We start from the raw sequence: 134,925 nt of genomic DNA, 5'->3' as shown, positions 1-134,925 counted from the left end.
CCTAAAGCATGGGGGAAAACTGCAGCAGGCAGTGCCACAGCTATCCATCCTGCCCTCCCTCTGTCCCTCCTGCCCTCCTTCTGTGGGGAAACCCCCCAGATCCCAAGGGCAAACAGCCAGGCCCTCTCAGGACACACTGGAGCCTTGCTCTCCCCCTCTGTCCTTTCCCCACCGTGGGCACCCCGTGCAGTCGCTGTCAGGTTTCAGGACATGTCTCCCATGGAGGGACCCCAGCAGGACTGCTCAGTGCCCTGAGCCTGCTCGGGATAATTCCCCTGGGCTGTGCTGCTCTAGTCCAGGCTGTGCCCGCACTGCCAAACAGCAGAGAGGGCAGCTCAAGCCTCAGCAGGGCTCAGGCCCAGAGGCACAGCAATTACCTCCTGTGCCTGTGCCTGGCATGGCCTCCCTTCCTGGAGCTGAGGCTGGCATGCAACCACTGCTTCCTCCGGGAAATGCTTCTTTCTCCGCAGGCTCTCCTTTCATTTCTGGAGAATGGAAAAGAGACAGCTGCATCAGATGAAAACATTCCTGACTGGGAATGGGGAAGGGGACAATTTCAGGAGGCATCACTTGTGAAAGGAATGCATAAGGATCAGAAAACACCCAGGATTTTGGGACAACCCAAGGCTGCTTCCTTCCCCAAACAGCCCCAACATCTGATCTGCCTGGACACCAGGAAATTGCAGGGCATCTGAGGGTGGGCATGGCCTGTGGTGCAATTGGGGCTGCCTGTCAGCTGATGCCAAATGCCTTCCTGCAGAGGCTGGGCAGAAGCTGCAGCCAGGCCAGGCTGGGAAACAGCCCTGCAGGGCGTGAAAGCAGCAGCGGGGCAGCGAGGCTGCCATGGATCCCTTCCTGCTGTGCCGGGCACGGCGTGTCCAGATGTGCAGCCAAAGCCCCCGGATGCTGAGTCCCAGGAGCAGCATGAGGGAAATGCACCCACCTTGTCTTCTCTGCAGACGTTCCTTCAGCATTTGCCACATGATTTCTAATGGGTCCTGGAATTTCCTGCCTGCCATGTCTTTGGTCTTTCCTGTCAGAGGACCTTAAGAGAAAGTAGTTCCATTTCCCAGCAATGGACCCCACAAAAGCAGGGCTCAGCCTGAGGGGTCAGCAGGGACACACTACTCACCCCTGCCATGGGAGCTGGCCTTTTGTGCAGCATCCAAGGTAGGAGTTGGTGAGGTCGTCCCTGCAGACACGCCTGTAACACAACAGCCACAGAAGCTTCTGTCACCTGCTTCTTACCAGTCAGTCAAACATTACGCCTTGGTGGGACAGTGAGAACATACCTGCAGAATGCTCAGAGTGCTTCACAACTTCAGAGCGCCAGGCTAATGGAGAATCCTTCCCAGCATCCCAGTCTGGAAGCAAGCCAAGATGAGAACTGTTTCCATTGTGTGCCAGGGCTGGCTCTGGCCCTGGCTGGCGGCAGGGCTCCCGCTCGGGGCTGCTCCTGTGCCTTGGGCCTCTGGGCACTCAGGGCCAGCTCCGCAGCAGCTGCAGCGCCAGGGACGTTGCTGCACCAGTCCCGTTTCCCCGGGGCTCTGAACCAGCTCCAGAGGCCTGGAAGCCGAGGTGCCTCCAGCTTTGGCTGCTGCCGGGCCGGGCAAGGGCAGGCCCTGGGGGAAGAGCTGCTGCCACACAGCCCCGGCCAGGCCTGAGCCCGGCACAGCAATTACCTGCTGTGCCTGTGCCCGTGTCTGCCATCGCCTTCCTTCCTGCAGCAGGGGCTGGCACCGAAGATGGAGTGCTTCCTTCAAGAAATGCCACCTTCCACTGAAGCACTATGTCCATCTCTTGACAAAGGAAGGGAGACAGCTGCATCAGATGGGGCTGTTTCCCACTTGGGTGGTGGCATCAGAGGTAATATTTGTGAAATTTATGGAGCAGGAAAATGGCCAGGTTACAGTGGCATGATGTGAGCACTTCCACCACCAAACAGCCACCCTTTTCCTAATCTGCAGGGCTGGATATAGTGGGGGATCTCAGGGTGTGTTACAGTTTGGGCATGGCCTGTCAGCTGATGCCCAATAACTTCCGGCAGAGGCTGGGCAGAAGCTGCAGCCAGGCCAGGCTGGCAAACAGCCCTGCAGGGCGTGAAAGCAGCAGTGGGGCAGCAAGGCTGCCATGGATCCCTTCCCACTGTGCCGGGCATGGCGTGTCCAGATGTGCAGCCAAAGCCCCCGGCTGCTGACTCCCAGGGGAAGCATGAGGGAAATGCACCCACCTTCTCTTGTCGGCAGGGGTTCCTTCAGCTCTTGCCTCATCTGTTTGGATGGTTCCAGGGATATCTTATCTGTTGTATCTTGGATTTTCCCTGTTGGAGTACCTTAGAGAAAAATATTTCCATTTCCCAGGAATGGATCCCAGAAAAGCAGGGTTCAGCCTGTGGGGTCAGCAGGGACACACTACTCACCCCTGAGATGGGTGCTGGGCTTGAGTGCAGCATCCAAGGTAGCAGCTGGAGAAGCTGGAGAAGTCTTCCCTGTAGACACGTCTGTAACACAACAGCCACAGAAGCTTCTGTCACCTGGTGCCTGCCCGCTTGTCTACAATTCTTCCTTGGTGGCACACTGAGAACATACCTGCAGGAGGCTCCAAGGGCTTCAAAACTTTATTCATCCAAGCTGATGGAGAAGCCTTCCCAGCACCCTCATCTACAATGCAGCACAGATGAGAACATTTTCCAGTGCGTGCTGGGATCTCTTTCTGCCACAGGGAACTGGGCACTGCCAGGGAGTCGGCTAAGGCCATGGGAGCCAGATGTGAATAGACATGGCCAAAGCTGCCCAGGGGCCTGGGGAGCTCTGGGCTGGCTCCTGGTCACTCTCCACACTCTTTCCCTGCCCTCAGCAACATCCCTGGGAGGGGTGGCTGCAGCAGTGCAGGGACCTGGGACTCTCCCCCTCACACACAGAAGAAATCCTCCCTAAAGCATGGGGGAAAACTGCAGCAGGCAGTGCCACAGCTATCCATCCTGCCCTCCCTCTGTCCCTCCTGCCCTCCTTCTGTGGGGAAACCCCCCAGATCCCAAGGGCAAACAGCCAGGCCCTCTCAGGACACACTGGAGCCTTGCTCTCCCCCTCTGTCCTTTCCCCACCGTGGGCACCCCGTGCAGTCGCTGTCAGGTTTCAGGACATGTCTCCCATGGAGGGACCCCAGCAGGACTGCTCAGGACCCGAGTACCCTGATCCTGCTCGGGATAATTCCCCTGGGCTGTGCCGCTCTAGTCCAGGCTGTGCCCGCACTGCCAAACAGCAGAGAGGGCAGCTCAAGCCTCAGCAGGGCTCAGGCCCAGAGGCACAGCAATTACCTCCTGTGCCTATGCCTGGCATGGCCTCCCTTCCTGGAGCTGAGGCTGGCATGCAACCACTGCTTCCTCCGGGAAATGCTTCTTTCTCCGCAGGCTCTCCTTTCATTTCTGGAGAATTGAAAAGAGACAGCTGGATCAGATGAAAACATTCCTGACTGGGAATGGGGAAGGGGACAATTTCAGGAGGCATCACTTGTGAAAGGAATGCATAAGGATCAGAAAACACCCAGGATTTTGGGACAACCCAAGGCTGCTTCCTTCCCCAAACAGCCTCAACATCTGATCTGCCTAGACACCAGGAAATTGCAGGGGATCTGAGGGTGGGCATGGCCTGTGGTGCAATTGGGGCTGTCTGCCAGCTGATGCCAAATGCCTTCCTGCAGAGGCTGGGCAGAAGCTGCAGCCAGGCCAGGCTGGGAAACAGCCCTGCAGGGCGTGAAAGCAGCAACGGGGCAGCGAGGAGTGGAGCTGTGGCCAGTCCATGGCTGTCCAAATATCTCTGCTGAGGGTTCTGCTGCTGCCCAGTGCTTCCATTGGCCTCTCAATTGCTGGGCCTTGTCCTGGGGGCCCGCTGGGGCTGCAGCCAGTGCTGGCTCCCACTGAGGCTGCCTGGCCAAGAGCAGCCCCAGGGGCACGGGGCAGAGGCAGAACAAGTTCTCCACAGTATTTGGGCAGCACAGCTCAGGACAGGACAGGACAGTGCTTATTTAGTACCTCATGTAAAGTTTTACAGTAAGAGTGTTGTTGCAGGTCAGGCAAATTTGCTCCAGATCACTGTGAAAACAAATCCAACATGATGAAGGTTTGGCTTTGGCCTTGAGACTTTGCTCTTTGTGTCAGCCCTGCTCTGGATTGATTCCCAGTCAGTCTTGGAGCTGGTTTTGGGCGAAGGCTCATCCCAGCCCTGAGCCTTGGTAGTTGTATGGCCTCAAAGGGACAGCTGAGGCTGCACTGCACATGACTGGGGTTCAGGGCTCCATTATCAAAGAGCTTTGAGATGTTTAAATTACTGTATTCTTACTACATGGTTTTCTTTATGAAATGCATTCATTAGTTTTTAAAACTTAGTTGTAAAAAAACTTCTTTTCCAGTGCTTTTTCCAGTGATTTGATATAGTGAGTGATGGCCTAATTATCCCATGGCTGAATTAGAAGACTGTAAGTATTATAAAATGAAATAATGTTGACACTCTTATGTCTTCCACAGACTCCTGAAACTTATGTTGATTTGATGTGACCAACAGAAGAGTTTGGCTCTACTTTTAATTGAAACAAGCAGAAGAGCTGGAACCTGTTGAAAAGAGTCTCTTCACAGAGAGAGAGCTCTTTTTTTCCAGCTCTGGGTAGGAAGATAAAAATCTCTCCGCAGTAAATCCTCCTGACCAGTAACTGATATAAACTAGGCATTTGGGCTGTTTGCTGCCTCACCCCTGAGTTCCTCAGAGCTGCAGCTCCCTGTTCTCTTGGCAGACAGGGGCTGGCTATGGATGACACTCACGTCTCTGGCCTGGTGCACACCAGGTCCACACATGAGCTGAGGGATCATCCTTGCACACCCCATCCTGGAAGAACCCAGGTCATTGATGAGTCTGACCCAGTTTGATGCATGGCAGCAAAAGAAGGCAAAATAAAGGCTAGAATTGGTACCATTCTGTAATATGTGATATAGGTAATTTGTGCTTATGTAGAATATGAGAGGCAGATATGTTATAATGTTTAAAAGAAATACACAAAAGCATTTTCAAATCCACATGGAATTGCTTCATGCTTAGAGACTGCTGCATGCCATTGCAAAACTGCAGACAGCAGTGAGGAGGGATCTAATTTGCAATTAAAAGAGCCTATCTGGGGAAGGAGATGGATCATTTCTCAAACAATCCAAACCTGGGTGGTCAACGCTCATCAAGCACTGAGATTGAGATAGCAGAAGTTATCAGGGAACTGGTATCCAAATACCAGGTACCCCCTACTGTCAGCATTCACAGCTTGCCAGGAACCACATTGTCCAGTGCAACTTGGAGAAAGAGGACATCATGAATGTGTTTGACCATGAAAAGAACAAGAGAGACGCTGCCTCGAGCAACAGAAAGGGTATAAAACCTGACTGTACCAGACTGCCTTAGTGAACAGAGCGGGTCTGATGCGATAGAGGTCGGATCAGTGTTCACCCAGTGTCCATCCAGGCTCAACACTGTCCCTTTGATTGTGGATCTCAAGCCTGTATATCAGTCACACAATAAATTATATACATATATTTATTATTATTAAATTGGCTTGATCAATTTCTATCTACAACAATTCCAACCACTTTACATTTTGCTGTGTGTAATGGAGACGGGAACTACAAGTTTCCTATTCATGCACAATTTGCTGTCTGAGAGCACTCAGTTCTCAAAGTCACAGGAGCTTGCAGGTCTGTGTCTGAGATGACTTTAAAAACAAAAACAACCTTTATGTGCTACACCTGTATATCAAAATTTCATAATAGAAATCACAAGCTGATTCTGCTGTTGAGTAGATTAATAAAACCACAAAAAACTAAAGCACAACCGGGACCTCTTGCTGGAGACAGAGAGTAGGGGTAGGGGGAAAAAGGAAGAGGGGCCTCCAGAGTCAAAGATCTAGTTCTCATAGAAGTATGATCAATGCTCCATTTACTGTTAGTTTCAGGGTACATTTATATGGTTCCAGGGTTAAAGCGACATGGGAAAGTATCTGATTGGTTAACAAAGCACTTATACCTAAAACAAAGACTATTTCTTAAACATATCTTGGTCATGTAGCTCAGCTTGTCAGCAATATCAGTAGAACATTTTCTCATCCTCTGCTAGAATCTTCAGACCATGTACTTTCACATCTTCTTCAGTTGGCAAACTTTCTCAGGCTGGCTGTCCAAGGGCAGCAAGCTTCTGCTATCAGGCACATACCCGAAGTGTTGGCAAGCATGCTTCTAAATCCACAGAATGTCCATTGGTTTTTATCTGCAGGGTTGTGCACATAGGCCACAGCATCTGCCCAAAAGGCTCTCTAACAGGGACCAAATAAAATAGGCAAACAAAACAACCACCAAGAAAAAAGCAAAACCAACAGAAAAATCCCCACAAATCCAGAAAAAGATAAAAAATAGGTGAAGGAGGCAGAGATCCAAGAGCAGCAAATGGGCAGAGCAACTACAGAAGTGCAGAAAGGAAAGATAATAAGAAAGGAGAGATAATAAGTGGCTACGACACCAAAGTAGCCAGGGGATCTGAGATACTGTTCTCACCCTTCTGGAAACATTTTGACACCAAATTGTCTGAAACTCAATGATGATGATTGTGATAATGGGAATCTCCATGTTTAGCTTTCATATATGCATTGTGTGTGAGTTCTGTTTCTCTTGTGAAGTCGCATCATCTGGCAAGGGGGCTTTTCCGTCCAAAGAAAAACACTGTAGTGGAAATGGAGGCCAGCTTGGAAAAGATTAAAAATAAGAGGCAAAAATAAAGTAATTTTTAAAAATATGTTGTTTGGTTGGTTTGCTGTTTGTTCATGGGTTTTTTATCTGTCTTAGAAAGCAGCCCCTCAGATGTCAATGCACACAACAAGTCCTTTGTAACAGGCTGTCTTTGCAAAAAATCTGCAAATTTTGTGATGCAAGGCAGAAACAGCTTCCCTTGGGCTACAGCTGGAAGGCTTAGAAATGTGTTCCAGAAACTCAGAATAGGACAGCGTCAGAGCAACACAATTTAATGTCATGGAGTGCAAGATGCAAGTTACCCAATGAAGTAATCAGAGTATTCAAATGCCAAGCAGCAGGAAAGGGCTGTGCATTGGAAAGATAGGAAGAAAACACAGAGGCAGGATGGACAAGTTTCCCAGCCAAACCAGACCAGAAGCACTGGGAGCACAAAGGGACACAGCCAGGAGGCCCAGCAGCTCCTTGCTGAGGACCTACTTCATGCAAGAGCTGGCACTCAGAATATTAAATGAATTAAAAATAAAAGGGTGGGGGGAGGCAGCAGTGAGGTGTCCTCAGAGGTTCAACTCTGCACTCTGCTTCTGTCACCAACATTATCCAAGTTCCTGTGCTTGTTTTCCTGGAGAACTTGCACTCAACAGAGCTTCAGTGCCTTTGATCAAATCAGTCTTAAGAGCAGCTTGGGGCTGGTCAGTCATTTAGATGTCAGCACTGACTGGGGGCCAGGCAACAAAGGAACATAAGCTGCAGGCTACCCATACAGCTTTTCATCTTAATGAGAACAAAGCCTTTATTTATGCAAACAGATGGATATTGGGTGGATTTTGTACCATCAGGCCAAGGCACAAGGCTCTGGATCTACACAGCACTTTGGTAAGGAGGGAAACACAGGTGGGGACAATCCAGACTGTTAGAAGTGCCCCCACCCCCTGATTAGGGACAGCACAATTGCTTTTAGAACTCCTTAACCAGCTGGTGAAAAACTGATCTTCTTTTCATGCCCCCTGCATACTGACAGGCAAGTTGAACAGAAAATCTCCTTCATTATCTCTGAGCACCAAAGCAAAGAACCAAGAAAAAAAAAAGCCAAAAATACCCCAACCAACTAAAATATAAATATTTTTTGCCTGGTCTGTTTTTTTTTAAGAGGTTTATAAGACTGACTAACCCAGTGCTGAATTAAGAGTGTCACATGTATGTGCCTTCCACAAAGTGTGGGACAGCTGTTGCCATGCAGTGGTGGGTGCAGGGTTAGACCCTTTACTTCAGACCCAGCCCTGCCTTCCTGAGGGACAGAAATTCATCTGTTAGAATCCCTTGGAGCTTCTGGAGCTGCTCTTGGCCCTCCTGTGGATAACTGTGCTGCTGTGGAGCACTGGAGAACTTTCAGCTTGGTACCCATGTATGGGGGCCTTCAGAATCGAAGCAGCATCTTCATGGGCCAACAACAGACTGGAAACGAAAAACCAGCATCAGAAACCTGTGAGATGGAAAACTTTGGGCAGTTTCAGATCAAAAATCTCGATGGCAAAGAAGAACTTTTTCACAAGGATTCCAGTAGAATAAATGACACAGGTGTTGGAGCAACAGCCAGTGCCCACAGCAATAACAACTCCTTGGAATAAAAGGCAGTGCCCACTGCAAAGACATTTCCCTGTCCTGTGGGCTCTATAACCCGCACACGAACATGGCACTTTTCCTGAGTGCTTCCCAAAGCTTCTCTGCGAGAAGCACTGGAGAAGTGCATGGGGCAAGAGTTCTGCAAGTGCCAGGCTCTTGTGCAGCAGAAAAGTCATAAAATATGAAAGATTCTAGCAACCCAAATAAATCCATCCTTTAAGGCTTGTAAATACTCTGATGAATCTCAGTTACTTCGGGACAAAAACAAACACAGTGAAAACTTTCCAAAAATATGGTTTGAAGACAACATTCCTGGTTGTCTGCTCCTGTTTGTGCAACAAGAGGTTACAAGCTGTCCAGCTGAAGAAGGAAAGGAGGATCTACACTTCCCTGTCATATTTTCCTACTGACAAAGGAATTAAGACCAAGAATTTGGGTAAATGGAGGGATAAGACTGGGGTATGGATGTGGTTTTACATCCTAAGATACTTAATTTGCTAAAATAGAAGCACTTTTGTTGTACATGGATCTCCTTGTTAACCTCTTTGTCTTCAAACTCCCTTCCTCCATGGCAGAACTGAACAAGCTCCATAAGTCAGAGCTTCAAGTGAAAAGCTCTGTGATGAGTTATTTTTAATGGATCCATTTCCAGTCCGTGGGGTTGCTGTCATGTGGAGCTCAGGTGGCTTTTGGTTGAGATCAAAATCAATGAGCCATTTGTCCCAGCTCCACCTCTCCTGAGGCAGCACTGGCTCCACTGTGCCATTTCTAAATGAAAATTGAATCTCCTAAAGAAGCCAAGCTAAAATCACGAGGGAGTAGTCACAAAAAATAATTTTGGCAGTTTGCTGGGTATTGATCAAACAGCTACCAGCATCCCAAAGTCCAGGCTCCACTAAACAAGGCTCTTTGCTCTGTAAGGAGCCTTTCAATTGGTAGTGTTTCATACCCATGCAGAAGAACAAAAAGCCACTTCCACTGTAGAAACATGAGCTGCAGCTATGCAGTGAGTCGTGTTCAGTAGCTGACCTGCTGCTTTAGTTTTGAGGCAGTTTTAGGCAGGAGATACTGCCATAAAATTTCACAAGAAAACTATCAAGTATCTAAAATAATGCAGTATTATGGTTATTTTCTACCTCCAGTATTGCCAGGACACAGCTTAAGAAAGAAAGGAATTTACCAGCCACCAGAAATGAAAAACATTAAAATGAAAAAAAGGGGCTTTTAAGGAAATCAGAGTGATGGCCACAAGTCATTTTCCAGCTTTGCAGGATTTCAGTTCAAAGTCAATCTAAACAAGCCAGCATATGTCTAGCAAGAAGGAAATCACAGTTCAGGTTTGCTCCTGCACTCAAGCTTTGCTATACCAAAGATATATTCTTTGTATTCTTTTCCAGCTCTCCAGAGAGGAGACTCCACACGGCTTCTGAGGGTGCTGATTAGATGAGGGTTTATTGGGGGTCCCAGCCCCGGATGTAACATGGTTTCAGAGGCAGAAGGGAGAAAGGGAAAGGGAGGGGGAGAGAGGACGAGCCTAGGGGAGAGATGGGCCATGAGAACATCTGGTCTTCCTCACACAGCTTAAGAGGGAAATTCAAAGTAGGTGCGAAATAAGATTTGGGCCAATGGGATTGCAGATCCATGAGACTTCAGGAGAGGAACACAGCTTGGAATAAACCATATATTTTTGAGGGGTACATTTTTGAGACAGAGCATACAATTTGAATAAAATGCAACACCACAATAGATTAGTATGATAGATGATAGATAGATAGATAGATAGATAGATAGATAGTAGATAGATAGATAGATAGATAGATAGATAGATAGATAGATAGACAAAGCAGATAGAGATATATAAATGCACTTGCCTGTATCACTTTACAAAGAAAGGGATGGGGAAGTGACAGGTTATTCTTTTCCACACATGGGAAACTATCTTTTTCCCAGAAAATTCAGCTTCCTTTTTCTGTGACCACCAGGGTATCTGAAGACCTCACCAAGAAGGCCCTGTGATGCCAATGGCCTGTGCATCCAGCAAGTCAAGAAAGTAAGGCCTGCCTCTTAATACTACAGTGGTGTTAAAGAGGTTTATTCTCAGTTTTTGGTGGCAAGAGGAAGGAACTGAAGCCAGTTACTGTAAAATGCCTGCACAAGCACCAGTGCAAATCACAGCCAAAGGAAGGATGAAGCCAGTCCCACAACCACAGCTCAAGCGGCCAGAGATCCTCCTTCAACCCTGGCTGCATTGAAGCCCCACTGACTGCCAAGAAGAAAAGCGCCCTACTGAGAGGAACCAAACTTAACCCTCTGCCAGGACACAAATTTAGAGGGAAAAAAATTTGAAATCCCTACATCACCAGCCACAGTTCCCAGTGAGAAGGGTTGGAACTCTCTGCCCCCCAGCACTTGCCCGGCAGGCAGGTTCACAAAGGTGCTGGGAGCTAAGCTGTGCCCTCCGAGGGAACAGAGCCAGCCTCCCTTCAGTGGGAGAAGGCACGGCCTCAGCTGTAGCCCCGGGTGCCTGCGGTGGCCCAGGGCACGGCCATAGCTGTCAATGTGTTGGGCTGCAGCACAGGGCAGGCCGGAGCTCAGCAGCCTCAGCAGAGCCCAGGGCCGCGGCCCTTCCCTGCCAGGGCCCGAGCCTGGCCCGGCCCGGCCTGGCCTGAGCAGCCCGGACTGGCCCAGGGGTGGGCTGCGCCCGCCCGCTGTGCCCACAGGCTGGGCCCAAGCCTTTGCAAGAGGCTTTCTCCCAGCTTGGCAAAACCTCGGCCAAGTGTCCCTGTGCTGTGCTGAGAAGAGTAAAAAACCCCCTCAAATTTAACCCTGCTGCCCAACGCATGAGGGATCCCTGCACACCTTAGGAGAGGCCATCCATACTCCTTTGTGCCTCATAAGGGATCCCTGCACCCCTCAGCAGGGACCCCAAAATATGCCTGTGAGCCCCTGCCTGGCTCCTGCCTGCCCACACCGTGGCCATCCATGGCTGCTCCTGGGCATGGAGCTCGGTCAGTGCTGGTGCCGGGTGGGCTTTGCTGCTGCTACCCACCCAGACGTAGCTGCAAAAACTCAATTTCTTTATTTGAACATAAAATATAGGCCAAGCGCTGCCCTGGCAGACAAGGGCTACCCACCTTCAGTCCTGGCCGGGGAACAGGACCAGGGGGCTCAGGGGGAGAGGATCTCGTTGAGGAGGGGTGGGTTTTGGGACGGCCTCATGGCGGGGATGCAGCCACGGCAGGGCAGATAGGGGCAGAAGTGGAGAGCTGGGATAAAGTTTCAGGTTCTCATTGCCTCTGTTTTTAGGTGCGTCTTCTGAACATGCACCGGAGTACCTGTGAAGAGAGGAGGTGGCTGAGGCCCCAGCTGCCAGTGGCACACAGGGACCCTCGTGCACAGCAGGGCCCAGAGCTGGCAAGGCTCCCCAGCACGGCTGGAGCTGCTGGCACAGCTGGGCCCAGCTGGACAGCTGCCCCTCAAGGCCCCGGCCAGGAGGGCACGGCTCTGGGCAGGGTCCCTGGCCAGGAGCGGGCCCCACAGCGCCTCTGACATTCAAGGGCAACTTCGGCCCTGCTCTTTCTCCTCCCCACCTCCCTCTGCCTCTGCCCTGTGCCCCTGGGGCTGCTCTTGGCCAGGAAGCCTCAGTGGGAGCCAGCTCTGGCTGCAGCCCCAGCGGGGCCCCCAGGACAAGGCCCAGCAATTGAGAGGCCAATGGAAGCACTGGGCAGCAGCAGAGTTCTTTGGACAATCATAGACTGGCCACAACTCCATTGCAGCCTCCCTGTGAATGTTTCCTGTCTGCATTAGATCTTCATAAGAAGCTGTTTCAGGAAAAGATGAAGAAAGCACTCACCATTTTCTCTTCCAGTAAAAATGAATTTGGACACAGCATAAGATGAAGATAAACTCCAAAAAAAGCAGGCCTGCCATTAACCCTGCCCAGCACCCTGCTTCCTTACAGAAGCCCCTTCCGAGGCCCTTCTGGGCATCGGGCAGTTGTGTTGTGGTGCCGGCTGCATCTGTGGGAGCAATGGGGAGCGTGAGCCCCTGCTGTGCTGCACTGCTGAGCTGGCAGCACGGTGGATACGGGCAGGACGTTCTCTGTTTCCCCCAGCGCTGGGGCCTGCAGGCACCTTGCCGGCCCTTGGCACAGGCTGTGCCAGCCAACAAAGCCCAGCAGGCCGGGAGGAGAGCCTGGGGGCAGCGCAGCTGCTTGGGCAGCGGCTGCTGCCAGGGACAAGGGCCAAAGCCATCCCTGAGCAGCCACTGCCACCCCTGGCCCTCCCTGCCCCGTCACAGCTCCCCCAGCCCCAGGGGACAGTCAGGCCCTCTCAGGAGACACTGGAGGCATCACCTGCTGTGCCAGTGCCTGGAACTGCCGGTTCTCCTGCAGAAGAGGCTGCCGCTGAGCCACTGCTTCCTCCTGGAACAGCCACCTTCTGTGCCAAGTTTTGGGTAATCGCTGGAGAAAGGAAAGGGACAGATGGATCAGATGGGACAGTTCCCCATTGGGGAGGTGTCATCTTCGGAAGCTAACACTGGTGAATGTCATGGACAAGGATGAGGAAATCAGATGAGCTTTTGGGATTGGACAGGCCCCTGCCTTCTCCAAAGCACCACCCCTCCTGATCTGCCTGGAGACTGGGAAATTGTAGAGGATCTCAGGGTGGGCATGGCCTATGGTGCAGTTTGGGCACCGTGTCAGCAGATGCCAAATGCCTTCCTGCAGAGGCTGGGCAGAAGCTGCAGCCAGGCCAGGCTGGGAAGCAGCCCTGCAGGGCGTGAAAGCAGCAGCGGGGCAGTGAGGCTGCCATGGATCCCTTCCCACTGTGCCGGGCACAGCGTGTCCAGATGTGCAGCCAAAGCCCCCATCTGCTGAGTCCCAGGGGAAGCATGAGGGAAATGCACCCACCACAGCATCTCTCCAGATCACTCAGCATCTGGCCCAGATGTTTTCCTGACTCCAGGAACTTACTGTCTCCTCTTTGGTAGTGCCTGTTGGAGGACCTTAAAAGTACTTCCAGTTCGTGTGGATGGATCCCACAAAAATAGGACTCAGCCTGCGGTGTCAGCAGGGACACACTACTCACCCCTGCCATGGGAGCTGGGATTGTGTGCAGCATCCAGCCCTGGGGCTTGAAAAGTCCTCCCTGCAGACACACCTGGAACTCAACAGCCAGAGAAGCTTCTGTCACCTTTTTCTTCCAGGATTACAATAATTATTCTCTGAGGGAAACTGGTGAACTAACCTGCAGAAATTCCCAAGGGCTCCAAATCATCTTCCATCCCCGCTCCTGGAGAAGCCATCCCAGCACCCTCACCTAGAAGGGAGCACAGATCAGAAGTGTTTCCATGGTGTACCGGAATTTCCTTCTGCCTTAGGGATCTGGGCACTGAAAGGGAGGGAAATGCACTGACCAAGGGAGGGAAATGCACTGACCATGGCGTCTCACCTGTGCACTCATCATCTGGTCCAGATGTTTGGCTGCCTCCAGGGATTTTTTGTCTTCTGTATCTTGGGTCTTGTCTCTTCAAGGACATTAGAGAAAGGTAGTTCCTCTTCATGAGGATGGGTCGGATAAGGCCATGGGAGCCAGATGTCAATGGCCATGACCAAAGCAGTACCAGGGGCTGGGGAGCTATGGCCTTGCCCCGGTCACTCTCCACACTATTTCCTAGCTCTGTGGAACATCCTTGGAGTGGAAACTGAGGAAGCCCCAGGCCCCTGGGGTCTCCCTCCCTCCCTCCCTCCCTCCCTCCCTCCCTCCCTCCCTCCCTCCCTCCCTCCCTCCCTCCCTCCCTCCCTCCCTCCCTCCCTCCCTCCCTCCCTCCCACAGAGGAACCCCTCCCCAAAGCCCTGGGCAAAACCATCCCCAGCGCTTCCCGGGGAGCAGGGAGCGCTGTCCCGGGAAAGGGCAGCCAGGCTGCCGGCTCACCTGCTCGCCGCGCTTGCAGCGGAGCAGCCTGGGCAGCCCTGGCAGGCAGGGCCACGGCCAGGAGCAGCAGGAGTAGGAGGCGCAGAGCAAGGGCCATGCTGCCTTGTCCTCTGCCAGTCCCGCAGCTCTTGCTGCCACCGCTGTCCCGACACCGCTGTCCCAATGTCAGCACCGCTGCTGCCACCGCCGCTGCTGCCGCAACAGTTGTGCTCAGGGACTGACTGCTGGCTCCTTGTGCTGCTGTGCAACCACGGGGCTCTGGGACCTCTGGGACCTCAGAGCCTGCTGTGAGCTCATGGCCAGGGTGCAGTTGTTTCGGGAGCTGGATCTGCCTTCTTCGGGAGTGAGCTCATCCTGCCCAGCTGCTCTGCCCAAGGGCTGTGACACAGTCCCAGCTCAGCTGATCTCACAGGCTGGGGCATGAAGGGATGGAGAGCAGCTCCACCAAGGACTTGGGGTTGCTGCTAGAAGAGAGGCTGGACATGAGGCAGCCATGTGCATCCAAGGGAGAGTGCCCAGCAGGTTGAAGGAGGTGATTCCACCTCTCTGCTCTGGTGAGACCCCACCTGGAGTACTGTGGAAGAGGTTTTACAGTGACCTCTGTGACCCATCGAGAAGTTTGATAAGAGGATCCATGCTAACCCCTGAAAGAATTTTCTACCAAGGTTGTTGACATAGAAACCAAGAAAGAAAGAAGGATAAATAAGAGAAACCTGCAACTCCCTATTTCAATGAGTATTGTGTTTGTATCTCGTGACCAATAAGTAAAGTATAAACTTAAGAGCTTTGTAAGAATGGAGAAAAAGCATGCAGGCTAGAATAAAAACAGGGTTTGAAGCCTTCTGGAAATGGACTGTGTTGCCTTGTAGTGTCTCGATCTCTCCCACGACAGAGTACTGCATCCTGCTCTGGGTCCCCAAGACAGGAAGGACATGGTCCCGTGAGATCTAGTCCAGAGGAGGGACAAAATTCTCTGAGGGCTGGAGCCCTTCTGCTTTGGAGACACAGGCTGGGAGAGCTGGCAGTGTTCAGCCTGGAAGAGAGAAGACTCCAGGGACACCTGATTGCTGCCTTTCAGTGTCTTCTGGGGGCTTGTAAAGAGACGGGACTGAATTTTTAGTAGAGCCTTTTGTGACCAGACAGAGAGGGAATGGTTTTAATCTAAAAGATGGTCAATTCAGACTAGATGAAACAAACACATTTTACACATTTGCTTTTGAAACCCTGGCACAGGTTGCCCAGAGAGGTGGACATCCATCCCTGCAGACATTCAAGCGCCTGCTCTGAGCAACCTGACCTACTTCAAGGTGTCCCCTGCTCATTGCAGGGCATTGGGACAAGATGGCCTTTAAATGTCCCTTCCAACCCAAGCCATTCTGTGCTCCTGTGCACCATCAAAGCAGTGCTGCATTAGTGCTGGGCTGATTGTGCTGGCACCTGTATTTTGGTACTTGTGCCATTTAGCAATTGGCCATGAGAGGATTGATGGGCTGGACAGTGAAGTCTGCAAATAACACTCAGTGTGCTCAAGGAGAAACAGGAGAGCAACACGGCTTCCAGTTCAGATAAATGCCAGCATTTTGCTGCCCATTCCTGGTTAGAGAAATAAAGGAATGTCCTGAAGATCCCTTCATGTGGGTGCATTATTGGCCATATCAGTACTTGTGTTCTGTAAAACAGGTAAGTTGTTACAGCTTCTTGCCCCATTTATCCCTGAATAAAACCCAAATACTGCATTGCTCCTTGTCTACTTTCTTCCAAGTCAGGGCAAATTTTGTTCATTACTGTGTGGGACATATTCATCTGTTCACAAGCAAATTCCTCTTGCCACTCTCACAATGGCAAGACTGCTTTGTTGATTTGCTCTAATCGGACTGTAATTAAGGCCTACCTCTCACTAGAATTAAAGCTGATGCATTGGGAGGCAAAGTGTTGAGTCATTTCTCCTGGAGTCTGACACTGTAGAGAGTTGTTCTGTAAGTAAATGCCATTTGAATACAGGTGTAGTCTACCATACTTCTGGCATACTAGAAGTGAGAAAAAACCCTTTGAATCAGGATTTTATCCTTTCTTCCTCCACCTCCTCCTCCCAGGAATTTTAATCTCTGAGGTCTAAGCTCTTCAGCTGCCTCACAAACATTCTTTTAATTCAGTCATCCATGCATTGAGCCACAAATCAGGACCGTGGTGTGAACCTTGAAGCAATGTAAGTTTATAGCACTGAAAATAATAATCCAATACCCAGGTTAAGCCAAGCCTATTGGTTATTTCCCAAATAACTCTGTCTATCCTCAGTGATGTTTCAAAAACGATCATTGTGAAAGCTAGGAGCGGGGAGAGAGAATGTTATCAAAATTAAAAATAGAGCTTTCTCAGATCTTCATATTACTATAAAAAGAGAGTCCAAACTATTCATCTATGGAACATTAAGTAAGAAGTGAACAAAAGACTGTCAAAATAATTGCTTGGGGAACAAAAAACCCATAAATAAAAACAAGCTTAAATGTAGATAATAAGTAAACCATCATGCAAAGAAAAAAAACAGACCTGCCAAAACTAAGACCAATAAGGCTGTTTCATCTGTCTCAACTAAAAAAAAAAAAAAAAAGAAAATAAAACCTGAAAATAATCAGAGATTCTCAAGGGCATTACTACACATAGAAACGTCCTACTATTGGGAAAAACATGAAGGAAAGTGTAGCATGCAATTCACAGATGTAACCTAGAATTTGTTAGGGAGGGCCAGGGCTGGCAGTGGCTGCTCAGGGATGGCTTTGGCCCGTGTCCCTGGCAGCAGCCACTGCCCAAGTAGCTGCGCTGCCCCCGGGCTCTCCTCCCGCCTGCTGGGCTTTGTTGGGTGGCACAGCCTGTGCCAAGGGCCGGCAAGGTGCCTGCAGGCCCCAGCTCTGGGGCAACAGAGAACGTCCTGCCCGTATCCACCGTGCTGCCAGCTCAGCAGTGCAGCACAGCAGGGGCTCACGCTCCCCATCGCTCCCACAGATGCGGCCGACCCCACAACACGTGTTTCCCATGCCCAGAAGAGCCTCAGAATGGGTTGCTGTTGGGGAACCCTCTGTTTGCATGTGATAAGGGCAAGTCTGGCTATCTGTTTCTGCCAGGAAATTATTTGGAAGTGCTCAACTGAACCTCAACTCAGAGTTTGGGCACTGCAGTTCATGTCTTTGATTGTAATTCGGTCCTAGCAGTCAGTTTTATACCCCTCCCCTTATTTTCTATTGTTATAGCATATTTTATTACCAAGGGCTTGCCCCTTTACCCCATGTGTTGGTTTTGCTCCACTTGTCCATTTCCCCAAAGACCTGCCCTTTTGTTCACTGTTCCTCCTCCCATTGCATGTCAGTCCCTCTCCAAGCTTGCCCCTTGCTCTAGAAATTTTCCTATCAATTTTGTATCCTTCGGAACCCCATTGGTTTGTTTAAGTTCTTCCCCTCCCCTGTAATCCCCAATTGGTTTAAACCTTGTATTCCCCGCCTGGTGTTCCACCCTCAGTTTCTCCCAATTGGCTAAAGATTGGATCCTCCCCTGGGACCCTGCGAAGTTTGGAAGTTGGTGTATGCCTTTAGTGCAGTGTTGGCCTGCCCCTGATGGTCTGTAGAATAATCACCTTCGGAAATCATAGAGCAGACCTCACCCTGTTCCTTGTCCCTACCCTCAGGGCAGTCCTACCCCCAAGGCAGTCCACCTGTGCTGTAGAGCAGCTGTGCCCTGCAGCCACAGCCCAGATTCGACAGTTTTCTGGGGGCGGCCCAGTGCCACTGTGGGTGTGGGCAGCTAGTGGGGCTGAAGACATGGGGCAGCAGAGCACTTCCCAAATCAGCTCTTCTGCTGCAATAAAGAGATGCAGTTGTCACGCGAGTGCCTGGGAGGTAGCACCAGCAAAGCCCACCTGGCAGCAGCACTGCCTGAGCTCCATGTCCAGGAGCAGCCGTGGAGGCCAGGACTGGGCCCAGCTGTGCAGGAGGGTCCCTGTGTGCCACTGGCAGCTGGGGCCTCAGACACCTCCTCTCTACACAGGTGCTCCTCTCCATCTCCAGAAGACCAGCCTAACAACGCAGGCAGCGAGAATTTGAGCCATGACCTCAGCTCTCCACTTCTGCCCCTATCTGCCCTGCCATGGCTGCAGCAGTGTCACGAGGCCATCCCAAAACCCACCGCTCCTCAACGAGAACCTCTGCCCCTGAGCCCCCTGGTCCTGTTCCCCGGCCAGGACTGAAGGTGGGCAGCCCTTGCCTGGCAGGGCAGGGCGTGGCCCACATTTTATATTCAAATAAAGAGTTGGAGTTTTCACAGTTATGTTCGTGTGGTAGCACCAGCAAAGCCCACCCGGCACCAGCAGTGGCTGAGCTCCGTGCCCAGGAGCAGCCGTGGATGGCCACGGTGTGGGCAGGCAGGAGCCAGGCAGGGGCTGCTGTGCCCAGCGGCGGGGCCCCGAGGGGATGGGGGAGCCCATGCTGAGCATCCCTGGGCTGAGGGCACATTTCCTTCTGTGGGATCATCTGGGCCTGGACCTGAAGAGGCACAAAGGGATATTTTGGGTTGCCTGATGAGGGTTCCAGGAGTCCCGCATGTTTTAAATGAATTAGCTTTTTTTGATTAATAAGGAGAATTTATTCCATAATTAAAATTCAGTCGTAGAAAATCTAGAAGCAAATATCAGATTGGCCCTGAAGCAGGCTAACAGCGTCAGGTGAGACAGGTGGGGCATTTCTCTCCCCTGTGCATCACGAAGGGACAGCTCTCTCAAAGTCTTTTTTGTCCATTTCCAAGCTCCAAGCGGTGTGGAGGGCAGGAGTTTTTCTGCTTTCTTATGGTTGTTTTTATCCTTTTTGCATATTCATGTATTTTTTCCTTTCTTGCTGCAGCTCTTGCTGAGAGTTTCCCCAAAACTGGTAAAAAATTCACTTTGTTAGAGGAAAATCTCCTGCAATATGCATTCTAGGAGGCACACATTTATCTTATAGATGATGCAAATCGAATGCACATTGCTGAGGTTTGGTCAGAGAAATAATCTTCTGGAATCAGCATTTCTGGGGACGAATATTCAGGCTAGGATTTTGGTGCATGTTGATTGCCCGGAACCCTCTTCTGGTATGCTAGGATTTTCATTAGGCGAGATTACTGTAGTCTCAGCATGAATTTGTGCATACAATCTATCAGAATCCCTCCCTTTCTCTATTAATCTATTAAATTTGTACTTTTAGGATACACTTTGACAAAGCTTACTTATTTTCTAATTTTATGTTTAGTATTTATAAAACTTGACAACTACACTTTTATACTACTAGTCAGGGTATAAAATTAACAGCTCTTCTCATAAGGTAGATTATTCTAAATCTTTAATTTCTTTTCTTTGGATTGTCAATTATATTTTTTTATATCAATGCATGTGCTTATTGTAATTTAGATATATTTTGACTCCATAGTCGTTTAAGGCTGGTAATATTTGTAAAATAAGTTTTTCATGTTTCCTTATGTTGCCTGCTAAAATGTGTCTTTATAACTGTCTCATGTTCTTGTTTTCTAATTCTTGAGCAATTTGCTTTATTCTACTCTCAGGATTTATTTCTTCTCTATCTCTTACAGAACAAAAAGTTTTAATATATTGCTTACAAATTTTGCCATTTTATTCTTTTTGCTCTATTTCACATTTTCTTTATTGCAGTGTCTTTTACTACTCATAGTGCACCTTCTGAATTTGTTAAAATTATAGCGTACTACACTAACTTGGGAGTGTGCATATGGCTCATTCTTTTTGGGCTTGGATGACTGATACAGTGACAATAATCCTCTGCAGTTTTAACACTCTAGCTCTCTCAAAGCCCCTTTGGGTTGCAGCCAAAGGGCCAAGATGTGTATCTTCTTGGTAGCAGAGCTTACACCTTGGGATCTAGTCACTGGTGTCCTTCGTCTCATTCTCAGTATTTACTTCATAAGATTTATAAGAGCCTTTTAAATTGTTTTTCAGGATTTAGGATAGCATCTGCTTATTTCTAATTGTTATAGTTTTATTTCTTTGACATTTTAGCTCTAAAGTTGTAATTAGTCTGTACACTTCTCTTTCTTTCAGCTATACTTGGCAGTTTTCCTTTACTTTAATTTGATCCTTATTAAATATCTAATGGCTTTTGTTATATCCTATCTGATTTAATGTTACTTTTAGTGTTTGTTGGAACTTAAATCCGGTTTGTATCTTATATACTTATTTTTTTTCCGATTTTTCACGAATCATATTATTGTTCTAATATATTCTTTACAGTGTTTCATTAGCTTTTACTTCTATTTCTTTTGTCTGTTATAACAAAAGCACTAAAATACTTTATTTTTTGAAATAAATTTGCATATCACACCTTAAATATTCAGTTCACTTAAAACAACCTCATCAATAATACAGTTTAAAATAAATTATTTTACTTCTCATAACAATGGGTTTTACAGCTTACAAGCTTAGGTATTAACATACATCAGTCTATTTTACTTCAAGGAGTAGTGGTGACTTTTTAGTGAGGTTTGGCTGGTGTTTCTGTTGGTGGATTTACAGGTCTTCTGTCCTGTCTTTCTTTGCAGCTGAACCTGCTGGTGAAGGTGGTGCAGCTTCCCAAGCCACGTCCAGGACTGAGGCTCTGGGAGATGGTGAGGGTGGGTCAAGGCCTTTCCCCTGGGAGAGCTGCCAGCTCAGAGCCCAAAGCTGGGCCAGGGGGGCATCGCTGCAGGTGCCAGCACAGAACCATGCACGTGTGTGCCCTCGCCCTGTGTGATTCCCTCACCCCTCCTGTGGCTCAGTGGTGCCCGTGCAGATCAGCAAAGATGGCAGAAGCTTCTGTGGCTGTTGTGTTACAGATGTGTCTACAGGGAGGACTTCTCCGGCTCCTTTGCTGATTCCTACACAGAAGCCTGGCAACCATCACAGGGGTGAGTAGTGTGTCCCTGCTGACCCCACAGGCTGAGCCCTGCTTTTGTAGGATCCACTGCTGGGAAATGGAACTACTTTCTCTTAAGGTCCTCCACCAGAAGAGATCAAAGACATGGCAGACAAGAAATTCCAGAATCCATTAGAAATTATGTGGCAAATGCTGAAGGAAGTGCTGCAGGGAGGACAAGGTGGGTGCATTTGCCTCATGCTTCCCCTGGGACTCAGCAGCCGGGGCCTTTGGCTGCACATCTGGACACGCCGTGCCCGGCACTTCGGGAAGGGATCCATGGCAGCCTCGCTGCCCTGCTACTGCTTCCACGCCCTGCAGGGCTGTTTCCCAGCCTGGCCTGGCTGCAGCTTCTGCCTAGCCTCTGCAGGAAGGCATTTGGCATCAGCTGACAGGCAGGCCTAATTGCACCACAGTCCATGCCCACCCTCAGATCCCCTGCAAATTCCTTCTGTCCAGGCAGATCAGATGTTGGGGCTGTTTGGGGAAGGAAGCAGCCTTGGGTTGTCCCAAAATCCTGGTTGTTTTCTGATCCTCATCCATTCCTTTCACAAGTGATGCCTCCTGAAATTGTCACCTTCCCCATTCCCAGTGAGGAATGTTTCCATCTGATCCAGCTGTCTCTTTTCCATTCTCCAGAAATGAAAGGAGAGCCTGTGGAGAAAGAAGCATTTCCCGGAGGAAGCAGTGGTTCCATGCCAGCCTCTGCTGCAGGAAGGGAGGCCATGCCAGGCACAGGCACAGGAGGTAATTGCTGTGCCTCTGGGCCTGAGCCCTGCTGAGGCTTGAGCTGCCCTCTCTGCTGCTTGGCAGTGCGGGCACAGCCTGGACTAGAGCAGCACAGCCCAGGGGAATTATCCCGAGCAGGCTCAGGCCACTCGGGTAACTGAGCAGTCCTGCTGGGATCCCTCTGTGGGAGACATGTCCTGAAACCTTGGAGTGACTCCACGGGGTGCCCACGGTGGGGAAAGGACAGAGGGGGAGAGCAAGGCTGCAGTGTGTCCTGAGAGGGCCTGGCTGTTTGCCCTTGGGATCTGGGGGGTGTCCCAGCAGAAGGAGAGCAGGAGGGACTATAGGAGGGAGGGATGGATAGCTGTGTCACTGCCTGCTGCAGTTTTCCCGAGGGCTTTAGGGAGGATTTTCTGTGAGTTTGAGGGAGAGAACCCCGGGGCCCTGGGCTACTCCAGCCACCCCTCCCAGGGATGTTGCTGAGGGCAGGGAAAGGGAGTGGAGAGTGATCAGGAGCCAGCCCAGAGCTCCCCAGGCCCCTGGGCAGCTTTGGCCATGTCCATTCCCATCTGGGTCCCATAGCCTTACCCGACCCCCTTGCAGTGCCCTTTTGCCTGTAGCATTAGGGGTTCCCAGCATGCCACAGATATGGTTCTGATCTCTGCTCCCTTTTAGACTGGAATCGTGACATGGGTTTTCAGGAAGTCCTGATGAAGGATGGTTTGAAGTTCCTGGAGGATGCTGGAGGCAAGTTTTCATTCTGCCTTTCCTGAGTGAATAATCAGGATCAATGCAACAAAAGCTCATTTATAAATCATTTCCCTTAACATTATGTAAGGGCTGAAGGATTCTGAGAATCTTTCCCTGCTCCCTTCTGCATCCCTGAGGGCTCCCACAGGATCGCTGTCAAGTGGGAGGAAGGAGCATTGATCTTTCAGTCCTCCTCCCGTGTGCTGTGCCAGTGTGTCCTTCCGTGTGCTCTGTGCAGTCAAAGAGAAGAGCAGAGAGGGAAGGGGCCGGGCCCAGGGCTGTGCCCCGGGGCTGAGCCTTGTAGGCAGCCTGAGGATCTCCTGCAGTGCCACAGCAGCTCTTCTGTCCTGCCTTTCTTTGCAGCTGAACCTGCCGGTGAAGGTCCCACATCCAGGACTGAGGCTCTGGGAGATGCTGAGGGTAGGTCAAGGCCTTTCCCCTGGGAGAGCTGCCAGCTCAGAGCCCAAAGCTGGCCCAGGGAGGCAGCGCTGGTCCTGTGGCTCAGTGGTGTCCGTGCAGATCAGCAGAGATGGCAGAAGCTTCTGTGGCTGTTGAGTTACAGGTGTGTCTGCAGGGAGGACTTCTCAAGCTCCAGGGCTGGATGCTTGGCCCCAACCCAGCTCCCATGGCAGGGGCGAGTAGTGTGTCCCTGCTGACCCCACAGGCTGAGCCCTGCTTTTGTGGGATCCATTCCTGGGAAATGGAACTACTTTCTCTTAAGGTCCTCCAAAAGTAAAGACCCAAGATACTGCAGCCAAAACGTCTCATGAGGCAGATGAATTCCTGAGACAAACACAGAAGGAAGCACCCCGAGGACAAGGTGAGTGCGTTTCCCTCATGCTCCCCCTGGGACTCAGCAGCCGGGGCCTTTGGCTGCACATCTGGAAACGCCGTGCCCGGCACAGCAGGAAGGGATCCATGGCAGCCTCGCTGCCCCGCTGCTGCTTTCACGCCCTGCAGGGCTGTTTCCCAGCCTGGCCTTGCTGCAATTCCTCCCCAGCCTCTGCAGGATGGAATTTGGCATTAGCTGATAGGGTGCCCCAGCTGTACCGTGGGCCTGAGTTCCCCTGCCATTTGCCAGTCTCTGAGAAGATCAGGAGGTGCAGCTGTTTGCATAAGGGAGTGCACTGGCCCAGCACCAATTACCTGGGCTTTTTCCTGATCTTTACCTGTGACTTAGACAAGCATTGCCTCATGAAGGTGCCACCTCCCCAGTGGGGAGTGTTTCCATTTGATCCAGTTGTCCCTTTTTCCCTTTTTCAAGTGATGGACCAAAAGGCTGTGCAGAAGGAGGAGCACCCAGGGAGAAGCAGTGGCTCATTGGCAGCCCCTGCTGCAGGAAGGAAGGCGATGCCAGACACGGGCACAGGCACAGCAGGTAATTGCTGTGCCGGGCTCAGCCCTGGCCGGGGCTGTGTAGCAGCAGCTCTTCCCCCAGGGCCTGCCCTTGCCCGGCCCGGCAGCAGCCAAAGCTGGAGGCGCCTCGGCTTCCAGGCCTCTGGAGCTGGTTCAGAGCCCCGGGGAAACGGGACTGGTGCAGCAACGTCCCTGGCGCTGCAGCTGCTGCGGAGCTGGCCCTGAGTGCCCAGAGGCCCAAGGCACAGGAGCAGCCCCGAGCGGGAGCCCTGCCGCCAGCCCAGGGCCAGAGCCAGCCCTGGCTCCCGACTGGGCAGGGGCTGCGCTGGGTCCTGACAGGGCCTGAGCCTGTCCCCTGGGGCTGGGGGAGCTGTCACGGGGCTGGGAGGGCCAGGGGTGGCAGTGGCTGCTCAGGGATGGCTTTGGCCCGTGTCCCTGGCAGCAGCCGCTGCCCAAGCAGCTGTGCTGCCCCCGGGCTCTCCTCCCAGCCTGCTGGGCTTTGTTGGCTGGCGCAGCCTGTGCCAAGGGCCGGCAAGGTGCCTGCAGGCCCCAGCTCTGGGGGAAACAGAGAACGTCCTGCCCGTATTCACCGAGCTGCCAGCTCAGCAGTGCAGCACAACACAGGCTCACGCTCCCCATTGCTCCCACAGATGCAGCCAGCACCACAAGACCTGTTCCCAATGCCCAGGATGGCCTCAGAAGGGGTTTCTGTCAGGGAACCGGCTGCTGGCTAGGGTGTGTGGCAGGCATGCTTTATTTGGAGCTTGTCTTCATGTTGTTCTGCATTGGAATCTGGTATTCCTGGAACAGAAAACAGTGAGTGTTTTATTGCCTGCCCCCTCCAACAGCTTCTTTTCAAAGTCCAGCGTGGACAGGGAACATTCCCATTGAGGCTGCAGTGGAGTTGTGGCCAGTCCATGATTGTCCAAATGACTCTGCTGAGGGTTCTGCTGCTGCCCAGTGCTTCCATTGGCCTCTCAATTGCTGGGCCTTGTCCTGGGGGCCCCGCTGGGGCTGCAGCCAGAGCTGGCTCCCACTGAGGCTGCCTGGCCAAGAGCAGCCCCAGGGGCACAGGGCAGAGGCAGAGGGAGGTGGGGAGGAGAAAGAGCAGGGCCGAGATTGCCCTTGAAAGGCAGAGGCGCTCTGGGGCCCGCTCCTGGCCAGGGACCCTGCCCAGAGCCGTGCCCTGCTGGCCGGGGCCTTGAGGGGCAGCTGTCCAGCTGAGCCCAGCTGTGCCAGCAGCTCCAGCCGTGCTGGGGAGCCTTGCCAGCTCTGGGCCCTGCTGTGCAGGAGGCTCCCTGTGTGCCACTGGCAGCTGGGGCCTCAGCCACCTCCTCTCTGCACAGGAGCACCTCGGGACAGGAGTTGGAAGACGGTGGCTGCACCTCACACCAGACAGCGTGAGCAGCTCCTCCAGCAGCAGGAACGGCCCGGACAGCCCTCTGAAGTGTTCTGTGAAGAGGACCCCAGAACAACCAACTACGAGGAAGCCTCTTGTTGCCCCGTAGATCCCACTGCCACCTGCTCTCCCCATGGGCCTCCCCAAGCTGCCTTCATCCCTTTTTTTATCTTTGTCTGTCCCATCCCAGCCAACTCGAGTACCTCTAGGGTCCCCAGGACCAGCCCAGCACCCTCCAGCCCTTCCTGAGACCAACACATCCCTTCCTCTGCCCCTGAGCCCCCTGGCCTTGCCCTCTAGGAATCACTGAAGGTGACACCACCCCCACCCCCCCCGCTTGCAGAGCAGGCAATGGCCTATTCTTCTGTTTAAATAAAGAGAAGGATCTTTGTTCTGGTTGGAAAGCAAAACCAGTGAGAGACTCCAAGTCAGAAATACAATTTATTAGAAAAAGGAAAAAAAATCAAAACACATACAATAATACAAAAGAAAAACCACTGACAGGCTCAGAATACAGCCTGCTGACACCCTGCTAGTTAGGGTGGTGGTAGCAGTCCAGATGAAATGGACTTGTAGAAGTGGTGATCCTGTAGAAACAATCTGGTAGCTCTCATCCTCTGGAAAAGCAGTGGGTAAGGGCCACGGTTCCTCTGGGAATCCAGTGGAAAGACTGCTTGTTGTGTCCCAAAACCCAGATTATATCCAGCTGGGGATGCTTAGCTCCTCCCCCATGGGCAGAGCATCTCACAGTGGGCTGATATCATTCTGCCTCATGCTGTGGGTCCTTGATTAGCCATTAAACAGAAATGGCTCTGGGAGGGAGTTATCTCTGAGTCATGTGGCAAGACATTGATGGGCCCATTAACAGGAGATAAGGAAGAAACAATGCCCCTCCTGGTTTCAGCAGCTCTTGAGGATGGCATTAGAATACATCTTTACACTGCAACCCAGGACAAGCGGTCACCCCAGTGTCCAGGTGGCAGCAGCAGCAAAGCCCACCCAGCACCAGCACTGACTGAGCTCCATGCCCAGGAGGAGCCGTGGATGCTCACGGTGTGGGCAGGCAGAAGCCAGGCCGGGGCTGCTGTTGAAATGGAGGTTTTGGGGGGTTCAATTAAGTTAGCAATATGGACTAAGCATTTATATTTTACATTGTAGAATTATGTGTTGAATTTTAACCTTTTACTTAAGAAACCTCTGCCAAGGTACAAAGGGCATAGGAAAATGCAAATTTCTGAAGCTTCTTGCTATGAAGGACAATACCAGTGTCATAAATAGGGCAGGAGATCTTTCTCCTTTTTAATGCCTTTATTAAAAAAATTCAGCTCAGGTTGTGGGAAACGACAGGTCGCCCGCACCCCCGCTGCTCCCAGGAGTGGCACGGAGGAGGAGGATGATGCAGCTGTGTCCGCTGGTATGCAGGCAGAGCTGGGGCTTCCGTCCTCGAGGGAGTAGTGGGAATTCCGCTTCTTTGGTCTAACATTCCAGGTCCTCTTCCTAGCTGACATCCTTTCAGGTTAGGGTGAGGAGTAAAAAGGATCTTAGCAGATACTAAGGATTAAGTTCCTCAACTTTAGACATTACTTAGGATTCATAAATCCATGTTGGCGTCTTGTTTTTAGGGGTTTTTTCCTGGAAAATTGCAAACTGTGGTGAAATGCATTCTCATCTGCATACTAGCTCTGATGTCACCTCCCCCTGCTACCTGCAGGCTCTGGGGAAGCAGCAGGGGGACAATTGCGCTTGATTTCTAACCACTGACAGGTAATTGAAGAAAAACTATTAACAAGAGGTGATTGCTACATGAAGCTATCAACAACAAATAGTCAACATTTCAACTCTCAGCAACTGGCCCAACCTGTTTAACTTTGCAGCCTTAAAAAAAATGGATAATTTGTTGGGGAGAACACCCCAGGTGTGGAGACACGAGGCTTGACTCCATTTCAGAAGGCTGATTTATTATATATTCTATTAAAATACTACGTTAAAACTATACTAAAAGAACAGAGAGGAAAAAATGACCAGAAGGCTACAAAGAAGAAGAATAGAATGGAATGCATAACAAAAATCTTGTGACTGCTCACAGGCTCAACACAGTTGGCTGTGATTGGTCATCAAGTGAAAACAATCCACATGGACCAATGGAAGATGCACCTGTTGCATTCCACAGCAGCAGATAGTTATTGTTTACATTTCTTTCCTGAGGCCCTCAGCTCCTCAGGAGGGGAAAAATCCTAGAAAAGGATTTTTAATAAAATATCATAGCTACAGATGAGTGTTTTACTCATAACACCAGGAGAAGACCAGGGAATGCAAGAAGCCTAGACTAAGGAGCTCCTCTGTCTCCAAGCTGATCCAAACCAACAGACCTACTCAGATAAGCACCAGGGGACCACAGTGCACGCACAAAGGAGAAAAGTTCAAAAGTTCAGTCATGAGCAAGACCACAGCCTTCGGCCTCAGAGACCACCAAAGACCCCAGTGTGACCACCACAGGAAACAACGCGTGCCCAGAAGGGCGTGGATCTAATCGCCATGTGAGGGGAGGACAGGCGGGGCCAGGGGTTGAATGTGCATGAAGAGATTGTGTAATGTATTGCATATGGAACATGTTTGTGAACAAAGATGTGGCTCGGACCAGGGCTCGGGGCACAAGTTTTCACAAGAGCCATCTGGCTTGTGCCAGGCCCTGACACGCATACCCACTTCACAACTACATCAGGTTGTGGAGTGCCGCTATAGGACATGAAATAAAACAACACAGACATGCATCTCTCCAAGGTAAAAAAGGGGGCAGTTGAATTTCTGACTCCAAAATTTACAGATTTCCAAAAGTGAGAGTGGATTGGAGGGTGAAAGTGCCACCTCTCCAATGACACTGGACAAAGCAACAGTCCATCAAATTTCTCCTCTTGCAGAAAAGAATGCATAACAATACGTTATTTGCATAAAGTGCGTGAGAAAGTTTGCTACAAGAATGTAAACATCAGAAGGCTTAGAAGAACTTGTCCTAGGGTGAGGTTATGATGCTTGCATCCCCAGTCGTGTGTTCTGTTAATGCTGGATATTACGTACTGTGCCTTCACGACTGGCCCTGAAGAGCAAGGTTTGTTTTGGTTTGTTATCAGCCTGCTCCCCCACGGCTGGCAGTTCAGACAGACGGCGCAGTTCATAGTGCAGCTTTTGCTTTTTGCTTTGCTTTCTGTTGCTTGCTTTGCTCTTGCTTCTGCTCTGCTCCCGCTTTGCTTTTGCTTTTTGGCTTCTGCTTGTTAGTTTAGCTAAGCAGTCCCAATTTTTCCCTGGACTGTTTTTCCTTTCCCTTTTTCGAACCACTCACACCTGCTCCGGACTGGGACCTGGGAAACACCGAGAGTTTGCATCCTGTGGCTGCAGCAGCTATCCCCAGCGCCGGAGGGAGCGACAGCAGAGCCACCACTGCCAGGAAAGACTTTCTGAATTTGTCATCCTTTTCAGATGGGTGAAAGCATTGTCATCTGGTATTGTTCATTTTGTGTGCTGGGGGTGTTTTGCCTGTCAAATAAACAGGTTCTTTCCACTTCTCTCCAAGGAATCCTTCCCGACCTGCTGGGGGGAAGGGGCCATGTGGGGTTGCTTTCTGGGGGGGCCCCTTTGGAGGTTTTCTCCCAGATTTACCCTAATCCAGGACAGAACATTAAAAACCAGGGCGACAGTGGAGTCTCTTTATTCTGCAGATCGCTTCACTGTGACCAGCGGTGGGGCCCCGAGGGGATGGGGCAGCCCATGCTGAGCGACCCTGGGCTGAGGGACATTTCCTTCCGTGGGATCATCTGGGCCCAGACCTCCTCCAGTGCCATGGCCAGGAAAAGAGGGAAGCCATCAAGAGCATCTCCAGGGACACAGCCTGACCGGCAATGTCAGCAGGCAAAACAAAGCTCCTCCCTAATTAACACACACTTGATAGGACCTAATTGATGGGCCATCACCAATGCAGGGTGCTGCACAGGGTCTGCTGCTCTCAGCCAGGGCCAGAAGGAAGGGAAGGGAAGGGAAGGGAAGGGAAGGGAAGGGAAGGGAAGGGAAGGGAAGGGAAGGGAAGGGAAGGGAAGGGAAGGGAAGGGAAGGGAAGGGAAGGGAAGGGAAGGGAAGGGAAGGGAAGGGAAGGGAAGGGAAGGGAAGGGAAGGGAAGGGAAGGGAAGGGAAGGGAAGGGAAGGGAAGGGAAGGGAAGGGAAGGGAAGGGAAGGGAAGGGAAGGGAAGGGAAGGGAAGGGAAGGGAAGGGAAGGGAAGGGAAGGGAAGGGAAGGGAAGGGAAGGGAAGGGAAGGGAAGGGAAGGGAAGGGAAGGGAAGGGAAGGGAAGGGAAGGGAAGGGAAGGGAAGGGAAGGGAAGGGAAGGGAAGGGAAGGGAAGGGAAGGGAAGGGCTGTGTGGCCTCAGGGTCCGACAGGGCTGGTGAGCAGCCCCAGAGACACAACAACCCAGCTGCAACCAGACTTTATTTCCAGGTCAAAACACTCGGCATAGCTGGCCTGGACTTCCCTGTAGGGCACGTGGGGGCTTTGGAGTCCCCCTAAGCTGCACGAGGGGGTGGGGTCCCTCGTGGCACACCTAGGGATATTTTAAGTTTCCTCTGAGGCATGGAGGCCACTGGGGTCCCCTTCAAGTCGTGCAAGGGATTTGGAATCCTGTGTGAGGCATGCAGAGGGTTTGGGATCTCTCCCAAGGTGTGCAGGGTGCTGGGATCTCTCCTGAGGCACATGTCACGGTTCTGGGGTCTCATTTCACATGTAGAAAGGGCTGTGGACTCTCGTAAGCGTGCAGGTGCTTTGTGTCCCTCCTGCTGCACGCAGTGGGGCTGGAGTGTCTGCTGAGGCACGCAGGGGACGGGGACCTCCAGCAGTCCCTCCCGGGCCCATGCGGCTCGGGGCTGCCGCGGCCCAGGGCCAGCTGCCGTGCCGGGATGGCAGTGGCGAGGCACCGAGGTGGAGCTGCCGGGCCGGGTCACGCTGCATCGGCACGGCACGGGCGGTGCTGAGCGCCGGGCAGGCGGCACCGCCAGCCCAGGGGCCACAGCCTTGGCCCTGCCTCTTTTGGGGCCGGGCACAGACAGCCCCGCGGGATGGGCACCGCTCAGCGCCCGAGGGGACGGAACAGATGCCAGAGGAGCCCCAGGAGCCCTGGACAGGGCCCTGGCGTTGCCCGCCCGGCTCCCCCGGGCCTGTGGCCATCCCGGGCAGCAGGGGCTCACTCTGGGCCGTGCTCTCTCCGGCCAGCGGGGCTCTGGGCCAGCACGCGGCTCCTGCCACTGCCCTGAGAATGCTGAGGGGCTTTCGGGGCAGAACTGAACTTGACAGGGACAGAATTCATAGGAGACTTGTTTTGGCCTTTTACAAGGTTAACTGAGAAACAACTTAAAATCCCCGGCTAAATCGTCTGCTTTAACGTGTGGGGATTCCTTCAAGACCCTTCCTAACTCCCGTGGTGCCGGGCCGGGCCGCGTCCCAGCGAGCACCAACACCCAGCAGCTCGATGGATGCAGCACGGCTGGCACCAGGGAAACGAGTCAGTATCCCTACAGCTGCCCGCTCTGCCTGCAGGGCTGTCACACAACAGCAATGTTCCAGAAGGAACAGGCATTTTTACATCCTCACGACCGTGTGATCTTTGGTCCTGGTGGTGGATCAGAGAGAAAAGCCAAATGTGACAGACTAAACTTGACTGTCGGAGAGGGATGCCTCAGCAGAGGGTCTGGGGACCTGTGGTGCCAGCCAGTGGCCTGGCACTCGGACACAGCAGGAAGACCCCAGACTATCACACTTCACCTGGGAAGGTAGAAAAGCTCAAGGGTTCTTTGTTCAAGGTCCCCCAGAGGCACCAGCTGAAGCTGCCACAGTTCCACCTTGATAAAATTGTTTAAAAAGATTCAGAGGTCTGACACTCTGCTGTGGAGGACATTCCACATGTTATATTTGCCAAATTTTCCAATCAAAAAAACCAAAAAAACAAACCCAAACAAAATTAAATAAAACAGCAATTTTAATTATGTAACTTAATATATATACAATTGAATAAACTCGAAACACTGACTATATAATTTGGTTTAAATTACGAATAATTTGGTCCTGATAATAGCGTATAAGCAAAACTAACCATGCGGGGTATGCATGGGGTACGGGTGCAGGGCTTTTGGACCCCTATCACCTCACGGACTAGCTTGTGAAGACAAAATTCCCCTTTTTATGCTGTATGTCATTACCATCTCCTCCCATTTTTGATTCGTCACACTTGTATCACCGCCCTCATCATCACCTTTACCACTCATGCTCCACACTTCTTTAAGTAAGTTGTACCACTCTTTGGGGATCTTCTTTGAGGAAGGCCTCTCCTCTTCCTCCATGTCCTGTAGTTCATCTTTTGAATTACACATGCACATCAAGCTGGTACTGTATAAACCAATATTGAGTTCTAACATTAAAGCAGTGAATCTCATATAATCAACATTTGCCTGGTGTCCAACCAAATTCTCCTCTCTTCCAACTAAATTCAGTCATTGTTATCTCTTGCTTCTTCCTGTTCTGAACAGCTGCAGGAGAACGGTGGGGAGAGGGATAACCCCTCCTCTCCCTTTCTTGCTTGGCATTACACCTTTAACTGTTTTATTATTTCCAAATATTAATTACTGTATCAGTATTGATTACTCTTTCAATTTTGTCAGCATGAATCATACCTATTTACCACACACAGTTCTCATCTTTTGGGCATTTAGGAGCTTTTCATTTTGCTTTGCACCCAAGAAAAATATACCCCCAAATGTGCACAAATAACTCCTTTAGCATGTCCTCCTTTTCAGCTGGCTTTTCCATTGTTCTCTGCTATCCTGTCCTCATCTTTCCACAATTCCTGTGTCTATTCAAGTCCAGCCTGGCACAGTGCACACATTTGCTTTAGTTCTGTAGTGATTTATGGCCAGCCATCCTGCCAACCACACCCATTTCAATGTTGCAACAACCTAACTCTGGGCTGCAGTATGTGAATCACACTCTGCTGTGTGAGATGGCAGAGCACCAGAGCAGGCACTGAAGAAGGGGCATTCGGTACATTAGTGAAGTGAGTGCTGGAACCTGGGCTAGCTCTTACAACTCCGGCACTACGGCAGGAGTCGGGAACTGCCTCGCTATGGGGATTTACCAGAGGCAGAGCCTTTAGTGCCACTTGCTCTCCAGTGCCAGACACAAGCCACGACAGGAACGAAGCACAGGAGAAAGGAGGAGGCTCCCTGTCTTCAGGTTCTGCAAGGAACACCTTAGTCCAGGTGAAGAGAACGGGATGAAAAGCCCCTAGCTGTACTGCCCAAGGGGTTTTGTACACATACAAGTCATGGGGTGGATGCAAACAATGAACCAATAGGGAATCCTCAGGAGAGGAGTGAGGGGATTACATCAAGTGTCTGGGGCCAGTTGGGGTAGGAGGGTGGAGAGGATGGGTCACAAGGGCCAGTGGGGCTCCCAGGAGTAGGGGAATGCCAAAGGGGAGTTGCAGTCAGGGATTGGCCCAAAGGTTGGGGAACCAAGGGGCTGGGTTGCCTTGAGAGGCAGGGAAAGAGCTGGAACAAGGGGTGGGGAAGGACACGAGGGACAGTTTGGAGGGAGGGTAAAACCCACAGGTAAACCAACTCAGGAAAAAAATGGGGGCACAACAGAGCCCTTAAACAACACTTAAAATGAAATCAATAAAATAAATTTGAACTGCAACAATCAAGAGCATCTTGAGGGACGCAGCCTGACCAGCAATGTCAGCAGGCAAAAGAAAGGTTTTGCTGAGCAATGGCCCTTTGATGAAGCAAAACATTTACAATCAGGGCAGTCCATTCATGCAGACGGGCACACACTCTGGGGGTACAGCTGAGGCCATGAGGTCACAGCAGGGCTCTGGGGTCACAGCAGGCTGAGCTCTCAGCAGGCCCTGAGGTCACAGAGGTGCCAGAGGTGCCAGAGCCCCGTGGTTGCACAGCAGCACAAGGACCCAGCAGTCAGTCCCTGAGCACAACTGTTGCGGCAGCAGCGGCGGTGGCAGCAGCGGTGCTGACGTTGGGACAGCGGTGTCGGGACAGCGGTGGCAGCAAGAGCTGCGGGACTGGCGGAGGACAAGGCACCATGGCCCTTGCTCTGCGCCTCCTACTCCTGCTGCTCCTGGCCGTGGCCCTGCCTGCCAGGGCTGCCCAGGCTGCTCCGCTGCAAGCGCGGCGAGCAGGTGAGCCGGCAGCCTGGCTGCCCTATCCCGGGACAGCGCTCCCTGCTCCCTGGGAAGCGCTGGGGATGGTTTTGCCCCGGGCTTTAGGGAGGGTTTCCTCTGTGGGAGGGAGAGAGACCCCACGGGCCCTGGGCTACTCCAGCTACCCCTCCAGAGATGTTGCAAAGGGCCTGCAAAGAGGTTGGAGAGTGACCAGGAGCCAGCCCAGAGCTCCCCAGGCCCCTGTGCAGCTTTGGCCATGTCCATTCACATCTGGCTCCCACAGCCTTACCCAACACCCCTGCATTGCCCAGTTCCCTGTGGCAGAAGGGGATCCTAGCACACCATGGAAATGGTTCTGATCTCTGCTCCCTTCTAGACTGGAATAGTGACATGGGTTTTCAGGAAGTCCTGATGAAGGATGGTTTGAAGTTCCTTGAGGATGCTGGAGGCAAGTTTTCACTCTGCCTTTCCTGAGTGAATAATCAGGATTAATGCAACAAAAGCTCACTTACAAACCATTTCCCTTAACATAATCTTAAGGTTGAAAGAATCTGGAAACCTTGCCCTGCTCCCTTCTGGAGCCCTGAGGGCTCCCACAGGATCACTGTCATTGGGAGGAAGGAGCATTTAGCTTTCAATCTTCCTCCCGTGTGCAATGCCAGGGGGTCCTTCTGTGTGCTCTGTGCAGCCACAGAGAAGAGCAGAGAGGGAAGGGGCCGGGCCGGGCCCAGGGCTGTGCCCCGGGGCTGAGCCTTGTGGGCAGCCTGAGGATCTCCTGCAGTGCCACAGGAGCTCTTCTGTCCTGCCTTTCTTTGCAGCTGAACCTGCCGGTGAAGGCCCCACATCCAGGACTGAGGCTCTGGGAGATGCTGAGGGTAGGTCAAGGCCTTTCCCCTGGGAGAGCTGCCAGCTCAGAGCCCAAAGCTGGGCCAGGGAGGCAGCGCTGCAGGTGCCAGCACAGAACCATGCACGTGTGTGCCCTCGCCCTGCACGATCCCCTCACCGCTGCTGCGGCTCAGTGGTGCCCGTGCAGATCAGCAGAGATGGCAGAAGCTTCTGTGGCTGTTGAGTTACAGGTGTGTCTACAGGGAGGAGATTCATACGTACATTGGTGGTTATTGCCAACAAGACCAGTTTGCATAGCAGGGGTGAGTAGTGTGTCCCTGCTGACCTCACAAGTTGAGCACTGGTTTTGTGAGATGCATTCCTGGGAAATGGAAATATTTTTCTCCAAGTTCCTCCGAAGAGGAAGATGCAAGACACAACAGAGAAGATATCCCTGGAACCATCCAAACAGATGAGGCAAGTGCTGAAGAAAATGCTGCAGGGAGGACAAGGTGGGTGCATTTGCCTCATGCTTCCCCTGGGACTCAGCAGCCGGGGGCTTTGGCTGCACATCTGAACGCATGGTTCCCGGCACAGCAGGATGGGATCCATGGCTCATTCCCAATGAGGAATGTTTCCATCTGATCCAGATGTCTCTTTTGCATTCTCCAGAAATCAAAGGAGAGCCTGCGGAGAAAGAAGCATTTCCTGGAGGAAGCAGTGGTTCCGTGCCAGCATCTGTTGAAGGAGGGGAGGCGATGCCAGGCACAGGCCCAGGAGGTAATTGCTGTGCCTCTGGGCCTGAGCCTTGCTGAGGCTTGAGCTGCCCTCTCTGCTGTTTGGCAGTGCGGGCACAGCCTGGACTAGAGCGGCACAGCCCAGGGGAATTATCCCGAGCAGGCTCAGGGCACTCGGGTACTGAGCAGTCCTGCTGGGGTCCCTCCATGGGAGACATGTCCTGAAACCTGGGAGTGACTGCACAGGGTGCACACGGTGGGGAAAGGACAGAGGGGGAGAGCAAGGCTCCAGTGTGTCCTGAGAGGGCCTGGCTGTTTGCCCTTGGGATCTGGGAGCTGTCCCAGCAGAAGGAGGACAGGAGGGACAGAGGGAGGGATGGATAACTGTGTCACTGCCTGCTGCAGTTTTCGCCAGGGTTTTAGAGAGGATTTCCTCTGTGTCTGAGGGAGAGAACCCCGGGACCCGGCGCTGCTCCCGCCACCCCTCCCAGGGATCTTGCTGAGGGCAGGGAAAGAGTGTGGAAAGTGACCAGGAGCCAGCCCAGAGCTCCCCAGGCCCCTGTGCACCTTTGGCCATGCCTATTCACATCTGGCTCCCACGGCCTTAGCCGACCCCCTGGCAGTGCACAGTTCCCTGTGGCAGAAGGGGATCCCAGCACACCCTGGAAAGTGTTCTCATCTGTGCTCCGTTCTAGATGAGGTTGCTGGGAAGGCTTCTCCATCAGCTTGGATGAAGAAAGTTTTGAAGCCCTTGGAGCCTCCTGCAGGTATGTTCTCAGTTTGCCACCAAGGAAGAATTGTAGACAAGCGGGCAGGAACCAGGTGACAGAAGCTGCTGTGGCTGTTGTGTTACAGATGTGTCTACAGGGAGGACTTCTCCAGCTTCTCCAGCTCCTACCTTGGATTTTGCACTCAAGCCCAGCTCCCATCACAGTGGTGAGTAGTGTGTCCCTGCTGAACCCACAGGCTGAGCCTTGCTTTTGTAGGATCCATTCCTGGGAAATGGAAATATTTTTCTCTAAGTTACTCCAACAGGGAAAGTCCAAGATACAACAGATAAGATGTCCCTGCAACCATCCAAACAGATGAGGCAAGAGCTGAAGGAACCCCTGCAGACAAGAGAAGGTGGGTGCATTTCCCTCATGCTTCCCCTGGGATTCAGCAGCCGGGGTCTTTGGCTGCACATCTGGACACGCCATGCCCGGCACAGCGGGAAGGGATCCATGGCAGCCTTGCTGCCCCGCTGCTGCTTTCACGCCCTGCAGGGCTGTTTCCCAGCCTGGCCTGGCTGCAGCTTCTGCCCAGCCTCTGCCGAAGGCATTTGGCATCAGCTGACAGTCAGCCCAAACTGTAACACACCCTGAGATCCCCCACTATATCCAGCCCTGCAGATTAGGAAGAGGGTGGCTGTTTGGAGGTGGAAGTGCTCACATCATGCCACTGGAATCTGGCCATTTTCCTGCTCCATAAATTTCACAAATATTACCTCTGATGCCACCGCCCAAGTGGGGAACAGCTCCATCTGATGCAGCTGTCTCCCTTCCTTTGTCAAGAGATGGACATAGAGCTTCAGTGGAAGGTGGCAATTCCTGAAGGAAGCACTCCATCTTCAATGCGAGCCCCTGCTGCAGGAAGGAAGGCGATGCCAGACACGGGCACAGGCACAGCAGGTAATTGCTGTGCCGGGCTCAGGCCTGGCCGGGGCTGTGTGGCAGCAGCTCTTCCCCCAGGGCCTGCCCTTGCCCGGCCCAGCAGCAGCCAAAGCTGGAGGCGCCTCAGCTTCCAGGCCTCTGGAGCTGGTTCAGAGCCCCGGGGAAACGGGACTGGTGCAGCAACGTCCCTGGCGCTGCAGCTGCTGCGGAGCTGGCCCTGAGTGCCCAGAGGCCCAAGGCACAGGATCAGCCCCGAGCAGGAGCCCTGCCTCCAGCCCAGGGCCAGAGCCAGCCCTGGCACACAATGGAAACAGTTCTCATCTTGGTTTGCTTCCAGACTGGGATGCTGGGACGGTTCCTCCATTAGCCTGGCGCTCTGAAGTTGTGAAGCCCTCTGGGCATTCTGCAGGTGTGTTCTCACTGTCCCACCAAGGTGTAATGTTTGACTGACTGGTAAGAACCAGGTGACAGAAGCTTCTGTGGCTGTTGTTTTACAGCCGTGTCTGCAGGGACAACTCCACCAACTCCTACCTTGGATGCTGCACATAAGCCCAGCTCCCATGGCAGGGGTGAGTAGTGTGTCCCTGCTGAACCCAAAGGCTGAGACCTGATTTTGTGGGATCCATTCCTGGGAAATGGAACTACTTTCTCTTAAGGTCCTCCACCAGAAGAGATCAAAGACATGGCAGAAAAGAAATTCCTGGACCCATTAGAAATCATGTGGCAAATGCTGAAGGAACGTCTGCAGAGAAGGCAAGGTGGGTGCATTTCCCTCATGCTTCCCCTGGGACTCAGCAGCCAGGGGCTTTGGCTGCACATCTGGACACGCCGTGCCCGGCACAGCAGGAAGGGATCCATGGCAGCCTCGATGCCCCGCTGCTGCTTTCACGCCCTGCAGGGCTGTTTCCCAGCCTGGCCTGGCTGCAGCTTCTGCCCAGCATCTGCAGGAAGGCATTTGGCATCAGCTGACTGGCAGCCCCAGTTGCACCACAGTCCATGCCCACCCTCAGATGCCCTGCAATTTCCTGGTGTCCAGGCAGATCAGATGTTGGGGCTGTTTGGGGAAGGAAGCAGCCTTGGGTTGTCCCAAAATCCTGGGTGTTTTCTGATCCTTATGCATTCCTTTCACAAGTGATGCCTCCTGAAATTGTCACCTTCCCCATTCCCAGTCAGGAATGTTTCCATCTGATCCATCTGTCTCTTTTGCATTCTCCAGAAATCAAAGGAGAGCCTGAGGAGAAAGAAGCATTTCCCGGAGGAAGCAGGGGCTCCATGCCAGCCTCTGCTACAGGAAGGGAGGCCATGCCAGGCACAGGCACAGGAGGTAATTGCTGTGCCTCTGGGCCTGAGCCCTGCTGAGGCTTGAGCTGCCCTCTCTGCTGCTTGGCAGTGCGGGCACAGCCTGGTCTAGAGCAGCACAGCCCAGGGGAATTATCCCGAGCAGGCTCAGGGCACTCGGGTACTGAGCAGTCCTGCTGGGGTCCCTCCATGGGAGACATGTCCTGAAACCTGGCAGCGACTGCACGGGGTGCCCACGGTGGGGAAAGGACAGAGGAGGAGAGGAAGGCTCCAGTGTGTCCTGAGAGGGCCTGGCTGATTGCCCTTGGGATCTGGGGGGTTTCCCCACAGAAGGAGGGCAGGAGGGACAGAAGGAGGTAGGGAGGCATAACTGTGGCACTGCCTGCTGCAGTTTGCCTCAGGGATTTAGGGAGGATTTCCTCTGTGTCTGAGGGAGAGAGCCCCAGGGCCTTGTGCTGCTCCAGCCACCCCTTCCTGGGATGTTGCTGAGGGCAGGGAAAGAGTGTGGAGAGTGACCAGGAGCCAGCCCAGATCTCCCCAGGCCCCTGTGCACCTTTGGCCATGTCTATTCACATCTGGCTCCCACGGCCTTAGCCGACCCCCTGGCAGTGCCCAGTTCCCTGTGGCAGAAGGGGATCCCAGCACACCCTGGAAAGTGTTCTCATCTGTGCTCCGTTCTAGATGAGGTTGCTGGGAAGGCTTCTCCATCAGCTTGGATGAATAAAGTTTTGAAGCCCTTGGAGCCTCCTGCAGGTATGTTCTCGGTGTGTCACCAAGGAAGAATTGTAGACAAGCGGGCAGGAAGCAGGTGACAGAAGCTTCTGTGGCTGTTGTGTTACAGATGTGTCTACAGGGAGGACTTCTCCAGCTTCTCCAGCTCCTACCTTGGATGCTATACGCAAGCCCAGCTCCCATCACAGTGGTGAGTAGTGTGTCCCTGCTGACCTCAAAGGCTGAGCCTTGCTTTTGTAGGATCCATTGCTGGGAAATGGAAATATTTTTCTCTAAGTTACTCCAACAGGGAAAGTCCAAGATACAACAGATAAGATGTCCCTGCAACCATCCAAAGAGATAAGGCTAGAGCTTAAGGAACCCCTGCAGACAAGAGAAGGTGGGTGCATTTGCCTCATGCTTCCCCTGGGACTCAGCAGCCGGGGGCTTTGGCTGCACATCTGGACACGCCGTGCCCGGCACAGCAGGAAGGGATCCATGGCAGCCTCGCTGCCCCGCTGCTGCTTTCACGCCCTGCAGGGCTGTTTCCCAGCCTGGCCTGGCTGCAGCTTCTGCCCAGCCTCTGCAGGAAGGCATTTGGCATCAGCTGACAGGCAGCCCAAACTGTAACACACCCTGAGATCCCCCACTATATCCAGTCCTGCAGATTAGGAAAAGGGTGGCTGTTTGGAGGTGGAAGTGCTCACATCATGCCACTGTAATCTGGCCATTTTCCTGCTCCATAAATTTCACAAATATTACCTCTGATGCCACCGCCCAAGTGGGGAACAGCTCCATCTGATGCAGCTGTCTCCCTTCCTTTGTCAAGAGATGGACATAGTGCTTCAGTGGAAGGTGGCATTTCTTGAAGGAAGCACTCCATCTTCGGTGCCAGCCCCTGCTGCCGGAAAGAAGGCAAAGCCAGACACGGGCACAGGCACAGCAGGTAATTGCTGTGCCGGGCTCAGCCCTGGCCGGGGCTGTGTGGCAGCAGCTCTTCCCCCAGGGCCTGCACTTGCCCGGCCCGGCAGCAGCCAAAGCTGGAGGCGCCTCGGCTTCCAGGCCTCTGGAGCTCGTCCAGAGCCCCGGGGAAACGGGACTGGTGCAGCAACGTCCCTGGCGCTGCAGCTGCTGCGGAGCTGGCCCTGAGTGCCCAGAGACCCAAGGCACAGGAGCAGCCCCGAGCGGGAGCCCTGCCGCCAGCCCAGGGCCAGAGCCAGCCCTAGCACACAATGGAAACAGTTCTCATCTTGGTTTGCTTCCAGACTGGGAGGCTGGGAAGGATTACCCATTAGCCTGGCGCTCTGAAGTTGTGAAGCCCTCTGGGCATTCTGCAGGTAGGTTCTCACTGTCCCACCAAGGCGTAATGTTTGACTGTCTGGTCAGGACCAGGTGACAGAAGCTTCTCTGGCTGTTGTGTTACAGGCGTGTCTGCAGGGACGACCTCACCAACTCCTACCTTGGATGCTGCACAAAAGCCCAGCTCCCATGGCAGGGGTGAGTAGTGTGTCCCTGCTGACCCCAAAGGCTGAGCCGTGCTTTTGGGAGATCCATTCCTGGGAAATGGAACTATTTTATCTTAAGGTCCTACGACAGGAGAGACCAAAGACATGGCAGGCAAGAAATTCCAGGACCCATTAGAAATCATGTGGCAAATGCTGAAGGAATGTCTGCAGAGAAGGCAAGGTGGGTGCATTTCCCTCATGCTTCCCCTGGGACTCAGCAGCCAGGAGCTTTGGCTGCACATCTGGACACGCCGTGCCCGGCACAGCGGGAAGGGATCCATGGCAGCCTCGCTGCCCCGCTGCTGCTTTCACGCCCTGCAGGGCTGTTTCCCAGCCTGGCCTGGCTGCAGCTTCTGCCCAGCCTCTGCAGGAAGGCATTTGGCATCAGCTGACAGACAGCCCCAGTTGCACCACATTCCATGCCCACCCTCAGATGCCCTGCAATTTCCTGGTGTCCAGGCAGATCAGATGTTGGGGCTGTTTGAGGAAGGAAGCAGCCTTAGGTTGTCCCAAACTCCTGGTTGTTTTCTGATCCTTATCCATTCCTTTCACAAGTGATGCCTCACCTTCCCCATTCCCAGTGAGGAATGTTTCCATCTGATCCAGCTGTCTCTTTTCCATTTTCCAGAAATGAAAGGAGAGCCTGTGCAGAAGGAAGCATTTCCCGGAGGAAGCAGTGGTTCCGTGCCAGCCTCGGCTGCAGGAAGGGAGGCCATGCCAGGCACAGGCCCAGGAGGTAATTGCTGTGCCTCTGGGCCTGAGCCCTGCTGAGGCTTGAGCTGCCCTCTCTGCTGCTTGGCAGTGCGGGCACAGCCTGGACTAGAGCGGCACAGCCCAGGGGAATTATCCCGAGCAGGCTCAGGGCACTCAGGTACTGAGCAGTCCTGCTGGGGTCCCTCCGTGGGAGACATGTCCTGAAACCTGGCAGTGACTGCACGGGGTGCCTACGGTGGGGAAAGGACAGAGGGGGAGAGCAAGGCTGCAGTGTGTCCTGAGAGGGCCTGGCTGTTTGCCCTTGGGATCTGGGGGGCTGTCCCAGCAGAAGGAGGGCAGGAGGGAGTGTAGCAGGGAGGCATAGCTGTGGCACTGCCTGCTGCAGTCTTCCCCAAGGATTTAGTGTGGATTTTCTGTGAGTTTGAGGGAGAGAGCCCCAGGGCCCTGGGCTACTCCAGCCACCCCTCCCAGGGATGTTGCTGAGGGCAGGGAAAGAGTGTGGAGAGTGATCAGGAGCCAGCTCAGAGCTCCCCAGGCCCCTGTGCACCTTTGGCCATGTCCATTCCCATCTGGGTCCCATAGCCTTACCCGACCCCCTTGCAGTGCCCTTTTCCCTGTAGCATTAGGGGATCCCAGCTTGCCACAGATATGGTTCTGATCTCTGCTCCCTTTTAGACTGGAGTTGTGACATGGGTTTTCAGAAAGTCCTGATGAAGGATGGTTTGAAGTTCCTGGAGGATGCTGGGGGCAAGTTTTCATTCGGCCTTTCCTTAGTGAATAATCAAGATCAATGCAACCAAAGCTCATTTATAAACCATTTCCCTTAACATTATGTAAGGGCTGAAGGATTCTGAGAATCTTTCCCTGCTCCCTTCTGGAGGCCTGAGGGCTCCCACAGGATCGCTGTCAGTGGGAGGAAGGAGCATTTAGCTTTCAGTCCTCCTCCCGTGTGCTGTGCCAGTGTGTCCTTCCGTGTGCTCTGTGCAGTCACAGAGAAGAGCAGAGAGGGAAGGGGCCGGGCCCAGGGCTGTGCCCCGGGGCTGAGCCTTGTGGGCAGCCTGAGGATCTCCTGCAGTGCCACAGGAGCTCTTCTGTCCTGCCTTTCCTTGCAGCTGAACCTGCCGGTGAAGGTCCCACATCCAGGACTGAGGCTCTGGGAGATGCTGAGGGTAGGTCAAGGCCTTTCCCCTGGGAGAGCTGCCAGCTCAGAGCCCAAAGCTGGCCCAGGGAGGCATCGCTGCAGGTGCCAGCACAGAACCATGCACGTGTGTGCCCTCGCCCTGCACGAACCCCTCACCGCTCCTGCGGCTCAGTGGTGCCCGTGCAGATCAGCAGAGATGACAGAAGCTTCTGTGGCTGTTGAGTTACAGGTGTGTCTGCGGGGAGGACTTCTCCAGCTCCAGGGCTGGATGCTTGGCCCCAACCCAGCTCCCGTGGCAGGGGTGAGTAGTGTGTCCCTGCTGACCCCACAGGCTGAGTCCCGCTTTTGTGGGATCCATTCCTGGGAAATGGAACTACTTTCTCTTAAGGTCCTCCAAAAGGAAAGACCCAAGGTTTTGCCGCCAAAAAGTCTCATGACTCAGATGAATTCCTGAGACAAACACAGAAGGAAGCACCCGGAGGACAAGGTGGGTGCGTTTCCCTCATGCTTCCCCTGGGACTCAGCAGCCGGTGCCTTTGGCTGTACATCTGGACACGCCGTGCCCGGCACAGCAGGAAGGGATCCATGGCAGCCTCGCTGCCCCGCTGCTGCTTTCACACCCTGCAGGGCTGTTTCCCAGCCTGGCCTGGCTGCAATTCCTCCCCAGCCTCTGCAGGATGGAATTTGGCATTAGCTGATAGGGTGCCCCAACTGTACCGTGGGCCTGAGATCCCCTGCCATCTCCCAGTCTCTGAGAATATCAGGAGGTGCAGCTGTTTGCACAAGGGAGTGCACTGGCCCAGCCCCAATTACCTGGGCTTTTTCCTGATCTTTACCTGTGACTTAGACAAGCATTGCCTCCTGAAGGTGCCACCTCCCCAGTGGGGAATATTTCCATTTGATCCAGTAGTCCCTTTTTTCCTTTTTCAAGTGATGGACCAAAAGGCTGTTCAGGAGGAGGAACACTCAGGGAGAAGCAGTGGCTCATTGGCAGCCCCTGCTGCAGGAAGGAAGGCGATGCCAGACATGGGCACAGGCACAGCAAGTAATTGCTGTGCCGGGCTCAGCCCTGGCTGGGGCTGTGTGGCAGCAGCTCTTCCCCCAGGGCCTGCCCTTGCCCAGCCCGGCAGCAGCCAAAGCTGGAGGCGCCTCGGCTTCCAGGCCTCTGGAGCTGGTTCACAGCCCCGGGGAAACGGGACTGGTGCAGCCACGTCCCTCCCGCTGCAGCTGCTGCGGAGCTGGCCCTGAGTGCCCAGAGGCCCAAGGCACAGGAGCAGCCCCGAGCGGGAGCCCTGCCGCCAGCCCAGGGCCAGAGCCAGCCCTGGCTCCCGACTGGGCAGGGGCTGCGCTGGGTCCTGACAGGGCCTGAGCCTGTCCCCTGGGGCTGGGGTTGCTGTCACGGGGCAGGGAGGGCCAGGGGTGGCAGTGGCTGCTCAGGGATGGCTTTGGCCCGTGTCCCTGGCAGCAGCCACTGCCCAAGCAGCTGCGCTGCCCCCGGGCTCTCCTCCCGGCCTGCTGGGCTTTGTTGGCTGGCACAGCCTGTGCCAAGGGCCGGCAAGGTGCCTGCAGGCCCCAGCTCTGGGGGAAACAGAGAACGTCCTGCCCGTATCCACCATGCTGCCAGCTCAGCAGTGCAGCACAGTATGGTCTCACGGTCCCCATTGCTCCCACAGATGCAGCTGGCACCACAAGACCTGTTCCCAATGCCCAGGATGGCCTCGGAAGGGGTTTCTGTCAGGGAACCGGCTGCTGGCTAGGGTTTCTGGCAGGCATGCTTTATTTGGAGCTTGTCTTCATGTTGTTCTGCATTGGAATCTGGTATTCCTGGAACAGAAAACAGTGAGTGTTTTATTGCCTGCCCCCTCCAACAGCTTCTCTTCAAAGTCCAGCGTGGACAGGGAACATTCCCATTGAGGCTGCAGTGGAGTTGTGGCCAGCCCGTGATTGTCCAAAGAACTCTGCTGAGGCTTCTGCTGCTGCCCAGTGCTTCCATTGGCCTCTCAATTGCTGGGCCTTGTCCTGGGGGCCCCGCTGGGGCTGCAGCCAGAGCTGGCTCCCACTGAGGCTGCCTGGCTAAGAGCAGCTCCAGGGGCACGGGGCAGAGGCAGAGGGAGGTGGGGAGGAGAAAGAGCAGGGCCGAGATTGCCCTTGAAAGGCAGAGGCGCTCTGGGGCCCGCTCCTGGCCAGGGACCCTGCCCAGAGCCGTGCCCTGCTGGCCGGGGCCTTGAGGGGCAGCTGTCCAGCTGGGCCCAGCTGTGCCAGCAGCTCCAGCCGTGCTGGGGAGCCTTGCCAGCTCTGGGCCCTGCTGTGCACGAGCGTCCCTGTGTGCCACTGCCAGCTGGGGCCTCGGCCACCTCCTGTCTGCACAGGAGCACCTCGGGACAGGAGTTGGAAGACGGTGGCTGCACCTCACACCCAGACAGCGTGGGCAGCTCCTCCAGCAGCAGGAACGGCCCGGACAGCCCTCTCAAGTGTTCTGTGAAAAGGACCCCAGAACAACCGTCGACAAGGAAGCCTCTTATTGCCCCGTAGATCCCACTGCCACCTGCTCTCCCCATGGGCCTTCCCAAGCTTCCTTTATTCCTTTTTTTCTCTCTGTCTGTCCCATCCCAGCCAACCCGAGTTCCGCTAGGGACCCCAGGACCAGCCCAGCACCTTCCAGCACCTCCTGAGACCAACACATCCCTCCCTCTGCCCCTGAGCCCCCTGGCCTTGCCCTCTAGGAATCACTGAAGGTGACACCCCACCCCACCCCACCCCACCCTCCCCGCCCCTCCAACTCCCGCTTGCACGGTAGGCAATGGCCCATTCCTGTGTTCAAATAAAGAGATGGATTTGTTTCCTAGTTTGAAAGCAAAACCAGTGTGAGGCTCTCTTGTTTAAACTGCGACCCTTTGGACGAGGACACGAGGCTTGACTCCATTTTCATCAGAAGGCTGATTTATTATGTTATATATTATACTAAAATACTACATTACAACTATACGAAAAGGACAGAGAGAAGAAGATCAGAAAGCTACCAAGACAAGAATAGAATAGGAATCAATAACAAAAACCTGTGACTGCTCACAGCCTTGGCACAGGTGGCTGTGATTGGTCACTGGTTGAAAACAATCTACACGAACTAATGGAAGATGCACCCATGGCATTCCACAGCAGCAGATAGCCATTGTTTACATTTCTTTCCTGAGGCTCTCAACTCCTCAGGACAGGAAAAGTCCTAGCAGAGGCTTTTTCCCTAAATTATCATGGCAACATCTCACCCTTTTAAATTATTAAATTAAATAGAAAAAGAAATGTTTGCAATTTCTTCTACTAGGGCTTTGTAGAAGAGAGAACAACACCTCTTGAGGTTCATCTGTTGCCAATCAAAATCTCAATCATTTGCTGATGTGGAATGGTCAGGGAAATTCTTCACCTGTAGAACATTCAGGGAAATTCTTCACTTATCAAACATCTAATTATATCATATCACTAAAACAATCTTAAAAAATAAGAAAATGCAAAAACTCATGCAAGGAAAGTTCATTGTTTCAAGTCCAAGCAGCTGAACTTCAGGACAGAGTCCATGGACTGAAGATGTTCTTTTTTGACATCTCTGGAAGTCCCCTTTGGTCCTGAAACAGGCTTGCAGAATTCTGAAACAAAGAACTGCTAAAGAAAACAAGAATTAGCAAATAATTCATTGACAGTCATGAAACAATTCAGAGAAAATTTCTGGAATGCCCTGGCCACAGCCCTTCATTGAACCACTTGGGCTGAGGCTAATTTTTGGCTTTTCAATGCTTTTGAGCTGCTAGCTCTTTCCACTTTTCTTTATTATTATTATTTTTTTTCATTAGAAGAAGAGTAGCAGCAGCAGAGTGTCTCTAGGACCCTTGGGTGGCTCTGGTCCTGGTGGGCGGACCAGAGAACTCAGACTTGGCTCACAGAATGGTGGCCTAGGTTCTTGTGGGGAAAGCAAAGCTTTTGAACTCAGCACTGGACGGGGCGATGGCCCCGGCCCAGGGAAATGAGTTAAACGGCTTAGAACTAGCTTGTGAGGCGGGCTCTGCACGCTCAGAACTTGGTAGGACTATGCTGCTAGTGTTTTGAGAGTAGAAATGACGAAATGTTTTTTTTTTTAGAAGCACTGGTGCACACTGGCAGCTGGAGAAGAGAAGTTTTCTCAGGAATTGTTATTTTAGATTTGAGGGTTTCTTGTCTCCAGAGCAAGCGAGCAGTGCTTGCTTTGCTCTGTGTCTCTTGTTTTTGTAAGGTAAATGTTATTTTTTCTGCTTTTTGCTTTTTGGCACTACTTTTATCTCTACTGGGTTGGGAACTAGAGGTAGATGTTACAGGAGCCAACTCCCCCACGCCGCTGGGGCGCTCGGGGGAAGGCAGGCACTTTAACTTCTAGGGAGAAGCTCTCGACTATACGCGAAGTGATTTAAAAACTATATTGATTTTGAACACAGCCAGCCGAACTGCTCCTGCAGTCAGCTGGAGGGTTATGCTTTTTTTACGGAAGGATAGGCTTTTCGCAGGGTTTGATGTGAATGATGGAGTTTCGGAAACCTGCGGGACAACTGGGGTGGGTGGTGCAGGCAGCACGGGCGCTGGTGTCGACTCTTGAGGCGATCTCGTGGGCTCAGCACTATTCTCAGCAAGCTCTTGCACTGCAATTGGATCGGCAGGGAGCGGCGGGACAGGCGGGGGCGGCGGGCTCGGAGCGGGGTCGGCCCGCGCAGGCGCCGCCTGCACCGTTGCGAATTCCGTTGCCGGCTGGGATGCAGAGAAAGAAGAAGACACGGAGGCAGCTCCTGCAGCTCCCGGGAACAGCAGCACAGCCGGGGAATCACTGTTGTTGATCGCGCTGCCTGGCAACACGGGCGGATCGGCGGGAGGCGGTTCCGGGTGCCGCGGCGCAGGCGCAGTCATCAGAGCCGGCGGAGCTGGCCCGGGCGGCTGCGGGGCCGCGGGCGGAGCCGGCTGAGGCGGAGCCGCGGGGTCCGGCGCCTCCCGCGGGGCTGGCTGAGGCGGAGCCGCGGGGTCCGGCGCCTCCCGCGGGGCTGGCTGAGGCGGAATCGGATCCGCCCCCTCCCGGGGTGGGGAAGGCGGAAAGATCCGCGGTGAAATGGGCGGGGCCGGCCCGGAAAGCGGCGGGCTCGGCTCCCCATCCCCCCCAAGAGAAGGAGAGGGGGGGGGAAGGCAGCTCTGTCTGCTCCGAAGGAACAGAGAAAAACTTTTGCTCAGCTGTGGGCAGTGCGGGGGGGCTGCAAACCCGCGGTTCGTCTTTTTGGAGAGGCTTCTCTCGTGCCGAACCTGGCGGGTACGGAGCGCGGCCGCGCCACCGAGCCATGACGTCCCCCCCAGCCTTTTTTACTGTCAAAACCCAGGATAAGATGTCTTGGGATATTGAATATATCAACGGGCGTTTAACACCCTGGTGCTCTGTCCACTCAACAGCAGCCTTCATGAACTCCCAAACATCTAAATCGAGGGAGTATATCACATTTGTAAAAAATCTATGAAATTTTGCCTATCTGAAAACGTCATAATAATCTTCCTTCCAAAAAATCAAATCGTGTCCCCATTTGCACCAGAGTTTAATAACTTTCTCCTCTGACGCAGTAAACGGAACCTGAGCTTCCGAAGGTGCATTTTCCCAACTTTCCTCCCACCTTTTGCGAATGGCAGGATCTTCAGGAAGGGAAAAAATAACAGTACCTTTAGACAGTGTCCTTGTGGATCCAGCTGTGCAGCTCTGCTGCTCTGCGGTCTCTGGACACAATCTCCAGGAAAGTCCAACAGGTTCTCCTGTTTGCCTTGGCTGTGAACTCTGCCCATCTTCAGGGTCTCGTTTCTTCAGCTCCAGGCTAGATTCCACGGTCACTCTTGGGGTGACCATCAGTTTCACATGTCCAGGGGTCACCAATTCTTGCTTTGACTGCAACCCCTGGTGCGAGGACACGAGGCTTGACTCCACTTTCATCAGAAGGCTGATTTATTATGATATATATTATACTAAAATGCTACATTACAACTATACTAAAAGAACAGAGAGAAAGATCAGAAGGCTACAAAGACAAGAATAGAACAGGAATCAATAACAAAAATCCTGTGACTGCTCACAGCCTTGGCACAGGTAGCTGTGATTGGTCACTGATTGAAAACAATCCACATGAACCAATGGAAGATTCACCTGTGGCACTCCACAGGAGCAGATAGTTATTGTTTACATTTCTTTCCTGAGGCCCTCAGCTCCTCAGGACAGGAAAAATCCTAGCAGAGGCTTTTTCACTAAAAATCCTGGCAACACCATATTTTGCCCATCTATGGTGATCCAGCAGAATGTCAAACCCAAGAGCAATGCCCCAAGAGCAGAGGTGGTGCTGGGGAAAGGGAGGCAGGGCTTCAAAGTGTCTCAGGATGGGTCCCCAGCTGGACTTGGCTGTTATTTCAGCCAGAGCTTGGCCAGTTCTGTGTGATTCCAGCAACTGAAAGCTTAAGGACAATGACTCATCTTTGGGATTATGTTTTGCAATTCCTCCTTCATCACAGGGACCATGCTTAGAAGGTTTGCCTGCTTGCATGGTACATCCATTCCCTCCCTTCTCTTTCTAGCTCCTCATATGTTCCTTTGTCCTCCATTTTCTCCAGGCCAAGACCCAGCACCAGAAGCCAAGAGAAGAGCCCGGAGTATGCAGGTAGGCACAGGGCTCCAGTGTACTTTTCACCTCACTCTTCGCATCTCCTGTGGTGATTTGGCACAGTCAGCTGTCCCACGTATTTAGGTGAACTTTTCTGTATTCCACATTTTGTCCAAAAGTGGCCTTTCTAGTCTTCACACTGAGTTGACATTTGGAAATCTTGGTTAACACCCATTCATTTAAAGGTATCTTTAAATGTATTTCAATTTCCTAATGGGCTCAGAGGACTCTCCCAGAGCCCAGTCCCTAGGAGTGTTCTCTGGTGGTGCAGTGAAAATTCCTCCAGTGTTAATTTTTGAGTGGAAGGAGCTGGAGGGATACCTTGGGGTCTTGGATAAGCTGGGCAGGAAACGGATACATTCCTCTCCATCCTGCACATCCCTTTTACCTCCTTGCAGCCTTTCTAGTGCCAAATGGGGAATGGAAAAATAAGCCAATTAGCATGAAATGAGAAATGTTTCCACTCCTTCCGACTGCCCTTGAAGGAGAAAACCATTCCTTGGGGTAGTTTCTGATCTGAATCCCTTGAGAGTTGAAGGAGATTCCTGTATATTGCCTGGTTTTGCACTGGGAGGAATAGGGAAACCTCCTATGATGGAAAGTCCTTTTGAATTTTCCAGTGAAGGAGAAGGAGACTTCCAAATGGCTGCAGCCTAGGCAGGGTGTGAGTTTGTCATCCTCTGACAGCACAAGCCCAAAGCCACCTGTGGCAGGTTCCCAATGACAAATCTCTTCCCCAGCTGTCTCTGCCTGTGTCAGTGCTGCAGGCTGAGGCTGGGGAGGAGATGCCTCCTGCCTTGTCCCTGTCCCTGCCTTGCCTGATCCCTGACAAGTGGAATTGTGCCAGGCAAAATGCAGTCTCTGGCACCTCTGGGTCATCCACTGCTTTCAAGCTGTAAGCTTCAATGACACTGTTGTAGTTCCTTTGACATCTCTGGTTGTGTAATGATAGGAGAGATGAGACTTGGAGAAGTAATTCTGCCGATGCAGAAAAAGGGATCAGATCCCCTGGTCCCTTTGCTCAGGGTTAGTTCTGCCAAATGCTGGGTATGGCACCTTTGGAATGACTCCTTCATTGCTGGAATGCATCTGCAATGCTGAATGCAGCAAGGGAGTAGTATCACTCATCAATGTCGTTGCCAATTTTGCTGTATGAATTCTGGACTAGGAATGAACCATCTCATTAATCCATCACTGTCTCTCTTTTGTTACTGACCGGGATGTTTTATAGCAGGAAACAAATCCAGTTTTAAGAGAGCGGTATTCCTCACTAATGGCCTGTATACCACATGGGTTTATTCTTGGTGAAACTATGTAAAAACTTAGTTCTCTTACTTCCAACAGTTCAGTTGGAGAATATATCAGAATGACCTGCCCTGTACTATTTCCACTGAGAAAAATTTGAATTGATAGTATTAGCCAAGATCAGAAATGTTTTGAGGCAGATCATGTTTATGTAGGTTTTGGGTTTTATGATGGTAGTTTGTTGACTGCATGAAAGAAATCAGGAAGAAAAACCCATGGAGCAATGAAGCACAGCAAAAGTGGCAATTTCCAATTGAATGGCCAGTTTATGCCCTGCAAATGCAGACTCCTTGAGTACTGGGGACATGTAACCTGGATTGCAAAGCTTCTTCCAACATGAGGTGCCATTGTTCATGTGCCAGCACTTCCTCTGTTGTGAAGAGAAAGAAAAGTAATGAAGCAATAAAACCCAACCTAGAACTGAGTGGGAGTTACTGAAACAAAGGCCATGAACACTAACTTGGAAAGCAATTACTTCTGAGTTGTAATTGTCAAATTCTGTTGACCACTGTGGGTTGCCCACAGTTTAGAAGGAAAGGGATTTCAAAGTAGTGGATGGGTAATGAACAACACATAAGCAAAGTTGTAGAAGCTTTCTCTCCTGGTTTGCCAGCTCCATACATTTCAAAGGAATTCTAGTGATGGTAGTTGCATGAAAAGAAAAAGCAGAGAGATCTTCTGAATAATGAAAACACCCCTTGCATGCCTCACCCATTAGATGGATTGATTGTAAAGGTGGGAATTCACCGAACTCACTTCTTCCCTTGTGAGCGTGGCTCAGCCTCACACAGAGGTGAGGTGGGAGCTGGGCCGCTCTCTGTTGGGAGGAAGGGTCTTGTGGCAGCCCAGAGAGGCTGTGCACATTGGCAGGGAACAGCTGTGCCCTGCATGTGCCCCTGCAATGAGCTGTGCTGCTGGCAGTGCCCCGTGGAACTGTAGGGCTGCTCAGCTGTGGGGCAGGGAGAGGAGCAGCAGGGTGCATGTGCAGCTGAGCCATGGCTGGAGAGCACAGGGCTCTGGGCTCCCTGCTGTCCCAGGGCAGCCCAGAGGCCAGGCTGTTCCTGTGGCAGCTCTGTGGAAGTGGGGCAGGGTTTTCCCCCTGGCCTGCTTCAAGCTGCTGGTGGCAGGAGCATGTTTCCCTGTGCAGCTATTTAGAAGCTTCCAAGGAATCTGTCCCATGAAATACGGAGCTTCAGATGATTTAGATTTACTTTGTGGACTCTCTTATATTTTATGTCTCCACTTTGCAGCTCTGACTGGCTATCCTCTTGCCAAGAGGTTTTCCCTGGCAAGTCCCTCGATGCTCCTTCCCTCCAAGCCGTTGCCTCCCATCCAGAGGAGCTCTCCTTCTGCCACGCCAAGCAAGATGTGCAGCGGAGAGCAGGAGACTGGGAATGCTGGCAACGGCTGGGATGAGGAGAGTAGAAAAAGCCAGGAGCTCAGAGCAGAGGGAAAAGGAAGAGAGGTAAGGAGACCAAGCTAAGTCCTTTGTGCTAAATTTTCATATCATGTGCTGTCAGCAGAGCTCTGAGACCTCTTCCCTGACAGGAACTGACCCTTTCACTGAATTTTGAACAGGTCCTGGCTTGGCTCTTTGGCTGGGCCAGAAATGATGGGATACTAAGCATGGGTGTGCATCTGCCCCTGCTGCCTCCACCCCCATTCCTGGCCATGGCATGGGGGCTCTGGAGCAAGTTGGGCAGGCAGAGACCTTGCAGAGAGCAGCAGGGCAGGGAGCTCTGCTGAACTCCCTAAATGGCAGTGAGGCTGAGATGATGGATGTGGGGGAGCTGGAGAGCAGCGAGCATCCCGAGAGCTCAGCAGCAGCATCTGGGCTCCAAGGCTGCTGGGGAAGTGTAGGAGGGAAGGGCAGCAGCAGAAGGAATGAGGGACTTGAGACAAGCAGGTTTGGACATGCTGCAGAATGGCTTTGTGGGGATTTGGCTGGAGATCAGCACTGGCTGTGAGACACGTTAGGGGCAGGGAGAGAACAGTGATCTAAACCCACTGCCATGGCATCCAAAAGGCCAGGGGAGGCAGTGGCACCCCAGAACACCTTGATGTCAAACATGTGGATGCCAGCTGGGAATGTAGTCACATTTCCAGGGAAGTGAGAAGGTGGGGAGAGCTCGGAAATGTGGGACATGGTCTCTCCCAGTTCCCTTTGCATTCCCAATCCACAGCCAAGCTGCTGCATCAGTTTGACTTTTCCTACCAGGTCCCAGTTAAGAGCATTGATAAAATTCTTGAGGCATCAAAGGGGGCAAGTGTGGATGATTGATCTGAGCACTGTGTTCTACTCTTTCCAGACCTCCTTGCTGTGCTCCACTGGCGGGGAAATGAAGAAGAGACAATTGGGAAAATCTTTAATCCCCCGTCTACGCAAGGCAGGAATTCCCCCTGTGGGCAGTGCTGCTGGGTCTGTGCACAGCTCTCCAAAGATGGAATTGCAGGAGTCCCAGGAGATGAGGTAAGCCAAGGTGTCTGCTGCTCCAGTGTGCTCTTCAACTCACTCTTCCCATCTCCTGTGGTGATTTGGCACAGTCTCCCATGTATTTAGGCAAACCTCTGAATATTCCGCATTTTGCCCATCCAATGTCAAACCCAAGAGCAACGCCCCAAGAGCAGAGGTGGTGCTGGGGAAGAGGAGGCAGGGCTTCAAAGTGTCTCAGGATGGGTCCCCAGCTGGACTTGGCTGTTATTTCAGCCAGAGCTTGCCCAGTTCTGTGTGATTCCAGCAACTGAAAGCTTAAGGACAATAAATCATCTTTGGGATTATGTTTTGCAATTCCTCCTTCATCACAGGGACCATGCTTAGAAGGTTTGCCTGCTTGCATGGTACATCCATTCCCTCCCTTCTCTTTCTAGCTCCTCATATGTTCCTTTGTCCTCCATTTTCTCCAGGCCAAGACCCAGCACCAGAAGCCAAGAGAAGAGCCCGGAGTATGCAGGTAGGCACAGGGCTCCAGTGTACTTTTCACCTCACTCTTCGCATCTCCTGTGGTGATTTGGCACAGTCAGCTGTCCCACGTATTTAGGTGAACTTTTCTGTATTCCACATTTTGTCCAAAAGTGGCCTTTCTAGTCTTCACACTGAGTTGACATTTGGAAATCTTGGTTAACACCCATTCATTTAAAGGTATCTTTAAATGTATTTCAATTTCCTAATGGGCTCAGAGGACTCTCCCAGAGCCCAGTCCCTAGGAGTGTTCTCTGGTGGTGCAGTGAAAATTCCTCCAGTGTTAATTTTTGAGTGGAAGGAGCTGGAGGGATACCTTGGGGTCTTGGATAAGCTGGGCAGGAAACGGATACATTCCTCTCCATCCTGCACATCCCTTTTACCTCCTTGCAGCCTTTCTAGTGCCAAATGGGGAATGGAAAAATAAGCCAATTAGCATGAAATGAGAAATGTTTCCACTCCTTCCGACTGCCCTTGAAGGAGAAAACCATTCCTTGGGGTAGTTTCTGATCTGAATCCCTTGAGAGTTGAAGGAGATTCCTGTATATTGCCTGGTTTTGCACTGGGAGGAATAGGGAAACCTCCTATGATGGAAAGTCCTTTTGAATTTTCCAGTGAAGGAGAAGGAGACTTCCAAATGGCTGCAGCCTAGGCAGGGTGTGAGTTTGTCATCCTCTGACAGCACAAGCCCAAAGCCACCTGTGGCAGGTTCCCAATGACAAATCTCTTCCCCAGCTGTCTCTGCCTGTGTCAGTGCTGCAGGCTGAGGCTGGGGAGGAGATGCCTCCTGCCTTGTCCCTGTCCCTGCCTTGCCTGATCCCTGACAAGTGGAATTGTGCCAGGCAAAATGCAGTCTCTGGCACCTCTGGGTCATCCACTGCTTTCAAGCTGTAAGCTTCAATGACACTGTTGTAGTTCCTTTGACATCTCTGGTTGTGTAATGATAGGAGAGATGAGACTTGGAGAAGTAATTCTGCCGATGCAGAAAAAGGGATCAGATCCCCTGGTCCCTTTGCTCAGGGTTAGTTCTGCCAAATGCTGGGTATGGCACCTTTGGAATGACTCCTTCATTGCTGGAATGCATCTGCAATGCTGAATGCAGCAAGGGAGTAGTATCACTCATCAATGTCGTTGCCAATTTTGCTGTATGAATTCTGGACTAGGAATGAACCATCTCATTAATCCATCACTGTCTCTCTTTTGTTACTGACCGGGATGTTTTATAGCAGGAAACAAATCCAGTTTTAAGAGAGCGGTATTCCTCACTAATGGCCTGTATACCACATGGGTTTATTCTTGGTGAAACTATGTAAAAACTTAGTTCTCTTACTTCCAACAGTTCAGTTGGAGAATATATCAGAATGACCTGCCCTGTACTATTTCCACTGAGAAAAATTTGAATTGATAGTATTAGCCAAGATCAGAAATGTTTTGAGGCAGATCATGTTTATGTAGGTTTTGGGTTTTATGATGGTAGTTTGTTGACTGCATGAAAGAAATCAGGAAGAAAAACCCATGGAGCAATGAAGCACAGCAAAAGTGGCAATTTCCAATTGAATGGCCAGTTTATGCCCTGCAAATGCAGACTCCTTGAGTACTGGGGACATGTAACCTGGATTGCAAAGCTTCTTCCAACATGAGGTGCCATTGTTCATGTGCCAGCACTTCCTCTGTTGTGAAGAGAAAGAAAAGTAATGAAGCAATAAAACCCAACCTAGAACTGAGTGGGAGTTACTGAAACAAAGGCCATGAACACTAACTTGGAAAGCAATTACTTCTGAGTTGTAATTGTCAAATTCTGTTGACCACTGTGGGTTGCCCACAGTTTAGAAGGAAAGGGATTTCAAAGTAGTGGATGGGTAATGAACAACACATAAGCAAAGTTGTAGAAGCTTTCTCTCCTGGTTTGCCAGCTCCATACATTTCAAAGGAATTCTAGTGATGGTAGTTGCATGAAAAGAAAAAGCAGAGAGATCTTCTGAATAATGAAAACACCCCTTGCATGCCTCACCCATTAGATGGATTGATTGTAAAGGTGGGAATTCACCGAACTCACTTCTTCCCTTGTGAGCGTGGCTCAGCCTCACACAGAGGTGAGGTGGGAGCTGGGCCGCTCTCTGTTGGGAGGAAGGGTCTTGTGGCAGCCCAGAGAGGCTGTGCACATTGGCAGGGAACAGCTGTGCCCTGCATGTGCCCCTGCAATGAGCTGTGCTGCTGGCAGTGCCCCGTGGAACTGTAGGGCTGCTCAGCTGTGGGGCAGGGAGAGGAGCAGCAGGGTGCATGTGCAGCTGAGCCATGGCTGGAGAGCACAGGGCTCTGGGCTCCCTGCTGTCCCAGGGCAGCCCAGAGGCCAGGCTGTTCCTGTGGCAGCTCTGTGGAAGTGGGGCAGGGTTTTCCCCCTGGCCTGCTTCAAGCTGCTGGTGGCAGGAGCATGTTTCCCTGTGCAGCTATTTAGAAGCTTCCAAGGAATCTGTCCCATGAAATACGGAGCTTCAGATGATTTAGATTTACTTTGTGGACTCTCTTATATTTTATGTCTCCACTTTGCAGCTCTGACTGGCTATCCTCTTGCCAAGAGGTTTTCCCTGGCAAGTCCCTCGATGCTCCTTCCCTCCAAGCCGTTGCCTCCCATCCAGAGGAGCTCTCCTTCTGCCACGCCAAGCAAGATGTGCAGCGGAGAGCAGGAGACTGGGAATGCTGGCAACGGCTGGGATGAGGAGAGTAGAAAAAGCCAGGAGCTCAGAGCAGAGGGAAAAGGAAGAGAGGTAAGGAGACCAAGCTAAGTCCTTTGTGCTAAATTTTCATATCATGTGCTGTCAGCAGAGCTCTGAGACCTCTTCCCTGACAGGAACTGACCCTTTCACTGAATTTTGAACAGGTCCTGGCTTGGCTCTTTGGCTGGGCCAGAAATGATGGGATACTAAGCATGGGTGTGCATCTGCCCCTGCTGCCTCCACCCCCATTCCTGGCCATGGCATGGGGGCTCTGGAGCAAGTTGGGCAGGCAGAGACCTTGCAGAGAGCAGCAGGGCAGGGAGCTCTGCTGAACTCCCTAAATGGCAGTGAGGCTGAGATGATGGATGTGGGGGAGCTGGAGAGCAGCGAGCATCCCGAGAGCTCAGCAGCAGCATCTGGGCTCCAAGGCTGCTGGGGAAGTGTAGGAGGGAAGGGCAGCAGCAGAAGGAATGAGGGACTTGAGACAAGCAGGTTTGGACATGCTGCAGAATGGCTTTGTGGGGATTTGGCTGGAGATCAGCACTGGCTGTGAGACACGTTAGGGGCAGGGAGAGAACAGTGATCTAAACCCACTGCCATGGCATCCAAAAGGCCAGGGGAGGCAGTGGCACCCCAGAACACCTTGATGTCAAACATGTGGATGCCAGCTGGGAATGTAGTCACATTTCCAGGGAAGTGAGAAGGTGGGGAGAGCTCGGAAATGTGGGACATGGTCTCTCCCAGTTCCCTTTGCATTCCCAATCCACAGCCAAGCTGCTGCATCAGTTTGACTTTTCCTACCAGGTCCCAGTTAAGAGCATTGATAAAATTCTTGAGGCATCAAAGGGGGCAAGTGTGGATGATTGATCTGAGCACTGTGTTCTACTCTTTCCAGACCTCCTTGCTGTGCTCCACTGGCGGGGAAATGAAGAAGAGACAATTGGGAAAATCTTTAATCCCCCGTCTACGCAAGGCAGGAATTCCCCCTGTGGGCAGTGCTGCTGGGTCTGTGCACAGCTCTCCAAAGATGGAATTGCAGGAGTCCCAGGAGATGAGGTAAGCCAAGGTGTCTGCTGCTCCAGTGTGCTCTTCAACTCACTCTTCCCATCTCCTGTGGTGATTTGGCACAGTCTCCCATGTATTTAGGCAAACCTCTGAATATTCCGCATTTTGCCCATCCAATGTCAAACCCAAGAGCAACGCCCCAAGAGCAGAGGTGGTGCTGGGGAAGAGGAGGCAGGGCTTCAAAGTGTCTCAGGATGGGTCCCCAGCTGGACTTGGCTGTTATTTCAGCCAGAGCTTGCCCAGTTCTGTGTGATTCCAGCAACTGAAAGCTTAAGGACAATAAATCATCTTTGGGATTATGTTTTGCAATTCCTCCTTCATCACAGGGACCATGCTTAGAAGGTTTGCCTGCTTGCATGGTACATCCATTCCCTCCCTTCTCTTTCTAGCTCCTCATATGTTCCTTTGTCCTCCATTTTCTCCAGGCCAAGACCCAGCACCAGAAGCCAAGAGAAGAGCCCGGAGTATGCAGGTAGGCACAGGGCTCCAGTGTACTTTTCACCTCACTCTTCGCATCTCCTGTGGTGATTTGGCACAGTCAGCTGTCCCACGTATTTAGGTGAACTTTTCTGTATTCCACATTTTGTCCAAAAGTGGCCTTTCTAGTCTTCACACTGAGTTGACATTTGGAAATCTTGGTTAACACCCATTCATTTAAAGGTATCTTTAAATGTATTTCAATTTCCTAATGGGCTCAGAGGACTCTCCCAGAGCCCAGTCCCTAGGAGTGTTCTCTGGTGGTGCAGTGAAAATTCCTCCAGTGTTAATTTTTGAGTGGAAGGAGCTGGAGGGATACCTTGGGGTCTTGGATAAGCTGGGCAGGAAACGGATACATTCCTCTCCATCCTGCACATCCCTTTTACCTCCTTGCAGCCTTTCTAGTGCCAAATGGGGAATGGAAAAATAAGCCAATTAGCATGAAATGAGAAATGTTTCCACTCCTTCCGACTGCCCTTGAAGGAGAAAACCATTCCTTGGGGTAGTTTCTGATCTGAATCCCTTGAGAGTTGAAGGAGATTCCTGTATATTGCCTGGTTTTGCACTGGGAGGAATAGGGAAACCTCCTATGATGGAAAGTCCTTTTGAATTTTCCAGTGAAGGAGAAGGAGACTTCCAAATGGCTGCAGCCTAGGCAGGGTGTGAGTTTGTCATCCTCTGACAGCACAAGCCCAAAGCCACCTGTGGCAGGTTCCCAATGACAAATCTCTTCCCCAGCTGTCTCTGCCTGTGTCAGTGCTGCAGGCTGAGGCTGGGGAGGAGATGCCTCCTGCCTTGTCCCTGTCCCTGCCTTGCCTGATCCCTGACAAGTGGAATTGTGCCAGGCAAAATGCAGTCTCTGGCACCTCTGGGTCATCCACTGCTTTCAAGCTGTAAGCTTCAATGACACTGTTGTAGTTCCTTTGACATCTCTGGTTGTGTAATGATAGGAGAGATGAGACTTGGAGAAGTAATTCTGCCGATGCAGAAAAAGGGATCAGATCCCCTGGTCCCTTTGCTCAGGGTTAGTTCTGCCAAATGCTGGGTATGGCACCTTTGGAATGACTCCTTCATTGCTGGAATGCATCTGCAATGCTGAATGCAGCAAGGGAGTAGTATCACTCATCAATGTCGTTGCCAATTTTGCTGTATGAATTCTGGACTAGGAATGAACCATCTCATTAATCCATCACTGTCTCTCTTTTGTTACTGACCGGGATGTTTTATAGCAGGAAACAAATCCAGTTTTAAGAGAGCGGTATTCCTCACTAATGGCCTGTATACCACATGGGTTTATTCTTGGTGAAACTATGTAAAAACTTAGTTCTCTTACTTCCAACAGTTCAGTTGGAGAATATATCAGAATGACCTGCCCTGTACTATTTCCACTGAGAAAAATTTGAATTGATAGTATTAGCCAAGATCAGAAATGTTTTGAGGCAGATCATGTTTATGTAGGTTTTGGGTTTTATGATGGTAGTTTGTTGACTGCATGAAAGAAATCAGGAAGAAAAACCCATGGAGCAATGAAGCACAGCAAAAGTGGCAATTTCCAATTGAATGGCCAGTTTATGCCCTGCAAATGCAGACTCCTTGAGTACTGGGGACATGTAACCTGGATTGCAAAGCTTCTTCCAACATGAGGTGCCATTGTTCATGTGCCAGCACTTCCTCTGTTGTGAAGAGAAAGAAAAGTAATGAAGCAATAAAACCCAACCTAGAACTGAGTGGGAGTTACTGAAACAAAGGCCATGAACACTAACTTGGAAAGCAATTACTTCTGAGTTGTAATTGTCAAATTCTGTTGACCACTGTGGGTTGCCCACAGTTTAGAAGGAAAGGGATTTCAAAGTAGTGGATGGGTAATGAACAACACATAAGCAAAGTTGTAGAAGCTTTCTCTCCTGGTTTGCCAGCTCCATACATTTCAAAGGAATTCTAGTGATGGTAGTTGCATGAAAAGAAAAAGCAGAGAGATCTTCTGAATAATGAAAACACCCCTTGCATGCCTCACCCATTAGATGGATTGATTGTAAAGGTGGGAATTCACCGAACTCACTTCTTCCCTTGTGAGCGTGGCTCAGCCTCACACAGAGGTGAGGTGGGAGCTGGGCCGCTCTCTGTTGGGAGGAAGGGTCTTGTGGCAGCCCAGAGAGGCTGTGCACATTGGCAGGGAACAGCTGTGCCCTGCATGTGCCCCTGCAATGAGCTGTGCTGCTGGCAGTGCCCCGTGGAACTGTAGGGCTGCTCAGCTGTGGGGCAGGGAGAGGAGCAGCAGGGTGCATGTGCAGCTGAGCCATGGCTGGAGAGCACAGGGCTCTGGGCTCCCTGCTGTCCCAGGGCAGCCCAGAGGCCAGGCTGTTCCTGTGGCAGCTCTGTGGAAGTGGGGCAGGGTTTTCCCCCTGGCCTGCTTCAAGCTGCTGGTGGCAGGAGCATGTTTCCCTGTGCAGCTATTTAGAAGCTTCCAAGGAATCTGTCCCATGAAATACGGAGCTTCAGATGATTTAGATTTACTTTGTGGACTCTCTTATATTTTATGTCTCCACTTTGCAGCTCTGACTGGCTATCCTCTTGCCAAGAGGTTTTCCCTGGCAAGTCCCTCGATGCTCCTTCCCTCCAAGCCGTTGCCTCCCATCCAGAGGAGCTCTCCTTCTGCCACACCAAGCAAGATGTGCAGCGGAGAGCAGGAGACTGGGAATGCTGGCAACGGCTGGGATGAGGAGAGTAGAAAAAGCCAGGAGCTCAGAGCAGAGGGAAAAGGAAGAGAGGTAAGGAGACCAAGCTAAGTCCTTTGTGCTAAATTTTCATATCATGTGCTGTCAGCAGAGCTCTGAGACCTCTTCCCTGACAGGAACTGACCCTTTCACTGAATTTTGAACAGGTCCTGGCTTGGCTCTTTGGCTGGGCCAGAAATGATGGGATACTAAGCATGGGTGTGCATCTGCCCCTGCTGCCTCCACCCCCATTCCTGGCCATGGCATGGGGGCTCTGGAGCAAGTTGGGCAGGCAGAGACCTTGCAGAGAGCAGCAGGGCAGGGAGCTCTGCTGAACTCCCTAAATGGCAGTGAGGCTGAGATGATGGATGTGGGGGAGCTGGAGAGCAGCGAGCATCCCGAGAGCTCAGCAGCAGCATCTGGGCTCCAAGGCTGCTGGGGAAGTGTAGGAGGGAAGGGCAGCAGCAGAAGGAATGAGGGACTTGAGACAAGCAGGTTTGGACATGCTGCAGAATGGCTTTGTGGGGATTTGGCTGGAGATCAGCACTGGCTGTGAGACACGTTAGGGGCAGGGAGAGAACAGTGATCTAAACCCACTGCCATGGCATCCAAAAGGCCAGGGGAGGCAGTGGCACCCCAGAACACCTTGATGTCAAACATGTGGATGCCAGCTGGGAATGTAGTCACATTTCCAGGGAAGTGAGAAGGTGGGGAGAGCTCGGAAATGTGGGACATGGTCTCTCCCAGTTCCCTTTGCATTCCCAATCCACAGCCAAGCTGCTGCATCAGTTTGACTTTTCCTACCAGGTCCCAGTTAAGAGCATTGATAAAATTCTTGAGGCATCAAAGGGGGCAAGTGTGGATGATTGATCTGAGCACTGTGTTCTACTCTTTCCAGACCTCCTTGCTGTGCTCCACTGGCGGGGAAATGAAGAAGAGACAATTGGGAAAATCTTTAATCCCCCGTCTACGCAAGGCAGGAATTCCCCCTGTGGGCAGTGCTGCTGGGTCTGTGCACAGCTCTCCAAAGATGGAATTGCAGGAGTCCCAGGAGATGAGGTAAGCCAAGGTGTCTGCTGCTCCAGTGTGCTCTTCAACTCACTCTTCCCATCTCCTGTGGTGATTTGGCACAGTCTCCCATGTATTTAGGCAAACCTCTGAATATTCCGCATTTTGCCCATCCAATGTCAAACCCAAGAGCAACGCCCCAAGAGCAGAGGTGGTGCTGGGGAAGAGGAGGCAGGGCTTCAAAGTGTCTCAGGATGGGTCCCCAGCTGGACTTGGCTGTTATTTCAGCCAGAGCTTGCCCAGTTCTGTGTGATTCCAGCAACTGAAAGCTTAAGGACAATAAATCATATTTGGGTTTATGTGTTACAATTCCTCCTTCATCACAGTGACCATGCTAAGAAGGTTTGCCTCCTTGCATGTGTCCTGGTTTAGGGCAAGTTTGGGAGATAACCCCCAAAGGGGCTTCTCTACAAAAGCAGATTCAATTGCCCCTCCCCCCTCCAACCGGTTCAGGAGAAAATATCTCCTTGGAGAAAAGTGGAAAGAAACCTGTTTATTAAACAATAGAAACCAAACAATATTAACAATAAAACTTCTCACTGCTCCAAAGAAAGCAAACTCAGAACAGTCCCCTCCCCAGGTTGCAGCTCGGCTCACTCAGTCTCTGATCAGTCTCTCTGGTGCTGGAAACGCCGTGGCCCAGGCCCGGCCAGGGGGGCGACAGGTGGAGCTGCCAGTGCTCTTCTGGGTGTTCAGTCCAGAGCAGGCTTGAACAGGTCCAAGAAAAAAGGAAAAAAATCACAATGCAGAGAACTTCTTTGCCTCAGCTAGCTGAAACTAACTAAAAGCAAGAAAAAGGGAAAAAAGGAGCTCTGTCCGGCTGTCTGTCCATCCGCAGACAACACAGTCCAGGAGCAGGAATGTGGAGGAGTGAGAGTAGTCTGAAAACAAACTGCGCGCTTCTTCCCTCCCCTCCTCACTGTCTGGAAGAGAGTCTTAAAGGTGTAAAAATTATTATTCAGTATAAACAGAACAAGACGATTGGGGATAAAAGCATCATATAGTCAACCCAGGACAGCATGGTACACCCATTCTCTCCCTTCTCCTTCTAGCTCCTCATATGTTCTTTTGTTCTCCATTTTCTCCAGCGCAAGACCCAGCAGCAGAAGCCAAGAGAAGACCCCAGAGTATGCAGGTATGTACAGGGATGTCTGTCCGAAAGTGGCCTTTCTAGTCTTGACACGGAAGTGACATTTGGAAAGCTTGGTTAAGCCCATTTATGTAAAGATATCTTTACATTTATTTCAATTTCCTAATGGGCTCAGAGGACTCTCCCAGAGCCCAGTCCCTGGGAGTGTTCTCTGGTGGTGCAGTGAAAACTCCTCCAGTGTTAATTGTTGATTGACAGGAGCTGAAAGGGTACCTTGGGCTCCTGGATGTGCTGTGCAGGAAGAGGAAACATTCCTCTCCTTCTTGGTCATGCCTTTTATCTCCCTGCAGCCTTTCTAGTTCCAAACTCAGAATGGAAAAACAAGCCAATTAGCATGAAATGAGAAATGTTTCCACTCCTTCCGACTGCCCTTGAAGGAGAAAATCATTCCTTGGGGTAATTTCTGATCTGAACCGTGTGAGATTTGCTGGAGATTCATGGATATTGCCTAATTTTGCACTGGGAGGAATAGGGAAACCTCCTATGATGGAAAGTCCTTTTGAATTTTCCAGTGAAGGAGAAGGAGACTTCCAAATGGCTGCAGCCTAGGCAGGGTGTGAGTTTGTCATCCTCTGATAGCACAAGCCCAAAGCCACCTGTGGCAGGTTCCCAATGACAAATCTCTTCCCCGGCTGTCTCTGCCTGTGTCAGTGCTGCAGGCTGAGGCTGGGGAGGAGGTGCCTCCTGCCTTGTCCCTGTCCCTGCCTTGCCTGATCCCTGACAAGTGGAATTGTGCCAGACAAAATGCAGTCTCTGGCACCTCTGGGTCATCCACTGCTTTCAAGCTGTAAGCTTCAATGACACTGTTGTAGTTCCTTTGACATCTCTGGTTGTGTAATGATAGGAGAGATGAGACTTGGAGAAGTAATTCTGCTGATGCAGAAAAAGGGATCAGATCCCCTGGTCCCTTTGCTCAGGGTTTGTTCTGCCACATCCTGAGTATGGCACCTTTGGAATAACTCCTTAATTGTGTATATGCAACTGCAATGCTTACTGCAGCTAGGCAGCGGTAGTCCTCAGTAAGTAAATGACATTTTTTCTGGATTAATTCTGGACTATAAATCACTTCTGTCATTCATCCTTTCCGGTCTTTCTTTTGTTACTGACCCAATCATTTAGCAGGGTGATAGAATCCAGTTTTAAGACAGGTATACCTCTCATAGTGCTTGACTGCTACATGATTTTATCCTCTGTGAAACCATGTGAAGAATTAGTTCTCCTAGTTCTACCAGCTCTGTTGGGAAGTGTTTCAGAATGACCGGCCATCAGCTATTTCTATTAAGGACATTTTGAATTGTCAATATCAGCCAAGATCAAAATTATTTTGAGATAGGTCATGTTTATTTGGGTTTGGATGTCTCTGCTGAAGAGAAAGCAGAGAAGAAACCCCTGGAACAAGGAAGGAGAGCAAAAGTGGAACTTTTGGATGAACACTTTGTTCCCTGCAAATACAGGATTGCAGAATGCTGGGCACATCTAATGAGGAAAGCAAAGCTTCTTTTGCTTCCAACACGTGGTGCCAGAGATTTACAGGAACCTTTGCTTCCATTCCCAGGCCTCTCACTGAGTCAGGCCAAGGAGACAGATCATCCCAGCAGTCCTGGTCTTAGGAGTGACAAGGAGCGGAGGGACATCTTTGGAAAGGTAAGGGATAAGAACAGGGATGAGCAGACTTCCTTTCCAGTGGCTGTTTAGTGCTTGGCCCAAAATGCCACTGAAAATCATAATCTTCCACTCCTTGGGGGATGGGGATTCTCTTGGGAATGTATTTGACAGCTACAGAGCAATTGCTTGGCTATTTCCAGTAGTGCCAAGGTGACTGGTTTGGAGATGGTGCTAAGGTCACGCCAGAAGCATTCTGTATGTGCAAAGGCTGGTTTAGAGAAGTTCTGAATGGCAGATCATGCTAGACATCAGTGAATGTGGGAGAAGTGCATCCTTGGATGCAGAGAAGCAAAGACTCTAATGTTGAGTGTAAGCAAGGCTGCAAACTAAAATGGGAGAGTTTGCTTTTTCCTGGTTACCTTTGTGGCTGTATCTCACAGCCCTCTCATTCTCAAGTTTTCTGCTCATTAACATCAGCATTTGTGCAACTTGTTTTCACAAGACTCCTCCTTTTGGTCTGCTGGCCTCAGAGACCAAGTCCTTCAGAGCTGAGTCCTTCAGAAGCCAGGAAGTGAGAAACAGCTGCAATTCCTGGCCATGAGTGTTAAGCAACAGTCATTCCCCCTCCTTGCTGGGTATTGCACATGGTTTTCGTTCTTCTGCCATGGCCTGTAGGAACTGCACTGCCTGCTCACTGTCATGTGAGCTCTTCATCTGTCTTGGAGCACTCCTATGACTTTCATGCTTCAAGCAGGGCTTCCTGACATAGGTTGCAGTTGCAGCAGTGTGAGGTTGTGGCAGTGAAGTGTTCCACCTCACTGTGTGTAATTGCCAAGGCGAGCATGGGAGACATTCCTCTGAAACTATTGGAATGGATATGGAGCTGCATGGAAGACTGTGGCACTCTGTGCACTCTGTGCTCCTGATGAGGTGTTGTGTCTGCTTGGTGTGTCTCTGCTTACAGTCTGTGATGTGTTTCCATTGCACCTAGACCCGCGCTGAATTGTGCAGGTTGGCTAAAGAGAACTTAGAGCAGAAGAAAATGGAGATTTTGATGGAAGAGATGAAGAGGAGACAAAATGAGAAATCATTGCAGCTTCCTCCAGAGACATTTGAGCCTGGAGATGCAGCTGAAGCAAGTAAGTGGTGGCAACACTTGTAGTGGTCCTTTTTGACCACTTGCTTGCCCTTTGCACAATGTTGCAATCAGACTGGGGGGGCTGTTCTGCTTGCATCTGAGTAAGAAGCTTGCATTAGGATTTAATTCTGTTTCCCAAAGAAAAATAGAGAGACATGAAGTGTCTTGCCCATGGCCTCATTGAGTCAGTAACAGAATATTAGCTTCCCACCTCCACTTGTAAAGTCTTTCAGAGTAGAAAATTCTGTCTTGCAAAGTACACTGGGGCTTCAGACTCTCTCCTGGAGAGCAGCCTCCAGGGAAGGTGAGGCCAAAAGGATGCTTTTCAACCAGGCTGCAACCTGGAAGGAACTAAATTCCATTCCTTCTGATGAAAACACCAGAGATCCTTCTCCTGCCGCTCCCTGCTGAGGAGCTGGCGCTGTAGAGCTGTGCTGAAGCCCCAGGCAGTGCTTGTGTTTTCGTCCCAGGAGCAAGCAGCGTTCCCAACTGAATCCTGGCTGAGGGGCTCAGCCTGCAGGGCTGTGAGTGCTGCCCGAGGGCGGCAGCGGGGCCCTCAGGGGCAGCACTCAGCCCGAGGGCATCACACCAGGCTATCTGCACTTTGGTAACTTCCCTGCCTGCCTCTGGAACAGAAGAACAAAAGCAAAGCAATACTCTGGGTTTTCTTTGTTTCTTAGGAGAAGCGTCACTGCAGTTTGCTTTTAAACTAGAAGAGGGAAGATTTACATTAGATATTAAGGAGATTTTTTTTTTTTAAATGAAGGGGATGAAAAGCTGGCAGGATTTGCCAAGGGAAGCTGTTGTTGGTCTATCCTTGAAGGTGTTCAAGGCCAGTTTACGTAGGGCTCTGAGAAACCTGATCTAGACAACGTCCCTGCTCACAGGGGTTGGACTAGATGGTGGTTAAAGGTGCCTTCCAGCCCAAACTCCTCTGGGATTCTGTGATCACTGTCCCATGTTAGTGTGCCATTGTTATACTTGTAGTTCTTTGGGACAACAAAGAATGTTACCCAGCTCTAGCAACTTCTCTGGCCTTTTCCATCGTCACCCCGTCCAGCACTCTCCACTTACAGGCTCCTCTTTGGTGCCTGCAGGCTTCAGCCTACCACCTATCAATGGCACAGCTCCCAGTGTACAGAGAAAAGACCCTGGTAGCGCCATGAAGAAAACGGTCGTGAGAAAGCAGGACACGGTGCCCTTACAGCCCAGTACGCCCACCCTCCATGGAGATGGCAGCTTCCCACGCAGCTCCTCGGGTAAGCCTGCTCCATGGCAGCATTTTCCTGCAGGGGTTTGTCCTTGCAAAAGGAGCACAAACTGCCTCCTGCCTCAGCCAGCACAGCCGGGATCTTGGGTTCATAGTGTGTCCTGAGAATGAACAGCAAATCTACTTTGGAGTTACTCCAGCTTGGTAGTCTAGAATATTTGCAGTCAATGGAAACAGAGGCACTGTCAGGTGTGAAGGGTCAGGTGTGGCTGTTCCCTGGTTGTTGCTCCCTGGGGATTGAGCTGGGCCCAGCAGGGCTGGGTTCTTCAGGCTTGGCTTGGTGCTGTCACGAGGCAGCTGCAGGTCTCTCCTCAGGGACTTGCCGAGAGCCCCTGTCCTCAGGGCTGTGGGAAATCAGGGTGCTGAGACAAGAGGGGCACCTGAGGGGTTCCCTCCTGGGCTGGCCAGTCCTGCTGTTGGCACTGCCTGGCAGGGAGTGGGAGCTCTGCGGCCTCAGGAACCTGCCGCTGGCTGTGGCACCTGTGGCACTTGGAGCTGGGGCTGTGGGGCAATTGTCAGGTTTAGCCTGGAGCTGTGCTCAGCTGGGGAGGCTGAGAGAAAGCAGGGAGCCCCAGGATCCAGAGAGCAGGGAAGTCCTTGCAGTGACCTCGCAGACAGCCACTGGTGCCCTGCGCCGAGAGGAGCCGCTCCGTGGGCTCAGGCAGAAGGACAGAGCCTTTTTGGACCCACAGCAGGCCTTGCAGGAGGCACTGTCCTTGCTGGGCAGTGATGACTGGTAAGAAAGGCCCCATCACTCTGTGTCCCTCTTGGTGTTAAGGTCGGTCAGAAGCGAGTCTTGCTGGTGCCTCTGAGCCCCGAGAGCCCAGAGGGCCAAAGGGCACTGCTGAAACCACTGTGGAGCTGTGAGAGGATAAAGAGTGGAGAGCAGCCTTTTCTTGGCCTTGCTCTGCAGCACTGCTCCAACTGCAGCAGGTCCATGCTGTTTCCTGGCTTTGGCTGCTGCTCCATGGAGCTGCAAAGGAAATGCTGAGGGAAGAGAGAAAGCTGTGGGACGAGATGCTTTGCTGGCTGAAGGCAGAAGCAGGATGGCAGCAGTTTTGAGTGTAGAGATTTGGGTGCCTTGGGCCACTGGCCCAGTGGGACTGAGTAAGATTCCTCTCTGCTCCCACTGCTGACAGCAATGGCAGGGACTCCTGCATGTGAGTCCCAGAAGCTGCTCCAGGCAGCTCCTCTTTTTGAGAAATGGACTGAGTTGTGCCTTCAAGTCCTTCTGCCTACCATTACTCCTGAAGGGCTCATGGCAGAAGAGAAGGAAAGAGAAATAAAATCCTCTGGGAATCTTGCACTTTTGCAATTCAACTTTTCCTTCTCAAGGAATCATACGGGCTTGAGATGTTTTGTCAATACTCACAATGTGTCCCAAAACTCTACACAGACAGAAGGAGGCCCAGAGGTGATACCCTTCCAAATGTTAGGTGATATTGGTTGTCTTTTTGATGTCTGGGTTAGCATCCACTCACTGGTGGATGCTTCATTCTCACAGGGAATGAAAAATTTCACAGCATGAAAAATTAGCCACGTTGCATCTCCTTGTGCAGTCTTCTTTGCTTTGCCCTTTCTCTTCTGCTTTCTCTTCCCCATTTCTCTTTGATGCCCTGGGAGGTGCAGAGAGCTTCTGCAGGTGTGGGGGTCCTGATGACACTCAGGGGTGCCCATGGGATCAGTTGCCAGCCCTGGCTGCAGCCCTGATGCCTCACACACCTTCCTGTAGCTGAGGGCCTGCACAAAGCAAGTGCTGAGAGATGGAGTTGTTTGCACCTTTTCAATAACACTTTGCTGTTGTGGGCATTGTTTTAGGTCGGAGTGTTCTGGGAAAAGCCAGAGTTTTAACAGTTCTTGCCCAGCGGTGGAATCTTAATCTTCTGGGACATCCTGCTGTTTTTTGGGGAACGTGTGAGGTGGAGTGGGTGACACACAGTCCTCGATTGTAGAGTGGAAACTCAGCTCCAGAGTGCCAGTGCAGACTCTCAGTGCTGAACTGCCTGCTGGGGCTGCCAAAGAAGGAAAATGTCCCAGTAACAACCCAATGGGACTGTGTCTCAGGGACAGGTACAGGGAGGTGACAAGAACCAGCAGCATGGCCTGGCCTCACAGCTTCTAGGAAGCAGTGATGACAGAGGGACTTAATAGCAGAGATTTTCAGAAAGGTCACAAATGAAGACTCTGAAAGCCCTCTCTTTGCCTCTTGGATTTGTGTATGCTTTTGACAGCCACAGCATCCTGTGGCAATGTGTTCCATGATTTCATTAAGTACTCCTTGAAAAGCACCTGCCATGCTTTGACTGAGCTGCCAGCCTGGTGATTTGAAAGGGTGCTGCCAAGTGCTTGGGTAGAGAGAAAAATCAATCTTTTTTGTACTTGCCTTTCAGGGAACGGAAGAAGAAGGGACTCTTGAACATCACACTGCTGGCTGAGTCCCATTCAGAAGTCCTGCTCTGTCGGCTTTGTGAGATTTGCTTGGCAGTTACCAGAGAGGTGAGAACATTGCTCTGAATTGTCCCCCATACTCGATACACGGCTTGTAGAGTAGAATATGTGCTTGTTCATCTCCATGTGTGCTCAGGGACTGCCTTCATTCTGGTTTTAGACCTTCTATTTCTAGTGTCTGTCAGCTATCTGTAGGATCTGTGTGTACATGTAGCTGTATTTACTGGCAGGTCGGGTATCTGACACTTGTCTGCGAGTGAGGTACCATTATAATGCAAGGCAGAAAAGAGACACTAATAACATGATATGCCAGATTCCCAATCTCTGCCCAAGCTGTAATTGAACACTGCAAATGAGTCTGTAGACCTGAGCCTGTGTTTTCTGTTTTCTGCCTGGGTGCTTCAACTACAGGTGTTGCTTTTTTGAACAGGAGCATCTGACTGTTTTATCTTTATGCCTTGTGCCTTTATGGTTTGAAAGCAGCCCTTTCTTTATTTTGCTTCTATGTTTTTCAAATAAAAGGGCCTAAAATCAAAGCAGTAGACATTATAGAAGGTTTAAGTGGAACACTTTAGTGAAGCCTATTTTTCATGCCTGCAGTAAGAAGGTGTGTGGGCAGAAACTGGTGCCAGAGTAAGTGTCTTTCATGCTTGGGCTCTTCTGCTCCTACTGTGCTTTTATACACAGTGGGACGTGTTGTGATTTCCTGGGAGTCTTGTCTAAGGAAACTGGTTTTCTTTGCAAGGTGATGCTTATGTTTCCCCTCATGACTTCCCCAGGTGACCAACCTCCGGTCCAACGTGTCCTGCTCTGCAGTTGTCACTCTGGGAGAGCTCTTTGCGATCTTGGGGAAGGACATGGACTCCGAGGTGGATCAGATTGCTACAGTCCTTCTCCACATGTTGCGGAACTCCCCAGAGTTTATTCAGAAGGCAGCCTGTCAGAGCCTGGGCATGATGGTAGAGAACGTGATTCCTACACGAGCAATGACTGCTCTCATGGACAATGGAGTCAAGTAGGTTCTTCTTCTTTCTGTGATATTCTTGACCTTCTAGTGTGTGGGTGAGGGAAGGGATGACAGAGAGAACAGGAATGGTGGAAGGGAAGGGCCCTGTATCCTGCATCTCCTGTGGACTCAGTGACTTGATTCTCTGATCAACCTCATTTCTCCTTTCTGAGAAATAAGGAGGGTACTTGCTGGGGCATGGAGCACATCAGGGAGAATGTGCTGGGTGTGGCACAGCCTGCACAGCAGATGCAGCTCCTGCCAAAAGGAGTCTTGTGTGACTGTCCTGGCCTTAGAGCTGTGTTTTCTATTCAAACTGATGTTTCATGTTAGCCCTGAGATGATGAAGCACTTTCCAGGCACCCTCACTGGCTGAGTGCCATGTGACAGCTGAAGCAAATGCTGCCTGAAGTGTTGGTGCTGGGCCTGATAGTTCCCAAGAGACAGTCTCTAGAATAGGACAAGCTGTCTGAACTGACTGCCACCCTTTCCTCAGCTTTGGAATATGGTAAAGCACTCAGACGTATCCCTTGCCAAGCTTTACAAAAGAAACAGGCTGCATTGCTGGGTGTTCCTCAACTTCACGGCCCACGGCGTGTTTTCTCTGCATTTGTGTTTTCCCAGGGGTCTGCAGATTTGGGGATGAATGGGTGGAAAGAGCCTCATCCTGCTGCAGCTCTGGGTAGTGGGTGCCCTCTGATGGGTCAGCACGAATTGTCCTTAATTTCTAAATAATTCATATGTAACCTATTACTTTAATCTTTCTCCGAGTAAACTTTGGGAAAGAAATTGAGCATCCAATAGTGCAGGGAGACTGAATGCTTCCCTTTTCCATGCAGACAGCCCATCTGTACAATGCTAACTTTGTGTTTATCTGAGGACAGAACCTTCTACATGTGTCTGCAGCTGCAGGGAGAAGCCAGGCTCCTTCCCCCAGCAAGGACAGGGAGCAGGCTGTGGCCAAGGCCTGTGCTGCTGCTGCTCCTTCTCCCTGTGTCCCAGGGTTTGCTCTCTCCTTCCCAGGAGCTGCTACGTCCCGGCACGGAAGTGTACGGCCGAACTCCTCCTGTCCTTGATGGAGAAAATGGGAGTCACGAAGCTGGCAGGCACACCCAGGGCTGAGAGGCTGGCACAGGTGGCAGGGACACTCGCTCAGGACAGTCACAAGGACACGAGGTAATGATCTTCTTTCACCTCCTAAAACAGGAAAACCGTTTTGTGTTTGGCTTTAAGCTAAAACCAGAAAGAGTGGAAACTCAAGGCAATAATAAGTGACCTCACAGTGTGGCTAAGGGGCATAGAATCATGAAATATGCAGAGTTGGAGGGGAGCCATGTAGATCATCCAGTCCAGCTCCCGGCCATGTGCAGGACAGCCCAAGAGTCACTCCACGTGCCTGAGAGCATTGTCCAAACGCTTCTTGAGCTCTGTCAGGCTTGGTGCTGTGACCACTGCTCTGGGTTGTCTGGGGAAATGACTGTACTGGGTAACCTGAGGTTGGCAGCAAGGAGCATTGCCAGCTCCCTGTGACTTGCGAGATTCTTTACTGAGATTACAAGAGCTCTGATTAGCCAGTCCAACAGTTTTGTTTAGCCTTAGGCGCACAAGAGAAAGCCAAGTGTAGGCTAATGTTCATCACTGAAGGATCCCAAACATCTGTTTCTCATTAACTTAAGACTTCCCTAGAAATATTTTAGAGGTCTTTAGCCAATGTATTCAGTCTTTCTAAACCTCTTCTGCAGATTTCTAGAGTGCTATTATCTGTGGCTCAGTGACCTCCAAATTTCTTCTTGAAGACAATTGTGGTTTCCTAGTGGCAAAATCACCCCAAGCCACCAAAATCCCCTTCCTTTGATGGTGAAATTCCCATTAATAGCTGCCAAGAACACCAGAGCAACTGGCTGCCCATGTGTATACAGATAGTATAGAATAGTCAAAAGCAAGGATGAGGTGTTTTGTCCTGGCTTCCCTGCCAGTTAAAGGAAGGAAAATGTATGTGCAAGGGCAGCAGAACACTGCTAATAGGCTCTGACAACAAAGCAGATGTGTTTCCCTTGTTGCCTGGGATCCTTTGATCCCACAGAAGCACACCCTCAGTTTCAGAGAGAAATGGTATTTTTCTGTTGGCCCACATTCTCCTCTTGCCTCTTGTGTTCAGCTGACAGCACTGTGCAGTGTCAAGTGAGGTAAATCCCCCTCTTTGCTGAGTCTAGGTAACGCCTTCTCATGCAAACATTGCACCCGATGAGTTTAAGGCATCAGCCTCTTCTGTTAACACTTTTCCTTTGTTCACTTTTCTTTTGTTTCCTTCCTTCCTTCCTTAGGCATTATGGACAGGAGATGGTGAAGATGTTGCTTAGTAATCAAAAATTTAAAAAGCTTTTGGAACAATCTCTTTCCACGCATGACCTGGAAGATATCCTGAAGAGAATTAAGAAGAAAGTAAGTGCTTGGCAGGACAAATGTCTCCTTTGTGCAAGTATTGCCACTGCTAATAGGAGATCAAATATACCCAATGTGTCTGTATCTCATTCCTCTTTTGCTGAATCATTTTATTCCTGAAAATGAGCTGTTAATCCTCAGCCTGTTCTTCTGCAGACCACACAGGAACTGTATTCTTAGGGGAAAAGTAGGGTTTTGAATACTTTGAATATGGGTCACAAAGAGGAAAGGGAGAGAGGAGAAAATGGGTTTACATTCATGTTTAAGCCCCCACAGCACTCTCCCTACCCTGCCCTCAGTAAAGCAATTAAGTGACAATAGTGCTTCTGAACATAACAGAGTCTTTGCAAAAGAGACTCTAAGTCTCTTAGTACTACCAAGAAAATTTCCAAATATACAAAAGATGTCCAAGTCAATCCTAAATACTACAATTATTTTAGGACTACTGCCCTGCTGTCAAGCCCTGTGGAGCTGGAAGAAGCTTGGTAAATTCAGCAGCATCCAGTGGAAAATCATTTTTTTGATTGGGAGGGATTTTATTCTTTTTATCTACATTACAGAAGGGAGTTTTTCTTTGTGCAGGGGCAGGGAGAGTAAGTGTTGAACCAAATCAACTTCCAACACAATGGGCCAACCCCCAAAGAGTCCAATTTTTTCTGCTGCTTCCTTTAAGACCACTCATTGCCTACCAGTTTGCATAATTCCCATTTATGGTCAAAACTCATAAATTTGGGATTTTAGACAGCAGCTCAGTCTGGTAGCACCCATAACCTGCCTTGGGCTACCAAAAACAAAGAGCTGGCATCACTGAATCTCTGGTCTGTTTATTTCTGTAAGTTAGGAAATGTTTCCCTAGGCCTTGGTAGCAGTGATCCTGGTTCTAACTGGTGTTTTAAAGAGGGAATTTCCTAGTTCTATTCTAAAGATTGATGGGGTTTCTCTGTGTCTCTGTAGGGGATGGAAAACCAGAAGGCTGAACACCCACCTGTGCAGGAGCCGGTGAAGAAGAGGAATGAAGGCTCCAAGGAGCCCCAGGCCACATCACCTCCTAGCAAACGGTACTGAGCACTTTTGCCAGATGTGACAAAGCCCATGACATGCTTCACATGCCTCTTCCTCAGGCACATCTTTCTGATGGAGATGACCAGTGTCAAAGATTGTTTCCTTTCCCTACAAATGCTCTAGGATAAAAAATATCTATTTCTGCATTGTGTTGAACACAGCTTCTCTGGAGGGCTTTCCACAAATACTGGGCGACAAAAAGTCACCCATTGCTTGCAGTTCAGATGATCCAGTGCAGTGGCAAGGGCAGGGCTGTGGAGGCTAGGAGAGGGCCAAGTCTCTGCTGCCTGACTTGAGACAAGTAAATTCAACCAGGGTTTTTTTCATCCAAGTGGAGTCCTTTTTAGATGGGTGTTTTAATGAGAAGTCCCAGTGTAGAGGCAGGATGCCATTCCTCAAACAAGCAGTTCCCTTCCATGAGGTTTGGTCTAGCTGATTGTTGGTTTTCTTACCCTCAAACAGCAGTACCAAGTTTGAGTAGTAAGGAGCAAGACAATTCCTAAGCCATTTTGGTCAACAGGTATCTCAAGGTGGACTTTTTGTCTTGTGATTCCTGCCCTTCCTACAGTTTGCTTGATGGACAGCGTGTTTGGTTTATTTCCCCCTGTGCTGCAATCAGCATTTAAGACAGGAATTTGGTCCTTGCTGTCTCGTCATGCCAGTGGCAGAGCTACTTGTACTGTTTTCCTCTGACAACAGAGGGGGATTTATTTAGCTCTGTCATGCTCAGCAGTGGCAAGAAAGTGACCACATGCCTCAGTAGCATAGCTAGCATCTTCCCATTCTCATGGAAGAGGCAGGTTGATCCAAGAGGATTATTCCCAGTGGGTTTGTTACGCTGTGCATCTAGTTTCTAGGGAAGCAAATGAAATGTGAGCGTAGTTCTGGGATGTCTGATTTCTGTTTTTCTCTCTGTTACTGATTTTCTGGATCATTTAGCTATGCCCCTGTTCATCTGTTCAGATGCATCTGAGCTACTTTTGCAGATTGTCATGCCTGGTTGTAGAGACACTTCTCCAGAGTGATGAGTTTCCTTATTGTAAGACACACACATCCCGTATGAGGAGGCATTTAAACTTGGAAGCAGTGTCTCTCTTTCCCCACAAAGTAACGTGGCCTGTGTGTCTTAGAAGCCATCTGAAGATAGAGCAGATGCATCTCATCCTTGGTTTTGCTGCGTGAGCACTAGAAGAATGTGACTTGCAGATTGTTTCCCATAATGATTGTCATGAGGTCCACGTTGTTCTTCACTTCAGAGCCTCATGATTTTCTAGCTTGAAATCACATCATTAGGAAAGCTCCCCAAGATGTTTGGCTCACAATTAACTGAAGGGATTATCAGAAACAGATCCTAATTTGACTTTGTTTTCCAGGGCAAAGTCTGCCACTGGTGGACACCGCCTACACCGTGCAAGAGCCCAGGTCACATTACCTGCATCTGTGGAAGAAAGGGAGCTGCTCCAGAAGCTTTACCATCTCCTGGAAGCCAAGGCGTTCCAGACACGGATGGAAGGAGTGGCACTCCTCCTAGACCTGTCTAAAACCAGACCCCAGCTGATCTCCACTAACATTGTCCAAGTATGTAGGATATCTTCATTGCTCCTTTCATTTAGCTCCTTTCCCAAGCCTGCGGAAGTAAAGTTAATTCAGTGTGTCTTGGCACTATATCCTGGCTGTTTGGGACAGACTGGCCCTTCTTATCCAGACAAATTAATTGAGCTCCAGGCTTCAGGACAAGTTATTTCAGTCCAGCTGTATTTTTCTGGCAGGTGCCTATTGCTGCTGTTCATCAGATGATGGCAGAATTTTCTGCTGGTGTAACCTCTGCTGTCTCCTACTCCCAGTTGGGTTAAGTGGAGGGAATTGAGCCATTGAAGACATGGCAATTATTTTCTAGAGAAAAAATGGGTTTGCATGGGGAAGAGAAGTATCAGGCTGGGTTGGTTTAAACAAAATGTTTTTAAAATGATACTTCTGTGAACTCCATCTTGTCTTGCACAGGTAAAACTCATTTCCATCCTCGTCCCTATTCCTCTTGGTAAAGATGGTGCTCACCCTTCTTGGGGGGCCTTTTTTTTCTCTTTGGAAAGGAAGAAAACAAATAAGGACAGATCCATCCCTTCTCCTCCCTGTAGCTGCTTTTCCCCTTTTTCCAGAAAAGTGTGCCTGATAATGTGGCTGTCAAGGGACTGAACCTGCTGGAATGAGAGCTGTACAGCACATTATATTTCACAAGTCCACCTGTTAGTCAGAGCAATGGTCTGGATCCTGGAAGAGTTGATCTGAGCCCTGCCCTTCTCCAGACACAGGTTCTGAGACAGAGAAAATAAAACTTAGATCTCCTCCAGCCATAGTTTAGGCAAAATCATAGCTGCCCTCAATACTTGAGGCAACTGTATAAAAAACTGGGCATTGTAAACATCTGCTTCCATACTTGTAAAGCAAAGGTAGTCTTTTGAATTAATAAATGGAATTGATTCAATGATTTATAGGATGAGAGAAACACCATAGGAATTTTTCTGTCCCCACCCAAACCTCTTAAAAACAGATGAAAATCTTTCAAGCAGCATGAGGTTGTGCAACCATTCCAGTGAGTGGCCCACAGGAAAACAGTGAAAATGTGCAAGCAAGGGCTGACCTGAGAGAAAGGATCACTTTCATCTTTTAGATTCCTGAGTGCTCATTTCTACATCGCTTCTTCAAAAAAGGTCATTTTAATCAAGCTTTCATGTTGTTTGTTCTCTTCACAGATTTTTGATTATTTTGGCCTGAGAATCTGTGACACACATAAGAAAGTGAAGCAGAAGGCGCTGGAGGCGCTGGCAGAAATCATAGGACTCCTGCAGGATGCCATGAACCCATTGATGATCCGTTTGGTTGAAGGCATAACAAAGAACCTAAACTCAAAGGATCCTGGGGTTCATGCTGCAGCTATGACGGCTCTGGACCAATCTGTTGTGCATTTAGGTAAGGCTGAGCCCTGGCATGGACTCTCCTCACCTGTGTCTCTGTCTCTCCGACACAAGAGAACGCTGAGTGCCTTGGTAGCTGTTGCTGTCTGTGGAATGCTCCAGCTGACACCCACCAGAAGCTGTGCAGGTGCAGTCCTTATGCACCATCCCCAACTGGCTGGAATGTGCAGCAGCATTTCCCAACAGTCCCAGGAGCCCTTGGCTCTGTGCTGCTGGTCTGAAGAGCAAGTCCTGGACTAGAGCTTTGCTGCAATTCAGAGGCAAAGGGGTTTTGGAGTTTGCTTGGGCCCCGTCTGACTTGCCAAATGAACAGCTTTGCTGTAGGCATGAAGGGACACCGGCCCATCAGAGCTTCTGCACAGCAGCCACCTGGAAGGCTCTACATTATAGGCAGTAGCTGCCTGTTTTCCACCTTTCTTCTTTGTCTTCTTTTTTCAAAGGGGACCATAGGATTCATCAAGTTCATTTCTTTATAACACATGGGTCAAAATCCATCTGTCAATGATGCCTTGTTCCACACGTTGTTTTGCATGGGAGAAGAAGGAAATGGCAAATACCTACAGAGGCAAGGGCAGCTGTAAATTTTTCTGCCACACAGATTGATGTCAGGTCTGAAAATGCCACACTGGGGGAATATGGCTGAACAATGGAGTGTTGAAGAGGCAGGTCTTCAAGGGGAGTTTCCACTTTCTCCACCTCAGCTGCTCTGTGAAGTCAGGGATTACCTGACTCAGTGCCTCTCTGTGTCCCAAGTATGGGCTTCTTCCTTTTGGCTCTGCGATGCAGAACCTTTTCACTGCTTCCATGTGACTGAACTCTTGAGGACCCTGATGTGAAATATTTTAACATAGCTCCTGGTGGAGCAGACAACTTTGGATTTACAAATGTGAAAGGAGAGCTTTTCTTTTGGCGTTTTAAACACCAACAAGTAGGCTGGAAGGAAAGAAGAAAAGGATTAAAAAATCAGCAGAAATGGACTTTATTGTATAAAATGGGGTTGCCCCTGCTTTTTCCCTTGCCACTGTCCTCTCTCCTATGCCCTCAGAAGAGTGAACAGAAACGTGTGTTTCACTTGTAGATGAAGTATCACTGATGAAAGAGCTCTGCCACCAATGGAGACAACTGAGAGGCCAAGCTCTGCTGGATGTCACGGAACGTATCACAGGTACGGCCTCCCCTTCTAAGCCAAGAGGTCTCCGAGGGAGTATTTACAGGGAATGCCAGTGAACAGACAGTAGAGTAGTTCCTCCACATCAGGAGGTGCTGAGCTCTCACTGGGGCCCTTCTCAAGTCCCATAGTGGCCAGTGTCTTTAATTGCATTTAAACTCAAATGAAGTCCAGTTTTTGAATGGGTACCATAACCCTTTTCCTGCTTAGCCAAATTGGTTTTGGGTACTTTCAGGAGCTCTTTCAATGTTGATGACTGCTGGTGGATTAACAGCATAGAGGAAATGAAGTTTCTTCCACCACAGAATAGTAAATGGCTACTACATAACAGTTTGCCTGATCAGGAAACAAGACTGGTCTCCTGAGCATTTCAGGTTTTGATCTTTCAGCCAAATCTGCCATGCAAGGAGTCTGTTGGTAGTCACTTTTTGTCTGTGTTTGATATAGTTCAGTTCAGAAAATAAGCAGAGAGCAGATTCCAGAGGCAATCTGAGAAAACCCTTGTGTTTTGGCTAAATTTCAGTCCCCTATGTAGCCTTTTTCTCTCTCTATGCCCCTATTTCAGTGCACATTTTAAGAAGAAATGCTATTAACATTGGGAGGGGAAATGTCATTAAAATGTGGAGATGCTCAAGTGACAGGGCAAATGCCAGGGCAATGGGTCTGGGTAATTCTCCAAGACACCCTGAGGTTTGAAACAGCTCTTTGTTGGAAGCCACAAAAGCATTCTGCCAAAGACACCAGCTAGTCTCTGGTGGTTCTCATCCAGCTGTCAAGTAGCAGCCATCTCTGGTGGGCTGGAGTTTTGGAGTGTGTTCTAATACTGCCCTTTGCTGTGGGCCATGGAGCAAAGGGGAGAGCCAGATTAGACTTTTGGCCCTTGACATCAAAGTTACAAAAATGGAATAATTGCTTTTATTAGGAATCTCTCAATTGTCTCTCTAGGGTGCATTTCCAAATCTTCTACGTGGGTTTAGACAACTTGTAAATGGAAATAGTAGGCAATTTGACGTTTCATTCATTGTTCATGCAGAAAGAAATTGTGCAATAATTGAGTAAAGGTACAAAGTCTGCCACAGGTACAAGGCTCTGGTTGGAGATATTAGTCCCGAGGGGTTGGTGGTTGTGTTTCAAGGATGATCAGCGGCTTTGCCCATTTCTGGGTTGTGGGGCTGTGTGTGCTGTTTCACTGATCTTGGCCCGAGAGGCTTCCAAGAGGCAAGAGCAGAGGTAGATCCCTGTTTGCATGGAGGCTGGTGGGTAAGCAGCTGTGTCTCTCTCCCGGCAGTGCTTGTGGAATGGGCTCATGCCAGGAGCCCTGAAGCGGTCGAGCGCTACGCCCTGCCCGTGCTCTGGTCCTGCCTGGAGAACAAGGCGCTGCCTGTGCGAAGCGCCAACGTCTGCGCTGTGGTCACCAAGCTGGCCTGTGCCCTCTGCGAGGCACTGGGCAGCCAGATCATTAAGTTTGCTGACAGCACACCTCCACACGTGCAGGAAAACCTCAACAGCCTTCTGGGCTGGTGAAGGTTTGATGTTCTCCAGAAAGCGGACAAATTTCTGAGCTGGACACCACCGGACGTGACTTTTCAGCTGTGCCAGAAATGACAAAATACTAAGGAAGGGTGTGCATCTGCCCCCGCTCTGTTATCAGCATTGCCCTTCCTAGTCATGACATGGGGGGCCTGAAGCAACAGCAGACTGATGACGAGGTAAAGATGAAGTATGGATCAGCCTCAAGTGAATCCAGACAGAGGAAAAGGTGAAGACTAAGCATGGATCAGCCTGAAGCAACTGCAGACTGAGGACAAGGTGAAGACCAAGCATGGATCAGTCTCACACAGAGGTGTGGTGGGAGCTGGGCCGCTCTCTGTTGGGAGGAAGGGTCTTGTGGCAGCCCAGAGAGGCTGTGCACATTGGCAGGGAACATTGGCTTGAATTACACAATGGCTGTACACATTGTGCCCTGCATGTGCCCTGCAATGAGCTGTGCTGCTGGCAGTGCCCCGTGGAGCTGTAGGGCTGCTCAGCTGTGGGGCAGGGAGAGCAGCAGCAGGGTGCATGTGCAGCTGAGCCATGGCTGGAGAGCACAGGGCTCTGGGCTCCCTGCTGTCCCAGGGCAGCCCAGAGGCCAGGCTGTTCCTGTGGCAGCTCTGTGGAAGTGGGGCAGGGTTTTCCTCTGGTCTGCTTCAAGTTGCAGCCAGCAGGAGCATGTTTCCCTGTGCAGCTCTTTAGAAATTTCCAAGGAATCTGTCCCATTAAATACGGAGCTTCAGATGCTTTAGGTTTGCATTCCAGGCTCTGTTAAACTTTGTGTCTCCACAGATACGACTGGCTACAGTCTTTCCAAGAAGTTTTCTGTGGACATTTCTGATACTCCCTTACCAAGAAAGTCCTTGCCTCCAGTCCAGAAATGCTCTTTCCTCCAAGATCAGGAAGAAGCTGCCAACTGTCCAAAGAATGTTTCAAGAATAGGATTTAGGCTTTAGGATTATCAAGAATAGGATTCATTAAGAATAGGATTCATCAAGAAAAGTATTCATCAACAATAGGATTCATCAAGAATAGGATTCATCAACTATAGGATTCATCAACAATAGGATTTAGGATTTTGGAATAGGTTTAAGCTTCATAGTTGCAGATGTATCTATGTTCTGATAGTTTTGAATAAATGTGTTTGATTGTATATTTAAATTTTGATGACATATTTTAATTGTATATATTTTATTTTGATGATTTAAAAAAACTTTAATGAATCAATTAAATTTAAATAAACCAAAAGAAGAATGTGACACCAGGATCTCCTGGAGATTATGGGAGTGCAGTGTCTCACCACATCCTTTCTTCACGGGGCCTCTCTTCTTCCTCTTTTGCCATGTTTTCTTTGTGTCACTTGTGCTGCTGTTTTCAACTTGTCATGACAACAGGGCCACACATTGACATGTTTGGGGGACAATGGATCCAAAAGATCCTGTATGGTCAAAAGTTTTCTACCTAGATGAGTTCTGTGCTCACCAAAGGCCTGAGCAAAGAAACAAAGAGAAGTGTGCCCAAATGCCAAAGCTTTGCTCCTTTGCCATCTCGCACAGAGCTGGCTCACAGGTGTCTTCAATCACAATTTCATAGGTAAGAAGAGGTCGTGTATTTCACTGGGAAACGATGCACTGCTTTGGAAAAGTCATCTGTATATAGATTTACCCAGGCCAGCAGTCCAACTTCGTTGTTTGCAACTTGTTTGCAGAAGGATGAGTGGACTGGGAGGCCAATAACGGGTGACAAGGTTTCCTCAAACCTAAAGTGCAGCCTGTGTGCCATTCAGCCCAGAGCTGAGGGATCATTTGTTCCCATGGACCACTGCCTGCCAGGGTAATGAATTCCTGCATAGCTGGAACAAGCAATTCAGGATTCTGCTCCAGAATTGCTTGGTGGGCTGCGTAATCATTGACAATACTCCCTATCCAGAAATTCTTTTGCAGTTTCCTTTCATAGTCTTTTGAAGCTTTTAAAGTTCACATTTCAATTTGCTTTGCCTTAAGGGAAAACACTTCCTGGGCCCAATGCATACTGCAAGCTCTTGACAGCAAAGTCCTCATGGTTGCCAGCTTGTGATGTTACAGAAGAAACTGCGTGTGAATGCGTTAATTAGGTTTTCTGATGGAAAAACTCTATGTCACGTGGCTGCCTGTGTTTGCTTAGCTATGAGTCTAGTCCTGGCCTAGTAAAGCCCAGGCAGGGTGGCATGTTGCAGGGAAAACAAGTCCGTGTGCTTATGGGGTTGCCATCAGCAGCAGAGTGAACGTGTGCTTTGGGGCTTTCTCTGGAGACACAATTAGGGACCTGCTCCATGCCACAATATTCTCTTAGATCTTTCTAAAATATTCTAAAAAGGGCAGTGAAACTTCACATCTCCTTGCAAAGCCACTGTTTGAATAGGGGCATTCTTGTCCCTCCTCAAAGCCATTGCTGTTGCAGACCAGAAACATGAACATCCACAAACAGGAACAATGCGAGGACCTCCAGCTGCTGCTTCAGAGCACTGGGAATGCAGACCTGGGTATTACTAATGTGAACACTTAATTAGCATTTCATTCTCCTTCACAATATCCAGATCTCTGGGTTTTTAGTTTCAGCAGCTGCTGGACTGGCTCTAGGGAAGAACAGTAAATGGGAAACAGCGACTGCCAGCCTTGCAGGGGTGGGGGAAAACCTGGAGTGTCTGCGTCAAAAGATGAATGGGAAGAGTGTAAATGCCAAAGCCAAAGCTTTGTTAGGATAGCAGGATCAGTTCTTTACTGCATGCTTGCATGAAGGTCATGTGGGACCTCCTTTTTGTATCTCATGTAAAAAAGGAGGTCTTAATAATACCATGCTACTTAAACCCACATTGTGATGTAGCTCTGTAGTGGTTCACAATGAAGCAGATTGCATGCTTTGTCACTGCCAGCCCTGGTGACCCTGTGAGGGACTGTAGTGTATGCCATGCCTGTTTTACATCCAAGCAAAGCTTGATTTTGCTTATTAGTATAGAATAAATACAAGAATAGTAAAATGGACAACTAAACTGGCCACTTTGGAGGATATGCTCATGGTTTCACACATCACTCCTATACCGCATGCTCTCAAGGCTTGCACTCATCATGAAATATTTTAATAGAAAAACTCAGATCCCCTCTTACATCTGAATAAAATTGCATCAGATCATCAAGAATTCTGCAGGCAGGAACAAGACAAAAGCCTTCTGACTCTCGCTTTAAGCTGTCCTGGATTTCTGCAGCTCTTTCTGAAAGCTGCTATAGGCAGAGTGTTTGTAGTTGTTTTTATGGGCTTTATGAAAGATATGTGGAACAGTCTGCAGGGCTCTCTGAGCAGAAAACTGCTTGTCCAAGCCCAGGGACATCGTGCTGGCAGAAGTGGAACGGCCCCGCTCCCAGCCCAAGAGTGTGAGCTGTGCCACGCTGGGCAGAAAAGACACGAGGGTCTCCAGCCCAGCTGATTCCCCTGCCGTGACCACTCCACAGAGCTCTGCCATTGGGAGAAAGTCCCAGATGCCAGACGAGCCACCGAACTTTCATCTCCTGCTGGAATTGCTCCGTGACAGCTCCTGTTCTTCCTGAGGGAGAACCCGGAGCCATCTTGTGACGCGTGTCCTGGGGGGATTGTCCTCCGGCATTTTGGGCCTTTGTTCCAGAGGGGGGACAGTGAGGTCTGACAGTTTGATATCTAGAAGTCACTGGCCTTTTTTCTTTAGTTTTCATTTCCTGTTGCTGGAAGGGGATTGTTGGAACAGTTTAGAGGACACAACTTATTGTTTTAAGTTGTCTCAAACTGCATGGGATAGATGGCTTCACACAGGAACATCCGCAATGCTGCTGAGGGGAAGGCACAGAGGGAGACAAACCCAGTATTTCTGAGGGAAATTCCTTGGCACCAAACCAACCTGAGTCATCAAACAGTGCACCTGATGTTTCGAGACATGGGCCAAAGGGGAACCCTTGCAGTGTGTTTGGTCCAGGCCGGGCTATGCTCAAGGCAAAGGTGTGTCAGTGCACTTGGCTCCTCGTCTCCTCCTTGTGTCCAGCACAAACAGGAGCCCAGAGCTCCTGCAGAAACCATCACACCAGCCAGTGGGAGCAAACTTTTGTCCAGTGCTCACACAGAGCTGTGGGGTCCAGCACCGCACCTCACTGGGATGAGGAACTGTTCCAGCCCTCTTGGGAGGAGCTAAAAGGGGGTTTGGCTTTCAGATCAGCTCCTTCCCTGCTCTGGATTTGCTGCCCTGGTTGAGCTGCTGCTTGTGGCAACACTTGTTTCCCAGCTGCCAGCCCTGCTCTGCTGGCCAGCAGCCATTGCAGGAGCTTGTGCTAGTGACACTGAACCTTTCTGATCTTCCTCAGGAAAGCTCAGGGCAGAACTGGTCAAAAGAGCATTGCCTGGGTGATGCCTTTGACATTAAATCTTTCTTCTGTTCTCTGTGCCACAGACAGTAATGATTTGAGGAAGCAAGTTTGCTGCTCCAGAAATTCCTTAAATCAGTCAGTTAAACGGTAAGAGAACACGATTTGGGATGTGTAATCTCACTTTAATTCATTGTGCAGAAAGCTACAGTGATCTGTGTGTCTAACCTAAATGACCTTGCCACCAAGAACTTAGAAAAGTGGGAGAGATGGAATCAGGTGCACAGGATCTGCATTGTGATTCTCCCACAGGCCTGAGGACACAGCCCACTTCCACTGGGCCATGGCTTTTTATCCTACATCAAAACTTTGTGCTTCAGGTTGTGGTGGTGAATGCCTCCGGCCTTGTCCAGCCACACGGTGGCCTGAGAAAGGCTTGTGAGGCCTGGGCCTTGCTGAACAGCCCCTGGGCCCAGCTCCTCCTGAGCTTGTCAGAGACACTGAGCACTCCCAGGAGCTTGTGCTGTCTGACGAGCTCCTGGGGTGTCCTGTGAACAGCCTTGGAAACCACTTTTCTTGCCTCAGTGGCACAACATCCTTCTTCTCCCCCTTTCAAAGACAGGCTGCTGACCCACAGTGTGGCCATGATGAAGCATTAACAAAACACCCAATATATAGAGACCTATCTTGCAAAGTTGCCTTAGCCAAGGTGCAAAGCTCCATTCTTGGAACAGATCATCCAACCAGAATTCACCATCCTCTTTAATTTGGGCTGTCAAATCTTTCAGTTTTTGTACGCTTTTGTGAATGGATTCTGAATGATCAGACAGGTTCATACAACACAGTCCTTCAAATTCCTCACAACCATGTCCATGTGCCAGTAAAAGAAAGTCAATTGCTGCTCTCTTTGGAAGCGTAGCATGTCCAACACTATCAACATCGGTCAACATATCACTAATGGCAGAGGATGTGGCATTAGTTTGCTTGCTCAGCCAACACCCAACTCGATCTAATTGTTTCAAAGCCACTGCTGAAGTCAATTGGGGTAAAAATATACTTGCTGAAACCCTTCTTGCAGCTTTCCAAGGCATGAAATCACTCTGACAGTTCTCATCGTAATGATGAGCAGATCTTGTTTTCCTTTGTTTCCTTTTCATGACCGCTTTAGCTGAGGGTGCGATTACAGTGAGCATCCCAATGCCACAAGGGTCACCTTCAAGGTGTGCTGGAATGCCTTGCCAAGCCCTGTCTCCACAAATGAACCAATATCCCTTAGGCAATTGCCGGGGATGTAGGTCAGCCTCAGGAAGCACATCCCAACTGAAGAATTACACCAAAACCTCAAATTTCTATATGCAAAGTAATGGGGAGTAACATTGAAATTTGGAGGATCACCTTTTCGCCAAGCACTAGCTATGAAGGTAAAGCAAAAATCTATTGTTAAAGAACCAAGGATTTCCAATTCTTGGGGTTTAGAAGCTGACCTCGGAAGTTTTTTGGCCCAAAGGTTCCAATTCAGTGTGGGATTGTTTCCATTGTCAATTTCACCTGGCTTACCATTGGATTGTTTTTTGACTAAAGGCAACTCTTTTACTGGCACACCAACCAGACAGGTTGAGAAAGGTTTTTCTGGTTCCGAATTAGACAACCATATGGTATCTGAGCCGGCTGCCTTGGCTAAGGTCACCCAAACATTTGGTTTTGGTTGTTCCACAGGCAATTATGCACGACAAAAAAGAATTAAAACCCACCAATACCAACATACAACTTGCATTTGCTTCATCTTATCCATGAGCTAAATTTTGGCAGAATCCTTACATATATATCCATTTCTAAAATTTTGCTTTCAACAAAAACAAAAACCCAAACTTTTGCCAAAAGTCAGCTCTACAAAACAAACATTTGACATACAATTGACACACTTATAAATAACATTAACACAAAGCCAGAATTTGCAGGTTCCACCGATGAACAAGGAACGTCAGGCGTGACCAGGGATCTCTGTGCTCGGCTCACATCTGCGTACTTGCTTCCTCGGTTCTGGACTTGTCAACACATTCTGGGGTGTGATATGGTTTGACATTTTTGGCTGGGACCCACCTAATTCCAGCACCTGTAGAGACAGAAGCATACCCTTTGCCCCAGGTTATTAATTGGAAAAGACCTTCAATTTGTCCAGATTCAGGGTTTCTAATTAAAACAGGGGGATTTTCTTTCAATTTCACCTGAGTGTTATTTGAAAAATGCCTAAAAATTGATGGATCAGGTTCTGCAAAACGAACTGTTTAGGAAATTAAAAACATACAAAGCTTTGTTCAGTGTCATCTGCGGTGTGACCTCTGCTCCCCCTCTCTGTTGATCTAAAATGCGTTTTAATGTTTGATGTACTCTTTCAATAATTGCTTGGATTGTGGGAGAGTGAGGAATACCACAAACGTTGATGTGATCTTTTGCTTGAGCGAGTGTGGCAGATGCAGGCTCATTTATTCCTGTTTTTGGACTTGACTTAACTTTTAGTTCAGGGAGATTAAGACTCAGGCAATATAGATGGGGGTATTTCCTGCTGGATTTCTCAAGTGATGGAATGTAGGAAGGCCTTCCAGGTGGAAAGAAGTGACGGAGTGCCTGTCTCAGATGAAGAAAGCGAGGCACTGCAAGAAACCAGCATGCCAGGGAACTGCTGTCCTGGGCTCACGAGTCCGACTGACGGTGGTCCTGCAGGCCTTTGCCCATGCCTGCTCCAGCTGGGCCATCTGCAGCCAAAGCTGGAGGTGTGAGTGCAGCAAAGCTGCTGTCCAAGGAACGCAGCACAGCTGCTGTTGAGGCTGACTGTTGCCTGCAGTGTGTGGGGAGGATATTGCCGGCAGCAATTGCCAGAGAGATGCTTGAAGGCATCTCTGGACAGTGGGCTTTTGGGGGGGTCCTTCTACTTCTTGCTCGGGCGGTAAAGACTGTCCCAAGACAATGCTCTTCCCTTTGAAGTGATGAAGAGGAACCACTGAGCTCCTCACCCTTGTTCTTCTCCTCTGCTCTCCACAGCAGCTCCAGCTGCGCCTCTGCGCTGTCTCTCATGGGCCTCTCTGAGATAGCAGCAGCTCTGAGATAGCCACCTCCTGAGAGGGCAGCCCAAGGCTCTGTTCAGAAGAGAGCTGTGCCTCAAGCCTTGAAGCAAGCCTCACAAACTCTTCTCATATAGACACCCACACTTGCAGCCTTCCAGATGCACAACTGAGAGCTGTGGGACATATGCACGCTCATGCCCTGCAGTGCCCTTTCTGAAATGCCTCGGCTGCTTCTGAGGGAGCTGACATGCCACTGCAGCAGCAAAAGAGCTCTGGATTCAATGGGGTCCGGCAAAAAGCGTGCCTGGCATTTGCCTTGTGTGTTGCTCTGTCCAGTGGCCAGTGCCTTGGTTTGCCACCTCATCCCTGCTCTCTGCCACTGGGGCCGGGAGGGGCGGGCCCGGGGCTGTGGGGCTGTGCCGGCCCCGCTTCCCGGGCCGCAGCTCCAGCTGCCGCCGCTGCCTCGGAGCGGCCCCGCTCCGGCGCGAGGGCCGAGGCGCCGGTGCCGGGCCCCATTGGCCGCTGTCGTGCCGCCGCAGGAGAGCTCCCCGCCGTGTCCCGGCTGCAGAGAGCGGCTGCCGGGCCGGTTCGCCTGGGAGTCTGAAGCGAGCATGGCCCAGGGAGCGGAGCCGAGAAATAGAGACCGAAGAGAAAGGGGCAGGAAGCAGAACGGAGAGACAAGGGGAGCAAAAGAGGGCCAGGGAACGGGGCCGGAGCTGCGGGAAGGGGCAGCAGGGACAGAGGAAGAGACGCAGAATGAGCAGGAGGGAGCAGGAGAGAGCGAACGCTGGGCTGGGGCGGGATGGAGACTGTTGAAGAAGCTTTGCGGGGACAACAAAATAGAGAGCGAGTGGCAAAGAACAGGGCTATAGCGGGCAAGCAAGGGACTGGCAAGTGGCTAGAGCAACACACAAGGAGAAGCCCAGGGGCAGTTTTTGTATGCACTCCAGTAAACCCCGAGGTGTTTTCCTGCTGCAGTGGTCGCTGCCAGCCAGCGGCAGCAGCTGGGGCTGAGGCCCGGCAAGCGGGGCTGGCACAGCCCCGCAGCCCCGTGCCTGCCCCTCAGGGCCCCGTGCGCAATGGCGGCAGCAGGGGACGAGGAGGCCGCGGGCTGCGGGCAGCGCTGCCGCCCCGCCGGGCCACACGCCGCGGGCGGCTTCAGCAGCAGCACAGGAGCTCTGGGGACACTGGTGCCGCAGCTGGTGACGGGCCGCCGAGCAGCACAGTGGCGCGGAGCGCGGTAAGGGAGAGCCTGGGCGTGTGGCCCCTTAAGGAAAAAAGGAGGGCCGTGTTCATCGGTGCCTCCCCTGAGGCAGGAATGGAGGGCCCGAGATGGCGCTCAGAGCCAAGGCCGAGGCAGCTGGGCAGCCTGCCTGGGTCCTACGTAGGAAGGAGATGTCACCAAGACACCCTCCAGCCTGCTCCGGCCCTCTGCTCATTATGGGCTGAGGCCTTCACGGTGGGCAGTGATGTGTGCTTGATTCCAGAGGATGCCATGGGCCGAGTTTCTGCAGCTTGTCAGCTGCATAGGACTCTTACGAGCCTTGGAGAGAGACCCGAGGGGTGGAAATCTGTCAGTGCCTCTTTGCTTGCAGCTGGAAACACCTGGGGCTTAAGTGGTGCTTCAGGGACAACCGTACCAAAGGTGCTCTAGAAGGCTGTCCAAGAGCTTCTGAGCGTAGGTTGCCTGGCACACATAAGTCATGCATATTTATTTGCCAGAAGAGGTGCTCGGCTAAAAGGCCAGCAGTGTTACCTGATATCTGCAGCAACCAAGACATTTGTGTGTGTCCCGTGGCGGTGCCTGATGGTGTCCGAGGACAAGGCAGAGGGAGCTCAGGGGCTCTGGATGACTGCTTGAGGGATCTGGGGCACATGTGGTATTTACTTCCGCCACGTGCAGTGAGCCAGACCCAGGAAGGCTCTAGAGGTGAATAGGCGGCAGCCCGGTGTTCCCAGCAACAGTGTGGGAGTTTGACCGTGGGTTACTCTACAGGACAGCAGGCCTGATGGTGGCACATGGGCTACATCTGCCTGAAAGGGAAAAAGGCTCTTGGCTCCAGAGTTAGCAGGGCTCCTTGAGAGAGCTTTAAGTAGCATTGGAAGTGGAAAAGGGAGTAAACCAGGCTGACGGGGGAGATGCGTCAGCACTGCACAGCCATGTTTGGGTGACAGTGGAGGATGGAAGCAGTGCTGCCATCAAAGGTCATGAAAGTGTAGCAGAAGTCATGGGAAAAGCAGGTTTTTGCCACAATTCTTTCAGACAAAAATACTACCAAAGAAACACTCTTGAATTTGGGCTTTTTACAGCAGCCTTCATCCAGGTCTTCTTCTAGGGAATTTCTGAGGAATAAGACATGAGTGCCTCTGCATTCCCATGCACAATGCTGCCTCCAAAATACTCCAGCCCTTCTCCATTTGGCTCCTTCCATTCCTGTGCAGAAGAAGGAAATTCAGTAGAGGGGAGGTGCAGGAATTCACAGGCAACGTGGGCGTACATTGGGGCCTTCACAGCCATCACTTTGTTCTGAGGTCACAGAGCTCTGTTTGATGTCAGGTTCCAGAGCCCCACTGTGCTCTTCAGTGCTCGCTCTGGGCAACACTGCAGCAGCAGCAGCAGCAGCAGCAGCAGCAGCAGCAGCAGCAGCAGCAGCAGAGTGTTGCTAGCAGGGGGGATCATGGTCCTGAGCCGCTACCTCCTGCTGCTCTTTCTCGTGGCCCTGCCAGCCCAGAATGCCCAGAGTGCTCCAGCAGCTGGGCAGGGAGCAGGTAGGCAGGCAGGGGCCAGCACACAGCCCTGGCTGGCAGCAGCGGGGCCGGGAGCAGGGATGGCTGAGCCAGGAAGGCAGCACGGGGCAGGCAGAGGGGCAGAGGCTCCAGGGGAGGTGTGAGGGGCTGCAGCTGCTTTAGGGTGCAGCATGGAGAGAGCTTCCTAAGGAGCAAGGATGTGGGGAGGGTCGGGCCAGGCCCGGAAGCTCAGCACCAGTTCTCCATCACTCAGCAGTGGCTGTCCGTCCCTCCGCTCTGGGTGTCCAGCCTTCTGGCCCGGCTCCAGGGCTGACCCGCACACAGATCGTGTGGGCACGCCACGGCTTTTCCCTTCATGTGGGAGCTGCCAGCTCAGTGTCCCAAGGGCAGCCAGACCCCCCTGCAGCTGTGAGGATGCAGACCTGCTTGAGCGTGCCCTAGCAGTGCCTTCCACATCCAGGCCTTGAGGTGTGCCCATGAGGGCAGTGCACGTGATGGTAACTTCTTGTGGGTGTTTGCTTGTAGTTGTGGACACAGAGAGTGCTCTTTCAGCCCCTGAGCGAGGGGCAGATACCGTGCTGACTCCGAGCTGGTACCTCAAGCGTGAGTAGTCAGTCTGTCCTGCCTTCACAAAAAGGAGCGCTCCTTTTCCCTGTTTTATTCACGAGAAAAAATAGGTTAACGTGCTTTTGTAAATCTAACAATAGGGATGAAGGATGACAAGGTTCCTGAAGAGTTCCCTGAAGGATTGCCGGATGTTCCAGAGGAGCTCCTGGCAGCCTTGCATGAAGCCCCATCTGGTTAGTATATCCCACTCTGTTAACCCTGGCAGCCGGGAAGCTGAGCTTTTGCTTCCTGTAGGCATGTGCTGTATCCTGGACAGGCAGAAGCACTCAGTCAGAGTCCTGCTGCAGGCCCACTCCATTTCACAGCTCCTGCAGGGAGCCCTAGAGATGGTCCAGCACAGCCTCCGCTCGCAGCTGTTCTTCCAGATGACTGCCAGGGGCTTCTCCAGCTGCTGCTGCAGTTGCAGCATTCCTGGCCAGGGCTGCTCTGTGCAGACATTGGCATCCAGATGTTGGGCAAAGGCCAGTGCTGAATTTGGGTTCGCCACACGCTCAGCACAGCATGGAGGCAGCAATGACATCAGAGCAAGCCTTGGCTGCCCCTTGCAAAGCTCAGGCTCAGGGACGGGTTGAAGCTGGAGTCCAAGGGTGAGGGGGAACCTGAAGGTACTCCTTCTGTGGGTCATTTGGTTAAGTCTTGGCTGGTTTGGGTCTGCACTTCTTGTTGCACTGCAGAAAATCCAGCTGTCGATTCCTCCTGTCTTGGGGGGGACAGCGGCCTCGTCAGCGCCGCTTGCCGGAATGCCCAGGCCATGGTACCGTGCTTGTGCTGAGGGGCAGTGGCTTCTGGTTAATGTGTGCAATGTTTTGTTTTTCTGAAGAGACAGATTCTGAGACTGTGCCGGAGACCTTAGCTGTGGAAGAAAGTGACAGTGTGCCAGGCTCACATGAAAAAAGAGAACCAATAGAGGACACCAGGACACTTGCTGAGCCTGAGGAATATTCAGGTGAGTGCTTGCTAGATGCTGTCTTGGGCAAAGAGCAGCATTTCTGCTGTATCCCTGCAGTGCTCTCCATGGGTGAATTGCAGGTGCCCAGCACGCAGCCCGGGCCTGCAGCCCGGAGGAGTAGATGGGGCAGTGCTGCTCCCTGGCACACACTGGGCTCTTGTGCATGAGAGCTTGATGGGATCCCTCTTGGTCCCTGATGCTAAGACACCAGAGCCAGAGGAAGCCATCTCTGAAGACAACATCAGATGTCAGTTCTGATCCACTAGCAGTGCCAGTCCTTGGGCAGCTGAAGCACACTGTGGGGTTATGCCTAGTGCAGAGCACAAACGCTGACTCTTGCATTGTCTCTTCTCCTGCCAGGGTCATCCGGTGGGCAAAAAGCCCAGACTGCTGGACACTGTGACCCGAGCAAGTACTACATCCTAGTAGGGACAGTAGCAGCCTCAGCTTTGCTTCTGCTTGGGGCAGTGTCTGGCTATCTAGTCATGCATCAGCTGCTGAAGAGAGACAGGTGAGTTATTAATTGCTGCCATTGGCAAGGAAGTCTTTGCAGCATGCAGGAGCGCCCAGGCGGCTCCTAGCAGGGCTCTGAGGAAACTGTGCTCCAAATTCCTATCTGTGAGGAGTCTTCTTGGAAATCTGTTTTTACAGGAGGAGCCAGGAGGACAAAGAGGCAACAGGACAGGACTGGGACTCTTCCTGGGAAAGCTGTGGTCAGCCTAGAGGTGAAGCAGAGTCAGGAGAAGGAGCGGGAAGCAGCGAGAGAGCCCAAGGCAACGGGTTCAGGGACAGCTGCCGCCTGTTTCCTGAGCTCTTTGCAGCAGAGCTCGCCCAGCTGCACAAGAACATGAGCGCAGACCCGTCACCTCTGCCCACCTGCTCCTTCTGTGCTCTGGCTGACAACACCTCTTCACGGGACCACTGGATTTCCCTGGAGTCACCTCAGCCCACAGCATCCTCTTGGCCCTCCTACCAATACCTGCAGGACTACTATCTGTTAGAGGATGAAGATTAGTGATAGTGATAGATGGTTAGTGATAGTGATAGCCATAAATAGTGATAGTGGTAGTGATTCTTTTAGTGATAGTGATAGGGACACTTGATATTAGAGGGTGGTGGTTGTTTTAATGATAGTGATAGTTAATATTAGAGGATAGTGATGGTTTTAATGATAGCGTTAGTTAATATTAGGGGATAGTGATTGTTTCAATGATAGTGTTACTTGATATTAGAGGAGGGTGATTGTATTAGTGATAGTGATAGTCATAAATAGTGATAGTGGTAGTGATTCTTTTAGTGATAGTGATAGGGATACTTGATATTAGAGGGTGGTGGTTGTTTTAATGATAGTGATAGTTAATATTAGAGGATAGTGATGGTTTTAATGATAGTGTTAGTTAATATTAGGGGATAGTGATTGTTTCAATGATAGCGTTACTTGATATTAGAGGAGGGTGATTGTATTAGTGATAGTGATAGTCATAAATAGTGATAGTGGTAGTGATTCTTTTAGTGATAGTGATAGGGATACTTGATATTAGAGGGTGGTGGTTGTTTTAATGACAGTGATAGTTAATATTAGAGGATAGTGATTGTTTTAATGATAGCGTTATTTGATATTAGAGGACAATGATTGTATTAGCGATAGTGATAGTTAATATTGGAGGATGGTGATTGTTTTTGTGATAGTGGTACATTTAGTGATAGTGATACTTGGTATTAGCAGACAATTATTGTTTTCTTGATCTTGATAAATAAATATTTTTCCAAAAGCAGTAAGTTCTTGCCTGGTGTGGCTGTTTCTGTTGGGGTAGAATGCACAGAGCTGGGAGCAGGGCTGGGGCTGTGACAGGAGCTCTGAGAAACTTGCACTGCAGTGCAGGAGCTGCTTGTGCCACCTCAGCCTGCTTTCCCAGCAGTGGCCGTTCACAAAGCTTTCCTGCACCAGCACGGGGACACGCTGGCTAGCAGTGACATGCAGAAACTTCTCTGGGAGCTCATTTGGGATGCTGCCCTGAATCAGGAAGGTCTGGGCAGAGAGGGAAAGATGTTCTGCGAGGGATGGCTGTCCAGCAGTGAGCACATCAAGAGACCCGAGGTGGTGACTTAGGTCGTGGCAGTCCCTCCCCGAAGAGCTTCAAGAGAGGAGCATCAAGGAGCAGAAAGCTGGAGCCGGGCTGTGTGAGAGGGGAAGGAATGTCCTATCAATCACAGGAGCCTTCTTAAAAATTAGATGGATAACAGCGACTATAATTATAATAAAAATTACAGTCTTGTCGCACGCAGTATGGGAAAAAAGCCCAGAGCTGGGATAGAACAGAGAACTTTTGTGGAGGATTTTGTGAACAGCTAGCTAGTTGACAAAGGTCACACTGATATAATACCGTTAGTTAAGCAAGAAGGAGATGAGGATAGGAGTCAGCGGACAGTGTCCAAACCTGGCAAGGGCACTGAGCCCTTGGTGCAACATCAGGATGGGGGAGAGGATGGTTAGTTAGAAATATGAAGAAAAGATGTGGACAGCTGCAACATAGTAGCCACAAGAATGCTAAGGTAGGTGTAGTTAGCTGATAAGTAACTAACCAATAATGAGCTCACCTTTTGCAATATGTATTGGCCTCATTAACACCAATATAAATGTATGTGCCTACCAATAAAGTTTTGAGATTTGCTGATCACTCATATTGAGTGCCGCATTTCTTCCGCCGATTACCACAAACGTTGATGTGATCTTTTGCTTGAGCGAGTGTGGCAGATGCAGGCTCATTTATTCCTGTTTTTGGACTTGACTTAACTTTTAGTTCAGGGAGATTAAGACTCAGGCAATATAGATGGGGGTATTTCCTGCTGGATTTCTCAAGTGATGGAATGTAGGAAGGCCTTCCAGGTGGAAAGAAGTGACGGAGTGCCTGTCTCAGATGAAGAAAGCGAGGCACTGCAAGAAACCAGCATGCCAGGGAACTGCTGTCCTGGGCTCACGAGTCCGACTGACGGTGGTCCTGCAGGCCTTTGCCCGTGCCTGCTCCAGCTGGGCCATCTGCAGCCAAAGCTGGAGGTGTGAGTGCAGCAAAGCTGCTGTCCAAGGAACGCAGCACAGCTGCTGTTGAGGCTGACTGTTGCCTGCAGTGTGTGGGGAGGATATTGCCGGCAGCAATTGCCAGAGAGATGCTTGAAGGCATCTCTGGACAGTGGGCTTTTGGGGGGGTCCTTCTACTTCTTGCTCGGGCGGTAAAGACTGTCCCAAGACAATGCTCTTCCCTTTGAAGTGATGAAGAGGAACCACTGAGCTCCTCACCCTTGTTCCTCTCCTCTGCTCTCCACAGCAGCTCCAGCTGCGCCTCTGCGCTGTCTCTCATGGGCCTCTCTGAGATAGCAGCAGCTCTGAGATAGCCACCTCCTGAGAGGGCAGCCCAAGGCTCTGTTCAGAAGAGAGCTGTGCCTCAAGCCTTGAAGCAAGCCTCACAAACTCTTCTCATATAGACACCCACACTTGCAGCCTTCCAGATGCACAACTGAGAGCTGTGGGACATATGCACGCTCATGCCCTGCAGTGCCCTTTCTGAAATGCCTCGGCTGCTTCTGAGGGAGCTGACATGCCACTGCAGCAGCAAAAGAGCTCTGGATTCAATGGGGTCCGGCAAAAAGCGTGCCTGGCATTTGCCTTGTGTGTTGCTCTGTCCAGTGGCCAGTGCCTTGGTTTGCCACCTCATCCCTGCTCTCTGCCACTGGGGCCGGGAGGGGCGGGCCCGGGGCTGTGGGGCTGTGCCGGCCCCGCTTCCCGGGCCGCAGCTCCAGCTGCCGCCGCTGCCTCGGAGCGGCCCCGCTCCGGCGCGAGGGCCGAGGCGCCGGTGTCGGGCCCCATTGGCCGCTGTCGTGCCGCCGCAGGAGAGCTCCCCGCCGTGTCCCGGCTGCAGAGAGCAGCTGCCGGGGCAGTTCGCCTGGGAGTCTGAAGCGAGCATGGCCCAGGGAGCGGAGCCAAGAAAGGGGCAGGAAGCAGAACGGAGAGACAAGGGGAGGAAAAGAGGGCCAGGGAACGGGGCTGGAGCTGCGGGAAGGGGCAGCAGGGACAGAGGAAGAGACGCAGAATGAGCAGGAGGGAGCAGGAGAGAGCGAACGCTGGGCTGGGGCGGGATGGAGACTGTTGAAGAAGCTTTGCAGGGACAACAAAATAGAGAGCGAGTGGCAAAGAACAGGGCTATAGCGGGCAAGCAAGGGACTGGCAATTGGCTAGAGCAACACACAAGGAGAAGCCCAGGGGCAGTTTTTGTATGCACTCCAGTAAACCCCGAGGTGTTTTCCTGCTGCAGTGGTCGCTGCCAGCCAGCGGCAGCAGCTGGGGCTGAGGCCCGGCAAGCGGGGCCGGCACAGCCCCGCAGCCCCGTGCCCGCCCCTCAGGGCCCCGTGCGCAATGGCGGCAGCAGGGGACGAGGAGGCCGCGGGCTGCGGGCAGCGCTGCCGCCCCGCCGGGCCACACGCCGCGGGCGGCTTCAGCAGCAGCACAGGAGCTCTGGGGACACTGGTGCCGCAGCTGGTGACGGGCCGCCGAGCAGCACAGTGGCGCGGAGCGCGGTAAGGGAGAGCCTGGGCGTGTGGCCCCTTAAGGAAAAAAGGAGGGCCGTGTTCATCGGTGCCTCCCCTGGGGCAGGAATGGAGGGCCCGAGATGGCGCTCAGAGCCAAGGCCGAGGCAGCTGGGCAGCCTGCCTGGGTCCTACGTAGGAAGGAGATGTCACCAAGACACCCTCCAGCCTGCTCTGGCCCTCTGCTCATTATGGGCTGCGGCCTTCACGGTGGGCAGTGATGTGTGCTTGATTCCAGAGGATGCCATGGGCCGAGTTTCTGCAGCTTGTCAGCTGCATAGGACTCTTACGAGCCTTGGAGAGAGACCCGAGGGGTGGAAATCTGTCAGTGCCTCTTTGCTTGCAGCTGGAAACACCTGGGGCTTAAGTGGTGCTTCAGGGACAACCGTACCAAAGGTGCTCTAGAAGGCTGTCCAAGAGCTTCTGAGCGTAGGTTGCCTGGCACACATAAGTCATGCATATTTATTTGCCAGAAGAGCTGCTCGGCTAAAAGGCCAGCAGTGTTACCTGATATCTGCAGCAACCAAGACATTTGTGTGTGTCCCATGGCGGTGCCTGATGGTGTCCGAGGACAAGGCAGAGGGAGCTCAGGGGCTCTGGATGACTGCTTGAGGGATCTGGGGCGCATGTGGTATTTTCTTCCCCCACGTGCAGTGAGCCAGACCCAGGAAGGCTCTAGAGGTGAATAGGCGGCAGCCCGGTGTTCCCAGCAACAGTGTGGGAGTTTGACCGTGGGTTACTCTACAGGACAGCAGGCCTGATGGTGGCACATGGGCTACATCTGCCTGAAAGGGAAAAAGGCTCTTGGCTCCAGAGTTAGCAGGGCTCCTTGAGAGAGCTTTAAGTAGCATTGGAAGTGGAAAAGGGAGTAAACCAGGCTGACGGGGGAGATGCGTCAGCACTGCACAGCCATGTTTGGGTGACAGTGGAGGATGGAAGCAGTGCTGCCATCAAAGGTCATGATTGTGTAGCAGAAGTCATGGGAAAAGCAGGTTTTTGCCACAATTCTTTCAGACAAAAATACTACCAAAGAAACACTCTTGAATTTGGGCTTTTTACAGCAGCCTTCATCCAGGTCTTCTTCTAGGGAATTTCTGAGGAATAAGACATGAGTGCCTCTGCATTCCCATGCACAATGCTGCCTCCAAAATACTCCAGCCCTTCTCCATTTGGCTCCTTCCATTCCTGTGCAGAAGAAGGAAATTCAGTAGAGGGGAGGTGCAGGAATTCACAGGCAACGTGGGCGTACATTGGGGCCTTCACAGCCATCACTTTGTTCTGAGGTCACAGAGCTCTGTTTGATGTCAGGTTCCAGAGCCCCACTGTGCTCTTCAGTGCTCGCTCTGGGCAACACTGCAGCAGCAGCAGCAGCAGCAGCAGCAGCAGCAGCAGCAGCAGCAGCAGCAGAGTGTTGCTAGCAGGGGGGATCATGGTCCTGAGCCGCTACCTCCTGCTGCTCTTTCTCGTGGCCCTGCCAGCCCAGAATGCCCAGAGTGCTCCAGCAGCTGGGCAGGGAGCAGGTAGGCAGGCAGGGGCCAGCACACAGCCCTGGCTGGCAGCAGCGGGGCCGGGAGCAGGGATGGCTGAGCCAGGAAGGCAGCACGGGGCAGGCAGAGGGGCAGAGGCTCCAGGGGAGGTGTGAGGGGCTGCAGCTGCTTTAGGGTGCAGCATGGAGAGAGCTTCCTAAGGAGCAAGGATGTGGGGAGGGTCGGGCCAGGCCCGGAAGCTCAGCACCAGTTCTCCATCACTCAGCAGTGGCTGTCCGTCCCTCCGCTCTGGGTGTCCAGCCTTCTGGCCCGGCTCCAGGGCTGACCCGCACACAGATCGTGTGGGCACGCCACGGCTTTTCCCTTCATGTGGGAGCTGCCAGCTCAGTGTCCCAAGGGCAGCCAGACCCCCCTGCAGCTGTGAGGATGCAGACCTGCTTGAGCGTGCCCTAGCAGTGCCTTCCACATCCAGGCCTTGAGGTGTGCCCATGAGGGCAGTGCACGTGATGGTAACTTCTTGTGGGTGTTTGCTTGTAGTTGTGGACACAGAGAGTGCTCTTTCAGCCCCTGAGCGAGGGGCAGATACCGTGCTGACTCCGAGCTGGTACCTCAAGCGTGAGTAGTCAGTCTGTCCTGCCTTCACAAAAAGGAGCGCTCCTTTTCCCTGTTTTATTCACGAGAAAAAATAGGTTAACGTGCTTTTGTAAATCTAACAATAGGGATGAAGGATGACAAGGTTCCTGAAGAGTTCCCTGAAGGATTGCCGGATGTTCCAGAGGAGCTCCTGGCAGCCTTGCATGAAGCCCCATCTGGTTAGTATATCCCACTCTGTTAACCCTGGCAGCCGGGAAGCTGAGCTTTTGCTTCCTGTAGGCATGTGCTGTATCCTGGACAGGCAGAAGCACTCAGTCAGAGTCCTGCTGCAGGCCCACTCCATTTCACAGCTCCTGCAGGGAGCCCTAGAGATGGTCCAGCACAGCCTCCGCTCGCAGCTGTTCTTCCAGATGACTGCCAGGGGCTTCTCCAGCTGCTGCTGCAGTTGCAGCATTCCTGGCCAGGGCTGCTCTGTGCAGACATTGGCATCCAGATGTTGGGCAAAGGCCAGTGCTGAATTTGGGTTCGCCACACGCTCAGCACAGCATGGAGGCAGCAATGACATCAGAGCAAGCCTTGGCTGCCCCTTGCAAAGCTCAGGCTCAGGGACGGGTTGAAGCTGGAGTCCAAGGGTGAGGGGGAACCTGAAGGTACTCCTTCTGTGGGTCATTTGGTTAAGTCTTGGCTGGTTTGGGTCTGCACTTCTTGTTGCACTGCAGAAAATCCAGCTGTTGATTCCTTCTGTCTTGGGGGGGACAGCGGCCTCGTCAGCGCCGCTTGCCGGAATGCCCAGGCCATGGTACCGTGCTTGTGCTGAGGGGCAGTGGCTTCTGGTTAATGTGTGCAATGTTTTGTTTTTCTGAAGAGACAGATTCTGAGACTGTGCTGGAGACCTTAGCTGTGGAAGAAAGTGACAGTGTGCCAGGCTCACATGAAAAAAGAGAACCAATAGAGGACACCAGGACACTTGCTGAGCCTGAGGAATATTCAGGTGAGTGCTTGCTAGATGCTGTCTTGGGCAAAGAGCAGCATTTCTGCTGTATCCCTGCAGTGCTCTCCATGGGTGAATTGCAGGTGCCCAGCACGCAGCCCGGGCCTGCAGCCCGGAGGAGTAGATGGGGCAGTGCTGCTCCCTGGCACACACTGGGCTCTTGTGCATGAGAGCTTGATGGGATCCCTCTTGGTCCCTGATGCTAAGACACCAGAGCCAGAGGAAGCCATCTCTGAAGACAACATCAGATGTCAGTTCTGATCCACTAGCAGTGCCAGTCCTTGGGCAGCTGAAGCACACTGTGGGGTTATGCCTAGTGCAGAGCACAAACGCTGACTCTTGCATTGTCTCTTCTCCTGCCAGGGTCATCCGGTGGGCAAAAAGCCCAGACTGCTGGACACTGTGACCCGAGCAAGTACTACATCCTAGTAGGGACAGTAGCAGCCTCAGCTTTGCTTCTGCTTGGGGCAGTGTCTGGCTATCTAGTCATGCATCAGCTGCTGAAGAGAGACAGGTGAGTTATTAATTGCTGCCATTGGCAAGGAAGTCTTTGCAGCATGCAGGAGCGCCCAGGCGGCTCCTAGCAGGGCTCTGAGGAAACTGTGCTCCAAATTCCTATCTGTGAGGAGTCTTCTTGGAAATCTGTTTCTACAGGAGGAGCCAGGAGGACAAAGAGGCAACAGGACAGGACTGGGACTCTTCCTGGGAAAGCTGTGGTCAGCCTAGAGGTGAAGCAGAGTCAGGAGAAGGAGCGGGAAGCAGCGAGAGAGCCCAAGGCAACGGGTTCAGGGACAGCTGCCGCCTGTTTCCTGAGCTCTTTGCAGCAGAGCTCGCCCAGCTGTACAAGAACATGAGCGCAGACCCGTCACCTCTGCCCACCTGCTCCTTCTGTGCTCTGGCTGACAACACCTCTTCACGGGACCACTGGATTTCCCTGGAGTCACCTCAGCCCACAGCATCCTCTTGGCCCTCCTACCAATACCTGCAGGACTACTATCTGTTAGAGGATGAAGATTAGTGATAGTGATAGATGGTTAGTGATAGTGATAGCCATAAATAGTGATAGTGGTAGTGATTCTTTTAGTGATAGTGATAGGGACACTTGATATTAGAGGGTGGTGGTTGTTTTAATGATAGTGATAGTTAATATTAGAGGATAGTGATGGTTTTAATGATAGCGTTAGTTAATATTAGGGGATAGTGATTGTTTCAATGATAGCGTTACTTGATATTAGAGGAGGGTGATTGTATTAGTGATAGTGATAGTCATAAATAGTGATAGTGGTAGTGATTCTTTTAGTGATAGTGATAGGGATACTTGATATTAGAGGGTGGTGGTTGTTTTAATGACAGTGATAGTTAATATTAGAGGATAGTGATTGTTTTAATGATAGCGTTATTTGATATTAGAGGACAATGATTGTATTAGCGATAGTGATAGTTAATATTGGAGGATGGTGATTGTTTTTGTGATAGTGGTACATTTAGTGATAGTGATACTTGGTATTAGCAGACAATTATTGTTTTCTTGATCTTGATAAATAAATATTTTTCCAAAAGCAGTAAGTTCTTGCCTGGTGTGGCTGTTTCTGTTGGGGTAGAATGCACAGAGCTGGGAGCAGGGCTGGGGCTGTGACAGGAGCTCTGAGAAACTTGCACTGCAGTGCAGGAGCTGCTTGTGCCACCTCAGCCTGCTTTCCCAGCAGTGGCCGTTCACAAAGCTTTCCTGCACCAGCACGGGGACACGCTGGCTAGCAGTGACATGCAGAAACTTCTCTGGGAGCTCATTTGGGATGCTGCCCTGAATCAGGAAGGTCTGGGCAGAGAGGGAAAGATGTTCTGCGAGGGATGGCTGTCCAGCAGTGAGCACATCAAGAGACCCGAGGTGGTGACTTAGGTCGTGGCAGTCCCTCCCCGAAGAGCTTCAAGAGAGGAGCATCAAGGAGCAGAAAGCTGGAGCCGGGCTGTGTGAGAGGGGAAGGAATGTCCTATCAATCACAGGAGCCTTCTTAAAAATTAGATGGATAACAGCGACTATAATTATAATAAAAATTACAGTCTTGTCGCACGCAGTATGGGAAAAAAGCCCAGAGCTGGGATAGAACAGAGAACTTTTGTGGAGGATTTTGTGAACAGCTAGCTAGTTGACAAAGGTCACACTGATATAATACCGTTAGTTAAGCAAGAAGGAGATGAGGATAGGAGTCAGCGGACAGTGTCCAAACCTGGCAAGGGCACTGAGCCCTTGGTGCAACATCAGGATGGGGGAGAGGATGGTTAGTTAGAAATATGAAGAAAAGATGTGGACAGCTGCAACATAGTAGCCACAAGAATGCTAAGGTAGGTGTAGTTAGCTGATAAGTAACTAACCAATAATGAGCTCACCTTTTGCAATATGTATTGGCCTCATTAACACCAATATAAATGTATGTGCCTACCAATAAAGTTTTGAGATTTGCTGATCACTCATATTGAGTGCCGCATTTCTTCCGCCGATTACCACAAACGTTGATGTGATCTTTTGCTTGAGCGAGTGTGGCAGATGCAGGCTCATTTATTCCTGTTTTTGGACTTGACTTAACTTTTAGTTCAGGGAGATTAAGACTCAGGCAATATAGATGGGGGTATTTCCTGCTGGATTTCTCAAGTGATGGAATGTAGGAAGGCCTTCCAGGTGGAAAGAAGTGACGGAGTGCCTGTCTCAGATGAAGAAAGCGAGGCACTGCAAGAAACCAGCATGCCAGGGAACTGCTGTCCTGGGCTCACGAGTCCGACTGACGGTGGTCCTGCAGGCCTTTGCCCGTGCCTGCTCCAGCTGGGCCATCTGCAGCCAAAGCTGGAGGTGTGAGTGCAGCAAAGCTGCTGTCCAAGGAACGCAGCACAGCTGCTGTTGAGGCTGACTGTTGCCTGCAGTGTGTGGGGAGGATATTGCCGGCAGCAATTGCCAGAGAGATGCTTGAAGGCATCTCTGGACAGTGGGCTTTTGGGGGGGTCCTTCTACTTCTTGCTCGGGCGGTAAAGACTGTCCCAAGACAATGCTCTTCCCTTTGAAGTGATGAAGAGGAACCACTGAGCTCCTCACCCTTGTTCCTCTCCTCTGCTCTCCACAGCAGCTCCAGCTGCGCCTCTGCGCTGTCTCTCATGGGCCTCTCTGAGATAGCAGCAGCTCTGAGATAGCCACCTCCTGAGAGGGCAGCCCAAGGCTCTGTTCAGAAGAGAGCTGTGCCTCAAGCCTTGAAGCAAGCCTCACAAACTCTTCTCATATAGACACCCACACTTGCAGCCTTCCAGATGCACAACTGAGAGCTGTGGGACATATGCACGCTCATGCCCTGCAGTGCCCTTTCTGAAATGCCTCGGCTGCTTCTGAGGGAGCTGACATGCCACTGCAGCAGCAAAAGAGCTCTGGATTCAATGGGGTCCGGCAAAAAGCGTGCCTGGCATTTGCCTTGTGTGTTGCTCTGTCCAGTGGCCAGTGCCTTGGTTTGCCACCTCATCCCTGCTCTCTGCCACTGGGGCCGGGAGGGGCGGGCCCGGGGCTGTGGGGCTGTGCCGGCCCCGCTTCCCGGGCCGCAGCTCCAGCTGCCGCCGCTGCCTCGGAGCGGCCCCGCTCCGGCGCGAGGGCCGAGGCGCCGGTGTCGGGCCCCATTGGCCGCTGTCGTGCCGCCGCAGGAGAGCTCCCCGCCGTGTCCCGGCTGCAGAGAGCAGCTGCCGGGGCAGTTCGCCTGGGAGTCTGAAGCGAGCATGGCCCAGGGAGCGGAGCCAAGAAAGGGGCAGGAAGCAGAACGGAGAGACAAGGGGAGGAAAAGAGGGCCAGGGAACGGGGCTGGAGCTGCGGGAAGGGGCAGCAGGGACAGAGGAAGAGACGCAGAATGAGCAGGAGGGAGCAGGAGAGAGCGAACGCTGGGCTGGGGCGGGATGGAGACTGTTGAAGAAGCTTTGCAGGGACAACAAAATAGAGAGCGAGTGGCAAAGAACAGGGCTATAGCGGGCAAGCAAGGGACTGGCAATTGGCTAGAGCAACACACAAGGAGAAGCCCAGGGGCAGTTTTTGTATGCACTCCAGTAAACCCCGAGGTGTTTTCCTGCTGCAGTGGTCGCTGCCAGCCAGCGGCAGCAGCTGGGGCTGAGGCCCGGCAAGCGGGGCCGGCACAGCCCCGCAGCCCCGTGCCCGCCCCTCAGGGCCCCGTGCGCAATGGCGGCAGCAGGGGACGAGGAGGCCGCGGGCTGCGGGCAGCGCTGCCGCCCCGCCGGGCCACACGCCGCGGGCGGCTTCAGCAGCAGCACAGGAGCTCTGGGGACACTGGTGCCGCAGCTGGTGACGGGCCGCCGAGCAGCACAGTGGCGCGGAGCGCGGTAAGGGAGAGCCTGGGCGTGTGGCCCCTTAAGGAAAAAAGGAGGGCCGTGTTCATCGGTGCCTCCCCTGGGGCAGGAATGGAGGGCCCGAGATGGCGCTCAGAGCCAAGGCCGAGGCAGCTGGGCAGCCTGCCTGGGTCCTACGTAGGAAGGAGATGTCACCAAGACACCCTCCAGCCTGCTCTGGCCCTCTGCTCATTATGGGCTGCGGCCTTCACGGTGGGCAGTGATGTGTGCTTGATTCCAGAGGATGCCATGGGCCGAGTTTCTGCAGCTTGTCAGCTGCATAGGACTCTTACGAGCCTTGGAGAGAGACCCGAGGGGTGGAAATCTGTCAGTGCCTCTTTGCTTGCAGCTGGAAACACCTGGGGCTTAAGTGGTGCTTCAGGGACAACCGTACCAAAGGTGCTCTAGAAGGCTGTCCAAGAGCTTCTGAGCGTAGGTTGCCTGGCACACATAAGTCATGCATATTTATTTGCCAGAAGAGCTGCTCGGCTAAAAGGCCAGCAGTGTTACCTGATATCTGCAGCAACCAAGACATTTGTGTGTGTCCCATGGCGGTGCCTGATGGTGTCCGAGGACAAGGCAGAGGGAGCTCAGGGGCTCTGGATGACTGCTTGAGGGATCTGGGGCGCATGTGGTATTTTCTTCCCCCACGTGCAGTGAGCCAGACCCAGGAAGGCTCTAGAGGTGAATAGGCGGCAGCCCGGTGTTCCCAGCAACAGTGTGGGAGTTTGACCGTGGGTTACTCTACAGGACAGCAGGCCTGATGGTGGCACATGGGCTACATCTGCCTGAAAGGGAAAAAGGCTCTTGGCTCCAGAGTTAGCAGGGCTCCTTGAGAGAGCTTTAAGTAGCATTGGAAGTGGAAAAGGGAGTAAACCAGGCTGACGGGGGAGATGCGTCAGCACTGCACAGCCATGTTTGGGTGACAGTGGAGGATGGAAGCAGTGCTGCCATCAAAGGTCATGAAAGTGTAGCAGAAGTCATGGGAAAAGCAGGTTTTTGCCACAATTCTTTCAGACAAAAATACTACCAAAGAAACACTCTTGAATTTGGGCTTTTTACAGCAGCCTTCATCCAGGTCTTCTTCTAGGGAATTTCTGAGGAATAAGACATGAGTGCCTCTGCATTCCCATGCACAATGCTGCCTCCAAAATACTCCAGCCCTTCTCCATTTGGCTCCTTCCATTCCTGTGCAGAAGAAGGAAATTCAGTAGAGGGGAGGTGCAGGAATTCACAGGCAACGTGGGCGTACATTGGGGCCTTCACAGCCATCACTTTGTTCTGAGGTCACAGAGCTCTGTTTGATGTCAGGTTCCAGAGCCCCACTGTGCTCTTCAGTGCTCGCTCTGGGCAACACTGCAGCAGCAGCAGCAGCAGCAGCAGCAGCAGCAGCAGCAGCAGCAGCAGCAGAGTGTTGCTAGCAGGGGGGATCATGGTCCTGAGCCGCTACCTCCTGCTGCTCTTTCTCGTGGCCCTGCCAGCCCAGAATGCCCAGAGTGCTCCAGCAGCTGGGCAGGGAGCAGGTAGGCAGGCAGGGGCCAGCACACAGCCCTGGCTGGCAGCAGCGGGGCCGGGAGCAGGGATGGCTGAGCCAGGAAGGCAGCACGGGGCAGGCAGAGGGGCAGAGGCTCCAGGGGAGGTGTGAGGGGCTGCAGCTGCTTTAGGGTGCAGCATGGAGAGAGCTTCCTAAGGAGCAAGGATGTGGGGAGGGTCGGGCCAGGCCCGGAAGCTCAGCACCAGTTCTCCATCACTCAGCAGTGGCTGTCCGTCCCTCCGCTCTGGGTGTCCAGCCTTCTGGCCCGGCTCCAGGGCTGACCCGCACACAGATCGTGTGGGCACGCCACGGCTTTTCCCTTCATGTGGGAGCTGCCAGCTCAGTGTCCCAAGGGCAGCCAGACCCCCCTGCAGCTGTGAGGATGCAGACCTGCTTGAGCGTGCCCTAGCAGTGCCTTCCACATCCAGGCCTTGAGGTGTGCCCATGAGGGCAGTGCACGTGATGGTAACTTCTTGTGGGTGTTTGCTTGTAGTTGTGGACACAGAGAGTGCTCTTTCAGCCCCTGAGCGAGGGGCAGATACCGTGCTGACTCCGAGCTGGTACCTCAAGCGTGAGTAGTCAGTCTGTCCTGCCTTCACAAAAAGGAGCGCTCCTTTTCCCTGTTTTATTCACGAGAAAAATACCGTCATAGGTTAACGTGCTTTTGTAAATCTAACAATAGGGATGAAGGATGACAAGGTTCCTGAAGAGTTCCCAGAAGGATTGCCGGATGTTCCAGAGGAGCTCCTGGCAGCCTTGCATGAAGCCCCATCTAGTTAGTATATCCCACTCTGTTAACCCTGGCAGCCGGGAAGCTGAGCTTTTGCTTCCTGTAGGCATGTGCTGTATCCTGGACAGGCAGAAGCACTCAGTCAGAGTCCTGCTGCAGGCCCACTCCATTTCACAGCTCCTGCAGGGAGCCCTAGAGATGGTCCAGCACAGCCTCCGCTCGCAGCTGTTCTTCCAGATGACTGCCAGGGGCTTCTCCAGCTGCTGCTGCAGTTGCAGCATTCCTGGCCAGGGCTGCTCTGTGCAGACATTGGCATCCAGATGTTGGGCAAAGGCCAGTGCTGAATTTGGGTTCGCCACACGCTCAGCACAGCATGGAGGCAGCAATGACATCAGAGCAAGCCTTGGCTGCCCCTTGCAAAGCTCAGGCTCAGGGACGGGTTGAAGCTGGAGTCCAAGGGTGAGGGGGAACCTGAAGGTACTCCTTCTGTGGGTCATTTGGTTAAGTCTTGGCTGGTTTGGGTCTGCACTTCTTGTTGCACTGCAGAAAATCCAGCTGTCGATTCCTCCTGTCTTGGGGGGGACAGCGGCCTCGTCAGCGCCGCTTGCCGGAATGCCCAGGCCATGGTACCGTGCTTGTGCTGAGGGGCAGTGGCTTCTGGTTAATGTGTGCAATGTTTTGTTTTTCTGAAGAGACAGATTCTGAGACTGTGCTGGAGACCTTAGCTGTGGAAGAAAGTGACAGTGTGCCAGGCTCACATGAAAAAAGAGAACCAATAGAGGACACCAGGACACTTGCTGAGCCTGAGGAATATTCAGGTGAGTGCTTGCTAGATGCTGTCTTGGGCAAAGAGCAGCATTTCTGCTGTATCCCTGCAGTGCTCTCCATGGGTGAATTGCAGGTGCCCAGCACGCAGCCCGGGCCTGCAGCCCGGAGGAGTAGATGGGGCAGTGCTGCTCCCTGGCACACACTGGGCTCTTGTGCATGAGAGCTTGATGGGATCCCTCTTGGTCCCTGATGCTAAGACACCAGAGCCAGAGGAAGCCATCTCTGAAGACAACATCAGATGTCAGTTCTGATCCACTAGCAGTGCCAGTCCTTGGGCAGCTGAAGCACACTGTGGGGTTATGCCTAGTGCAGAGCACAAACGCTGACTCTTGCATTGTCTCTTCTCCTGCCAGGGTCATCCGGTGGGCAAAAAGCCCAGACTGCTGGACACTGTGACCCGAGCAAGTACTACATCCTAGTAGGGACAGTAGCAGCCTCAGCTTTGCTTCTGCTTGGGGCAGTGTCTGGCTATCTAGTCATGCATCAGCTGCTGAAGAGAGACAGGTGAGTTATTAATTGCTGCCATTGGCAAGGAAGTCTTTGCAGCATGCAGGAGCGCCCAGGCGGCTCCTAGCAGGGCTCTGAGGAAACTGTGCTCCAAATTCCTATCTGTGAGGAGTCTTCTTGGAAATCTGTTTCTACAGGAGGAGCCAGGAGGACAAAGAGGCAACAGGACAGGACTGGGACTCTTCCTGGGAAAGCTGTGGTCAGCCTAGAGGTGAAGCAGAGTCAGGAGAAGGAGCGGGAAGCAGCGAGAGAGCCCAAGGCAACGGGTTCAGGGACAGCTGCCGCCTGTTTCCTGAGCTCTTTGCAGCAGAGCTCGCCCAGCTGTACAAGAACATGAGCGCAGACCCGTCACCTCTGCCCACCTGCTCCTTCTGTGCTCTGGCTGACAACGCCTCTTCACGGGACCACTGGATTTCCCTGGAGTCACCTCAGCCCACAGCATCCTCTTGGCCCTCCTACCAATACCTGCAGGACTACTATCTGTTAGAGGATGAAGATTAGTGATAGTGATAGATGGTTAGTGATAGTGATAGCCATAAATAGTGATAGTGGTAGTGATTCTTTTAGTGATAGTGATAGGGACACTTGATATTAGAGGGTGGTGGTTGTTTTAATGATAGTGATAGTTAATATTAGAGGATAGTGATGGTTTTAATGATAGCGTTAGTTAATATTAGGGGATAGTGATTGTTTCAATGATAGCGTTACTTGATATTAGAGGAGGGTGATTGTATTAGTGATAGTGATAGTCATAAATAGTGATAGTGGTAGTGATTCTTTTAGTGATAGTGATAGGGATACTTGATATTAGAGGGTGGTGGTTGTTTTAATGACAGTGATAGTTAATATTAGAGGATAGTGATTGTTTTAATGATAGCGTTATTTGATATTAGAGGACAATGATTGTATTAGCGATAGTGATAGTTAATATTGGAGGATGGTGATTGTTTTTGTGATAGTGGTACATTTAGTGATAGTGATACTTGGTATTAGCAGACAATTATTGTTTTCTTGATCTTGATAAATAAATATTTTTCCAAAAGCAGTAAGTTCTTGCCTGGTGTGGCTGTTTCTGTTGGGGTAGAATGCACAGAGCTGGGAGCAGGGCTGGGGCTGTGACAGGAGCTCTGAGAAACTTGCACTGCAGTGCAGGAGCTGCTTGTGCCACCTCAGCCTGCTTTCCCAGCAGTGGCCGTTCACAAAGCTTTCCTGCACCAGCACGGGGACACGCTGGCTAGCAGTGACATGCAGAAACTTCTCTGGGAGCTCATTTGGGATGCTGCCCTGAATCAGGAAGGTCTGGGCAGAGAGGGAAAGATGTTCTGCGAGGGATGGCTGTCCAGCAGTGAGCACATCAAGAGACCCGAGGTGGTGACTTAGGTCGTGGCAGTCCCTCCCCGAAGGGCTTCAAGAGAGGAGCATCAAGGAGCAGAAAGCTGGAGCCGGGCTGTGTGAGAGGGGAAGGAATGTCCTATCAATCACAGGAGCCTTCTTAAAAATTAGATGGATAACAGCGACTATAATTATAATAAAAATTACAGTCTTGTCGCACGCAGTATGGGAAAAAAGCCCAGAGCTGGGATAGAACAGAGAACTTTTGTGGAGGATTTTGTGAACAGCTAGCTAGTTGACAAAGGTCACACTGATATAATACCGTTAGTTAAGCAAGAAGGAGATGAGGATAGGAGTCAGCGGACAGTGTCCAAACCTGGCAAGGGCACTGAGCCCTTGGTGCAACATCAGGATGGGGGAGAGGATGGTTAGTTAGAAATATGAAGAAAAGATGTGGACAGCTGCAACATAGTAGCCACAAGAATGCTAAGGTAGGTGTAGTTAGCTGATAAGTAACTAACCAATAATGAGCTCACCTTTTGCAATATGTATTGGCCTCATTAACACCAATATAAATGTATGTGCCTACCAATAAAGTTTTGAGATTTGCTGATCACTCATATTGAGTGCCGCATTTCTTCCGCCGATTACCACAAACTTTGATGTGATCTTTTGCTTGAGGGAGTGTGGCAGATGCAGGCTCATTTATTCCTGTTTTTGGACTTGACTTAACTTTTAGTTCAGGGAGATTAAGACTCAGGCAATATAGATGGGGGTATTTCCTGCTGGATTTCTCAAGTGATGGAATGTAGGAAGGCCTTCCAGGTGGAAAGAAGTGACGGAGTGCCTGTCTCAGATGAAGAAAGCGAGGCACTGCAAGAAACCAGCATGCCAGGGAACTGCTGTCCTGGGCTCACGAGTCCGACTGACGGTGGTCCTGCAGGCCTTTGCCCATGCCTGCTCCAGCTGGGCCATCTGCAGCCAAAGCTGGAGGTGTGAGTGCAGCAAAGCTGCTGTCCAAGGAACGCAGCACAGCTGCTGTTGAGGCTGACTGTTGCCTGCAGTGTGTGGGGAGGATATTGCCGGCAGCAATTGCCAGAGAGATGCTTGAAGGCATCTCTGGACAGTGGGCTTTTGGGGGGGTCCTTCTACTTCTTGCTCGGGCGGTAAAGACTGTCCCAAGACAATGCTCTTCCCTTTGAAGTGATGAAGAGGAACCACTGAGCTCCTCACCCTTGTTCCTCTCCTCTGCTCTCCACAGCAGCTCCAGCTGCGCCTCTGCGCTGTCTCTCATGGGCCTCTCTGAGATAGCAGCAGCTCTGAGATAGCCACCTCCTGAGAAGGCAGCCCAAGGCTCTGTTCAGAAGAGAGCTGTGCCTCAAGCCTTGAAGCAAGCCTCACAAACTCTTCTCATATAGACACCCACACTTGCAGCCTTCCAGATGCACAACTGAGAGCTGTGGGACATATGCACGCTCATGCCCTGCAGTGCCCTTTCTGAAATGCCTCGGCTGCTTCTGAGGGAGCTGACATGCCACTGCAGCAGCAAAAGAGCTCTGGATTCAATGGGGTCCGGCAAAAAGCGTGCCTGGCATTTGCCTTGTGTGTTGCTCTGTCCAGTGGCCAGTGCCTTGGTTTGCCACCTCATCCCTGCTCTCTGCCACTGGGGCCGGGAGGGGCGGGCCCGGGGCTGTGGGGCTGTGCCGGCCCCGCTTCCCGGGCCGCAGCTCCAGCTGCCGCCGCTGCCTGGGAGCGGCCCCGCTCCAGCGCCAGGGCCGAGGCGCCGGTGTCGGGCCCCATTGGCCGCTGTCGTGCCGCCGCAGGAGAGCTCCCCGCCGTGTCCCGGCTGCAGAGAGCGGCTGCCGGGACGGTTCGCCTGGGAGTCTGAAGCAAGCATGGCCCAGGGAGCGGAGCCGAGAAATAGAGACCGAAGAGAAAGGGGCAGGAAGCAGAACGGAGAGACAACGGGAGCAAAAGAGGGCCAGGGAACGGGGCCGGAGCTGCGGGAAGGGGCAGCAGGGACAGAGGAAGAGACGCAGAATGAGCAGGAGGGAGCAGGAGAGAGCGAACGCTGGGCTGGGGCGGGATGGAGACTGTTGAAGAAGCTTTGCAGGGACAACAAAATAGAGAGCGAGTGGCAAAGAACAGGGCTATAGCGGGCAAGCAAGGGACTGGCAAGTGGCTAGAGCAACACACAAGGAGAAGCCCAGGGGCAGTTTTTGTATGCACTCCAGTAAACCCCGAGGTGTTTTCCTGCTGCAGTGGTCGCTGCCAGCCAGCGGCAGCAGCTGGGGCTGAGGCCCGGCAAGCGGGGCTGGCACAGCCCCGCAGCCCCGTGCCCGCCCCTCAGGGCCCCGTGCGCAATGGCGGCAGCAGGGGACGAGGAGGCCGCGGGCTGCGGGCAGCGCTGCCGCCCCGCCGGGCCACACGCCGCGGGCGGCTTCAGCAGCAGCACAGGAGCTCTGGGGACACTGGTGCCGCAGCTGGTGACGGGCCGCCGAGCAGCACAGTGGCGCGGAGCGCGGTAAGGGAGAGCCTGGGCGTGTGGCCCCTTAAGGAAAAAAGGAGGGCCGTGTTCATCGGTGCCTCCCCTGGGGCAGGAATGGAGGGCCCGAGATGGCGCTCAGAGCCAAGGCCGAGGCAGCTGGGCAGCCTGCCTGGGTCCTACGTAGGAAGGAGATGTCACCAAGACACCCTCCAGCCTGCTCTGGCCCTCTGCTCATTATGGGCTGCGGCCTTCACGGTGGGCAGTGATGTGTGCTTGATTCCAGAGGATGCCATGGGCCGAGTTTCTGCAGCTTGTCAGCTGCATAGGACTCTTACGAGCCTTGGAGAGAGACCCGAGGGGTGGAAATCTGTCAGTGCCTCTTTGCTTGCAGCTGGAAACACCTGGGGCTTAAGTGGTGCTTCAGGGACAACCGTACCGAAGGTGCTCTAGAAGGCTGTCCAAGAGCTTCTGAGCGTAGGTTGCCTGGCACACATAAGTCATGCATATTTATTTGCCAGAAGAGCTGCTCGGCTAAAAGGCCAGCAGTGTTACCTGATATCTGCAGCAACCAAGACATTTGTGTGTGTCCCGTGGCGGTGCCTGATGGTGTCCGAGGACAAGGCAGAGGGAGCTCAGGGGCTCTGGATGACTGCTTGAGGGATCTGGGGCGCATGTGGTATTTTCTTCCCCCACGTGCAGTGAGCCAGACCCAGGAAGGCTCTAGAGGTGAATAGGCGGCAGCCCGGTGTTCCCAGCAACAGTGTGGGAGTTTGACCGTGGGTTACTCTACAGGACAGCAGGCCTGATGGTGGCACATGGGCTACATCTGCCTGAAAGGGAAAAAGGCTCTTGGCTCCAGAGTTAGCAGGGCTCCTTGAGAGAGCTTTAAGTAGCATTGGAAGTGGAAAAGGGAGTAAACCAGGCTGACGGGGGAGATGCGTCAGCACTGCACAGCCATGTTTGGGTGACAGTGGAGGATGGAAGCAGTGCTGCCATCAAAGGTCATGAAAGTGTAGCAGAAGTCATGGGAAAAGCAGGTTTTTGCCACAATTCTTTCAGACAAAAATACTACCAAAGAAACACTCTTGAATTTGGGCTTTTTACAGCAGCCTTCATCCAGGTCTTCTTCTAGGGAATTTCTGAGGAATAAGACATGAGTGCCTCTGCATTCCCATGCACAATGCTGCCTCCAAAATACTCCAGCCCTTCTCCATTTGGCTCCTTCCATTCCTGTGCAGAAGAAGGAAATTCAGTAGAGGGGAGGTGCAGGAATTCACAGGCAACGTGGGCGTACATTGGGGCCTTCACAGCCATCACTTTGTTCTGAGGTCACAGAGCTCTGTTTGATGTCAGGTTCCAGAGCCCCACTGTGCTCTTCAGTGCTCGCTCTGGGCAACACTGCAGCAGCAGCAGCAGCAGCAGCAGCAGCAGCAGCAGCAGCAGCAGAGTGTTGCTAGCAGGGGGGATCATGGTCCTGAGCCGCTACCTCCTGCTGCTCTTTCTCGTGGCCCTGCCAGCCCAGAATGCCCAGAGTGCTCCAGCAGCTGGGCAGGGAGCAGGTAGGCAGGCAGGGGCCAGCACACAGCCCTGGCTGGCAGCAGCGGGGCCGGGAGCAGGGATGGCTGAGCCAGGAAGGCAGCACGGGGCAGGCAGAGGGGCAGAGGCTCCAGGGGAGGTGTGAGGGGCTGCAGCTGCTTTAGGGTGCAGCATGGAGAGAGCTTCCTAAGGAGCAAGGATGTGGGGAGGGTCGGGCCAGGCCCGGAAGCTCAGCACCAGTTCTCCATCACTCAGCAGTGGCTGTCCGTCCCTCCGCTCTGGGTGTCCAGCCTTCTGGCCCGGCTCCAGGGCTGACCCGCACACAGATCGTGTGGGCACGCCACGGCTTTTCCCTTCATGTGGGAGCTGCCAGCTCAGTGTCCCAAGGGCAGCCAGACCCCCCTGCAGCTGTGAGGATGCAGACCTGCTTGAGCGTGCCCTAGCAGTGCCTTCCACATCCAGGCCTTGAGGTGTGCCCATGAGGGCAGTGCACGTGATGGTAACTTCTTGTGGGTGTTTGCTTGTAGTTGTGGACACAGAGAGTGCTCTTTCAGCCCCTGAGCGAGGGGCAGATACCGTGCTGACTCCGAGCTGGTACCTCAAGCGTGAGTAGTCAGTCTGTCCTGCCTTCACAAAAAGGAGCGCCCCTTTTCCCTGTTTTATTCACGAGAAAAATACCGTCATAGGTTAACGTGCTTTTGTAAATCTAACAATAGGGATGAAGGATGACAAGGTTCCTGAAGAGTTCCCAGAAGGATTGCCGGATGTTCCAGAGGAGCTCCTGGCAGCCTTGCATGAAGCCCCATCTGGTTAGTATATCCCACTCTGTTAACCCTGGCAGCCGGGAAGCTGAGCTTTTGCTTCCTGTAGGCATGTGCTGTATCCTGGACAGGCAGAAGCACTCAGTCAGAGTCCTGCTGCAGGCCCACTCCATTTCACAGCTCCTGCAGGGAGCCCTAGAGATGGTCCAGCACAGCCTCCGCTCGCAGCTGTTCTTCCAGATGACTGCCAGGGGCTTCTCCAGCTGCTGCTGCAGTTGCAGCATTCCTGGCCAGGGCTGCTCTGTGCAGACATTGGCATCCAGATGTTGGGCAAAGGCCAGTGCTGAATTTGGGTTCGCCACACGCTCAGCACAGCATGGAGGCAGCAGTGACATCAGAGCAAGCCTTGGCTGCCCCTTGCAAAGCTCAGGCTCAGGGACGGGTTGAAGCTGGAGTCCAAGGGTGAGGGGGAACCTGAAGGTACTCCTTCTGTGGGTCATTTGGTTAAGTCTTGGCTGGTTTGGGTCTGCACTTCTTGTTGCACTGCAGAAAATCCAGCTGTCGATTCCTCCTGTCTTGGGGGGGACAGCGGCCTCGTCAGCGCCGCTTGCCGGAATGCCCAGGCCATGGTACCGTGCTTGTGCTGAGGGGCAGTGGCTTCTGGTTAATGTGTGCAATGTTTTGTTTTTCTGAAGAGACAGATTCTGAGACTGTGCCGGAGACCTTAGCTGTGGAAGAAAGTGACAGTGTGCCAGGCTCACATGAAAAAAGAGAACCAATAGAGGACACTAGGACACTTGCTGAGCCTGAGGAGTATTCAAGTGAGTGCTTGCTAGATGCTGTCTTGGGCAAAGAGCAGCATTTCTGCTGTATCCCTGCAGTGCTCTCCATGGGTGAATTGCAGGTGCCCAGCACGCAGCCCGGGCCTGCAGCCCGGAGGAGTAGATGGGGCAGTGCTGCTCCCTGGCACACACTGGGCTCTTGTGCATGAGAGCTTGATGGGATCCCTCTTGGTCCCTGATGCTAAGACACCAGAGCCAGAGGAAGCCATCTCTGAAGACAACATCAGATGTCAGTTCTGATCCACTAGCAGTGCCAGTCCTTGGGCAGCTGAAGCACACTGTGGGGTTATGCCTAGTGCAGAGCACAAACGCTGACTCTTGCATTGTCTCTTCTCCTGCCAGGGTCATCCGGTGGGCAAAAAGCCCAGACTGCTGGACACTGTGACCCGAGCAAGTACTACATCCTAGTAGGGACAGTAGCAGCCTCAGCTTTGCTTCTGCTTGGGGCAGTGTCTGGCTATCTAGTCATGCATCAGCTGCTGAAGAGAGACAGGTGAGTTATTAATTGCTGCCATTGGCAAGGAAGTCTTTGCAGCATGCAGGAGCGCCCAGGCGGCTCCTAGCAGGGCTCTGAGGAAACTGTGCTCCAAATTCCTATCTGTGAGGAGTCTTCTTGGAAATCTGTTTCTACAGGAGGAGCCAGGAGGACAAAGAGGCAACAGGACAGGACTGGGACTCTTCCTGGGAAAGCTGTGGTCAGCCTAGAGGTGAAGCAGAGTCAGGAGAAGGAGCGGGAAGCAGCGAGAGAGCCCAAGGCAACGGGTTCAGGGACAGCTGCCGCCTGTTTCCTGAGCTCTTTGCAGCAGAGCTCGCCCAGCTGCACAAGAACATGAGCGCAGACCCGTCACCTCTGCCCACCTGCTCCTTCTGTGCTCTGGCTGACAACACCTCTTCACGGGACCACTGGATTTCCCTGGAGTCACCTCAGCCCACAGCATCCTCTTGGCCCTCCTACCAATACCTGCAGGACTACTATCTGTTAGAGGATGAAGATTAGTGATAGTGATAGATGGTTAGTGATAGTGATAGCCATAAATAGTGATAGTGGTAGTGATTCTTTTAGTGATAGTGATAGGGACACTTGATATTAGAGGGTGGTGGTTGTTTTAATGATAGTGATAGTTAATATTAGAGGATAGTGATGGTTTTAATGATAGCGTTAGTTAATATTAGGGGATAGTGATTGTTTCAATGATAGCGTTACTTGATATTAGAGGAGGGTGATTGTATTAGTGATAGTGATAGTCATAAATAGTGATAGTGGTAGTGATTCTTTTAGTGATAGTGATAGGGATACTTGATATTAGAGGGTGGTGGTTGTTTTAATGATAGTGATAGTTAATATTAGAGGATAGTGATTGTTTTAATGATAGCGTTATTTGATATTAGAGGACAATGATTGTATTAGCGATAGTGATAGTTAATATTGGAGGATGGTGATTGTTTTTGTGATAGTGGTACATTTAGTGATAGTGATACTTGGTATTAGCAGACAATGATTGTTTTCTTGATCTTGATAAATAAATATTTTTCCAAAAGCAGTAAGTTCTTGCCTGGTGTGGCTGTTTCTGTTGGGGTAGAATGCACAGAGCTGGGAGCAGGGCTGGGGCTGTGACAGGAGCTCTGAGAAACTTGCACTGCAGTGCAGGAGCTGCTTGTGCCACCTCAGCCTGCTTTCCCAGCAGTGGCCGTTCACAAAGCTTTCCTGCACCAGCGCGGGGACACGCTGGCTAGCAGTGACATGCAGAAACTTCTCTGGGAGCTCATTTGGGATGCTGCCCTGAATCAGGAAGGTCTGGGCAGAGAGGGAAAGATGTTCTGCGAGGGATGGCTGTCCAGCAGTGAGCACATCAAGAGACCCGAGGTGGTGACTTAGGTCGTGGCAGTCCCTCCCTGAAGAGCTTCAAGAGAGGAGCATCAAGGAGCAGAAAGCTGGAGCCGGGCTGTGTGAGAGGGGAAGGAATGTCCTATCAATCACAGGAGCCTTCTTAAAAATTAGATGGATAACAGCGACTATAATTATAATAAAAATTACAGTCTTGTCGCACGCAGTATGGGAAAAAAGCCCAGAGCTGGGATAGAACAGAGAACTTTTGTGGAGGATTTTGTGAACAGCTAGCTAGTTGACAAAGGTCACACTGATATAATACCGTTAGTTAAGCAAGAAGGAGATGAGGATAGGAGTCAGCGGACAGTGTCCAAACCTGGCAAGGGCACTGAGCCCTTGGTGCAACATCAGGATGGGGGAGAGGATGGTTAGTTAGAAATATGAAGAAAAGATATGGACAGCTGCAACATAGTAGCCACAAGAATGCTAAGGTAGGTGTAGTTAGCTGATAAGTAACTAACCAATAATGAGCTCACCTTTTGCAATATGTATTAGCCTCATTAACACCAATATAAATGTATGTGCCTACCAATAAAGTTTTGAGATTTGCTGATCACTCATATTGAGTGCCGCATTTCTTCCGCCGATTACCACAAACTTTGATGTGATCTTTTGCTTGAGGGAGTGTGGCAGATGCAGGCTCACTTATTCCTGTTTTTGGACTTGACTTAACTTTTAGTTCAGGGAGATTAAGACTCAGGCAATATAGATGGGGGTATTTCCTGCTGGATTTCTCAAGTGATGGAATGTAGGAAGGCCTTCCAGGTGGAAAGAAGTGACGGAGTGCCTGTCTCAGATGAAGAAAGCGAGGCACTGCAAGAAACCAGCATGCCAGGGAACTGCTGTCCTGGGCTCACGAGTCCGACTGACGGTGGTCCTGCAGGCCTTTGCCCATGCCTGCTCCAGCTGGGCCATCTGCAGCCAAAGCTGGAGGTGTGAGTGCAGCAAAGCTGCTGTCCAAGGAACGCAGCACAGCTGCTGTTGAGGCTGACTGTTGCCTGCAGTGTGTGGGGAGGATATTGCCGGCAGCAATTGCCAGAGAGATGCTTGAAGGCATCTCTGGACAGTGGGCTTTTGGGGGGGTCCTTCTACTTCTTGCTCGGGCGGTAAAGACTGTCCCAAGACAATGCTCTTCCCTTTGAAGTGATGAAGAGGAACCACTGAGCTCCTCACCCTTGTTCCTCTCCTCTGCTCTCCACAGCAGCTCCAGCTGCGCCTCTGCGCTGTCTCTCATGGGCCTCTCTGAGATAGCAGCAGCTCTGAGATAGCCACCTCCTGAGAGGGCAGCCCAAGGCTCTGTTCAGAAGAGAGCTGTGCCTCAAGCCTTGAAGCAAGCCTCACAAACTCTTCTCATATAGACACCCACACTTGCAGCCTTCCAGATGCACAACTGAGAGCTGTGGGACATATGCACGCTCATGCCCTGCAGTGCCCTTTCTGAAATGCCTCGGCTGCTTCTGAGGGAGCTGACATGCCACTGCAGCAGCAAAAGAGCTCTGGATTCAATGGGGTCCGGCAAAAAGCGTGCCTGGCATTTGCCTTGTGTGTTGCTCTGTCCAGTGGCCAGTGCCTTGGTTTGCCACCTCATCCCTGCTCTCTGCCACTGGGGCCGGGAGGGGCGGGCCCGGGGCTGTGGGGCTGTGCCGGCCCCGCTTCCCGGGCCGCAGCTCCAGCTGCCGCCGCTGCCTGGGAGCGGCCCCGCTCCGGCGTGAGGGCCGAGGCGCCGGTGCCGGGCCCCATTGGCCGCTGTCGTGCCGCCGCAGGAGAGCTCCCCGCCGTGTCCCGGCTGCAGAGAGCGGCTGCCGGGACGGTTCGCCTGGGAGTCTGAAGCGAGCATGGCCCAGGGAGCGGAGCCGAGAAATAGAGACCGAAGAGAAAGGGGCAGGAAGCAGAACGGAGAGACAACGGGAGCAAAAGAGGGCCAGGGAACGGGGCCGGAGCTGCGGGAAGGGGCAGCAGGGACAGAGGAAGAGACGCAGAATGAGCAGGAGGGAGCGGGAGAGAGCGAACGCTGGGCTGGGGCGGGATGGAGACTGTTGAAGAAGCTTTGCAGGGACAACAAAATAGAGAGCGAGTGGCAAAGAACAGGGCTATAGCGGGCAAGCAAGGGACTGGCAAGTGGCTAGAGCAACACACAAGGAGAAGCCCAGGGGCAGTTTTTGTATGCATTCCAGTAAACCCCGAGGTGTTTTCCTGCTGCAGTGGTCGCTGCCAGCCAGCGGCAGCAGCTGGGGCTGAGGCCCGGCAAGCGGGGCCGGCACAGCCCCGCAGCCCCGTGCCCGCCCCTCAGGGCCCCGTGCGCAATGGCGGCAGCAGGGGACGAGGAGGCCGCGGGCTGCGGGCAGCGCTGCCGCCCCGCCGGGCCACACGCCGCGGGCGGCTTCAGCAGCAGCACAGGAGCTCTGGGGACACTGGTGCCGCAGCTGGTGACGGGCCGCCGAGCAGCACAGTGGCGCGGAGCGCGGTAAGGGAGAGCCTGGGCGTGTGGCCCCTTAAGGAAAAAAGGAGGGCCGTGTTCATCGGTGCCTCCCCTGGGGCAGGAATGGAGGGCCCGAGATGGCGCTCAGAGCCAAGGCCGAGGCAGCTGGGCAGCCTGCCTGGGTCCTACGTAGGAAGGAGATGTCACCAAGACACCCTCCAGCCTGCTCTGGCCCTCTGCTCATTATGGGCTGCGGCCTTCACGGTGGGCAGTGATGTGTGCTTGATTCCAGAGGATGCCATGGGCCGAGTTTCTGCAGCTTGTCAGCTGCATAGGACTCTTACGAGCCTTGGAGAGAGACCCGAGGGGTGGAAATCTGTCAGTGCCTCTTTGCTTGCAGCTGGAAACACCTGGGGCTTAAGTGGTGCTTCAGGGACAACCGTACCGAAGGTGCTCTAGAAGGCTGTCCAAGAGCTTCTGAGCGTAGGTTGCCTGGCACACATAAGTCATGCATATTTATTTGCCAGAAGAGCTGCTCGGCTAAAAGGCCAGCAGTGTTACCTGATATCTGCAGCAACCAAGACATTTGTGTGTGTCCCGTGGCGGTGCCTGATGGTGTCCGAGGACAAGGCAGAGGGAGCTCAGGGGCTCTGGATGACTGCTTGAGGGATCTGGGGCACATGTGGTATTTACTTCCCCCACGTGCAGTGAGCCAGACCCAGGAAGGCTCTAGAGGTGAATAGGCGGCAGCCCGGTGTTCCCAGCAACAGTGTGGGAGTTTGACCGTGGGTTACTCTACAGGACAGCAGGCCTGATGGTGGCACATGGGCTACATCTGCCTGAAAGGGAAAAAGGCTCTTGGCTCCAGAGTTAGCAGGGCTCCTTGAGAGAGCTTTAAGTAGCATTGGAAGTGGAAAAGGGAGTAAACCAGGCTGACGGGGGAGATGCGTCAGCACTGCACAGCCATGTTTGGGTGACAGTGGAGGATGGAAGCAGTGCTGCCATCAAAGGTCATGAAAGTGTAGCAGAAGTCATGGGAAAAGCAGGTTTTTGCCACAATTCTTTCAGACAAAAATACTACCAAAGAAACACTCTTGAATTTGGGCTTTTTACAGCAGCCTTCATCCAGGTCTTCTTCTAGGGAATTTCTGAGGAATAAGACATGAGTGCCTCTGCATTCCCATGCACAATGCTGCCTCCAAAATACTCCAGCCCTTCTCCATTTGGCTCCTTCCATTCCTGTGCAGAAGAAGGAAATTCAGTAGAGGGGAGGTGCAGGAATTCACAGGCAACGTGGGCGTACATTGGGGCCTTCACAGCCATCACTTTGTTCTGAGGTCACAGAGCTCTGTTTGATGTCAGGTTCCAGAGCCCCACTGTGCTCTTCAGTGCTCGCTCTGGGCAACACTGCAGCAGCAGCAGCAGCCGCAGCAGCAGCAGCAGCAGCAGCAGCAGCAGCAGCAGCAGCAGCAGCAGCAGCAGAGTGTTGCTAGCAGGGGGGATCATGGTCCTGAGCCGCTACCTCCTGCTGCTCTTTCTCGTGGCCCTGCCAGCCCAGAATGCCCAGAGTGCTCCAGCAGCTGGGCAGGGAGCAGGTAGGCAGGCAGGGGCCAGCACACAGCCCTGGCTGGCAGCAGCGGGGCCGGGAGCAGGGATGGCTGAGCCAGGAAGGCAGCACGGGGCAGGCAGAGGGGCAGAGGCTCCAGGGGAGGTGTGAGGGGCTGCAGCTGCTTTAGGGTGCAGCATGGAGAGAGCTTCCTAAGGAGCAAGGATGTGGGGAGGGTCGGGCCAGGCCCGGAAGCTCAGCACCAGTTCTCCATCACTCAGCAGTGGCTGTCCGTCCCTCCGCTCTGGGTGTCCAGCCTTCTGGCCCGGCTCCAGGGCTGACCCGCACACAGATCGTGTGGGCACGCCACGGCTTTTCCCTTCATGTGGGAGCTGCCAGCTCAGTGTCCCAAGGGCAGCCAGACCCCCCTGCAGCTGTGAGGATGCAGACCTGCCTGAGCGTGCCCTATCAGTGCCTTCCACATCCAGGCCTTGAGGTGTGCCCATGAGGGCAGTGCACGTGATGGTAACTTCTTGTGGGTGTTTGCTTGTAGTTGTGGACACAGAGAGTGCTCTTTCAGCCCCTGAGCGAGGGGCAGATACCGTGCTGACTCCGAGCTGGTACCTCAAGCGTGAGTAGTCAGTCTGTCCTGCCTTCACAAAAAGGAGCGCCCCTTTTCCCTGTTTTATTCACGAGAAAAATACCGTCATAGGTTAACGTGCTTTTGTAAATCTAACAATAGGGATGAAGGATGACAAGGTTCCTGAAGAGTTCCCTGAAGGATTGCCGGATGTTCCAGAGGAGCTCCTGGCAGCCTTGCATGAAGCCCCATCTGGTTAGTATATCCCACTCTGTTAACCCTGGCAGCCGGGAAGCTGAGCTTTTGCTTCCTGTAGGCATGTGCTGTATCCTGGACAGGCAGAAGCACTCAGTCAGAGTCCTGCTGCAGGCCCACTCCATTTCACAGCTCCTGCAGGGAGCCCTAGAGATGGTCCAGCACAGCCTCCGCTCGCAGCTGTTCTTCCAGATGACTGCCAGGGGCTTCTCCAGCTGCTGCTGCAGTTGCAGCATTCCTGGCCAGGGCTGCTCTGTGCAGACATTGGCATCCAGATGTTGGGCAAAGGCCAGTGCTGAATTTGGGTTCGCCACACGCTCAGCACAGCATGGAGGCAGCAATGACATCAGAGCAAGCCTTGGCTGCCCCTTGCAAAGCTCAGGCTCAGGGACGGGTTGAAGCTGGAGTCCAAGGGTGAGGGGGAACCTGAAGGTACTCCTTCTGTGGGTCATTTGGTTAAGTCTTGGCTGGTTTGGGTCTGCACTTCTTGTTGCACTGCAGAAAATCCAGCTGTCGATTCCTCCTGTCTTGGGGGGGACAGCGGCCTCGTCAGCGCCGCTTGCCGGAATGCCCAGGCCATGGTACCGTGCTTGTGCTGAGGGGCAGTGGCTTCTGGTTAATGTGTGCAATGTTTTGTTTTTCTGAAGAGACAGATTCTGAGACTGTGCCGGAGACCTTAGCTGTGGAAGAAAGTGACAGTGTGCCAGGCTCACATGAAAAAAGAGAACCAATAGAGGACACCAGGACACTTGCTGAGCCTGAGGAATATTCAGGTGAGTGCTTGCTAGATGCTGTCTTGGGCAAAGAGCAGCATTTCTGCTGTATCCCTGCAGTGCTCTCCATGGGTGAATTGCAGGTGCCCAGCACGCAGCCCGGGCCTGCAGCCCGGAGGAGTAGATGGGGCAGTGCTGCTCCCTGGCACACACTGGGCTCTTGTGCATGAGAGCTTGATGGGATCCCTCTTGGTCCCTGATGCTAAGACACCAGAGCCAGAGGAAGCCATCTCTGAAGACAACATCAGATGTCAGTTCTGATCCACTAGCAGTGCCAGTCCTTGGGCAGCTGAAGCACACTGTGGGGTTATGCCTAGTGCAGAGCACAAACGCTGACTCTTGCATTGTCTCTTCTCCTGCCAGGGTCATCCGGTGGGCAAAAAGCCCAGACTGCTGGACACTGTGACCCGAGCAAGTACTACATCCTAGTAGGGACAGTAGCAGCCTCAGCTTTGCTTCTGCTTGGGGCAGTGTCTGGCTATCTAGTCATGCATCAGCTGCTGAAGAGAGACAGGTGAGTTATTAATTGCTGCCATTGGCAAGGAAGTCTTTGCAGCATGCAGGAGCGCCCAGGCGGCTCCTAGCAGGGCTCTGAGGAAACTGTGCTCCAAATTCCTATCTGTGAGGAGTCTTCTTGGAAATCTGTTTCTACAGGAGGAGCCAGGAGGACAAAGAGGCAACAGGACAGGACTGGGACTCTTCCTGGGAAAGCTGTGGTCAGCCTAGAGGTGAAGCAGAGTCAGGAGAAGGAGCGGGAAGCAGCGAGAGAGCCCAAGGCAACGGGTTCAGGGACAGCTGCCGCCTGTTTCCTGAGCTCTTTGCAGCAGAGCTCGCCCAGCTGCACAAGAACATGAGCGCAGACCCGTCACCTCTGCCCACCTGCTCCTTCTGTGCTCTGGCTGACAACACCTCTTCACGGGACCACTGGATTTCCCTGGAGTCACCTCAGCCCACAGCATCCTCTTGGCCCTCCTACCAATACCTGCAGGACTACTATCTGTTAGAGGATGAAGATTAGTGATAGTGATAGATGGTTAGTGATAGTGATAGCCATAAATAGTGATAGTGGTAGTGATTCTTTTAGTGATAGTGATAGGGACACTTGATATTAGAGGGTGGTGGTTGTTTTAATGATAGTGATAGTTAATATTAGAGGATAGTGATGGTTTTAATGATAGCGTTAGTTAATATTAGGGGATAGTGATTGTTTCAATGATAGCGTTACTTGATATTAGAGGAGGGTGATTGTATTAGTGATAGTGATAGTCATAAATAGTGATAGTGGTAGTGATTCTTTTAGTGATAGTGATAGGGATACTTGATATTAGAGGGTGGTGGTTGTTTTAATGATAGTGATAGTTAATATTAGAGGATAGTGATTGTTTTAATGATAGCGTTATTTGATATTAGAGGACAATGATTGTATTAGCGATAGTGATAGTTAATATTGGAGGATGGTGATTGTTTTTGTGATAGTGGTACATTTAGTGATAGTGATACTTGGTATTAGCAGACAATGATTGTTTTCTTGATCTTGATAAATAAATATTTTTCCAAAAGCAGTAAGTTCTTGCCTGGTGTGGCTGTTTCTGTTGGGGTAGAATGCACAGAGCTGGGAGCAGGGCTGGGGCTGTGACAGGAGCTCTGAGAAACTTGCACTGCAGTGCAGGAGCTGCTTGTGCCACCTCAGCCTGCTTTCCCAGCAGTGGCCGTTCACAAAGCTTTCCTGCACCAGCGCGGGGACACGCTGGCTAGCAGTGACATGCAGAAACTTCTCTGGGAGCTCATTTGGGATGCTGCCCTGAATCAGGAAGGTCTGGGCAGAGAGGGAAAGATGTTCTGCGAGGGATGGCTGTCCAGCAGTGAGCACATCAAGAGACCCGAGGTGGTGACTTAGGTCGTGGCAGTCCCTCCCTGAAGAGCTTCAAGAGAGGAGCATCAAGGAGCAGAAAGCTGGAGCCGGGCTGTGTGAGAGGGGAAGGAATGTCCTATCAATCACAGGAGCCTTCTTAAAAATTAGATGGATAACAGCGACTATAATTATAATAAAAATTACAGTCTTGTCGCACGCAGTATGGGAAAAAAGCCCAGAGCTGGGATAGAACAGAGAACTTTTGTGGAGGATTTTGTGAACAGCTAGCTAGTTGACAAAGGTCACACTGATATAATACCGTTAGTTAAGCAAGAAGGAGATGAGGATAGGAGTCAGCGGACAGTGTCCAAACCTGGCAAGGGCACTGAGCCCTTGGTGCAACATCAGGATGGGGGAGAGGATGGTTAGTTAGAAATATGAAGAAAAGATGTGGACAGCTGCAACATAGTAGCCACAAGAATGCTAAGGTAGGTGTAGTTAGCTGATAAGTAACTAACCAATAATGAGCTCACCTTTTGCAATATGTATTGGCCTCATTAACACCAATATAAATGTATGTGCCTACCAATAAAGTTTTGAGATTTGCTGATCACTCATATTGAGTGCCGCATTTCTTCCGCCGATTACCACAAACTTTGATGTGATCTTTTGCTTGAGGGAGTGTGGCAGATGCAGGCTCATTTATTCCTGTTTTTGGACTTGACTTAACTTTTAGTTCAGGGAGATTAAGACTCAGGCAATATAGATGGGGGTATTTCCTGCTGGATTTCTCAAGTGATGGAATGTAGGAAGGCCTTCCAGGTGGAAAGAAGTGACGGAGTGCCTGTCTCAGATGAAGAAAGCGAGGCACTGCAAGAAACCAGCATGCCAGGGAACTGCTGTCCTGGGCTCACGAGTCTGACTGACGGTGGTCCTGCAGGCCTTTGCCCATGCCTGCTCCAGCTGGGCCATCTGCAGCCAAAGCTGGAGGTGTGAGTGCAGCAAAGCTGCTGTCCAAGGAACGCAGCACAGCTGCTGTTGAGGCTGACTGTTGCCTGCAGTGTGTGGGGAGGATATTGCCGGCAGCAATTGCCAGAGAGATGCTTGAAGGCATCTCTGGACAGTGGGCTTTTGGGGGGGTCCTTCTACTTCTTGCTCGGGCAGTAAAGACTGTCCCAAGACAATGCTCTTCCCTTTGAAGTGATGAAGAGGAACCACTGAGCTCCTCACCCTTGTTCCTCTCCTCTGCTCTCCACAGCAGCTCCAGCTGCGCCTCTGCGCTGTCTCTCATGGGCCTCTCTGAGATAGCAGCAGCTCTGAGATAGCCACCTCCTGAGAGGGCAGCCCAAGGCTCTGTTCAGAAGAGAGCTGTGCCTCAAGCCTTGAAGCAAGCCTCACAAACTCTTCTCATATAGACACCCACACTTGCAGCCTTCCAGATGCACAACTGAGAGCTGTGGGACATATGCACGCTCATGCCCTGCAGTGCCCTTTCTGAAATGCCTCGGCTGCTTCTGAGGGAGCTGACATGCCACTGCAGCAGCAAAAGAGCTCTGGATTCAATGGGGTCCGGCAAAAAGCGTGCCTGGCATTCGCCTTGTGTGTTGCTCTGTCCAGTGGCCAGTGCCTTGGTTTGCCACCTCATCCCTGCTCTCTGCCACTGGGGCCGGGAGGGGCGGGCCCGGGGCTGTGGGGCTGTGCCGGCCCCGCTTCCCGGGCCGCAGCTCCAGCTGCCGCCGCTGCCTGGGAGCGGCCCCGCTCCGGCGTGAGGGCCGAGGCGCCGGTGCCGGGCCCCATTGGCCGCTGTCGTGCCGCCGCAGGAGAGCTCCCCGCCGTGTCCCGGCTGCAGAGAGCGGCTGCCGGGACGGTTCGCCTGGGAGTCTGAAGCGAGCATGGCCCAGGGAGCGGAGCCGAGAAATAGAGACCGAAGAGAAAGAGGCAGGAAGCAGAACGGAGAGACAACGGGAGCAAAAGAGGGCCAGGGAACGGGGCCGGAGCTGCGGGAAGGGGCAGCAGGGACAGAGGAAGAGACGCAGAATGAGCAGGAGGGAGCAGGAGAGAGCGAACGCTGGGCTGGGGCGGGATGGAGACGGTTGAAGAAGCTTTGCAGGGACAACAAAATAGAGAGCGAGTGGCAAAGAACAGGGCTATAGCGGGCAAGCAAGGGACTGGCAAGTGGCTAGAGCAACACACAAGGAGAAGCCCAGGGGCAGTTTTTGTATGCACTCCAGTAAACCCCGAGGTGTTTTCCTGCTGCAGTGGTCGCTGCCAGCCAGCGGCAGCAGCTGGGGCTGAGGCCCGGCAAGCGGGGCCGGCACAGCCCCGCAGCCCCGTGCCCGCCCCTCAGGGCCCCGTGCACAATGGCGGCAGCAGGGGACGAGGAGGCCGCGGGCTGCGGGCAGCGCTGCCGCCCCGCCGGGCCACACGCCGCGGGCGGCTTCAGCAGCAGCACAGGAGCTCTGGGGACACTGGTGCCGCAGCTGGTGACGGGCCGCCGAGCAGCACAGTGGCGCGGAGCGCGGTAAGGGAGAGCCTGGGCGTGTGGCCCCTTAAGGAAAAAAGGAGGGCCGTGTTCATCGGTGCCTCCCCTGGGGCAGGAATGGAGGGCCCGAGATGGCGCTCAGAGCCAAGGCCGAGGCAGCTGGGCAGCCTGCCTGGGTCCTACGTAGGAAGGAGATGTCACCAAGACACCCTCCAGCCTGCTCTGGCCCTCTGCTCATTATGGGCTGCGGCCTTCACGGTGGGCAGTGATGTGTGCTTGATTCCAGAGGATGCCATGGGCCGAGTTTCTGCAGCTTGTCAGCTGCATAGGACTCTTACGAGCCTTGGAGAGAGACCCGAGGGGTGGAAATCTGTCAGTGCCTCTTTGCTTGCAGCTGGAAACACCTGGGGCTTAAGTGGTGCTTCAGGGACAACCGTACCAAAGGTGCTCTAGAAGGCTGTCCAAGAGCTTCTGAGCGTAGGTTGCCTGGCACACATAAGTCATGCATATTTATTTGCCAGAAGAGCTGCTCGGCTAAAAGGCCAGCAGTGTTACCTGATATCTGCAGCAACCAAGACATTTGTGTGTGTCCCGTGGCGGTGCCTGATGGTGTCCAAGGACAAGGCAGAGGGAGCTCAGGGGCTCTGGATGACTGCTTGAGGGATCTGGGGCACATGTGGTATTTTCTTCCCCCACGTGCAGTGAGCCAGACCCAGGAAGGCTCTAGAGGTGAATAGGCGGCAGCCCGGTGTTCCCAGCAACAGTGTGGGAGTTTGACCGTGGGTTACTCTACAGGACAGCAGGCCTGATGGTGGCACATGGGCTACATCTGCCTGAAAGGGAAAAAGGCTCTTGGCTCCAGAGTTAGCAGGGCTCCTTGAGAGAGCTTTAAGTAGCATTGGAAGTGGAAAAGGGAGTAAACCAGGCTGACGGGGGAGATGCGTCAGCACTGCACAGCCATGTTTGGGTGACAGTGGAGGATGGAAGCAATGCTGCCATCAAAGGTCATGAAAGTGTAGCAGAAGTCATGGGAAAAGCAGGTTTTTGCCACAATTCTTTCAGACAAAAATACTAGCAAAGAAACACTCTTGAATTTGGGCTTTTTACAGCAGCCTTCATCCAGGTCTTCTTCTAGGGAATTTCTGAGGAATAAGACATGAGTGCCTCTGCATTCCCATGCACAATGCTGCCTCCAAAATACTCCAGCCCTTCTCCATTTGGCTCCTTCCATTCCTGTGCAGAAGAAGGAAATTCAGTAGAGGGGAGGTGCAGGAATTCACAGGCAACGTGGGCGTACATTGGGGCCTTCACAGCCATCACTTTGTTCTGAGGTCACAGAGCTCTGTTTGATGTCAGGTTCCAGAGCCCCACTGTGCTCTTCAGTGCTCGCTCTGGGCAACACTGCAGCAGCAGCAGCAGCAGCAGCAGCAGCAGCAGCAGCAGCAGCAGCAGCAGCAGCAGCAGCAGCAGCAGAGTGTTGCTAGCAGGGGGGATCATGGTCCTGAGCCGCTACCTCCTGCTGCTCTTTCTCGTGGCCCTGCCAGCCCAGAATGCCCAGAGTGCTCCAGCAGCTTGGCAGGGAGCAGGTAGGAAGGCAGGGGCCAGCACACAGCCCTGGCTGGCAGCAGCGGGGCCGGGAGCAGGGATGGCTGAGCCAGGAAGGCAGCACGGGGCAGGCAGAGGGGCAGAGGCTCCAGGGGAGGTGTGAGGGGCTGCAGCTGCTTTAGGGTGCAGCATGGAGAGAGCTTCCTAAGGAGCAAGGATGTGGGGAGGGTCGGGCCAGGCCCGGAAGCTCAGCACCAGTTCTCCATCACTCAGCAGTGGCTGTCCGTCCCTCCGCTCTGGGTGTCCAGCCTTCTGGCCCGGCTCCAGGGCTGACCCGCACACAGATCGTGTGGGCACGCCACGGCTTTTCCCTTCATGTGGGAGCTGCCAGCTCAGTGTCCCAAGGGCAGCCAGACCCCCCTGCAGCTGTGAGGATGCAGACCTGCCTGAGCGTGCCCTAGCAGTGCCTCCCACATCCAGGCCTTGAGGTGTGCCCATGAGGGCAGTGCACGTGATGGTAACTTCTTGTGGGTGTTTGCTTGTAGTTGTGGACACAGAGAGTGCTCTTTCAGCCCCTGAGCGAGGGGCAGATACCGTGCTGACTCCGAGCTGGTACCTCAAGCGTGAGTAGTCAGTCTGTCCTGCCTTCACAAAAAGGAGCGCCCCTTTTCCCTGTTTTATTCACGAGAAAAATACCGTCATAGGTTAACGTGCTTTTGTAAATCTAACAATAGGGATGAAGGATGACAAGGTTCCTGAAGAGTTCCCTGAAGGATTGCCGGATGTTCCAGAGGAGCTCCTGGCAGCCTTGCATGAAGCCCCATCTGGTTAGTATATCCCACTCTGTTAACCCTGGCAGCCGGGAAGCTGAGCTTTTGCTTCCTGTAGGCATGTGCTGTATCCTGGACAGGCAGAAGCACTCAGTCAGAGTCCTGCTGCAGGCCCACTCCATTTCACAGCTCCTGCAGGGAGCCCTAGAGATGGTCCAGCACAGCCTCCGCTCGCAGCTGTTCTTCCAGATGACTGCCAGGGGCTTCTCCAGCTGCTGCTGCAGTTGCAGCATTCCTGGCCAGGGCTGCTCTGTGCAGACATTGGCATCCAGATGTTGGGCAAAGGCCAGTGCTGAATTTGGGTTCGCCACACGCTCAGCACAGCATGGAGGCAGCAATGACATCAGAGCAAGCCTTGGCTGCCCCTTGCAAAGCTCAGGCTCAGGGACGGGTTGAAGCTGGAGTCCAAGGGTGAGGGGGAACCTGAAGGTACTCCTTCTGTGGGTCATTTGGTTAAGTCTTGGCTGGTTTGGGTCTGCACTTCTTGTTGCACTGCAGAAAATCCAGCTGTCGATTCCTCCTGTCTTGGGGGGGACAGCGGCCTCGTCAGCGCCGCTTGCCGGAATGCCCAGGCCATGGTACCGTGCTTGTGCTGAGGGGCAGTGGCTTCTGGTTAATGTGTGCAATGTTTTGTTTTTCTGAAGAGACAGATTCTGAGACTGTGCCGGAGACCTTAGCTGTGGAAGAAAGTGACAGTGTGCCAGGCTCACATGAAAAAAGAGAACCAACAGAGGACACCAGGACACTTGCTGAGCCTGAGGAATATTCAGGTGAGTGCTTGCTAGATGCTGTCTTGGGCAAAGAGCAGCATTTCTGCTGTATCCCTGCAGTGCTCTCCATGGGTGAATTGCAGGTGCCCAGCACGCAGCCCGGGCCTGCAGCCCGGAGGAGTAGATGGGGCAGTGCTGCTCCCTGGCACACACTGGGCTCTTGTGCATGAGAGCTTGATGGGATCCCTCTTGGTCCCTGATGCTAAGACACCAGAGCCAGAGGAAGCCATCTCTGAAGACAACATCAGATGTCAGTTCTGATCCACTAGCAGTGCCAGTCCTTGGGCAGCTGAAGCACACTGTGGGGTTATGCCTAGTGCAGAGCACAAACGCTGACTCTTGCATTGTCTCTTCTCCTGCCAGGGTCATCCGGTGGGCAAAAAGCCCAGACTGCTGGACACTGTGACCCGAGCAAGTACTACATCCTAGTAGGGACAGTAGCAGCCTCAGCTTTGCTTCTGCTTGGGGCAGTGTCTGGCTATCTAGTCATGCATCAGCTGCTGAAGAGAGACAGGTGAGTTATTAATTGCTGCCATTGGCAAGGAAGTCTTTGCAGCATGCAGGAGCGCCCAGGCGGCTCCTAGCAGGGCTCTGAGGAAACTGTGCTCCAAATTCCTATCTGTGAGGAGTCTTCTTGGAAATCTGTTTCTACAGGAGGAGCCAGGAGGACAAAGAGGCAACAGGACAGGACTGGGACTCTTCCTGGGAAAGCTGTGGTCAGCCTAGAGGTGAAGCAGAGTCAGGAGAAGGAGCAGGAAGCAGCGAGAGAGCCCAAGGCAACGGGTTCAGGGACAGCTGCCGCCTGTTTCCTGAGCTCTTTGCAGCAGAGCTCGCCCAGCTGCACAAGAACATGAGCGCAGACCCGTCACCTCTGCCCACCTGCTCCTTCTGTGCTCTGGCTGACAACGCCTCTTCACGGGACCACTGGATTTCCCTGGAGTCACCTCAGCCCACAGCATCCTCTTGGCTCTCCTACCAATACCTGCAGGACTACTATCTGTTAGAGGATGAAGATTAGTGATAGTGATAGATGGTTAGTGATAGTGATAGCCATAAATAGTGATAGTGGTAGTGATTCTTTTAGTGATAGTGATAGGGACACTTGATATTAGAGGGTGGTGGTTGTTTTAATGATAGTGATAGTTAATATTAGAGGATAGTGATGGTTTTAATGATAGCGTTAGTTAATATTAGGGGATAGTGATTGTTTCAATGATAGCGTTACTTGATATTAGAGGAGGGTGATTGTATTAGTGATAGTGATAGTCATAAATAGTGATAGTGGTAGTGATTCTTTTAGTGATAGTGATAGGGATACTTGATATTAGAGGGTGGTGGTTGTTTTAATGATAGTGATAGTTAATATTAGAGGATAGTGATTGTTTTAATGATAGCGTTATTTGATATTAGAGGACAATGATTGTATTAGCGATAGTGATAGTTAATATTGGAGGATGGTGATTGTTTTTGTGATAGTGGTACATTTAGTGATAGTGATACTTGGTATTAGCAGACAATTATTGTTTTCTTGATCTTGATAAATAAATATTTTTCCAAAAGCAGTAAGTTCTTGCCTGGTGTGGCTGTTTCTGTTGGGGTAGAATGCACAGAGCTGGGAGCAGGGCTGGGGCTGTGACAGGAGCTCTGAGAAACTTGCACTGCAGTGCAGGAGCTGCTTGTGCCACCTCAGCCTGCTTTCCCAGCAGTGGCCGTTCACAAAGCTTTCCTGCACCAGCACGGGGACACGCTGGCTAGCAGTGACATGCAGAAACTTCTCTGGGAGCTCATTTGGGATGCTGCCCTGAATCAGGAAGGTCTGGGCAGAGAGGGAAAGATGTTCTGCGAGGGATGGCTGTCCAGCAGTGAGCACATCAAGAGACCCGAGGTGGTGACTTAGGTCGTGGCAGTCCCTCCCCGAAGAGCTTCAAGAGAGGAGCATCAAGGAGCAGAAAGCTGGAGCCGGGCTGTGTGAGAGGGGAAGGAATGTCCTATCAATCACAGGAGCCTTCTTAAAAATTAGATGGATAACAGCGACTATAATTATAATAAAAATTACAGTCTTGTCGCACGCAGTATGGGAAAAAAGCCCAGAGCTGGAATAGAACAGAGAACTTTTGTGGAGGATTTTGTGAACAGCTAGCTAGTTGACAAAGGTCACACTGATATAATACCGTTAGTTAAGCAAGAAGGAGATGAGGATAGGAGTCAGCGGACAGTGTCCAAACCTGGCAAGGGCACTGAGCCCTTGGTGCAACATCAGGATGGGGGAGAGGATGGTTAGTTAGAAATATGAAGAAAAGATGTGGACAGCTGCAACATAGTAGCCACAAGCATGCTAAGGTAGGCGTAGTTAGCTGATAAGTAACTAACCAATAATGAGCTCACCTTTTGCAATATGTATTGGCCTCATTAACACCAATATAAATGTATGTGCCTATCAATAAAGTTTTGAGATTTGCTGATCACTCCTATTGAGTGCCGCATTTTTTCCGCCGATTACCACAGGCCTCAACCCACTACTTTTATCCCAGCAAGTACAGTGAGACAAGAGCACTCCTTTAGATCCAGTGCATTGAATTCAGCAAAGCCTCCCCAGCCACTCCCAGCTGAGATGTTCAGGAATCAAAGGAGGAAGCTCCACCATGATTTCATTGGCAGTAATGGGGACACGCCTCTGGAAGTGCTGCCAGCTGAGCCAGGGGCTGGGCCTGGGGGGGACTCATGTGCCCACATTGCTCTCTCAGGGCAAATGCCGTGTGTGCAACACCAAGGAAATGTAATGAACACTGCCTCGGGGATTTCATACAGACAGAAAGGCCAAATGGAGCAAACTTTGGTTTAATGATAAAAACAGATTGTGTCTCAACAAAGACAAAATGTAAAAAGTTGAAGCATAGAAACACCAAACCTGTTACATTTATTGCTAAATCTAACACTACTAATACATCTTTAATAATAGTTATATATCTTAGCTAATAAACAGAGGGATTCTTATCATGTAAACTAATAGAAGAATAAACAATCCTAAAAACTTGAAAAACAATCTTATTTCTATCTAGTCCTGCAGACGCATAACTCTTGCTAGCCTGGGGCAAATGCAGGGCTAATTTGGCCTTTTCTTCTTGGGGAGAGGCTGTGCATCCTTGCGTGGGCGATGTTTTCTCCTGTGCTTGTTCCTCTCCTTGATGGTTTCAAACTCCCTGGAAGACAGGAAACAAACCATCCATTGTTAACTCCATACACACCATTAAGCCAAGTGCTGAGATCTCCCTTTTTGGATGAATTTCCATCTTTTCAGGCTGTGACAAATTGGTAAAGTGATCAGCACCATGAGTCTGATCTTGCTGGTTTCAATTCTTTGAAATGTCTTCCTCCTTTTGCTTCATCCTAGGTTTAATTGGATCAGCAGCATCAAAGCAAGTTTTGATGCATGTGTTCCTGCTTGTACAAACTGTGTCTTGTTGGGCCATGGCAAGGTTTCACTGGGAATGCTGGGTTTGAACGAAGCTGTTTGGGTTTCAAGTGGGCTGTAAGCTTGAGCAGGGCTGCCAGGGGCGATCCTGCAAGTGGCCTCAGCTTGCCCTGTGGTGCCTTTGGAAAGGGTCAGCGTGCTTTAGGCCAAAGGGGCAGCTGGGAGCAGAAGGAGGAGGAGCTTGCGCACCGTTGGCACTGCCCGCACGGAAAGGGGCCTCCCGCCGGCTGGGGCGGCTGGCGCGGTTGGCAGCAGGGATACTCCGCGCTGCCAGCCCGCTTGCGGCTTCTCTTCCCTGTCTCCCCAGTCTCCTTCCTGGGAGGGCTTTTCCTCCTCTTCCGTTTGCCCGCAGTCTGGAAATCAAAGAATCCTTATCAGTGCTTCCTTCCTTCCTTTTAGAAAGCTGGAATTCACAGCATCCACCCCAAAAATCTATTGGCCTAAGCAAATTCTTCCAAACCCCAAAGAGCTGAGAAAAGGGCTGGATATGGCAGTGGGCTGCGGCAGGCTGCCAACCATGGAGGTTGGAGGAAAATACTCCCCTTTACCACAGCTCTAAGGGGGTGGGATAAATACGTGGCTATCCATAGTTCTACATGTCTGATTTCTACCTCTCTGCCTAACATCTATTTATCTCTGGTTTTCCTCCCCACATGTCTAGGGCATGGCTTTTACATTCAGTCACACTAGTGAAGACACATGATTACCCATTTTCTCCTACCCAAAATAATCTCTCTCTCCCTCTCTCTGTCTCTCTCTGTGAAGCAAATTGCTCTCTGCCAGTAAGGAAAGTATTAAAGGTGCCATGGCACTGCAGCTCCTTTTTGGGGATACGCTGGGGTGCTACAAAAGATCTCTAAAATTTGGCAGCATCTCCATGAAGGCAGCCCAGATGGCTGATGTTAGCAAGCAGTGGGGAATGAAAGGTGTGATTGGAATCTGAGGGTGCCAGCCCTTGAGAAACCGATTTGTAGAGAGTCAAAGCCCATTTTGATGGTGGTGCTGCTTTGTTGGGTCAAAGTTGTGCTCCACAATTCCGTATTTCAGGGCAGCAGCACAACAAAAGTCTGGGCAGCACCTGCTGCGCCTCTCCCAGTGCGTGGGACCAAGGGAACCTGGCAAAGCGGCATGTGGTGTGGCTTGACAGCAGGGTTTGTCCCCTTCTGCCAGTTTCTTGACCCTGCTGGCATGTCTGGATTTTCTTCCCACTCACGTGAGCAAGAGTGCTGCTGGCAAGTTTCTGCTCTTTTTTCCAGCGGTAGTAGTACTCCACACACTGTGCCACAGTCTTACTCGGGATCTGTTGTGAAGAGCAAAAGAAGGAATCTGAAACAGCCGTCCTGTAGGGTGCATTGGAGAACAATGAGAATACAGAGTAAAGTAGGAATTAAAGTCACGGAGAAAATTGAGGAGGGTGTAAAATGAAATGAATATGCAGGAGTCAGAGAGGCATTATGCAATGTAATAAACCGAGTATTGTGCTACGTGGTGCCACATGTAATGCACAGATCAACACCAAGTCCCTATAGCAGAGTTCTTCTTTGCCCCGTTCACTGCAGTTATCCCAGCACAAGGTGTTGTGGAAGCAGCAGCACACCTGGGAGACAAGTCTAACAGAACAGAGCTTTGTCTTCCAAAACAGCCTGGAGAGAAGGGCTGCAGAGGCCGGATCATCATTTTCACACAGGCCTTCCATGTCCTGTTCTGTGACTACTTTAACAGTTTTGGTACTTGAGAAGAGAGGGACATAGGTGCAGTATTTGGTACCAGCAATAATCAACATGTCCCTTCTGATGATCTGCCAAGGTGAGAAATGTCCTGTGGCTTTACCTGCTTCTGGATGAGATGGAAATCCTTGCCGTAGGTGTGGAAAGCCTTTTGGAAGGCCTCCTTCTCCTCAGGTGTCCATCTATCAGAGCCTGGCAAGAAAAAGCAGCAGCTGAATTGATCCCTCTAGCCACTTGAAGCAGATCCCACTGGCTGCCGAAAGCAAGCTGGCGCCAGCCGTCATTCACGTGCGTGCATGTCTGCTCCCTCAGAAGGTGATGAAGACGAGAGCAGGCATTCCCCAGGGAAAAAAGCATGGAAAACAAGTCAAGCTGAAGGAGTAGATGCTGGTGCTTTCCCTGTCCCCAGAGAAGGCGAGATCGTGTGCCGGTTTTAAGCACAACTAATTGAAGCAGAAATGCTTGACACGGGCATTAAGCGCACGGCAGCATGTGTCAGTGAAGGAAGAAGCTGGGCTTGGGTTACCTGCATAATGATAATCAGCCAAGGGATGGCCTTGAGCTGTTGGAGGACCCCCTGAGAGCAACATCTCCAGAGCCTCCCGCAAGATGCAAAGGAAAAAGGCTTGAGCTGCCCCACAACACAAAAAAGGAGCCAAACCCCACCAATGCTGCCCTTCAGCCGCTTTGCTTCTTCAGCTGAGGATTCAGGCCACTGGCTCTCATATGGGTCAAAGATTGTGCTTTGCTCCCAGTCCCTCATTTTTGCTGCCCAGCCCTTGGCTCCTGCTCCCCAAGGGTAGCATTTTCCTCTCCAACTCCATGATTTTGCTCCTCCTGCATCCTGAATTGCCTCAGCTGACTGAGGCTTCTGGGAATTGTCCCTCAAAATGTCTTCGAGAACACAGATCTCCAGGAGGTTTTCAAGGCAGCAGGCTGCAGGACCCTGCGGCGCTGCCTCCAGGAGAGATCTTGTCCCTGCTGGAGCCATTTGGGCTCAGCCCTGCCGCAGCTGGACGAGACACAGCAGGCAGCGAGTGCTCTGCTGCTTGTGAACTCCCTTCTTCAAGGAGCAGCCAGGAAAGGCTGTCCCACTGCCCGGGCCTTATCAATTCCCTGCCCACTCTTGCCCGCGCCCAAACAGCCGCTTCCTACCGGAACGCTGCCGCGAGCCTGGTGCAGGCAGTGCAGGGCGAGCTCCAGCTGAGCTGCTGCCCCGGGAAGGCCACGGGAGCTGGCCATGTCCAACAGTTCTCTGACTGCAAGCACAACAAAAACCCACCCAAAGTCAGCCTTGAGCCAACAAAGGGGAAGGCTTGCCATACAAGGCAGGAGGAAAGCACAAGAGCTAAAGCCTGCAGCTTGGAGAGCACGAAAAGGAGAGCAAA

The 134,925-nt window shown here is 52.0% G+C and overlaps 9 protein-coding genes and 3 long non-coding RNA genes across 12 annotated transcripts; 11 read left to right on the top strand and 1 right to left on the bottom strand.

The window, feature by feature from the left end:
• The first annotated feature begins 34,744 nt into the window (after positions 1-34,744).
• Positions 34,745-35,311, top strand: LOC135307611 (uncharacterized). Its single transcript, XR_010368321.1, has 3 exons — positions 34,745-34,860; positions 34,948-35,049; positions 35,210-35,311. It is a non-coding gene; the product is annotated as an uncharacterized LOC135307611 (long non-coding RNA).
• Positions 35,312-36,132: 821 nt separating this feature from the next.
• LOC135308288 (uncharacterized) lies at positions 36,133-39,037 on the top strand. Its single transcript, XM_064433227.1, has 8 exons — positions 36,133-36,210; positions 36,298-36,399; positions 36,828-36,944; positions 37,264-37,335; positions 37,424-37,495; positions 37,583-37,684; positions 38,143-38,250; positions 38,907-39,037. Exons 2-8 carry the CDS (start codon positions 36,336-36,338, stop codon positions 39,035-39,037), a joined length of 666 nt encoding a protein of 221 aa, XP_064289297.1. The 5' UTR covers positions 36,133-36,210; positions 36,298-36,335.
• A 9,383-nt stretch (positions 39,038-48,420) lies between these two features.
• Positions 48,421-68,869, top strand: LOC135307535 (uncharacterized). The gene is made up of 12 exons (XM_064431952.1): positions 48,421-48,855; positions 48,939-48,985; positions 51,544-51,758; positions 52,603-52,763; positions 53,198-53,244; positions 55,803-56,017; positions 56,862-57,022; positions 57,457-57,503; positions 63,996-64,084; positions 65,037-65,184; positions 66,260-66,442; positions 68,844-68,869. The coding sequence occupies exons 1-12, from the start codon at positions 48,812-48,814 to the stop codon at positions 68,867-68,869; spliced, it is 1,383 nt and encodes a 460-aa protein (XP_064288022.1). The 5' UTR covers positions 48,421-48,811.
• A 761-nt stretch (positions 68,870-69,630) lies between these two features.
• Positions 69,631-74,536, top strand: LOC135307536 (uncharacterized). The gene is made up of 4 exons (XR_010368273.1): positions 69,631-69,916; positions 70,931-71,083; positions 72,232-72,349; positions 73,304-74,536. It is a non-coding gene; the product is annotated as an uncharacterized LOC135307536 (long non-coding RNA).
• Positions 74,537-74,917: 381 nt separating this feature from the next.
• On the top strand, positions 74,918-80,348 carry LOC135308287 (TOG array regulator of axonemal microtubules protein 2-like). The gene is made up of 5 exons (XM_064433226.1): positions 74,918-74,989; positions 76,162-76,378; positions 77,462-77,548; positions 78,840-79,394; positions 79,874-80,348. Exons 1-4 carry the CDS (start codon positions 74,918-74,920, stop codon positions 79,073-79,075), a joined length of 612 nt encoding a protein of 203 aa, XP_064289296.1. The 3' UTR covers positions 79,076-79,394; positions 79,874-80,348.
• A 7,881-nt stretch (positions 80,349-88,229) lies between these two features.
• Positions 88,230-92,676, top strand: LOC135307032 (uncharacterized). Its single transcript, XM_064431724.1, has 6 exons — positions 88,230-89,273; positions 89,778-89,855; positions 89,960-90,052; positions 90,700-90,825; positions 91,189-91,339; positions 91,480-92,676. Exons 1-6 carry the CDS (start codon positions 89,183-89,185, stop codon positions 91,841-91,843), a joined length of 903 nt encoding a protein of 300 aa, XP_064287794.1. The 5' UTR covers positions 88,230-89,182; the 3' UTR covers positions 91,844-92,676.
• A 4,672-nt stretch (positions 92,677-97,348) lies between these two features.
• LOC135307031 (uncharacterized) lies at positions 97,349-100,044 on the top strand. Its single transcript, XM_064431723.1, has 4 exons — positions 97,349-97,705; positions 98,353-98,478; positions 98,842-98,992; positions 99,133-100,044. Exons 1-4 carry the CDS (start codon positions 97,615-97,617, stop codon positions 99,494-99,496), a joined length of 732 nt encoding a protein of 243 aa, XP_064287793.1. The 5' UTR covers positions 97,349-97,614; the 3' UTR covers positions 99,497-100,044.
• Positions 100,045-105,417: 5,373 nt separating this feature from the next.
• LOC135307030 (uncharacterized) lies at positions 105,418-107,488 on the top strand. The gene is made up of 3 exons (XM_064431722.1): positions 105,418-105,922; positions 106,286-106,436; positions 106,577-107,488. The coding sequence occupies exons 1-3, from the start codon at positions 105,769-105,771 to the stop codon at positions 106,938-106,940; spliced, it is 669 nt and encodes a 222-aa protein (XP_064287792.1). The 5' UTR covers positions 105,418-105,768; the 3' UTR covers positions 106,941-107,488.
• A 3,827-nt stretch (positions 107,489-111,315) lies between these two features.
• LOC135307029 (uncharacterized) lies at positions 111,316-114,939 on the top strand. The gene is made up of 6 exons (XM_064431721.1): positions 111,316-111,818; positions 112,323-112,400; positions 112,512-112,604; positions 113,252-113,377; positions 113,741-113,891; positions 114,032-114,939. The coding sequence occupies exons 1-6, from the start codon at positions 111,728-111,730 to the stop codon at positions 114,393-114,395; spliced, it is 903 nt and encodes a 300-aa protein (XP_064287791.1). The 5' UTR covers positions 111,316-111,727; the 3' UTR covers positions 114,396-114,939.
• Positions 114,940-119,193: 4,254 nt separating this feature from the next.
• LOC135307028 (uncharacterized) lies at positions 119,194-122,421 on the top strand. Its single transcript, XM_064431719.1, has 6 exons — positions 119,194-119,300; positions 119,805-119,882; positions 119,994-120,086; positions 120,734-120,859; positions 121,223-121,373; positions 121,514-122,421. The coding sequence occupies exons 1-6, from the start codon at positions 119,210-119,212 to the stop codon at positions 121,875-121,877; spliced, it is 903 nt and encodes a 300-aa protein (XP_064287789.1). The 5' UTR covers positions 119,194-119,209; the 3' UTR covers positions 121,878-122,421.
• A 4,620-nt stretch (positions 122,422-127,041) lies between these two features.
• Positions 127,042-129,904, top strand: LOC135307027 (uncharacterized). Its single transcript, XM_064431718.1, has 4 exons — positions 127,042-127,565; positions 128,213-128,338; positions 128,702-128,852; positions 128,993-129,904. Exons 1-4 carry the CDS (start codon positions 127,475-127,477, stop codon positions 129,354-129,356), a joined length of 732 nt encoding a protein of 243 aa, XP_064287788.1. The 5' UTR covers positions 127,042-127,474; the 3' UTR covers positions 129,357-129,904.
• A 2,738-nt stretch (positions 129,905-132,642) lies between these two features.
• Positions 132,643-134,503, bottom strand: LOC135307026 (uncharacterized). Its single transcript, XR_010367777.1, has 3 exons — positions 134,064-134,503; positions 133,641-133,729; positions 132,643-133,110 (listed from the first exon to the last, which is right to left on the bottom strand). It is a non-coding gene; the product is annotated as an uncharacterized LOC135307026 (long non-coding RNA).
• Positions 134,504-134,925: the final 422 nt, after the last annotated feature.

This window comes from Passer domesticus, chromosome 9, assembly GCF_036417665.1.
Source record: "Passer domesticus isolate bPasDom1 chromosome 9, bPasDom1.hap1, whole genome shotgun sequence".
NCBI lineage: Eukaryota > Metazoa > Chordata > Aves > Passeriformes > Passeridae > Passer > Passer domesticus.
This window is presented reverse-complemented; position numbering and strand designations above follow the sequence as displayed.

What these genes read in the sequence shown, in the direction of transcription:
- LOC135307028 (XM_064431719.1), top strand. Translation starts at nt 119,210, where the DNA reads ATGGTCCTGAGCCGCTACCTCCTGCTGCTCTTTCTCGTGGCCCTGCCA. An exon ending in AGCAGCTGGGCAGGGAGCAG is followed by an intron (nt 119,301 to 119,804) that starts GTAGGCAGGCAG and finishes GTTTGCTTGTAG; the next exon opens with TTGTGGACACAGAGAGTGCT. An exon ending in CTTGCATGAAGCCCCATCTG is followed by an intron (nt 120,087 to 120,733) that starts GTTAGTATATCC and finishes GTTTTTCTGAAG; the next exon opens with AGACAGATTCTGAGACTGTG.
- LOC135307031 (XM_064431723.1), top strand. Translation starts at nt 97,615, where the DNA reads ATGAAGGATGACAAGGTTCCTGAAGAGTTCCCTGAAGGATTGCCGGAT. An exon ending in CTTGCATGAAGCCCCATCTG is followed by an intron (nt 97,706 to 98,352) that starts GTTAGTATATCC and finishes GTTTTTCTGAAG; the next exon opens with AGACAGATTCTGAGACTGTG. An exon ending in CAGCTGCTGAAGAGAGACAG is followed by an intron (nt 98,993 to 99,132) that starts GTGAGTTATTAA and finishes CTGTTTCTACAG; the next exon opens with GAGGAGCCAGGAGGACAAAG.
- LOC135308287 (XM_064433226.1), top strand. Translation starts at nt 74,918, where the DNA reads ATGGAAGGAGTGGCACTCCTCCTAGACCTGTCTAAAACCAGACCCCAG. An exon ending in CCAATCTGTTGTGCATTTAG is followed by an intron (nt 76,379 to 77,461) that starts GTAAGGCTGAGC and finishes TTTCACTTGTAG; the next exon opens with ATGAAGTATCACTGATGAAA. An exon ending in TGTCACGGAACGTATCACAG is followed by an intron (nt 77,549 to 78,839) that starts GTACGGCCTCCC and finishes CTCTCCCGGCAG; the next exon opens with TGCTTGTGGAATGGGCTCAT.
- LOC135307535 (XM_064431952.1), top strand. Translation starts at nt 48,812, where the DNA reads ATGTTTTGCAATTCCTCCTTCATCACAGGGACCATGCTTAGAAG. An exon ending in CAGAGGGAAAAGGAAGAGAG is followed by an intron (nt 51,759 to 52,602) that starts GTAAGGAGACCA and finishes TACTCTTTCCAG; the next exon opens with ACCTCCTTGCTGTGCTCCAC. An exon ending in GAAGAGCCCGGAGTATGCAG is followed by an intron (nt 53,245 to 55,802) that starts GTAGGCACAGGG and finishes TCCACTTTGCAG; the next exon opens with CTCTGACTGGCTATCCTCTT.
- LOC135307029 (XM_064431721.1), top strand. Translation starts at nt 111,728, where the DNA reads ATGGTCCTGAGCCGCTACCTCCTGCTGCTCTTTCTCGTGGCCCTGCCA. An exon ending in AGCAGCTGGGCAGGGAGCAG is followed by an intron (nt 111,819 to 112,322) that starts GTAGGCAGGCAG and finishes GTTTGCTTGTAG; the next exon opens with TTGTGGACACAGAGAGTGCT. An exon ending in CAGCTGCTGAAGAGAGACAG is followed by an intron (nt 113,892 to 114,031) that starts GTGAGTTATTAA and finishes CTGTTTCTACAG; the next exon opens with GAGGAGCCAGGAGGACAAAG.
- LOC135307032 (XM_064431724.1), top strand. Translation starts at nt 89,183, where the DNA reads ATGGTCCTGAGCCGCTACCTCCTGCTGCTCTTTCTCGTGGCCCTGCCA. An exon ending in AGCAGCTGGGCAGGGAGCAG is followed by an intron (nt 89,274 to 89,777) that starts GTAGGCAGGCAG and finishes GTTTGCTTGTAG; the next exon opens with TTGTGGACACAGAGAGTGCT. An exon ending in TGAGCCTGAGGAATATTCAG is followed by an intron (nt 90,826 to 91,188) that starts GTGAGTGCTTGC and finishes TTCTCCTGCCAG; the next exon opens with GGTCATCCGGTGGGCAAAAA.
- LOC135307030 (XM_064431722.1), top strand. Translation starts at nt 105,769, where the DNA reads ATGTGTGCAATGTTTTGTTTTTCTGAAGAGACAGATTCTGAGACTGTG. An exon ending in TGAGCCTGAGGAATATTCAG is followed by an intron (nt 105,923 to 106,285) that starts GTGAGTGCTTGC and finishes TTCTCCTGCCAG; the next exon opens with GGTCATCCGGTGGGCAAAAA. An exon ending in CAGCTGCTGAAGAGAGACAG is followed by an intron (nt 106,437 to 106,576) that starts GTGAGTTATTAA and finishes CTGTTTCTACAG; the next exon opens with GAGGAGCCAGGAGGACAAAG.
- LOC135308288 (XM_064433227.1), top strand. Translation starts at nt 36,336, where the DNA reads ATGTCCCTGCAACCATCCAAACAGATGAGGCAAGAGCTGAAGGAACCC. An exon ending in ACCCCTGCAGACAAGAGAAG is followed by an intron (nt 36,400 to 36,827) that starts GTGGGTGCATTT and finishes TCCTTTGTCAAG; the next exon opens with AGATGGACATAGAGCTTCAG. An exon ending in GCCCTCTGGGCATTCTGCAG is followed by an intron (nt 37,336 to 37,423) that starts GTGTGTTCTCAC and finishes GTTGTTTTACAG; the next exon opens with CCGTGTCTGCAGGGACAACT.
- LOC135307027 (XM_064431718.1), top strand. Translation starts at nt 127,475, where the DNA reads ATGAAGGATGACAAGGTTCCTGAAGAGTTCCCTGAAGGATTGCCGGAT. An exon ending in TGAGCCTGAGGAATATTCAG is followed by an intron (nt 128,339 to 128,701) that starts GTGAGTGCTTGC and finishes TTCTCCTGCCAG; the next exon opens with GGTCATCCGGTGGGCAAAAA. An exon ending in CAGCTGCTGAAGAGAGACAG is followed by an intron (nt 128,853 to 128,992) that starts GTGAGTTATTAA and finishes CTGTTTCTACAG; the next exon opens with GAGGAGCCAGGAGGACAAAG.